This window comes from Diadema setosum, chromosome 12 (assembly GCF_964275005.1).
Source record: "Diadema setosum chromosome 12, eeDiaSeto1, whole genome shotgun sequence".
Taxonomy (NCBI): domain Eukaryota; kingdom Metazoa; phylum Echinodermata; class Echinoidea; order Diadematoida; family Diadematidae; genus Diadema; species Diadema setosum.
In genome coordinates, this window is record NC_092696.1 from 4,086,654 (window position 1) to 4,208,549 (window position 121,896).

Genomic DNA, 121,896 nt, shown 5'->3' on the forward strand with positions numbered 1-121,896 from the left:
AACCGTTCCTCCCTGTTTACAACCTGCCCATCGAATAATTCAGCCTTCGTCGTTCTCTGCTCCGGACGTAAGATCCCCTCCTTGACCCAAAACACAGCGAGAGGTTCCTCTTGGATGTCACATCGCAATCGGATGACTTCTCCTTTCCATCCTTGAACGTTGGGGGCAGTGCCTACCACTGAGGCTACATTACCCGTCAACATGAACATTATTAGCAAGTAGGTTCATGTCATGTAAGCATGCGTTACCAAGCTATTCAATATTTCCGAATGTCACCTCCTCGTATAATAATTATGAATGCTACCTGTCTCCATGAGCCACTTTGGGCAAAGGATGCATCATAATAATGAGTTATTTTCTGATTTTCCCCTTTTTTCTTCAACAACCATTGAAAATCTTTTTGCATTTATGACGCTTCCATTAAAAGTGTTGTAATTTGTGCTACTAAATTGTTGTACAACACCTAGTTCTATAGATGACTATTCCACATACATACACTGCGGGTCAAAGCGTTAGATAGTTTAGTCTGAGATTCTTTGTCAAAATCTGAGCTGAGTTTATCGCGAGAACTGACAATTGTATGCAATGCTAGCATATTATAACAACGCCAGTTTAAACGGCTTGTGTCGAAAGGATGGGTTGGGTAGTGGCGCGTCGCGTTAATGGGAACACCACCCTTCGTCCAACCCCCCCCCCCCCCCGGTTTTACCGAAAGGGTGCGTTGGGAGCGTTGGGTCGAGTCGCGTTGACTGGAACCCCACCCGTCGTCCAAAGCCCCCCCCCCCCCCCCGGTTTTGCCGAAAGGGTGCGTTGGTACTTTTTCTCATGTAATATTAAAAGACGAGTTTTGAATTCATATCTACCCTTCAAACAACCATTTCAAAGAGGCTATCGTCCGGATCGGTTTACACTCTATTACCACTTGGTCTATACAACCAGTTGGTCTAATAGACTGTTTAATATCAGTTGGTCTAATAACCAGTTGGTCTAGTCATCATTTCGTCCAATTACTGTTTGGTCTAATTGTTATTTGGTTTAATTACTATTTGGTCTACAGTCAATTCGTCTAATAATAGCCATTTGGTCTATTTTTGGTCTATTATGAGTTGGTCTAATTCCATTTCGTCTAATCATCAAATGGTCTAAAATAAAACCAAATTTGTCCAATATAAATTTGGTGTACACATCAATAAAAAGGGCCCCCCCCCCCAAAAAAAAAAAAGCTCAGTTTGTCATATAGACGAAACGATGATTGGACCAAATGGTACCTGATTAGACCAGGAGGCTGCCTATTAGACCAAATGACAATAAGATCAATGGTTAGACTAAATGGGTGTAGACTGAATGATGATAGACAGAGGCTAGACCAACTGGGCAATGGACCAAAATTAATGATGTGTACACCAAATTTATATTGGACAAATTTGGTTTTATTTTAGACCATTTGTGACCGTGCACCTCAAAACGAACATAAAGTCGCACACACTGATTTTGCGTGAGGACTGAAAATAAGTGAAATGGGTCAACCTAGCCGAACTTGACTTTTTTCATATTTTCTGAAAGAGCGGGTCTTCTTTTACATTATGCTAAAATTTGGTATCATAAAACGGGCAGGAAAGTGGTTTTTTTTAGCAGTTTATCTCAAATATTTCTGGTAGAATAGTGTGATTAGGTGTGTCTTTAGAATCCCTTTTTTATTTCTGAAAAACCTTGTCCACACTCTTCACTTTCAACTCTAATAACTTTTGAAAGGATAGTGCTACTGCTTTGAAAGTTGGCATTAATTATGGACGGAATGTGTTAATGAGGCATGCTCAATTTCACTTTAAACTGATAATCTCTTCATTGTTGTTACTCTGGTGGTTTACTTCCTGTTTTTTGTCCTATTCATCGCAGAGCCAGCACGGTTTGGTAAAGATTAAGCGCTTGAATAGACACTGTACTTCAGAGCCTCTTTTCTCAGTTCACACTTTTCCTGAGTTTGTGCTTTCTTTCATTTGATTTGAGTTATACATCATTTTAAAGCTTAAAGTCTGCTCTTTCAGAATATGGTCTTAACTAAAAATTCATGTCTGGCGACTTTTTGTTTGTTTTGAGGTGCAGGGTCACATTTGATGATTAGACGAAATGGAATTAGACCAACTCATAATAGACCAAATCGGTATTTGATGATATAAATTGGTGTTAGACCAAAAATAGACCAAATGGCTATTATTAGACGAATTGACTGTAGACCAAATAGTAATTAAACCAAATAACAATTAGACCAAATAGTAATTGGACGAAATGATGACTAGACCAACTGGTTATTAGACCAACTGATATTAAACAGTCTATTAGACCAACTGGCTGTAGACCAAGTGGTAATAGAGTGTAAACCGATCCGGACGATAGCCTCTTTGAAATGGTTGTTTGAAGGTTAAATATGAATTCAAAACTCGTCTTTTAATATTACATGAGAAAAAGTACCAACGCACCCTTTAGGCAAAACCGGGGGGGGGGGGGGGCTTTGGACGAAGGGTGGGGTTCCAGTCAACGCGACGCGACCCAACGCTCCCAACGCACCCTTTCGGCAAAACCGGGGGGGGGGGGGCTTTGGACGAAGGGTGGTGTTCCCATTAACGCGACGCGTCACCACCCGACCCACCCTTTCGGCACAAGCCAGTTTAAACTATAAGTAAAGTGTTTTCTTCTTTGCATATTTTGAAGATCACTAGAAAAGATTTATATCACGGGCACTGATATTTCTATGATCTTGTGCTTGGAAATTTAAATTAAACCAACAATATCCTTAATGAAACCTTAAAATTTGTTTAGAAGTATTGTGACGCGTGCGAATAGGAATTGCCAACTTACGAGGAAATATTTCTCAGTCATCAAATATATTCTGATGTTCAAATGAAATGAACATGTAAATTTGGAAAAAAAAAAAGTGTAAGGGCCCATCTCCAGTAGGGAGGAGGGGGGGTTTTGGTAAGTAATCGAAGGTAACGTAATTATGCTCTTTTTTCCAGATGATTTTGGTACATAAAACTTAAAAAGCTAGTATAAACCCGATAAACACAAGTTGTTTATGTCTCATCTTAGTTTGTATCATGAGTATGGTGAGTATAAAGACCAATATTCAAACGTTATAAAGAAAATAATGAAATGCAATCATTAACCATCTTCCTTCATGCACAGTGACAAGCATTTTGTAAAAATGTTAATTTTCTAGTCGACTCTGTCGTTGTGAACACACTTTTCATTGCTTTCAATGTTTTTTAAACTGAGTGTAGGGTAGTGAAATTTAAGTTACACTTACCTTGTCCACTGTTGGCAGAGAACACAGTAACGGCCAATGTAAACAGGAGAACGACGTCGTAACTTCTATCCATCACAGGTAGTCAAAGATTGAGGTAATTCATCAAGAGTAGTTCAATGTACGTCTAGATATTCGTGATGTCTCGAAAGACTTTAATGTAGTGGTATTTATCGTAATAATTACGATTGAATTTTATGTTGAAATGGCGATAGGTGAACGCATCCCAGCAATGAAACCTTTTCAGACAGACACAATTCTTATGTTAAATTAGATCGAGATTGAGGTAACTGTGCGACGCTCCTAGACGCGATGCAGCTTTTTCATGGCTGCATGAGTATGAGGTCTTCGTACTATGAACATTATATTGCATACAGCTTAATGTAGACACAGTCCATGAGACACAAAGTCATTTGCTGGTATCACGCATGAATGTCTTCGTACAACGGATACCAGTATACATTTTTTTTTTTTTTTTTGCGCTCAAAGGCAGACCTCACAGGTAAATGCAGAGCGTGCTACACAATCGGATTTTTTTTTTTGGGGGGGGGGGGGGGGGCAATATGGCGCAGAGCACTGCACCATCCACCAGAATTATTATGAATAAAGTGGTGCAGGTTCAAACGCTTACAATAGCAACGTCATGAATACATTATTCACTCGCAGTTTTTCGTCCCCAGCTACCTGGATAGAACAGTGTAATAGCAACGGTTCATCTGATAGCAAATCATCAGCATTTAAGCTGTACGTCACCTTTGTCACCCACTTATAGTATATGATTAAACCAATAGGGGCCAAACACTTTAGCTGTATAGGAACCGCTTTAGAAGTTATTTCGATACTTAACACATACTGATATCAAGTTTACGATTATCGCTGACGCCAGGGTTTAATATGACACTAAGCCTATAGCACTGCCAATAAAAAAAGCCAACTAAAACGATATTGCAGAAAGTGTTCGAGAAGTTTTACTCAGATAATTTACGTTAATCGTAAAATATGTAAAAGGAGAGTCTCCAATATGTCTGCAATAAATTAATTAGCATAATTGTACTCTGACGATTTCGTGAAAAAAAGTATGACATAATGAAATTAATCTTCATGTGATTTCTTTTTTTTTTAAGTATCCTAGAATGTAATAATACATCATGATAGGTCCTGTAGGATGTTACGACATTGATTGTCTTTATTCATTATCTTATCTTATCTTTATTTTGTTCTTCTTTTTAACGGAAATTACACAAGAAAAGCCAAAAGGGGAAAGTGCGATGGACAAAAGAATTGATAATCATGCCAACGCTTCTGATCTGTGTGTGTGTGTGTGTGTGTGTGTGTGCGTGTGTGTACGTGTTCGGCCTGGAGATTGCTACTTAATTATTAAAGCCTTTCTTATTTGTTTGTACAAATATGCAGAAAAAAAATAAAAAAGATACGAGACTATCTGTAGTTCACTCTTAAGATACTAGTAGCACTGACTGATCTGAAATTAAAACAATAATCACGAAAACAAGATTGCAGTTAACCTTGCCTGGGTATAGGCAATACGCCCTTTAAGGTCTACAAGTGGCCTACAGGTCTGTATACCTACAGTGTAGAGGTGTCCAAGCAGAAACTGTGTGAAATGATAATAACTTAGGTAACGTTTATAAGTTGGTGTTTGCATTTAATAGCATGATGTTAACATACATAGATGTATCACACGCAGCATGGACTTTGTACTCAGCACAGGGTTTGAATAGAATCACAGATTTTGGATAGAATCAAGCAACACATTCGAACAGTGTGCACATCATAAACATTGTTCTCTAAAAAGCTGCAAGAGACGTGCCCGTGCCAGTATTGATGTGATCGCAGGGCATGCACAAAGGCTTAACCCATTGAGGACGGGCTGATTTTGATACAAAAATTAAAAGAGTTAGATATTTCAATCCGTGTGAAATTTGACTTTTTTCATGAAATAATACTGTCCAACCAAAAGAACAGAGGATGATCTACAGAAAACGTATGATGAGAAAGACGTATGGAATTCCTAATCTTTTCATGAAACAATGATGTCGATCACTCCTAACTGAGGTAGGAAAGTGTATAGGAATAGGTAATAAAATGTGTATGATCAAGCAAATATGGTGCCATGTCAGATAAGGAGCTTTCTCCGTGTGAGTGTTTACTATACTGCAATTGGATTCCTTGCCATGTCATATCAGGTAGTGGCCGTACTGACCTCTTTATAATACCATCAATGTGTGTTTTCATTTTTGTTTGTGTGTTTGTGTGTGCGTGTGTGTGCGCGTAACATACAGTTTATTCAATAGACTGTCAAATTTTGATTATTCATTTTATTCTATGTCTACAACCTGGCAGAACACGAGGTGGAGTCCTCTTACATAAACTTCGAATAAGTTTGCTATCATCAGTATTTCTGGATTTGATTGAGCAATTTTTGATACTGCAGCATTTTCGTTTACTCAATTCGTATGGTATAATAAATGTTGTCGTTACAGGACCAACCATTCCTTAAAAATACACTATACAAATGAAAAAAAAAAGCTTGCTTTCGTTCTCTCTCTCTTTCTTTTGTGATGAGACAAAAGCACGGTTAAATAAAACAAAACAAAGTAAACATATAAACAAACAAACACCCACACACAAAATGATTACAAAACGATATAAACAATAGGATGAAAGATATTATATTATGATGCACTCAACATTGTCTTTCATGTATTAGTACATACAATGTACCTCGCCCTGGCCTAGAGGCGTATACACAAACGTAAGGGCAAACTAATCATCTGTTGTTCATTGGCACATGGCTCTTTGGAGTAATGCTTGTATTATGTAGATATGTTTATAAATCGGACAAAAGGCTAAATTTGTGTTTAAATTGATATCTTGCGTGTGCATGTTTGTTTGTGTGTTTGATGTTTGTGTGTGTGTGTTTGTGTGTTTGATGTCTGAATGTCAAAAACGAATTACTGAATAGAGAGAGGTAAAAATCAACGCTTTCTATACCCTTTTAAGGACAATGTTGTGCATTTTTAATCATTATTTGTTTGTTTGATCCATTTGCCACCTGTACACGATTGCAGGATAGCCCATTCACCTGCACTGTAATGTTTGATCTTCCACACAGTCTGGTTGAGTACTTGAGGTGGATCACTTCACCGGTTTATGCACCCTGCTCTTTTCAACGTATTGAAGCTTGATCTTTTACATTCATGGTGTGTGACTCTCTCAAATATGGGACCTCCATTTTATATCTTATCAGAGGGATAGAAATTTCGTCTTACAGAGGGAAAACATGATAACACATGACATTACTCAGAAAGACTCAAGGGCAGAGGCTCTGCTCAAGGGGTGTTAAGAGCGCCCTCTATATCGAGTTCTTCTATTGGAAGCCGTAGAAAGATACGCTATGACTACCTAGTGAACCACCTTGCCGTGATTCTGATCCATCGCATAATGATTTTTTGTTAAAAGGATTTGAATACAACATTCAGGATCAAATGTTCTGAGCCTGGGACATTTGGCACGATATTGATAATAATTATGATAATTGATAATAGAATTTATTTGAAAGTGATAACACAGTGTCGCAATTCCTGGAACGATCTCGCCCCACTGAATGTGAAAGGCCTGCCTGATCTATTCAACATGCATTTCCATCCTCTCCGTCTGCAAGACTGCCACAACCCAACCACTTCTCTGAATCAACAGTACAGCTCTAGAGTCTCGACTTCGTCTCAGGGCGTTCTGTTGAGAAATCACCTATGTGTCAATAATTTTAATCACACTCATTGTTATTTTAACCATACCGCATCGAGGCAGCCGATATATATTTCTTTACAACACAATTATGGTGTAGGGTGTATAGTCAATTTTAAGACATGCATACAGTAGGATTCGAGTTTTTAAGATTCAGTTCAGTAGAAATTTATTTAATTTTTCGACAAAACATAACATAATACATTCCATATCATAAGAAGCACATTGTAAGAAAATTTGCATAACGATCATGAGAAATCATGATACACCATTGTTATAACAAAACATTGTTAAATCACCTAGGCGAACAGTTAACGTACTGTATGAAAAATAGTCGGATGGACCTATACTGAACAGACAGCCTTTGTGATATGCTAGTCCTTCCTAAATAAGTAAGTCAATACAACATACTATAAGTTCGGAAGCCCAAACGGAGGAAAAAGAAAATAAAATGTAAGTAAGAATATAAAGAGACACGATTGAAATACACAGACAACAAAAGACACAATTATATACTATGTAGACAGTCACCTGCAAATGTTTATCGGGAAGTGGTTGTGCTATGTGCTTTTCAATATGAAAAAGGAAAGGGAAATGAATTTTGGAGATACATTAAAGAGAGACAACACTACACTCGGGAATATGAATGTATAAACAGAATAATAGGGCACTGTGAATTCTTCATGTGATAAAATTCCTATTGAGGCCATCTCGATTGTATGGAATTATATAAATCACTTTAAAATAATTTTCTTGGCTTAATTTTCTACTAAAGAATAATATTCATTTCTGGTCAGTTTTTCTGTTTGTGTTTGTTAAAAAATGAAAAGCTTCATCACTACGGTGATCCCTCGCATTTAACCCCAAGTTGATTTATCCTACTGGTTTATGCCAGGTTCAAGTGTGTACGTGTGCGTCACGCACAAACACACTGCTATAGCTTCTGACCATCCGATCATTGAGAATTTAGGGTTTCTGGGACAAAAACTTAACTGGGGCCTTCTATAGCTCAGTCGGTAGAACACCGGGCTAGCAATCCCGAGGTTTTGGGTTCGAATCCCGATGGAATCCCATTTTCTTTGCTCAATTTTCCATAAAAAAAAAAAAAAACTAGACATGCACACAGAAACGTCTACACCAATTTCTTTTTTCTGAACATTGAAAAAAAAAAAACACTGTTAAAACAAGAAACCTCCATCTAATGCACACTGAGTATAAGTAGTTAAGAGTGGGTGACTGATTAAAAAGAAATGATGATTTCAACATGTATACAGTAGCAAACCAAACAAAGATGTCCTCTGAAGTGTAGTATGATAAATGACGAGCCCCTTCGCAAGACACCTTTTATATATTTCAGAGTGTTGTGAGGTAAGATCCTCACAATTAAAACTTTTTTGTATGTTTAACAGGGACCTACATGTACTTCAAACTTTGCATGGTGAACTTAATTGGGAGGAAAGGTTTGCGGTAACATGTTTACGTCGTGATTTGATTTGATTTGATTTGATTTGATTTGATTTGATTTGATTTATTTATTCTCTGTATGCCATTTTTTCAAATACATCAACTTTCTGCAATTTCATTAACAAAGTACAAAATACCGGTAGTATACTTTATACAATTTTCATCATTTTCATCAATTATACAATACATCTGTAGTATAATTACATGAGTAACATGTTAATAATTTGCATACAAAACGATTGTCAATAATAAGCACAGCGCTTGACTGTTTGGCAACTGATAACAAATAACACTAAAATGAAGAAAAACAAGAGGATCCAACATGGTGCTCGTGGAATAAGGGTTAGAGAGAGAGAGACAGAGAGAGAGAGAGAGAGAGAGAGAGAGAAGAATGGAAGGGGAGGAGAATTTCCGGATGATAAAAACCTCCGGATACTAGTCTCGCCAGATCAACTCGACATACTTTTATACCTAGACACATACATACATGCACATACTGTATTTATACTAATAAATTACAGTGATGTATTCACATAATAAGTGTTGTTTTTGTCATGTAAAAGTTACATCGAATGAGAAAGAGAGAAAAGGGAGAAGAAGAAGACAAAAAGCAATCATCTATATACATAGCATAAATTTCTACGTGCCCTTTCAGGGCATGACGTTATAGTGAACCATGATTTGCCCGACATAACATGAATAATGAACAACAGAGAAGGAATGAATCCCAGTGGATCAGAGGGCACAGTGTACTGCGGGTGCATCCGCACGTGCAGAGACTCAGAGAGAAAGAAACATAACAGATACAACAATGAACTTAGAATGAGTCATCAAGTGTTTCTGCAGAAAGTATCACCGGTACTAGCTGTGAAATCAACATTTTCTTTACTGCTTTTTTGAATGAATGAATAGACTTTGTGTTACGTAATTCAAGTGGAAGTCTATTCCAAATATCTGGGCCAGTATGTCTTACGGATTTGTTTGCTAGGAGTGTTTTGGGGTTACTCAAGTGTACATCCATTGCTTGCCTTGTAGGATAGGAATGGATTTCTGAGTTCAGCTGGAACATATCGATAAATGAAGAAGGTAATAAGTCGGTATTAAAGCGGAACATCAAAAGTGCATTTTGTACAGTGTGGATGTCGTTCACCTTTAAGATCTTAAAGCAGAAGAAAGGGGGATCTGTGTGATCATTATAACCAGCATTTGCATATATACGAATAACTTTCTTTTGCAATTTTAATATAGTATTGTTAGCAGACACCGAGTTTGCCCATATTATATTGCAATAAGAAATGTATGGTAGGATGAGTGCATTATAAAGCATAATCAAAATATCAAACTACTATCAAAAGATAAACAATGTTTGAGTTTACAAGTGATAACAAGGACGGTTGCTTGGTCCTTGCCAGGGATACATACACATTGTGTTGCCGCAAATTTTTCCCCTCGAACCCTTTTTAATACTATACAAAAATTATTCGGCGAAAGATGTTCTAATAGTACAACAGCACATCGTTTTCTACATGCTTGCAATATTCTGCTAAACTACAAATACATAAAAATGTCAAACAGTCTTGCCACGAAATTTCACATAATGAAATTATCAATCGTTATACAAATTTCAATACATATACTATGACAATGACAACTGTGATAAAAACTTCGGAATCTACTTGGATGAATCAGTTTGATGACACGAATGTGAGTTTGAATGGTCTGGGTGACCCGAGTCAGATATGACAGGAGTAAAGACTGGTATTGCATTCGCCGCGTATTTCTATGTGTGAAACGAATGTTGTGCGGAAATTCATGTGTGCAATGTAATATTTTATAATTATCTTTGCGTCACGCCCTCGTTCTTCATCTCCCTCGAGGCTCAATAACGTATTGTATTTTTGTTGTTGTTCATAAACACAATAGCATGTCATCAGAAGCAATTCGACGGTCGCTTTATAATCAAAATAAAGATGTTGTACAAAATGTAGAATACAAACTCATGAGTTCATGATAATAATATTATGTAACTTTCTTACATCTTTGGGAAAGTATTGGCATCGCTTCTTGATGTAAAACGTTTTCGTATGAATTTTGTTCCCACAGGTGGACACGTCCGAACAAAGTAAAATCGGTAACGTCTTTCAACTTATTGCTCTTCTTCACAAATTAATTGTTTAGTACGCTGCCTGTGCATGTGTGAGGGTGTGCGTGTGCGTGTGCGTGAGTGGGTTTTTTTTCTTCAGTATACGTACCTTATCATGGAGCTAGTGACTCTCTGTTTACACTCTTGCTAGTTGATCGTAATCCTGCTCCTTATAAACAGAAATCCTATCGTGCTTTAGTCATTAAATTCAAAGTCTTTGATGAAATAGTATGCTACTTTAATAGCACGCGAAAAAAGAACAATCGGCAATGGAAATGCGTTAAACGCAAGAGTGGTCAACAAGGTATATGCTTTAGCCAATAAAGAGAGAGAGAGAGAGAGAGAGAGCGAGAGAGTCTCCACAATTATGTATTTTGTCACAACGATGGAGCAGTGACTCAAAATGGTATCTCTCTTATTTTTGTTTGTGGGAGCTTTCTAAGCGTTTTCAATTTTCTCCAGTATACAGGTGCATGCCTCTATCAAATCAAGCTACCCCTCAGATCTCAGTTGCAAATTTTTCAGGTCAGTGAGGCTCTCTGAGACGGGTCACTCATTGCGTGGTTTCCATACTAGAAAAAATTCCTGCAATATTTCAGCTCCATCTCCGTTCGTACTCATTATTGTCCCTTCTCGTTTTCTTCCCCGGTTTGAATGTCGCGTCAATGTCCTTTTCCGAGTGCCTTTTCCTTCTGGTCCATTATGTCCAGGTTATCATCTTTTTCCTTCCCTTACCCCTTACCTCACTTCTTTGCCTCCTGCCCCCCCCCCCCCCCCCCATTCTGCTTCGGTTCTAGTCCCCCAGTCTCTAAAGGAATTTTGTGACTCTTCTTTATGTCGTTTAACTTTAGTTATTCCCCCCCCCCCTTGGTTTCCTTCTGTCGCTTGTTTTCTTCTTCCTTTTATATGCTTTCTAGGTTTTCCTGGTCCTCTGAAGAAGCCAACTCCTCGAATGGTATCATATTTCCAGAGCTGTTTGCCATGTTTGCCTCAGATTTGTCCGGAGTTTGTATGTTTTCTTGCGCAGAATCATGGTATTTTTCTTGGATGCTCTCGATTTCTGAGCCGCCATCATTACTTGGTATCTATTTTAGAGTGAGAGAAAATTGAAAGAATGGCCAAGTTTACTATGGTTATTATCACTTGTAAATTCAAATAATTTATCTGTATCATATAAGGTACCTTGGTTTACGCAAAAATCGTCAACATTGCTAATGTGTGGGGTTTTTTTTGCACATTTTACGCGAATATGCAGTATTGCATGTCGTCGCTCAACATAACTTACTCTTCACTGCTTACACTGTCTGTAATATCTGAAACTGAAGTTAGCAACCTACTTTTTGCTCAAATCTGAAAGTACCACAATTAGAAAGCTAATTTCATTTATATTTTGAGATGGCAGCAGCGCACGTCGAGCAGATCGCGAAAAGTGAATGTTTTGAGCAAATTATGCAAGTTGACGTCGATATCAGTGCTTCTCTGTAAACCACGTCACACCCGAAACTAGAGATGAGTGGTTCTAAACCATCCTATAATTATGACAAAGTACTGACAGAGTTCCTTTATCGTCATACCTCTTTTATTTTTTTTTTCCATTTCCAATACATATCTTCAAATTCATACTAAGAATGTACTTGCTAATGTTGAAATTGAATACATTTCTCTATAATTGAAGGGATATTATGTCTTTATGTTTACTGATCGTTTTTTTTTTTTCGGAAGTTACAAGCATTACATGGTTACAAAATATTTGTGACCAGCTACAACAAAATGGTCCTAAAGTCGCGCACGGTCAAAGATGTGAAAATCGAGTTTGAAGTCAGAGCATCAAAATTGGTCAAAACATACGATTTTCTGAATTTGACATATTATTAGAGTCTGACATGTCTTCTAACATCTGTCGAAATTTTGAAGCAAAATGATGAAAGGAAAGACCAAAAAATAGCGCTTTTCTGGGCCATGTTTTTTGGCGTTTCAACGAAGCAGAAGCTGGTTCGAACATTTGGATTGAGCGCCACAGATAGGTTCCGCCCCTAACAACGACCAGAGTGATCTCATTGATCAGTTTGCTGCTTGCCGCTAACCGAAGCGTGAAGCTCGCACACTCCCCAGTCGACTGGTGTGTGGTGGCGGGGTGCGCTATGCCCAGCCGCTTCTCCTGGAATCCTGGTCACTGATTGGTCGGTGAGGAGACCGGCGACGCTGTGTTTGAATGAGCATTACGGGGTTTGCTAGGGCTAAAGCCCCAGTCACATAATGCTCTGCGTCCGGCGTTACGTCCAAAAAGTCATTTTTTCCGCGGACCCCCGCGGATCCTTTGCCGTCACCAGAAATTTGTACAATTCATGCGGGCCAAAAATGCGGGCGATACGGACAGATACGACCAGATGCGAATACTTGCGTCCACTTGCGGATATTCTTACGAATTGGCACATAATAGTTCTGAACACTTGCGGAGAGTTGAGGATATTTTCTGATAGTTACGGATAGTTACAGATTGTTACAGATAATAATTATGGACAATTTGGTTTTCTCTTACGATTCCTGCTATTAAGTCAGTGTATTATGACAGCAAGGTTATCACATTTTATTTTATTTATTTATTTATTTTATTTATTCATTCTCCACTCATGGGATGGATTCCCTGGTCAGCTAAAAGCTGGTTTTCACAGGGCTCCAACCAAAATACAAAACATGCCATCAGTACAAACAACAAATCAATCAATCATATACAACTAAAATTACATAACAAGCCAGAATGGCATGAGCTATACAATTTAACTAAGGGGGAAAAAAACCCCTACATACTAAGAAATTAGAAACAATATGATATAATCAACATCAAAAATCGGGGAATGGGGGTGGGGGATGGGTGAGAAAAATCGTTCTCGTACAATCTCAAATAATCTACTAATTGCGTTGACTCATTGTCCTGCAAAAATGGGTATGTCGGGGCTGTGATATACGTAACGTTTGAATGCTTCAATTGATACAATTGTTGAAGAGGGATAATTAAGCTCATTCCAAAGTTTGGCCCCTCGATAAGATAGGGACCGTTTACTACAGTTGGTCTTCGGTTGAATGAGTTTCAATTTGGATGGGCCGGACCTTGTGCTATAAGCAGTCTGTCGAAAACAAAACATTTGATTTAAATAGGGAGGGTATAATTCATGTAATGAACGGTACATTGTATATGCTAGTTGTTTAGCCCATTTTACATGTAGCCGATCTAATTTCAATGTATCATACAAATTATCAGAAGGATGCATATAATCCACATTCGTAACAATACGAAGTGATCTATTTTGCAGTATTTGTAATTGCGAAAGGTAAGATTTGGAGGAATTTGCCCAAACCGGACTACAATAATCATTTTGGACTGTCTTACATTGTATACTGGGGAAAACTGAAATTGTATTACGTACAAGTTGTGAAAAAAATCGTAATCCTTTAATTTGCTTTACAATAATAAAAGATTTATGAAATTTTGAACTTGAAGTTTGAATTTTTTTGTGCAACTCAAATATGAATAAACGTCATAAATGTAAAGAATATGTTGTGACCGTGCATCACAAAACGAACAAAAAGTCGCACACACTGATTTGTTTGAGGATTGAAAATAGGTGAAATGGGTCAACCGAGCCGATCTTGACCTGGCTACCCTGGGTAAATAAGGCTTTATCATTATTATTACTATTATCATTATTATTATCATTATTATTATTATTATTATTATTATTATTATTATTATTATTATTATTAATTTCAGTTTAATCTGATAATCCCCTCATTGTTGTTACTCCGGTGGTTTCCATCCTGTTTTTTGTCCCATTCATCGCACAACCAGCACGGCTTGATAAAGATTAAAGGGGGAGTCTTTTAACTCGGACATTGGGGCTATATAGAAGGTATTTGAGCTCACTAACACGATTCTGGCGTTTTTATCCACCAAAAATTGCTCAGTAACAAGAAATCGCTCAAAATGTTCACTGATTTGGGAACGCCCCCAAAAATTGGCAGCTGATTGGCTTATGCGATTTGACGTATGAGGGGGGAGACCCCGCGAAGCCACCGAGTTCGTCTAATGCGTTGGCAATGTAAAATGAGTGAAACTTTATCTATTTTTAAATCAAGATTTAACCAGTTCTGACAATCTTTGCGTCCCAAAAGTGATTTGAATATGTTGTTTAGACATTTTAGTAGAGGCCCAGTGACGCCACTGACTTTTTTTTGAACACTTTACCCATGATAATTGCCTTTTTGGATCCGGTTTACGTTTGGAAAAAACTAGATATTTTCTGCGAGAGAAAAAGACAGGTAGACGTACAGACAGCCGCTTTACTGCTGACCGTACATTGTGACTCTGTGTGTGTGCATGGATGATAACAACAAATTTCAACTGGAGACTGGATGGCACTCTAATTTTTACGATAACAGCATACCTTGCTAGCTAGCTCCGCGGAGATAGCGTTGCATTAGCTATATACACGGTAAACAAGCTGGTAGCAGTACGTGGTCAACAAGACAGTGTTCTCAATATGGATTCAGACCTGAATTCGCCTTTCTGGCTGCTACCCCCACCGAGATGATGAAGGCGAAGGTAAAGCAGCCCCTCGTCAGCTCCAGCTCCAGCCCCACGCAACCCTAAATCTAATCTGTATTGAGTTTATCCCGCCCGTAGCCGTACCGTTCTGGAGTATATGAACCCGACTCTTCACCTCCCGCCCCCGGGGCAGTGGCCCGTGAGGATGCTGCTCGAGGAACAGGGTGATGGCAACGAGCCCGCGACGAGGTTGGGACTTGGAAGATAATAATTGGTAACTATCATTAGTATCAAGTACGCTGAGAGTCTAGATAGTTCACTCTAACGTTAGGCCTAACGTTAATTTTTACAGAATGCAGGTCGATTGGGGTCGGAAAAATCAAAACAGAATTTTGTTTACAATACAACATTAACGTGAAACTGGAGTGGAAGAGGGACATCGGTAAACGACGGTATGAATTGAAAGGCTATGCACTGAGCTGGCGAGGCAGATGTCATACTTGAGCTCTCATATCTCTCGATCTCATTCATAATGTCACAAGGACAAACTGATTTTTCAGATCCCAATTTTTTTTCCGCATTTAACAGTATTTCACTTGAGTCCTGGTATAAACTTTGATGTAATTCATAGTACTGTACCTGTATACGCATGTACCCGGTATATAAGGAGGTCATTTCTCTGGCCCAAAGGACCTTCCTATCATGAGGTAATCGACTGGTAAATTCCAACCAAGTTTGTTTCCACTAGGCCCTCCTACTACAGTTTCACATGTAAATTGCCGAGCACAAGACAAGTTATGAAAGGATAAGTGAAAAACTGCTGTTTGCAATAAGGTACAAGTGTTTGCCGGCCATACCATAACTGCAATTTCAATTACTGTATGTGGCTGGGCTAAGCAGTGGTTTGAAGAGTCTGGTATCAGTGGTAACCTCTCTGGCAGTAGGGGTTCCTACAGGCCTAGTCATGAACGATATTTTGTTCACACTTGCCTAGAACTCAAACAATGATTTCACTAATGACTAATAGGCCTATAGTCTAAACCTCATTGTGTGACAGTGCAGTACATACTTCAAAACACCAACTAATAAACACAAAGAAGGAAATAGGAATGTGTTGTTCGTTATGTTTCTTCTTTTTTTTTTCATGTTTTCTTTGTTTTCAGGTGCCTCTGTCGCAGCTGTGTTCCCACATGACCACTGCCAGGGAATCCGTTTGCTGCAAAGTGACAGAGCACATAATGGACAAGATTGAGAATTACGGTACAACGAAAGACATTTCGATGCTCCAATGCGCTGTATTATAGCACATCCAGGTTTCTCAACTGTGGGCCTCGATGAATGGGTGAAAGAAACTGGAAGCTACCAGGACACCCAACAGTAGGCCTATGGAGAAGGTGCTTGAACAAATGCTGCAGATAACAAGTGAGTTTGTTGGGCACATTTAATTCCCTATTTTATTTTCCAAATGTTGCAATAAATATTAGGCTTTTTTCATATCCCTGATAATTTCCTAATGAATTTTGTGGTGTCATTATACGATTCTACGTAATCAGTATTATGAAAGATCCATTCACATTGTGTAATTTTATTCCTGTTCTCACGATTTCTAGAGTAACACTTATGTAATGTATTATCAAATTTTAGTCCCTTTGCATTCCATTGCATTCCATTTCATTTCATTTTTGTTTCAATTTCAGGCAGTCAATACATGTTTTTATACATGTATTTTATCCTGCCATTATACAGTCGTCCCCCAAATAATGACTACCATACCCCATGGGTCCCATTTACATTGTCTAATTTAAATCCTATTCTCAAGATAAATTCCTAGATGAACACATGATGTCATATAATAGGATTATCAAATTTTACTCCTTTTGCATTCCATTTTGTTTCACTTTTGTTTCAATATCAGGCGATCAAGACATGTTGCATACCGGTAACTGGTGAGATGATGCTGGACATTTCTGGGCCAAAATGTGAGAGTCCTACTGCCATGTTCTGCTGTTAGAAAAATCTGATAAACTCATCCATCAGAAATAGTGACAGGCTTTCATTTTGCACAGGTTGTAATAAGACTGTATATGCAGCACTGATATTGGGTGTAGAATGTGACAACTTGTCACATTGCGATCTGCTTAACGGGAATGTGGTCACAGTGTAGAAATGCATCAGATAAGTTTGTACATTGCAAAATGTCACATGTATACTTTGTCAGACACCTTGTCCATTACCGGTATGTTGGGTATACTGATGATATGCAGCGTCCAACACCAACTCATCAAGGCACACAGCTGAGAAACATGCTGTTGGACTTCAGCCTCTCTGTACAAATGATCTACAGTACATTGTATTTTATTGTAATTTATTGATGCATGTTCAGTGGAACCTCAATATTATAAGCAGTGATATGACAAACTGTAGTTATAACAAGATCTTGATATACAGGAGTGATATCTCTGGTCCCATAATGTACCTCATTATAACAAGATTCGACTGTATGTCAAATGCACTCTTGTCTCAATTCTTACTCTTACTATGCTCCCCCTCTCTCTTTTGTAATGTAGATCTACTGCATGTTTTAGCAATTGGAAAATGACACTTTCACAACCATACAACTGAAGGTAATTTTGATTGTGTAGAATTGACATGTTGAACAGCTATGTTGTCAATCATGGTCACAAAAAACAAATAACGATCTAATACAATTAAGATGCTGTAGCCTTTCCGGCAATAGCTTCACAGCCTCTATTTAGAGAACAGGACCAAGTCTAGTTACGAACTCATTGAACTGGAATGTAGCTGGCTCATATAGTAGTTTTCTGTCATGAACCAGTATTCATTTGTCAAACATTCCTTCCAGCTGATTACACCAATTATATTTTGTAAGCAAATGAAAAAAAAAGTGTGTTGTGTTTTCTATATGTAGTTGGAGCGGTTGTAGTAATACAGTACATGCAGTATAAATTCATCCTTATTAACAAAAAAAGATAAGCTTCATACAGACACATGAAAATGCACAAACATACACATATACACACACCCTCAGTACACTCATGCATATCAGATACAAACACACACCAACATCAGACACACATAGGATGAATATATCATTGATATATTTGCCCTATGTTTGTCTGATGTTCCCCCTCATGGAATGGATAGAAATATTCCCCTCATAGATATATGTACAGGTAAGATTTATATGGCATGAATGTATATGTATGTGATTTGCATGTTGGTGGGAGTGTTCAAGTGATGCCTGTTTGAAGGTGTTTGTGGGTATGTGTGTAGTATGGCAAAGGGTGTGTGTGTGTGTGTTGATGTGTGTACAGATAGGAGACCAAAGAAAATTAGTAAAAGGGAGTGAGGAAAAGTAGGGGAGGGGTATTGTACTTACAGGAGTGAGATTGTAAAACCCTACCAGTGTGTTATCTCCATATCCTAATGTTGGAACAAAATGGGATTTATTCCACTGGATCAATGGCAGCTGGTCAGTCAAGCACGCATGAGTGACATCCACATTTGACATCAAATCAGTCCGGAAGAGTTATCTTTTCCACATACATACTGTATATTTCATATCAATATTATGAGACATTCTCATGTAACATTGAATCAAAAGCTTTGTGATTTCTTCTTCACTATACAGAAATCTCTACAGAACTCAAATTTAGGATAGAAATAATATATGTATTGCAAGTGTACATATACAAAACAATACAGGTGAGTGATGTTATTCAATCTTTCACACATTTAAAAATGTGTACAAATGTGTGAATGTATGTGAGCATATGTGCATGTGGGTGTTTGCTTGTGTGCACATTTTCAGAAGTACCTATCTGCATGAATAATTATGAATGTCTGAGTCTGAGTGACCTAGCAATTGTTCTTTCATAAGACCCCTGACACCATATTCATAAGAAAAAACAATGCTTAACTTTTAATGCTTGACTTCAATGATTATGTATGGAGAACTACATGTATAATAGATATCAACAGAATAATTCCCCAACTAGACTTAAGCATCGCATTATGAGTGCGGATTCTCCCTGTGGATGCATTCCAGATCTCGGAACTTGAGTACCTGGGCCTAAGTCTGCTTAAACACAGATGAAGATTATGTAAAATGTTAATGCTTAGAACACATCTTGTTCTCCTTTTTCATAAATCTGTGAATCATATACCAAGAGTAAATTATTGCATTTCTTCTCAAAACTACATGTATATACAATTTTTTTCAATCCCTTTTGAGTGTGTTGTGTTCTATAATGCATGCACATCTGATTCTAAATTATCTTGTCAAAAATATCGATATTTGATCATAAGAGTGATGAGCTCTAATCTATAACAGCAAACATGCTATGATAAAACCATAGTAAGGGACAGCATTCATGTAGAAATCTTCTAAACTTACCATTTTAATACAACACTAAATATCTCTACAGAATAGTGTTAAGAATGCAAGCTCATCTGTCCATAAATATGGTCATTTATGCTTTAAACATCAACAAAAGAATACACAGTTTTCCTTTTGTATCCACATGACTCCTGTATTGCAAATGAATTATGATTTTGCTATTAAAAGGACAATATTCAATTGGCAAAGAAATGGTCTTTGAAACACTATATCAAGTTGGCATCATATTGTTTGTGATGAAATGCTACATACATGTTATACAGACGGGACACAACAGTAACCAAGGTGATCTTATCTTGTCTTTAGATGATCACTCATGAATAGAGCGCATAAGAATGCTGGGTATGCATAACAAAATTTTGAGTGTTTGTATCCAACATCTGACAGAAGAACAGATGAAAAAATCATTCCACAAAAAATTTGTATCATATTGTACATAATATGAACTTCAATCTCAATTTCAAGGATTCCTGAAACCATCACATCATTTGTCAGGTGCAAATTGTCTCCTGTGATATTCAATAACTTCCTCCCTTGGATGACACACGATGGCACTCACAAGGGGAGGCGCTGAAGGCTGGCAGGATGCAGGAGTTTTGTCATCGTACTCCACAACAGCAGAAAGGACATCATCAACATGTGCTGTAGAAAATTCAACAGAAAGAAACAAAGGGACACACAAAATAGATGGAATTAAGGTGTTTGCATTGGTTATTAGCAACAAAGTCCTTGAGGTGTCATGAACAGAAACCATCATTTTGATAATGACATTAAAAAAATCTTTGCAAATTCATATCAAAATTGGGGTTTGTCCTCCTCAATGCAAAGACTTGATTTGAGAATGCCAAAGTAGAAATTGGTCATGGAATGTGGAGTGTTGGTCTTCGGGAATGGAAAACTGACTGCCTCCCTTCTATGACTTCTGATTAGTGGAACAGGCATAAGACCTGCCCCTCCACCCCCCCCCCCCCTAAAAAAAAGAAGAGAAAATGTATATCTTGACCTTTTAAAATTGATCATTTTATGTGTACTCAGTGGTCAAGAAAGCCATGCTTCTACAAAGACAAACAAATAATAAAATGTGTAGTTGACAAATTGTGCCATTCTAATATTTTTCTCTTCATTGTAATTGGTCTTGTAACGTGAATTCATTTTCTTCCAATATTGCATAAAATATCTACGCCATTCTTTACGAACCTTCACACTAGAAGACCCAGCCTTGTATTTCGGCTTCACAATCTGGTAGAGCAGATCACCTGTTGCACCTCGAGCTTGCCTCCGGTCTGGATTTGTGTTGCACACTGTAATGCAATGCTGCCAGCTGAACCCTGTAATTAGTAATAGCATAGAGAGGATTGAATTTAAAAAAAAAAAGTCTATGTAGGCCTGTAAGAACATGGTTAACTAGATGCATGTAGGAACTCTTGGGAGAAACAAATACTGTTAGTCACAAATAATAACTGCCATTAGTACTTCCCCACATTCAACATTGTAACCAGGGCAAGTGAAATTGTAATGACGACAACTGAAAATAAACTACTGCAGAAAGTTCCTTGTCTGATTGGAAAGTGACTTTTTTTTTTGTACATGTAAACTTGAAATCACATTACATTAGTCAACTAATATGGGAAACATTTTGGGACCTTTTAAAATTGATCATTTTATGTGTACTCAGTGGTCAAGAAAGCCATGCTTCTACAAAGACAAACAAATAATAAAATGTGTAGTTGACAAATTGTGCCATTCTAATATTTTTCTCTTCATTGTAATTGGTCTTGTAACGTGAATTCATTTTCTTCCAATATTGCATAAAATATCTACGCCATTCTTTACGAACCTTCACACTAGAAGACCCAGCCTTGTATTTCGGCTTCACAATCTGGTAGAGCAGATCACCTGTTGCACCTCGAGCTTGCCTCCGGTCTGGATTTGTGTCGTACACTGTAATGCAATGCTGCCAGCTGAACCCTGTAATTAGTAATAGCATAGAGAGGATTGAATAAAAAAAAAATGTCTATGTAGGCCTGTAAGAACATGGTTAACTAGATGCATGTAGGAACTCTTGGGAGAAACAAATACTGTTAATCACAAGTAATAACTGCCATTAGTACTTCCCCACATTCAACATTGTAACAAGGGCAAGTAAAATTGTAATGACGACAACTGAAAATAAACGACTGCAGAAAGTTCCTTGTCTGATTGGAAAGTGACTTTTTTTTTTGTACATGTAAACTATGAAATCACATTACATTAGCCAACTAATATATGGGAAAAATTTTGGGGCAAGAAAAAAAAAAAAGATATTGAAGATTTCACTTGTCTAATGACAAATGGGCAAGTGAAGACAAACAATAATGCCCAGTCCTAGATCAATTCAATCTAATAATTTGTTTTGGAACATACCATCCAACCATTCGGTTACTACGTACAACTCTTTAGAGCTTTATTGGGGAAGCAAGGCAGTCCCACTCGAAACGCCAGACAGAGCTTATCAACCTATCTAAACCGTGAAACTGTTAGTAAATAATATGATACTAGTAGAATATTAGCAATAGGCCGAGGCCATAACCAGACGCCGTGCGAACCCCGTCCCGATTTATATAGCAACTGGGCTGTGTATAGATCTAGTTACGATACTCATATGATAGCTAGAGAGTCGTCTATACAGAACATACCCGATTCTATGTCTATAGATCTAGAGATTAAGAGTGTATACATTGGTCTCGTGTTTCTATCTCGACTCTATAGAGTCGTCTAGACCGTAGACGCTATACAGAACATACCCGCTTTCTCTCCAGCTTCAGAACTGCTGATCCGCTTTGTTTTTCAGCTCTCTGACGATCGATGGGATTGGCTTCCAGTTCCCAGCTTGATGACAGGGATAGCTATGGGCTGTAGGATCCTCTTTTTGGGCACAAATCCTAGCCGAGTATACAGCCCCTCCTCTACTAGTTTACTAGCCCGACCAGACACTGTTACGCTATGCGAAAACAGCGTCTGACACGCACGGCATGCAGCCTCGAAGTGAGGAACCTCAACACAACTACAAAACTTAGGAACATGTATACTTTTCTCCTTTAAACAGAATACTTTACTCACGTTAAATGCTACAGAAGAATAGTTCGCCACACTGGGTCCATGGAGACCACTTGCGATAAGTCCGTGGAACAAATAAATGACACTTTCTGGCGCAATTCCTGACCGTCGGGCTTCGTCGTTGCAGGATTCAAAATGGCGCCTTGACTTATGCGCATGCGTGACCGGATGTGCTCCAGAGCGAGCGCGTGTGCGTTGAAAGTGTCGAACAAACCTTGGCGTCTGCGACACAATAACCCAGTACAGTTTATAGCTGTATACCTTATACTAGTAACCGTGCGTACGCTGCTTGAAAGGGCATTCACATCACGTGACCACCCGATATCTAAGCTTGGCCTGGCGTGAAAGATTGTGTACGGTGTGGACATGCTGGATATGATGATCAATTTCGGTAAGTTTCATTACGTACATTTGAATATATATAGCATCAGATGTAGAGTAAATATTGAAGAGTATACTCGATGAGTTTGAGGTGACAAAAATGATCGTAAGTATCAAAAGTCAAAGCTATCGTGATACGATTACGTCGCCTCTCCTAGTGATTGGTGGTCGCGCGCGTACAGCCCTGTCGCGACGTACCATGTACAGCGACTGGGCTGTGTATAGTTACTAGTTTACATGTACTTTAACTTGGCTCCACTCCTCCAAGCGATCACTGCTTACGAGGCTGTACAACCTGACGACTATAACGTTGAATAGAAGAACCATTCATCGCATGCATCCCACTGGCACTGCACTGCACTGCACTGCTGGGCTCGCTTCAGCAAATGAAATGAGTCTCAAAACCCAATTCTTTCGAATGGCGTCATCTTTAGCCTAGGGAAGTTGTGCAGACTTACACCCATCTTTTGTGTCTTTGCTGCGGTGACGACACACCTCCACGGCATTTTCTTGAAATATTTTCTCTAACTTTCCTACAAATACACAAGACTCACTGCACTGTGAAGTACGGTATACGGCGAGACAGTCGGCACTATGAATACCCCCTCGTACGTCAAAGTGTCACCTGACAAGGCACGTGACCGGTCCTTGCTTTTTCTGGGGGCGTTCCCGACTACCCGAAAAATGAGCGATTTAGGCGATTTCAACTGAGTTTTTTGAAGTTCACAGATCTCGTTGAAGAAAAGCATATGCGATTTCTAATAGTATTGACACAGTATTTTCATATGATCATGCATTATAAAGTTAAAAGACTGCCCCTTTAAGCGCTTGAATTTACACTGTACTTCAGAGCCTCTTTTCTCAGTTTACACTTTTTCTGAGTGTGTGCATTCTTTCCACTATTTAGATAGGTTAGGAGAGTCCATTTGATTTGAGTAATACATCATTTTAAAGCTTAAAGTCTGCTCTTTCAGAATATGCTCTCAACTAAAATTTCATGTGTGGCGACTTTTTGTGTGTTTTGTGGTGCAGGGTCACATATAACATCACTATACCACAAAGAAAATAAAATATAGATCGAAAAGTTAAACATTAGAGTGAGAAAATATTACTTGCAGTCATGGAATAGACAAACTGTGGTTACGCTGTCGTTGTTCAGCGATATTCATGACTTACTGTCTTATGTTAAGGAGATATTTATGATAAAGCAATGCTTATTAAATTTACAGAAAAAAAAAAGATATCAAAACTTTCAAACACCCCTCCCACACCCAAATACAATATCAAGTCATCTCTTGAAGTAATGTATTTTCTGTTTGAATTTCTTGTATGCATGTCATTTTGTAATGCGCAATAAAGTATATTATTATAGTAGCTGCGCAATATAAATATCCTTTTTTTTTATTATTATTATTATTATCATTATTATTATTATTATTATTATTATTATTATCAAAAAAAATGTAATACACATTCGATGGAGCGTAAAGTGCATGGGTAAGACTACAGAGAAATACTAAATTCGTTCTCATTTTATATAGTTGCCCCTGTCCCACACCTTCCCCGGCCAGAAAAGTGAATAAAATGCTATCACCCCATCCCCTACCCAAAATATTGCTTTTTTCGAAAAATATACATTCGAAGAGTACAAGAAAAAAAGTTCAGCACCAAGAGTCAACCGATGTCATGAGTATACATGGTATATGGGTGCCACTTAAAATGACCAGTATGTGGGAGAAATTTCATAATTTGACCATGTAGTTCTGCCTCTCCACCGCTCCGACTGTGTTGTAGTATTCCTTCATGTAAAGGCGCTGCAGCTTGGCAACAGGAGTAGTGTGCCTTCCCACGAGTCTCTGTGTTCCCATGCGAGTGGAAAACGGAAAACGTCGAAGGACGTAATTGTCCGCAACATCCGTAGCTGTCCGTAAATATCCGTAAGCGGAGGAAACTGTTGTGATACGTTAACTTGCGGTTAATTTCGGATACTTACGGTGGACGTAAGCGAACGCAAACGGACGGAAGGTAAATTTTTTTGCGGATGGTCTGCGTCCAAGCTACGGGTAGCTACGTTCAGTTACGGATAGTTACGATTGGTTACAGTTACTTGCGTAAGTTTGCGTCCGTGGCGTCCCTCTGCAAAATTTTGAACATTTCAAAATTTCGCAGGTTCGGCGACGTCATTTTGCGTTTCTTTACGGATGAGTTACGGACAGTTACGTCTACATACGTCCCTGCGGATGCCTGCGTCCACGCTGCGTCCCCCTGCGTCCACTCATTCGTATCTATCCGCGGCGGACGTAATCCATCGTAAAGCACTGTGTGACTGGGGCATTACCTTCTATTGTCCGGAGGTGAATACTGACTTGCGTGTCCCTTGGTCGTGATTGCATCGCAAGGAGAATTTTTAGGGCGCTTTTCTCGAAACAGTGATTTCCCAGACGCGTCGACATGCTCTCTTTTAAACATCGATATCTCCGCAGCCGATTATTTTCATAAGATGTGTTATATATCAATTTAAAGCAGAAAGATTAGGGAATTGTGTTATGCAATTTTCAAATAATTGATCTCGCCCGACTTTAGGATCATTTTGTTGTAGCGGGTCACATCGGGCTTTCTTTCTAATGAACATTAATGGAAAGTATACAGCGCAATGTTGATGTACTTTCACCATTTTTCTCATTATATTTTTCTTTTTCTTGTTTATCTTCACTGATCACCATTACAGTATTGATAAAAATAATTGTACTGTGTTAACACTGCCAATCCTATTGGAATTTTCTGAAGTATCCTGAACAAATTAAAGCATGCTACTGAAAATACTATCTCAATAGACTGGGGAACGTCTTAATATACAATTAGATATAAACCAATCTACTTTGGCCGACTATCGCTACAGCAAGTACTTGGTACCAATAAGCTGTAATTCATTTTGAAATCGTTGTTATTTTAAAATGTCATGTTCGTACCTATTGTGACCTGAGGTTAAACGATTTTAAAGCTGTCTTAAGAGTATAAGCAAGATGTGCAATGATATGAAAATCCCAAAGGTGAGTAAAAAGCCACGAGCCAAAACTAGATACTGTCTTCGTGCAATATGATAGACAAATCAAAACTAAGTTGGGAATAAAAATGGGCGCATCCTAATTATGACAGCAGTGCAAAGTAGATCGAGTGAGATTAGACAGGGTTGTCAAGACGTACTAGTGTCAGAGATGATGTCGTCATCACATAAAGACACAATCAGTTACAGTACACACTCTTTGCCGAGATGCACACACACACACGCACACACACACGCATGTTATAAGCGATAGAGTTGCTAGAGGAAATGTTTTCAAGTATGTACAGTTTTTATCGGATCATTTGATTTGATTTGATTTGATTTGATTCCCCCCCCCCCCGGCTGTTCCACTAAGTTATGCTATCTCATCGTTAATAAACTACTTTATGACTTTTGAATAAAATACTTTATGACTATTTATGCTTTAATATGATTGATGACATAGATCACAATATGTACAATACCTCTGTGCCTCCTTGACAGTCACCCAGCACCTCGCTTTATAACAGCTTGCCATTGATAGTGATGCACTCGACCTGTAGCATGAAAAGCAGAATGAAAAAAAAAGCACATGTTTTATATCGATATAAATATTTCTTGATTTTCTCTGAACGACATTACTGCACACCGAATATGGATTGAAACACGCGTTCTTGCTTGTATGGAATAACACATCCATGCACACATTTGATGCAGAATGTTCTCATTCTGATAAATTTCGTAAACAAACACTTCGATTGATTGTCGAGTGTCTGGACGGATTGCGACTACCCTTTACTATGCAATATGTCCCCCCCCCCCCAAAAAAAAAAAGAAAAAAGAAAAAAAAAAAAAGATACAATCTGATTTTTGCATTGATAACACCCAATATGATTAACCTATCTAGATGCTGTTTCAGGGTATTAAGATATAACATCTTAGCTGTATTTTGCAGAAAATCCCATTCAATTTGGTTTAGCGGCCACAGAGAAGTGTGGATTGTTGTACAGCATGTCATGAATCTGATTCTTCCAAGTTTAGCACTTGGATGCTCTTGGAACTGCATATAATTATTGATGTGTAAACACAATAGACAGAACTTGGAGGGAAGGGATTCCTGACATGCTGCAAAAAAATTATAATTTCTCTTTGACCCCTGAAGCACATTGAATGGGGTTTTCTGTAAGATGTGGACAATGACTTATAGTTTCATACTTGTGTTTCTGTGTTTTTGTGTTGTTGTGTTGTAATTGTGTTCGGATTGATTGATTGACGGTACAATGCCAATTGATTATTTTGGGGTTTTTTTTTCCGTTTTTAATATCAAGTCTCACTGACATTGGAATTGGGGATGTATACGATTAAAATACATCTATTCGGATTGAGGAATTTCGGAATCCATAGCTACTGCAAAGACATGACTGGTATTCTTTAAAAAAAGTCGAGTGAAAATTTTTCACTCTTCAAGGAGTGAGTAACAGAAAACAGTGAGTTTAGAGTGACATTTGAGTTAGTTATGGGTGAAAATGTTTACTTGCACTCATTTTTGAGTGCCCTAAGGACTCACTCGAAGTTTTTCGAGTGATCCTTAGGTCACTCCAAAATGAATTAAAATGAACATTTTCACATAAAATTTACTCCAATTTCACTCTAAACTAACTCTTTCTGTTACTCACTCCTTCAAAAGTAAACATTTTTCTCTCGATTTTTTGTCGAGAGCAAAATAACTTTCTATATCGCTATAAATATAACTGATGTAACCCCCACCCCATTTCTAACAAGACAGTGTTGTGCAAATTGCGATGACTGATTCTTACTTTACAGCGTGAAGCTTGGGAAGCAATAGTCCAGACGGATGTCCTTGGCAGGTTAAGCCAATTGAGATCGGCACGTTGAAGATGGGGCAGACGACACAGAAATTTAGCCAAGTTTACTGCTGCTGACTCTGAGACGAGTCCCCCCTCTTGCATAATAGAATATATGTAAAATTCATGGATCTGTAATAACAGAAAAAAAAATATTTACCTTTTTTTAAGCAGAGGACTTGCTTTTTTCAGTTTTTTTTTTCTGATTATTTAGTTCTTACGCTTTTCCTTAAAAAGAAGATTAGCAGATATTAGTTTCTAGCGTGAAAAAGAAATATCGTCACTTTGTAGATTAAGGAAACCCAATATTGAACACTGCAACGGAACAAAGCATTTCGATATAGAATTTGATGTAATACAGGTTACATTCCATATAAATGTAAAAAGGACTGGTGAATGACGGCAGCATAAAACATTGGAAAGCCTGGTACTGTTTATGACTCGGGGTCAAAGCAGCTTTTATGTTACAGCATCTCCATCTACATTTAAACAGCCATCTCCGGTAAAATGTAATACTTATAATTGTTACCGTAATATATTAACGTTATTAATCCGGCAATCCCGTAAACTTTATTATATCCATAAAATAGAAAATATTGTGGATAATAACAATCATCTTTGGCAGATTATCAATAAATAGTTAGATAAGGAGACAGTTACTACTACTGTAATCGAGATGAGGGTGAAAATATTAGTGAGTCACCAAAAAAAAAAAGGCACATATTTTTAATACTTACTTTGTAAACGTTGGTTTGAAACTTGCTTCGAATATAGATATTGTTAGTGACAGTTTTACTTAAACTCTTCCTGCTCCCTCAGTAAATGCCTCATTTTTTCGGCAAATTAGCCCGTATGAAGTTGTTAACATTGTACAATCTCTCAAAGGTAGTAAGTCAACATGACATGATGGAATAATTAGGGTAAACCTTTTGAAAAAAGGTTATCAATATCATTTCTACTCCTTTGTGCTATACACTTAATTTATCGCTTACCTCGGGTGTCTGCCCCAATTCTTTAAAAGTAGCCAAAGTATTACCAATTTATAAAAAAAGATGATTCATCGGTCGTGTCTAATTACCGGTCAATATCGGTTCTACTAGCAATATCAGAAGTTATAGAGAAAAATAGCGCTTTGCCGTCATTATGAAATTTTTAGTTAGTAATAACATGTTTGTATTAAATCAGTATGGATTTAGAAAATTTCATTCAACGGATCAAGATATTATTCAACTTATTATTCAACATATTGTTTGTCACGTAAAGAACATATTATTGGTATATTTGTGGATCTTAACACAGCATTTGATACCTGTAGATCACGTTATTGATTAAAAAACTCTGTCATTATGGGGTGCGTGGTAATACTTTATTATGGTTTGTAGATTATTTTGAAGAATAGGCAACAATGTTCCATTTCGAACTACTGAGTCACAATTACTTACGATTAAATGTGGCGTTCAGCAAGGTTCCTTCTTGGGACAGTTATTATTCATTTTATACGTAAAGGATTATTTACTTAGTATTAGGCCCCATTACTAAATTTCACACTTTTTTTGATGATAGAGGAAAATAAAACAAAACAAAACAAAAGAAAATAAAACCCACACACTTGGTGAACGTATGGCACATTGACACTCAGGTCGTGCACTCTCACATCTACTGCATGTGGCATCTGACACCTTGGAAATTAGAATCACTGGGAAAGAAAAATAATCATAATGTAATTTCGTTCAATTTAATGAAACCGTCGCTGTGTTAGTTTTTAGTGTGACAAAACAAAATCACCTTAAAATAATTCATTCAAATCCAGAAAGAAAGAGAAATATTGTCATCATTTGTCTATTGTTGTTTTTGGGCCTGTTGTGGTACGATGTCCTTGTGGTCCATTTTCTTATCCCTTCCTCAAGAAGAAACAAAAACAAACTGTGACGGAGAACCGTAATGTGCCTTGGTGAAACCAGGGTGGGGTGGAATAAAAGTGTCCATTCGGGATATGAGAGTTGGAGTTGGCAAACATGGCGTGAACAGTTGCAGTCATTCGGTGCTGATCCAAGAATGTTTTGTCGGTGTATGACAGTTGTTATGTCGGTGCTGACGGGTGTTCTGTTGGTGCATGACATGTGGGGAACATGTCCGGGAAATGAACATACAAACAAGCCGTCTTTTGGTAGTATTTCGGTGTTTGTTACATCGTTGTAGTGATCGATGCCCGTTGGAGGTACATATATGTGTAGTGTTCGCACTCATGTGAAATGTGTACACAGGGTAGCGAACGTAACAGTGTCGTTCGTTCGTAGTAGCGGTATTGTATACTGCGTGACAATGCACGGTATGTGTAATGGGGCTGCGTTAGCAGTGGTTGTGAATGGAAGTGCGATTCGCGAAGCGATGCGATGAGTATGTTTTGCGCACTTGTACTGGTCTTCTCGCTAGCTGAATTCCAGGGTTGCAGCATTGATTGCTGGAAAGGAAGGGTACGTATTACCGTTTCCGTTATGTCATTCTATCAGATTAGTGTGTCACTTTCTGGTTATTTGGATTAGCATCGTTAGATGTGGCTTTACGAGGAAATTGGCCTCGAGATATACGAGTGTTTGTCAGGTCTGAATTGCTTAGATTATTCTCGTAGTTCGGTACGCAGTGGAGTGTACTGTAGGAAGTTGCGGTAGCGACGTAGTCTTGAAATCTAGTCGGAAAGCTAGATGTAAATAATCATGGCAGCCAAGTTCGATGCTGCAGAGTTTGTGAAAGACGTCACTCTTGGTAGATTGAGAGGGTTAGTGAAAGCTCAATTGATTGAGGTTGCAACTCATGTAGATGCTGATATCAGAGAGTGTAGTCGAAAGAAAGAAATCTTTGCAGTTCTGGTGAAGAAGCTTGAACTGGGTGGTGTAGAATATGAACACACAGACCAGAGTGAGAGTACAGATGAGATTGAGAGCGCAGGTAGAAAAAGTGCTCAAAGTACTACTACTAGACCTAGTGATATGAGGGTAGATTCCACACAACTGGAACTGGCAAGATTGGAGTTAGAAAAAGAAAAAATGAAGGCAGAAAATCTGAGACTCGAACAAGAGTTAATGCAACGTCAAATTGAGTTGACTCAGGTACAGGCCAGTAGCGTCCCAGGGGATAGGCCTAATGTTACTATGTCGAGACCAAAGACGCCCGATATTGCAAAAATGGCAAACACAATCCCCCGCTTTGATGAAGAGGATGTAGACTCTTTCTTTTTCTCCTTTGAGAGAATAGCCAGGAATTTGGAGTGGGAGAAGAAATATTGGTCTATGATAGTACAACAAAAGCTCACAGGCAAGGCACATTCAGTAGTGTCTGCTCTCTCGGATGAGGAGGCAAATAACTATGACACAGTTAAGGAAGCAGTCCTTCTTGCCTATCAGTTAGTCCCAGAAGCCTACAGGCAAAAGTTTCGAGGATATAGGAGAGGTTCGGGACAGACTTACGTAGAGTTTCAGAGAGAAAAAGAAATTATGTTTGATCGATGGGTTCGATCAATGAAAGTAGATCTCACTTATGACAATTTGAGAGAGATAGTGTTGATGGAGGAGTTCAAGAAATCGACACCTCCAGATTTGAGAACATATTTGGAAGATCGAAGAGTACATGATGTAAAGAGTGCAGCGGTCACCGCTGACCAGTATGAGTTGACACATAAAGTGAAAACAAAAAGTCCTGAAGGAAAGAGGAAGTTTGACCAGTTGAGAAATCCTGACACTCAAAAGTGGCACAGTAGTCATAGTGAACGCAGGGATAAAGTAAAGACTGAATCACAGAAAGAGCGACCAAAATCGCCACGGCCTCAATACAAAGAAGTGAGATGCTTTTTCTGTGGGAAAACAGGTCACATTAAGTCTGAGTGTAGGCGATTGCGTGAACAAAATGAAGCAAAAGAAAAACAAAAGCAAAGAGCAACACATGGTTTAGTCCATGCAGACACACGTACACAGAACAGTTCAGATGCTGAAACAAAAGAGAAACAGAACCAGACAGCCACCAATGGTTTTGTTAAGTCAAGTGTAAGTGATGAACAGCGTCATCCAAATGTGAAAAGCAGTGTCTCAGAAATGATAGATGCGTGTTCAAGTGGTGTGGATGAAAAGTACAAGGAATTCATTTCCAAGGGTACAGTTACCATTGCTGAATTTAGAGTACCGGTTGTCATCCTTCGTGATACTGGAGCTACACAGTCCCTCATGGTAGGAGATGTGAAGAGTATGCCCATAGACTGTAACACGGGTAGGAAAGTACTGATACATGATGTCAATGGAGGAACTCAGGCGGTCCCTCTTTTCCGAGTGAATTTGGATAGTGGACTGATTTCAGGGGAAGTGATTGTGGGAATTGTTCCATTTCTCCCTATGGAAGGAGTTTCCTTTTTGCTTGGTAATGACCTTGCAGGAGGTCGAGTGAGTGTCCTTCCGGTTGTTTCCGAAGTCCCAGTGTACGAGCAGGAAACGGAAAAACTCGTCGATGAATTCCCAGAAGTATTTCCAACATGTGCTATCACAAGGTTTCGAGCAAGTGAAGCAGAGCGTGAGAGAAAGGAGTCTGAAAGTGAAATTTCTCTTGGTGACACATTCTTTGGAAAGGTGACTAGTGAAGGTGAAAGAGAACAAAGTTGGGAAGAAGGTGTGTTCAGTCAGCCAGCTTTAATCAAAGCACAGATAGAAGATGAGGAGTTGTTGAAGTTGAGAGAGGGTGCATTGACTGTAGATGAGGCGAAGGGAGTGCCAGAATGTTTCTATGTAAAGTCTGGTGTTTTGATGAGGAAATGGCGTCCTCCAGATCGTCCCGCAGATGAGGACTGGACGGTTGTCGACCAGATAGTTGTTCCTCCGCCGTATCGAAATGAAATTCTACGTCTTGCACATGAAATTCCAATGGCCGGACACATGGGTGTCAAGAAGACTTTGTGTAGAATTAGAACTCATTTCTTCTGGCCCAAGATGAGAAAGGATGTGTCTGAATTTTGTCGAACGTGTCATGAATGTCAAGTGGTAGGAAAACCACAACATGCCATTAGATCTGCGCCGTTGATTCCTATTCCGGCTGTTGAGGAGTTATTTAGCCGTGTGATGGTAGAAGACGTAGGTGCAGTTGTGAGTGAGAGTGTCCTACACAGTACTGAGAAAAGTGCAGAAGAGTTTGAATCTGATGCTCCAGATTCTCAGAGTGTGAGTTTCAAGTCGGGAACGATTCCGCGAGTAGAGAACTCAAAGGCACTAGAAAATTCAGAGTTACTGCTCAATCATTTGTCTGATTCGGAGAGGCAAGATGTTGTCGACATCTTCCAGGAGTTTCCGGAGGTTTGCAGTGATAAATTTTGCTGTGCGAAAGATACTGTTCATACAGTAGATGTTGGTGAAAATGCGCCCATAAAGCAGCATCCATATCGGATTCATCCTGCTATGAATCTGGCCAAATGCGAGTTCGGGAAAGATTGTGTGACTTACCTAGGTCACAAGGTAGGCCGAGGTAGCGTCGCACCACGAGATGCCAAGGTCCGAGCCATCGTGGACTTCCCAGTGCCGTCATCGAAACGGGAGCTTCAGCGCTTCTTGGGAATGTGCGGATTCTACCGGAGATTCGTCCCCAACTTCAGTCACCTGGTGGTGCCCTTGACGGACTTGTTGAAAAAGGGTACAACGTTCCAGTGGTCGGCGAGCTGCCAGGATGCGTTCCAGAAGCTGAAGGCCGTCCTCATGAACGATCCTGTGCTTATCGCACCAAACTTCGAGAGGAGCTTCCAGCTAGCTACGGATGCTAGTGACCGAGGAGTAGGAGCCGTGCTACTTCAGGACGACGACAACGGACACAGCAAACCCGTGTGTTTCTTCTCCAAAAAAACTGAATCGCCATCAGCAAAAGTATTCAACTGTGGAGAAGGAATGCCTCAGTGTCGTTCTAGCCGTGCAACATTTCGAAGCGTATTTGGACCGTGGAAGAGACATCGTGGTGTACACTGACCATAACCCATTGACATTCTTAGAACGCTTCAAGCACAAGAATCAGCGTCTCTTCCGTTGGAGTTTGATTCTCCAACCGTACCCACTGAGAATTGTGCACATAGCAGGAAAGGACAACACATTAGCAGACGCTCTGTCGCGAGTTTGAAACTGTGCGCGCGCTGATAATGTTGCCGAACGATAATTATATCAAATCTACAGTGAAACCTACATCAAGCTGAACATTTCAAACAGGACTCAAAACAGACAAGAAACTGATGTTGATTTTTTTTTTGTATATGACAAAGTATACATGTGTTTATGTATTTTCGTTCAGTTTTCTTCCTTTCCCAAGGATCTGTGAAGGAAGAAATTGTATTTATGTTAATCATGTTTGTTTTAAGCGAAAACAGTGTATGTGATTGATGCTAGGAAGTATGAGAAAGTACTAGTACACAATACATAGTATATTCTGTCTTCATAAGAAGACATCGCTTGAAAAATTTCATGATGTGTTACACGCCAAGCATTGTATGATACAGTTGTATTTTGAAAACCCGACATTACAGGAAGCGCCAGGATACAATATCTGTGGTGTGTAAAATTACAGTGAAAGTTGTGCTTCAGTTGCACACTTCTACATGTATTGTGATTTCATTCAATGTACCCCAAAGAGTCAAAGGATTCAGATTTGTTATGTATACCGATACGTTACAGAGTTAATGCTAGCAAATGCAAAAAGAGTATAGCAAAACACAATCGGCCAGTCACAGGAAAACTGTTGATCAAATTATGAGTCATAATTATGTCAACCGATTTGTGTTAAAACACAAGAATTTGTGTTGTTTTGTATAAATGAAAAAGTGTTGAGTGACAGTGAGGCATAAAGAAGCCAAGATGTTATAATGTCACTTTTGTAATTATTAATAACCTGTATATGTATTTTGTTACAGAGTGACAGAGTTACATTTGTGAGTCGAGCATGATCTCGATATTTTTCAGAGTTTGAACATACATGTACATTGTATTATTTGTAACATCTTATCGCGTGACAGTACATATGTGTGAAGGGACAAAAAGAAATGTCCGATGGTTAAGATTTTGTTGTTGTTTTGGCTAACTTATGACGCAGAGTTGACATAAGTATAAAATTTATGAGCAAGTACATTGAGTAGATGTACACGTGTGTCATAGTGTTTAAATACGATGTTGTTATAATCAAGAGACGTGTGCTGTCCTCATTCTGTGAAACTCCAATGAAAGTTTGTGTTGGAGAAACAGACATACATGTATCTTTGCAACAGTCAGAACAATGTCGTGAAGAAAGTGTATTTTTGTTTTTCACATTTAAAGATGAAGTGTATGTGTTACCAAAAACAAAATACTATTCATGCCTGAAGTTATGTAAGTTTATTGGTCAAATATGTGAGGATATAATTACAGTCGAGACTACCAGAAAGCACAGTCTCAGTCAAAATATTGATATTACTGGAGAAATGATTGATTACATCTGGTGTAATCTTTCCAGATTATGTGCACCCGTATGTGCACCCGTTGAAAACAGTTTCACATGTGAATTACTGTAGACTGTTGATTTGTGTATTTACATGTTTTGTAGGGGGCTTGTCAAGTTTCATATATTGTTCTAAAAGTGGACAATTGATGCCGGAGTTAACTGATTCTGATATGGCTCAAAATCAGTGATTATAAGTAAAGTAAGCCTTACAATGAAGGTGTTTATAGTCGAAAAGTTACATTCATAACTTTCCTCTTGTTGGGGGGAGGTGTGACGGAGAACCGTAATGTGCCTTGGTGAAACCAGGGTGGGGTGGAATAAAAGTGTCCATTCGGGATATGAGAGTTGGAGTTGGCAAACATGGCGTGAACAGTTGCAGTCATTCGGTGCTGATCCAAGAATGTTTTGTCGGTGTATGACAGTTGTTATGTCGGTGCTGACGGGTGTTCTGTTGGTGCATGACACAAACACATGCGCAGGCATGCACCGTATACTTTCTGGGAATAATAGCACAGGGAGGAACAAGTCCTCATCACCTCACTTGTGATATTTCTCTCTCCATCCCTCGCCTCCCGGCGATTCCTCTCCCTCTCACATATTTCCGGGCAAGCCTAGCGTGTGATTTGCGGAGAACAATTTTTGCTACCCGGAGATCTGGGAGAATCCGGGAGATTCCTGGCAAGCTACGAGGGCTGCAGGACAATTTGTGAGGACGGACAAGGAATTGGGGGAGTTTTGCATGCGTCTTAACGACTGGACGCGTAGTACTCGAATTCTACTTGAGGGTATTCTGTGTGATCTGCGTGCCAGGTGCTCACAATAATTGAAAGAATTATTTATTTGGCAGAGATCCCAGAATTTTTATTATCTTTGCCGCAGCCGACTCTCAACTAACTAGCAGAATGGCAGTAACTGACCCTCAGCTTTGGACATGCCTGCGCACCTCCGGGCAAATACGTGCTTGGTACTGTCAGGTGCCGGCGAACCCGTGGAGATCCGGACAGCAATTTTTTTTTTTTTTAATAATTTTTTCCCCTAGTTAACCCGCAAGGCTTCCCCAGACACGGTGTGACAAGGCAGTGAGCACGCTCAAAACTAGTTCCCGGTGAGTATCGGAGGTCTGTCTACAGGCGTACATGCAGAACACCAGTAGGGAGCTCTTAGCGGCAGCACCTCGCAGGCAACCCTTACGCAGGTACTTTGCAGTCCCCTAATATGTCGCTCGTAACTAAAAACGGGTCGCTTTCGAAGCTCTCACGCAGGTCACACGGAATGAACGCAAGCAGCGGGAAGGTAGCACTCGTCTAGAAGATAAGACGCAAGGACGGAATTTCAACTCGCCAACATCTTTGTCGACCAGCAGATAATTTTCCCGCGTGCAGAAAATTTCTACTCGCAACAAGCCCGCGTAGTTTACTCGGAAAGGTGTGACAGGAGCGGCTTGCGAAGAACAATTTTTACTACCCGGAGGTCCGTAGTCGCCCGGAGGTGGGCACGCAAATCTTTCTACCCGCAACCATATTTAGGCCCTGACACAACATTCCGGACAAGCTACACGGCATTGTTGCCTGTGGGGATTTTCCAGAATACCGAACAATATCTGAGGGCGGACAAGGATTTTTGGGAGTCAGTGCTTATGTCTTACTTGCTGGACGCGTTCTACTTAAGTTCTACTTGCAGGTATACTGGGTGACCTGTTTTCCAGGCGAGTGGGGGCTGACAACTTCTACCACAGCATATATGTTAAACCTATGTATGTGTAATTGTCAGTATATTTCTGTTGTATTTTTTTTTCTTTTCACTGTATTACTGATATGTTTGTAATCGTATCCGAATATTGATGTATGTATTGTTTTTTAAAATGTTCCTTGCTTTGATGAAATAAAGAAACTTGAAACTTGAAACTCAGTGAAGGAATTCCTCTGAAGAAATGCCAGAAGTCCGACAGAATGACATCATCTTGGCAGCATACGGGGACTGGGAAATGCCTGCGTGGGAGCTGCCTGCGAGGTGCTGTCGCTAAGGGCCATCTCCTGGCGTTCTGCGTGAACCTCTGCGGGCAATACCCGCGACTCACTTGGAAAACGTTTTGGTCATGCTCAAAACTTGGCTGCGGGTAAATCGGTTTTGCGTGCGCACTTCCTGACAACAACGGGCGAGATACGCGCTAGGTACTGTCAGGTGCGGACCAACTGTGGAGGGCTCTGGGTTGTTTACCCGCAAGTCAACCCGCAAAATCCCCAGATACGGTATGACAAGGCCTTGAGCATGCTCAATAGCTGTTCCGAGTGAGTCGTGGGGGTTCGCTCACAGAGGTACACGCAGAACACCAGCAGGAGGCTCTTACCGGCAGCACCTCGCACGCAACTCCAACGCAGGTACTTGACAGTATTCGTAAGTCGCTCGTAACAGAAAACGGATCGGTTTCAAAGGTTTCACGCAGGTCCAACAGAATACAAGCGAGTAGTAAGTAAGTAGCACGCGTCTAGCAGGTATGACAAAAGTGCGGAACTCTCAAACATTCTTGTCCGCCCGAGGAAAATTCTCCTGCGTGCTGTAAAATTCCTACTCGTAACAAGCCCTCCTAGCTTGCCCGGAAAGGTAAGACACGGCCTTTACATTAAATGACATGATGAAAAAAAAAAAGGACTAGTCAAGAGTTACAAACAATGTTAGTCAGTGTTGAAGATAGTTTGGTTAATTTGCAAGAGAATAAGTAGCCCACAACTATCATACAAAACAGATTCTTTTGTCATTTTTCGAAGGAGAAATCATATTATGCACCCGGCACTACATTTACTCATATTGCTAGTGAAAGACTACATCCCTGACATGATGATGCTGAAGCGGCGGCTGTTGAGAGAAAACTATCTGGTAAGCAGGGGCACCACAGTCTGAACTCCGAAAGACGTGGCATAGCACACACCCATCGGGCCAAGCCACCTCCCGCCGAGGACTGATTTATAAAATCATTTTCAAGGCTGCTAAAATACAACCACAAATCTTCAATCTGTAGGGGGAAAATAGTCGAAAGAAAATAAACAGAGAGAGAGACAAATGAAATGGTGTGAAAATGGCGAGAATGAATATTTGAAGACGACGCGAAAAATCAGTGTAAAGTTGGATCGAAGACTGCCGTATTATGATATCTAAATATGCGAAAAATTTTACAGCTACCCTTGGCTACAGACTTAGAATAAAGCTGTATTACATCATTTCAACACACCAATGTAGATCATAATTATATGCTTTGATACACTAATAACGACATTATTGAAAGCAGTAAAAGTGTATTTCATTCATAGGAGAATACGGAAACAGCCAGTTAATACAGTTGGTGAAGACAACTATCACTTTTTTTTTCGTCATTTTTCGTTGTGCTTATCTTCCTGATAGTGAACTCTGTTATAATAATGTTACCATGGAAAGGTAAACTGATTCTTCTCAGAGAATAAGATAATAGACTCTTTGGTCTCTCACCATAATATCATGTCAGTTCTTTGTGCCCAAAATTTACAGACCCCTTTGCCTGTAGAAGAATGTGTTTTTTGCAAATTATCCCATGTTAACCTTTATTACGCATTGAATGATGACCTTGCTTCAAGTGAGTTGTGTGCAAGCTCACGTGATTCTTTGGACGATTGAGCCTCATTACATTATTGTACCTTATGATTTTTCTTTCAATAAACACACACCATTGAGTACTTAGAAAGTACATAGGCCCTTCTCGTCATATGGTGTCATGGTTTACCGATGAGATAAAAAAGAACGAAAAAGAAAAAGCGGAGAAAAGCAGAAAAATGCTTTTAAGGCAGCTCGGAACAACATTTCAAACCACAAGATTTTATTTTTTTTTAAATGCAACAAACCACCTGTTAAACATGACAAAGAGTGACGTTGTCAAAGCCCCTAGTGTAGGTACCAATGACTTTGTCAACAGACTTGGCCAATTTTTTGAACAGAAGGTTGTCAAGATCCATTGTGATATTGAAGCGACGTTCATGAAGGCATTGCCAGTGTTGGTAATTCTTGTGAACACTCCTCTGTTTCCAACCCACCGGTGCTTGCTAATTTAACACTGTTATCTGAAAGTGATGTCCGGGAGCTTGTATTAAATTTCAGTAAGAAATCATGTTTTCTTCTTCATATGCCAATTACAAGACTGGTTTGTTGAATGTCTACATACACTATTACCAGTGCATACAAAAAAAAAAAAAAACACACACACACATTCTGTCCGTGATTGATGTAAACTTTCAACGCAGAAAAAAATATTCTTTCCTTTATTAGACTTGAAAGAGAAGAGTGTGCCAACGATTTTCAAGAAATGAGAAGGGGCCTTCAAACCACACCTGATCACACTACTCTATCCAAAATATAAAAAAAATGTAGAAAAAAAAAGTTTAAACACATTCATTTTATGATCCCAAACTTACGAAGAATGGAAAAAAAAATGTTTTTTTAGAAAACATAAAAATCTCAAGATTAACTTGGTTGACCCGTTTCACCTTTTTGAGTCCTCACATGAAATTAAGGGATGCGACTTTTATGCTGGTTTTGTGATAAACGGTCACATTTATACAATTCAATTCAATTCAAACTTCATTTTATTTTTCGAAAAGAACATAAACATTTCACTTTATTTAGTAATAGAGAATAAGGTTGCATAATTAAAACGGAGTAAATTGAAAAAGAAATTATAATTGCTGTACCTTGGGGTAACAAATACGTTGTAACGAAAATTGAATGACTGAAGTGATAAAGACGATACAACATTACGCAAAACATCGATAAATGGAGAGACCTACTAAAAAGACAATGCTTGTAAAAAAAAAAAGACAATGTGGGCCCCTCAGGTACAGAATGTCAATAGAAAATGAACTAATGCAAAAGGGGGAAAAAGCTAGGAATAAAGTCAGAAAGAAACAGTCTTGTAGCCCACTAAGAAGACAGAGTAATAGACACACACACACACACATGATACAGAGGCGAATAAATATGAAACGGGACTTGAACGACAAAACTGATAAAGGGGACTAAAATTCAAGAATTAATTGCCTTTTATAACTAGCAATGAATTAAAAAAATAGTATTCAAAGACGAAAATTACCTCAGGGGAATGTGCTTTTCTTAGTGTTGCACCAAGACTGTGGAATAACCTCCCTCTCTCAATCAGACATACATCATCAATCGACAGTTTAAAAAATCTTCTTAAGACACATCTATTTCAAGAAAGTTTCCCGTAATGTAATACATCTCTGCATGTTTCCCAGATATCATATGTGACCCTGCACCTCAAAACAAACAAAAAGTCGCCAGACATGAAGATTTAGTTAAGACCATATTCTGAAAGAGCAGACTTTAAGCTTTAAATTGATGTATAACTCAAATCGAATGGACTCTCCTAACCTATCAATATCGGAAAGAAAGCACAAACTCAGGAAAAGTGTGAACTGAGAAAAGAGGCTCTGAAGTACAGTATCTATTCAAGCGCTTAATCTTAACAAAACTGTGCTGGCTGTGCGATGAATGGGACAAAAAAACAGGAAGTAAACCATCAGTGTAACAACAATGAAGGGATTATTAGATTTATCTGAAATTAAATATGCCTCATTAACATTTTCTGCCCATAATTAATGCCAACTTTCAAAGCAGTAGCACTATCCTTTCAAAAGTTATTAGAGTTGAAAGTGAAGAGTGTGGACAAGGTTTTTCAGAAATGAAAAAGGGATTCCAAAGACACACCTAATCACACTATTCTACCAAAAATGTTCCAGATAAACTGCTAAAAAACACACTTTCCCGCCCATTTTAGGGTACCAAATTTTAGCATAATGTAAAGGAAGACCAGTTCATTCAGAAAATATGAAAAAGTCAAGTTCGGCTAGGTTGTCCCATTTCACTTATTTTCAGTCCTCACGCAAAATCAGTGTGTGCGACTTTATGTTCGTTTTGAGGTGCACGGTCATATATATATATATATATATATATATATATATATTATGTATCATGATTGATTGTGTATTGATAATGACATAATCGTTGTCATGGGCAGCCGAGTGGTATGTATGATTTATATAAATTACGCAATACATATTCACAATTATATATATATATGTATCATAATATCAAATTGTACATTTCCTCATTAAGACAGATGTTATTGCGAATCAGATCAATAATTATAATTTCAAATGATGCTGTAAGTGGTGAATATATGTATTAAAAAGTATTTTTTCTTACAAATTGCATAACAAACAGTTTAATATTTGTTTTAGATCTCAACTAAATGCTCTGAAGCATGTCAAGTCTGTGGAAGCAAAGAAGTCGCTCTGATTAGATAGAATTCATATGTATTTATTAAAAGAGTCTATTTCACAAATAATGGAGCCTTTCACTTATTTGATAAATAAATACTTAGCTGAAGGGGCGTGTGTCTGATAAATGGAAGTAACTAGAATTGCACATTTTATTATAAAAATAATAAATAGCTAGTAAAATATTGTGAAATTTGAATAAAATGATAATTGACCCTTTTCATTATTGATCTATGCCTCTAAAGTAATGGAAAGAGTTGTCCAAAAACAATTACTCGATCATCTATATAGATCGCGCTCATTGCCTAGCCGAAATCAGTCAGGGCTCTATCCCAAGCACTCCACTGTTTCTGCATTTACGATCACGGAAGACTGGCACTATTAGATAAAGGTGAATACGTCGGCACCAATTCCTGTCGATGTAGGGGTCACTGTTACAGAATTAGAGGGTTTCAGGCCTTATTTCTCGATCCGAAAGATAAAAACTTCTATTCATTAGAGAATTTCGGGGGAAAAAAACATACATATTTGCCACGGAAATGCCATAAGGATCCTTGTTAGGACCGTTGTTTTTAAGTATATTCATCAATGAAATCAAATCGGATTTTTTTTTTTTTTTTTGCTTTTTGTTTGTTTCTGACTGCAGGGCCCATTCATACGCCGATAACACGGTTTTCTATTACGCAGAAGTTGTGAAAAATATAGCGCATAAAGAGTTCACAAATTTGGAAACATTGGTGTCTGACAATAATTTAAAAATCAATTTTGATGAAACTGTTGGTATGTTATGCGGTACAAACAATATGCTTAAAAAGCAAAAGCATCCGAATGCTTAAAGGGGATGGCTAGTAACTGATCAGTGGGAATCAGTGGGAATGCTGGAGGATGATTGTTCCAATCCTTGTGGTATTCATTTAAGAGTACATTATATATTTATTGTTGTGTGAAAATTGTTTGCTTCAGAATGGTCTCATATGCAAGTAATGTGCAGTTTAATGTTTCCAGGTTAGCGTGCCTGGTCAGTGACGGGGCATTAATTTGCACATTACTTGAATATGAGACAGTTCTGAAGTAAATAATTTCACACAGCAGCAGATATATAATGTACTCTTAAATGAATCCCACAAGGATTGGAACAATCATCCCTCAGCATTCCCACTGATTCCCACTGATCGGTTACTAGCCATTCCCTTTAACTTAGGGGAAAATTTACTTCAGGTGAAAAGTTTTACATATCTGGAAATTATTGTAGATGATAAGTTAATGTGAGATGTTAACATCGAATAGCTCAGTAACAACTTAAGTAAAATAATTAGTCATATCCGTCGCTAAAGACAATTTGTTAATATTAATGAAGTGAAATTGAGATGTAATTCCGTTGCCTTACCTCATTTTGAGGTCTTCGTGTCTATAGGGCAATTACTCCCTGGGCAATTACCTCAGACCCTTTCCTGGCCCCGATCCTATTTCTAATCCTGAAGCCAATCCTTACCTTAACGCAAACTCTGAACGTAAACCTAACCCGACCCTTATCTATTTTAACATTAATTTCTGCTGTTCCCCGATACGCCCCCGAATATATGAAAGATATGTCTAAGTACAAGGCAACGCCCTACTCTCTCCGTAATTGAAACGATTTACAGCTACCACAGCCTAACATATATTACTTGTATTATCTAAAAGATCATTCTCATACAGTGCTGCACAAGCTTATAGAAGCATGCCTTTTGATTTACGATAATTTTCCTGTTTCCCTTTTTTTAGGTTCAAATTAAAAAGAACCAGAATTCCTTCCACCTGATTTTCCTTTCTTAATTGTGTATGCTCTAAACCTTCATCTTTATTTGATTGTGTGAGATGTTTTAATGTATTATCAGTCCCTGATTGAGCGAACATTTTGTAAACAGGGCCCCATGGAAAACCAGAAGTGCCAATCATTGTAATTACTGGAAATGGGCTACACTCAGTGTCTTCTTATCCTTTTTTTTTTTGTCATGACATTGTAATATAAAACATTATTCTTTTTGAATGGAATAATAATGATGATTTTTTTTTGTACCGAAAAAACAAAACAAAAACAAAAACGGGTGACGGATGAAAGCTGCAACGTCGAGTTTTCAATAGCGTACAGTTTCAGCATCGTGTCGATCCTCTCGGACTGTGTTCCGTAATGCTTTGGTATGGCCTTGGACACAGTAACTTGAGATTTTCAAATTTATAGTGTGACTGACTTTGGTTCATCAAGTTCCCAGAGTAGATCATATAAAATCAAGAGATACAATCAGGAGGCAAAAAAATTAAGAGGAACTATGGTGATAAAATTTTACCTGACATTTCGAAGCCTCTTCGCCTAGAATCTTGTAGAAATGCTCGTTAAATTGTGGTTCCCATATGAGTACCTTATGCAGTACACAGCTGGAACACATAACCTCCGCCAAGTCACGTGAAACACTTGTTCCGCACTTCACTGCGTTCATTAATAGTGATTGCTAGTTAAAACCAACATTGAATAATAGTAAAGGAAGTTAATTATCAACAGTAAAATATTATTGCAAGTGCTCATGCACATCATTTTAAGGTGGGAAATTAGGAGCAAATCGGATCATTTAAGACGCGTTCAATTCAGATCTTTATTTTACTTAGCAATACTAGGGAAGAGAACAATTAATTCTCAGTTTGATACATTAGCGGGCTTTAGATCTACCGCGTTTGGACAATTCAAATGGCTGTCTCGCGCATGCGTAGAAAAATCATCTTTGACCAAACTTTAATGATTAGTGTACAAGGGACAGTTTGACAACTTCAGCTGTCGCAGTTTGGTCTGATTTTACTTGAGCACGAAACTTCACAATTATCCTCGTGGAACTGTGTTATTTTGCCATCAGAACATAATGCTTGACTTGATTTGACGTCTAAAGACCACAAGGAAAAAATGTTGTATACAATTTACCAACAAACGTTCTGATTAATAACAAGACATTGAATCAGTGGCATGGCACCAAGATTTGAATAACTCGTAAAGTCATTTTTCATCTGTTTCATGCAAGGAAGAACACTATTTTACATTAACAATTTATCGTAGTTAAGTCGACATTGCATTTTAAAAGATGTTGTATTTCAGAACGATTTGCCCAATTAATACGACCTGATCACGTCTGAAAACTAATTTTGAGTTTGTTGAGGTTGTAGATTATGCACTCGTTTTCACACTGGGAAAGACACACACACACACACACACACACACACACACACACACACACACACGGTGTGCTATTGTCTATCTACACTTTATTTTTCTGAAATATTTCAAATCGATATTCAAGCTGCGTCTCTCACCACTTGGTTGTAGCGCATCATGAACACAACTCCTGACACTGTGTGTTCTGACGAATAGAATGATAGTTTGTATTCATTTCACTGTTCTCCAACTGCCCATGATGCCTCCTCTGTATGACATTCAAACGCAACGTCAACGCAGAAATACTTGTTAGAAGACTTTACCAGATCTTCGATGATATCCAGGCCGAGTTCAGTTCCTGAAGCTGAGGTGAAGTAGAGAACGTAGCGAAACTCTTCAGGTCGACTTAGAAGTTTCTTTTTCACCTCTTTGTACTTGGTATCATCATTGACGAATAAATACTCAATAAATTCGCTTGCAATGTATTCTTGAAATAGTTTGTGGGGAAACGAAACTGTTGACGTAACCAAGGACGAAATGTTAGTATCGCGCCGACGCTCCCTTGTGATAACATCTCTTTCTATTGTTAAAACACCCACTCTGCAGCATGTTACCATGGCATCTTGACACTCCCTGAATTGTTCTTCGGGAAATGAAAGATTCCTGTCAAACAAACCCTCTAGCGCTATCTCACTTATTTCATGCATTGCCCTACCAGCTTCTTTCAAGTGTGTAACAATGTTCTGATTCTGCAGATTTTCACAAACCTTTGATGCGTAGTGTTCTTTCAGAAAGGAAATAATTTCTCCAAAAACCTTGGAGAAAGTTTGCAATTTTTGCATTTCATTTCGTCTGTCTTCACTGACGTCATTCCACATGAGGCAAAGCATCGCACAGTAGATAGGAAACGGGGCCATGTTCGACCGGATGACATCGTTTTCCTCCATAAAACTGATCAAGGTTTCTGCAAAAACGTCCTTTTGTCTAATATGAAAATACCTCCTGATATAAGTGGATAGATTTTCTTTGTTAAATCCTTCGATGTTTAGAAAAGTGTAAGCTTCGGCAAGAGTCTTGTCCATCATGAATTCATTTGTCCTCCATGGGCGTGTGGTCAAAATTACCTGACATGAATTGTATACCTCTGTTTCTAGAATGCGAATAACCTCACTGCTGCTCGTTTTACTTAATTGTTCGTCAAACTCGTCGAAACCGTCAAAGATAATGAAAATTCTACTCAGATTTGCTGAAATGTAGCCATCTATATTTTTCTTTGTTGCTGTATTTGAATGAGAGAGGTATGTTTTGACAATACCACCAATACTTGTTGCGTTCTTAACATCTCGAAGCGGTATCAGGAGCACCATGTCTAGATCCTGAAGAATCCGTCCCTGGCACCAGTCCCAGGCAATTTTAGCGCAAAGTGTTGTTTTCCCAACACCTCCCTCACCTTGTATCAGAAGCCGCTGTGAAAGATTTCTTTTTCCATCGTTGGTCAGAAGATCTTCGTATGTTATTGGTGTCTTGCGCTTGCTATTTCGGTTTATTATACTTAAATTCGTATAAATTTTATCCAATTCAACACGTTCCATAAAGTTGAGTGGATCAACCGTGACCTTGCGTCGTGACAAACGGTAATACGCCTTTAGCTCTTCCTTGCATTGCTGTACTTGTTCCTTTGTAAGCGATGATGGTTCTTAGAAGAGAAAAGAAGAGAGAAAAGCAGAAACACAAAAGCATTATTGTAGACCTTATGAATGTACACAAATACCCGCACAGACATAGGTAAAGACATAGATATACGTATGGGAGGGGGGGGGGGGTTGAGAAAAAAGTGGCCTAGAATAGTAAGTAGATAGATAAAACAAATGTAAACTATGATTGCTGATAGAGGATATCATTACAAGGCACCCATCCCTACCCATATTACAAAAGCAAATATAACTTTCTACTAACTGCATTACATCATACAGTTGCGTCATAGTACAACGAATGTGGTTAAACGAGATATGATAATTATAATGTTGACAGCACAAAAGTCACTTTTTTGATACCTCATAATATTGTGATTATCTATTTATGTTTTCTTACCGAGCATTAATTCTTCTTCGTCACGAAATCTCTCTGGTATGTTTGATCTTCGCCAGGATGGATTCCAGCCACATTCTGAAATATATCATCAGTAACGAGAAGAGCATTTTTTTTTATAATGTTCGGGAAACATTATTTTCCACATTTATTTTTCCATTTCCTCTCTTATCACTACCAAATTTATTTATTTATTTCCGTTTTATTTCAACAGGGTAGCCCTTTCAGTTAACAAACTGCTCTACCAAGGGGCCCTGCACAATAAAAAGATACAAAAACATATATTCAAATGCACAACGTTACAATCAAAACAAACGTAAACATATCAACCAGATAGCAAAAAACAACAACAACAAACAAACAAAACAAAAAAAAAAAAACAAATGTGAACTGTTCAACGGTTTCAGGCAAAAGTCGCAAGAGCAAGTTCCATCTGGCGGGGTACAAAGCTTTTGAACATTATTTTTGTCGATTTATTATTTTTTTTTTTTGCAGGAATATAATCTTTGATAATATTATACTCTCTGCATCTACACTAAATTTCAGGGCATAAGATTACGTATTTCCTATTGAAAATTGAATTGAAGCCCTATATGTGATCGTCAGTTTCAATTTTCTTTCGAACGCCGCGCCAATATGCCTCCAGGAGTGCATGCTTTGCTGTTGTTGCTATACGTTCATGAATGCGCTTGCTGTGTAATGAATGCCCTTCGTTCGGCTTTATATCCGAGTTTTTCAACCGTTATGTTCGACAGCGAAAGTGAAACAAAGAGTGAACAGCAGCATTGGGAAGTTCCAGCGCAAAACAGATACATGGGGAGCATCGTTTGACCGTAATTTAATTTTCCACTAATAAATGATATTACTTTCTGGTCAATTTTTCTTTTTGCGTTTGTTACATAATCAAAAAAGTTGCATGACTCCTGTGATATCTCGCATTTATCCCCAAGTTGAATTATCCTTCGAGTTTATGCCAGGTTCAAGTACACCGTTATCGCTTCTGACCATTCGAGCATTGAGAATTTAGGGTTTCTGGGACGAACACTGAACTAGGGCCTTCTGAAGCTCAGTCGATAGAGCACCGGACTAGTAATCGGGAGGACTGGGGTTCGAATCCCGATGGGATCCCATTTTCTTTGCTCAATTTTACACTTATAAGTATCTTTATTGCTAAAAAAACAAAAACAACAAAAAACAAAACAAAAAAAAAAGACAAAAACAAAGACAAGAAGAGTGACTTTGCCTCCATTGACACCATATAGTACTCATGGGTGATTCACACCTCGCATCGCCGTTAGGACACTAGGTTTTTTTTTTTTTTTTTTTTTTTTTTTTTTTTTTTTTTTTTTTTTTCACAAAGACCGGAAGACCGAGAGTACGCGGAAGTAATCAGATGTGACAGTCCCATATCTAAACAGTTTCGCTGTCTTGTTCGGACGGTCCCCCAGGAGGAGTGGGGATAAGATTTTATTGTGTGTGTTTTTTTTTTTTTTTGTTTCATAGATACTTTATTTTCTGCAAATCAATAAATCAATCAGCAAATCAATATACATAAGGCACATAATCATGAACATGTGGGAAATATACGAAGTAATTTCAAAACAGAGTCGTCTGACTTGCATAAAGAAGGATATAAAAGGAAATTAATGATACAATATACAGTATGCATATCTATGCAGCGGAGACAACAATTGTAATTAAGCATTGTAAGCATAGCTTGAAAAAATGACCGGCCCGAGGAAAAGGGAGGGACGTATACTAGATTCGTAACAATACAATACAATACAATACAATACAATACAATACAATACAATACAATACAATGCAATACAAATACAATACAATACAATACAATACAAATTCTGCTGCGAAGATAGCAGGGGAAAATAAACTCTGATGTGTGATGGTGGTGAATGTGTGTGCAAGTGCTATTAAGTGCACAAGGGCAGATAGGCTGGAATATAGAATAATAGAATTGGTTTGCTGGAAGAGGGAACGATATGCAATGTTGCTATTGGGAGACCAACATTAATCATATAAATAGTTTGTTTTTAATTCATATTTGAAGTATACTGTAATAAAATGTGCTCCTTTAAGTTTGTTTTCAATGAAAACAAGGAGGCACACTGTTTCAACTCCTCAGGAAAAGTGTTCCATGTATCCGGACCGTGATGTCTGATCGACTTTTGAGCGAGTATAAGCTTTGGATTACTTAAATGAAAATCATGGGAACGACGAGTTGGGTATGAGTGAATAATTTATGATCATTTGTTACTAAGGCATTATGAAAAAATGGTAATAAATTTCGGGTGTGATTATACTTTAATATGGCAGTTAGGTATAAATGTATATTATCATGGACCTTTAGAGTTTTTAGGCGATAAAATATGGGATCAGTGTGAGCCAAGAAATTTGAATGTGTGCATATACGAAGAGCCTTTCTTTTCTGAAGAGTAAAAATTGCGGTAATTTAGTTTTGCTACAGTTGCCCCATACAATATTGCAGTACATTACATATGGTAAAAATAATAGAATATATAACATTATTAAAATTTGATCATTAATTAAATGCTTTATCCTCCTTTAAACACCAGATGCTTTATATAATGCTGCTATAATATTCTGGATATGAGTATTTCATGTTAGATTACTCTCTAGGGTCACTCTAAAAACTTGGTTGAATGTTTCTCAGCAATGTTTATATCATCAAGAGAAATACTTTTAGGAAGGGTGGGTTGGGATTGAAGAGTATGAAAGTATATAAAACATGTCTTATCAATATTCAATAAAAGTTTGTTACTTCTAAACCATTTCGAGATGTTACTTACTTGCTTAATTCCACATTAAGTGTATCAACCAGTGTTGCAATGTCCTTGTGGGAGTAAAAAAGTCTGCAAATAAGATGAAGTTCAAACGAGGGGAAGAATTGATAATGTCATTAATGTAAATAAAAAAGTAGGGGCCCGAGGATAGATCCCTGAGGGACACCACATGACACGTTAGAATATAACGAGTGACTGGAGTTAACTACAACATATTGTTTGTGATGACTTAGATAACTTTTGAACCATGACAAAGTAATCCCTCTCACGCCATAATTATGTAATTGTTCAAGTAATGTCATGATCAATAGTGTCAAATGCCTTACTAAGATCCATAAAAACTCCAATTATATGTTCCTTTTTAGTAAGCGCATTAATAATGTTGTCGACAGATTTGATTATAGCATAATCGGTATAAAATCCTTTCCTAAAACCAAACTGATTCGCATTTAATATTTCATTTTCAATCATAAGCAAGTAAAGACGCTTGTAAACAACCTCTTCTAAAATTTTCGATAGTACAGGTAACAATGAGATGGGTCTATAATTTTTTACCATTGATGGATTTTCTCTTTCATTAATTGGGATAACTTTGCGATCTTAAAAGAATCTGGATACTTGCCGTTAGGTAGGGATAGATTGAATGTGTGACCGTGCATCACAAAACGAACAAAAAGTCGCACACACTGATTTTGTGTGAAAACTAAAAATAAGTGAAATTGGTCAATCAAACCGATCTTGACTTTTTCAGATTTTCTGACAGAGCAAGTGTTCTTCTACACTATGTTAAAAATTTGGTATCGTAAAACGGGCAGGAAAGTGTGTTTCTCAGCAGTTTATCTCGAACAATTTTTGGCGGAATAGTGTGATTAAGTGTGTCTTTAGAGTCCCCATTTCATTTCTTAAAACTCTTGTACACTGTCTTCATTTTCAAGTCCTATAACTTTGGAAATGATGATGCTATTGCTTCGAAAGTTGGCCTTAATTAAGGACAGAATGTGTTCAAGGCATGCTCAATTTCAGCTCAATCTGATTATACCTTCATTGTCGTTACTCTAGTGGTTTACAACCCGTTTTTTGTCCCATTCATCACACAGCAAGCACGGCTTGGTAAAGATTAAGCGCATGTATAGACACTGTACTTCAGAACCTCTTTTCTCAGTTCACACCTTTCCTGAGTGTGTGCCTTCTTTTCAATATAGATAGGTTAGGAGAGTTCATGTGGATTGAGTTATGCTGTGTATATAATTTCAAAGCTTAGAGTCTGCTCTCTCAGAATATGCTCTTAAACTACAAATCCATGTCTGGAGACTTTTTGTTCGTTTTGTGGTGCAGGGTCACTTATATGGGTGAGAGGGCGGCTGCTAGAGGGTAAATATTTTTTTTTTTCAAAAATTTCACCCTTATATTATCAGGCCCACAGGATTTGCTACATTTCAGAGATCGATTGCTGAGTGTCTGGCTGGCTGACTCAGTCCTTCCCAGTATCGGGACGGAACGCTAACGAGTACCCTACTCGTTTTCCTCAGGACGGGACTTTTCTCGGATTAGATCATGCACAGAAACAGATTTTGCACACAACACTTTCAACTACCGACAGCATCGTGCTTGCCAAAACTGGCAAATGTCTTTGAGCAAGAGGTGAATCTTCAAGCCTGTTTCCTTGCAATTTTGTCAGGCTAACAAAATAAAAAGTGCATTGTATTTCGCTTTCACTTTATTATGCCCACTTACGGTGCCGGAGGAAAAAAAAAGTGTTTTATATCAATGTAAAGCTCAGGAAATAAGCGATGAGATTGAATGAAAAAAAAAAATAATTTTCAAAATTCCCGACTTCTGCCTGAAACCGTTGCCGCCTGTCACAAATTCTCAAATAATGCATACGATGTGTGGTGTGAGGCATTTTTCCTTCATGAATATTTCTTTTATATAGTGCGCTTGTCTGGTCTCAAGGTCTGGAATAATATCCCAGCCCATTCAAAATCTGTACCTTCTTTGAGTCTATTTAAATGCCGTTGTAAATTGTCTTTCTTTTTGGAATAATGTAGTTTTTGCTGATGTGGTCCAGTTTGTGGATGCTTCTTCTCTCGGGGCCTGGTGACGAGTTATTTTAGTAACCTGTACAATATAATGGCATTTCAATACTTTGCACTTTGCATATTGTTGCTGTGTCGGACAGGCCTCGCACGAGCTTCAGGTTTGCATGAACACTTAATTTTGTCGAAATGACATGCATAACGTTTGAATATATCGGTAAAGGGGTCTATTCACGATCCAGTTGGAAACATTGCATTTCCTTCATTGTCCTATTTACATCTGTGCAGAGGTTTCACATTACTAGCACTTATAAATATGCAACGTTTAATTTTGATATACGCAACTTTTGCTATAGGCTGTAGCTCGTCATATACTTTTATACTTACTGTAGCACCTCTGTTAGACTGCAATATTTCTCTTTGAGGAATATCTCATTTTAACATCGCCATGGGGACTACTATGTTTTTGTTGTTTCTTGTATTTGTGATGTAATGTATTTTGTTAGGCAGCTCACCACAGCCTCTTCTTTTTTAAGTTCTCCCTTCCTAGTATAATATTATGTATGTGATTTACAGCATGAACAAAATGGAAAATAAATGTTTTACAAGCTTGAACTTGAACTTATATAACATCGATTTATCATCGATGATAATAGACATGCAAGTTATCTTTACATGGGACAATCATTCGGTTGTCTGTAATGTTGAAAAAAAAATATTATAAATGTCGTATTTTTTAAATGAAAATTATGAAAAATGCATAATTCTTATTATCATACAAACAAAGAAATGCACACTCATACGCGCACACACATACACCCCACACACACGTACACGCACGCACGCACGCACAAGCAAACAAACAAACAAACACACACCCACAAACCCACGAACATTCACACATGAATGCAAAACATTAAACCTTTAATAGGCAAACACCAAGGGCTCAGTCGTTAGCGCGTCTGCCAAGCGACCCGGGCTCGATACCCGAGTCTGATGGACTGATCAACATTGTGTGTAATCATACCGTCCCCTCTAGCAAGAGACAAAACACTCTCTCCGGATAGGACATAACGTGCAGGCAACGGCGTAGCCAGGATTTCATCTTAGGGGGGGGGGGGGGGCGGTTTAATAGTCTGCGAGGGAGCAAAGTGACCGAGCCCGAGCGAGCGGAGCGAGCGAGTGGGGGGGGGGGGCGTGTGGGAGGGGGGTGTCCCCCCTCCCACGGTAAGAACTTTTTGCATTTTGATGTTGTAAATGGTGCAATTTGATGCATGGTTTTGCGTGTTTTAACGAGTTGATGAAACAGTCCCACTTGTTTAAGGTTGCAGTTTATTTTTATGTCGATTATTATTGAACAATTTTCCTGTAAAGTGGTATAATTTAAATACACTTCTTGTATTAATTCTCTTCACTGAATATCACGAACGCGACTGAACCCGAGCGAGCGGAGCGAGCGAAGGGGGAGGGGAGGGTGTGGGAAGGTGTGTCCCCCCTACCACGGTAAGAACTTTTTGCATTTTGATGTTGCAAATGGTGCAATTTGATGCATGGTTTTGCGTGTTTTAACGAGTTGATGAAACAGTCCCACTTGTTTAAGGTTGCAGTATATCTTGATGTAGACTATCATTGAACAATTTGCCTGTAATATGGCATGATTTAAATACACTTCTTGTATTAATTTTTTTTTTCTCTGAATATCATGAACGCGACTGAACCCGAGCGAGCGGAGCGAGCAGGGGGGAGGGGAAGGTGTGGGAGAACATTTTGCATTTTGATGTTGCAAATGGTGCAATTTGATGCATGTTTTTGCGTGTTTTAACGAGTTGAAACAGTCCCACTTGTTTAAGGTTGCAGTATATTTTAGTGTGGATTATTATTGAACAATTTGCCTATAAAGTGGTATCATAATCTTCTTGTATTAATTTTTTCACTGAATATCATGAACGCGACTGAACCCGAACAAGCGGAGCGAGCGAAGGGGGAGGGGAGGGTGTGGGAGGGGGGTGTTCCCCCTTCCCACGGGGAGAACTTTTTGCATTTTGATGTTGCAAATGGTGCAATTTGATGCATGTTTTTGCGTGTTTTAACGAGTTGAAACAGTCCCACTTGTTTAAGGTAGCAGTATATTTTGGTGTAGATTATTATTGAACAATTTTGCCTATAAAATGGTATCATTTAAATACACTTCTGGTATTAATTCTTTTCACTGAATATCCTGATTGCGACTGAACCCGAGCGAGCGGAGCGAGCGAAGGGGGAGGGGAGGGTGTGGGAGGGGGTGTTGCCCCTCCCACGGTAAGAACTTTTCGCATTTTGATGTTGCAAATGGTGCAATTTGACGCGTGTTTTTGCGTGTTTTAACGAGTTGAAACAGTCCCACTTGTTTAAGGTTGCAGTATATCTTAATGTAGATTATCATTGAACAATTTGCCTGTAATATGGCATGATTTAAATACACTTCTTGTACTATCTTTTTTTTTTCTCTGAATATCATGAACGCGACTGAACCCGAGCGAGCGGAGCGAGCGAGGGGTGAGGGGAAGGTGTGGGAGAACATTTTGCATTTTGATGTTGCAAATGGTGCAATTTGATGCATGTTTTTGCGTGTTTTAACGAGTTGAAACAGTCCCACTTGTTTAAGGTTGCAGTATATTTTAGTGTAGATTATTATTGAACAATTTGCCCTATAAAATGGTATCATTTAAATAATCTTCTTGTATTAATTCTTACACTGAATATCATGAATGCTGTCTGCTCAGCAATCAAACAGAAAAAGCATGCACACGAGGGTGTAGATATAGAAGCATATCCCCTCCCACACGAACGTGATTTTGCGTTTTCAGACCTGAAATTCAGCGATCTGGTGCAAATTTTTGGTGCAATACTTTTTCATCGAAGTGTTAAAATCACGGAATTTAGCTCTTATTCTGAATGTGCACCATCTGTGTGTATGTATAAAGTCTAGTGAGGTAGAGCTTAGGGGAAGGGGGATCTCCCCTCCCGCTCGTGGAGCTTTTGCGTTTTTAGAATTGAAAGAAAGCGATCTGGGTATAGCCACAGTCTACTTCTATGCATGGCGGAATGGGGGTTGAGGGGCGGGCGAGCAGGGAGGAGGCGTGGGAGAGTGTTATCTCCACCCTTCCCTTCCGATGGAGCTTTTGCCTTTTGAAGGTTGAAATTTAGATATCTCGTATACGCATATTTGATGGAATCAACATTTGGGAAATCACAAAAAAAAAAAACAACGCACAAAACAACTGATGGGGGTGGGGGACTGAGGGAGGAAAGGGTCGATTGAAAGGGGAAACTCCCCTTATACATGAGGGAACCTTGAGTTTTCGGAATATAAGTGTTAAGTCTTGTGCACTCAGAATTATTCATAATTTTTGTGCAAATCTAAAAAGTGTACTAAGCTAGGGAAAGAGGCATAGAGGGGGAGCACGAGAGATTTTGCATATTTTGAATTGAAATTCAACGATCTGGTGCACACTTTGAGTGAAATATTCAAAAAAAATGTCTTATTTGATGAAAGGTTGCAAAGGAGACCCGCTTCATGTGCATGCATACAGTATGCACGCATTTTTTTTCCGCCCTCCAAATCCCCGGTCCAAATCTTAGGGGGGGGGGGGCGACCGCCCCAATCGCCCCCCCCCCCCCCCTGGCTACGCCAGTGCGTGCAGGGTCCGTGTTAGAGAGAGTTACAACTCGTGCACGTAAAAGACCCGCTTCATTCATTCATCGCAAGCAGCAGGGTGTTTTACCCGGTAAAGTGGTCCCGCATCATATTCCACTGGACCACATGGAAGACCAGTCTAGTGTAGCTGAATACGGTTTATCCACCATCTTCTCAGATAGAAAATGAACATACAAAAAAAAAAAACAACAAACCTTTCCGCGGTAGGTAGTCCGGATGTTTGTTTTGGAGATACTTCCCAACGTACAGAAATAGGATGACCATGGCAACAGGTACACCAATGGTGAGTCCAATGATGAGACCAGAATCAACACGTTTTCTTAAAACTTGATATGGACACAAATGAAACACGCTTTCATTCCATTCAGAAGATAGTAACATACACACGGATTTTACAATTTATATACAAGTACGCTAACATTTTAGTGTAAAATTATCATGTATGTGGGGGAGGGGGGGGGGGGGGTGTTTGATACATGTAGTGCAAACGAAGATTGGTTGATTGCATGAATATAATTATCATCATTACACGTTATTTTGATTCAATAAATTATTCAAGTGACACATTTCTGAGTCATCTTAAGAGATCGACACCAACAAGTCATGCGGCTAACGAGCCTGACATTAATAAAAAGGTACAGGGCCCCATTTCATAAAAGTTGTGAGAATAACAACTCTTGTTGGAATGGCAACTTCCCATAATTAGAGCAACAGCCAACCGGGACATTGGTTTCTCGCGTTACCATGCCAATTGACATTCCAGCAAGAGTTATTAATATATCGACTTTTTTATGGAATGGGTCCCAGGTCCACGAGCCATACAGCTCCCCAGTCATACAGCCTGTCACCGTGACATTGGGTGAAAAAAGGTCCATGAGTTCGGCACATAGGCAAACAAGGCCTACGCGTTTGACACAAGGTCGAAAAAGAAGAAGAAGAAGAAAAAGAACACACACACACAAAACTGCCCATGAGACCAACACTGCCTGCATTACATGCATCAAAGCCAAGCGATTGTCGGACTGTTGGGCCATTTTAAAACCTAAACTAATGGGTCTTACTTGCCTAAAAGTGAAAAGTTTGCTCGCAAAAACCGATAAGTCCATATCTTTGCCAAATGGAGATATTTGCGATTAAAGGTCAAGAAAAATAAAGAGAATAATAAGAAAAATTGTGCTTCTTTTGATCATAACTTAAAAATGTACCTTTATATGTAGTGACCAATACATGAAGAGTTTGTTTGCAAAAATCGATAAGTCCATATTTGCCAAACGGAGATATTCGCGATTAAAGGTCAAGAAAAAAAAAAGAGAATAATAAGAAAATCTTTGCTTCTTTTGACCATAACTTTAAAAATGTACCGTTATAAGTAGTGACCAATGTTTCATTTAAAAGGTATTATTTTGTACTTTATGACAGAGATCGTACTTCAAAATCTTCAAAAATGGACTTATCGGTTTTTGCGAACAGATTCTTCAAGTGTCATTATCTAGGACTTTGACTCGACGTGGGCTGTATAACTCGTTCGTATGACTTGTGACGTATACCCCTGCCCAAATTAGCGGGTGCTATTTCCTTTCTTCTTCTTCTTCTTTGTATTCATTGGAATTGGTTAACATTTGAGTATATGAATATAAGAACGACCCAAGTCCAATCTTTGGCCAAATTCAGTTTGACATGGGAAATTGTAGCTTATGCATGGACTCATCTTGTGTATAAATGATAAATCCTAATTACCCCCGGAAGTGCCTGAAATAAATGAGTTAAATCTTATATGAATGTAAGAATGAAGGACTTGGGTTATTCTTACATTCATATTATAGCGCCCTCTCTCGTCCTTCTCTCATCTCTACAGCAGAATTTCATGTATATGAATCAAAGAACGACCCAAGTCCATCACACAAAATGGCGTCTCCACAATTAATGTTAATGTTAATTGTCATAATGGTTTATGTTCTGATTTGTATATACAATGTTGCCTTCCCATCAGAGTTAAATATAATATTATTGGACAAACAAAAAAGATATGAAGTTTGTTTTTTTGTTTTTTTTTTAGTTTACTCGAAATGGTCTTCCATGGACTTGGGTCGTTCTTACATTCAAATACTCATTTTTCTTGTATGCATTTTTTTTCCTACTAGTAAATAGGAGACTAGTAAAATTGACGCTTTTTGTGCGGAAAGGTTACTTTGCTGGAAATATGAATAAGTAATTTACTCTTTTAAGTGACCTCAATCAGGACATTAGTTTAATTAATATCAACTGTATATCAGTTAATAAAATTCAGAAACATAAAATTGTAAACATTTCACGAAACCTGATACTGGTAAAACGATGATTTCTCTGGTTGACGTTCCATTCAGCGAGTCACCGGTAGCCACGCACATGAAGGTTTGCTCTGTCCCATGTTTAGCTGAAACAGTAATTGTCTCGAACCTCTCGTATGTGCCGTCAGAACGTGTGTTCTGATATGAAAGCACGGAATTCATTTTATTTCCTGACTCCTCGGTCCATAGCATGGAAATGTTAGGTTTGAATCCACTCACAACACAAGTGAGGGTAAAAGAAAGGTTTTTGGAGGGATGTTGGTAGGTGCACTGGCTTTGACGAGATTGACTCTTATCAAGGCATTCCTCAATTGTATGTCTTGACGTCATTGCTAGGGAAATATACAAAAAAAGTATTGAATTGACATAAGTATTATTATACTTTGCATTCTAATCAAGATTTTCACTCAGCTATTATTATTTAGAAATCTTTTGCCTGCTTGATATTTTCAGTGGAAACTCTTCAAATTTCATTACATATTTTCACTTTGTTTTATTTTGTTCTATTTGATTTGCATAATTACGATCCATTAATTATCGAACGACTCTCTAAAAATCGGTAAAGTGGTAGAAAGTAGGATATAACTAGAATAAAATGAAACAAAATTAACTCATGCTGATTAAATAAAGATATCATTGATAAGTTAGACGAATAACGCATTACCTTTTAATGACATATTTTCAATAAACACGTTATCAATATGTGACAGAAGTGACTCAGTCAAAAGATTTAAAGTTACCCAATCTATTTCAATTACATTCCTGCTTATGCGGATGTCACTTGAATGCTCGAATATTGGTCCTTGCCATAATAACTCGTTTGACCTGAATATACAGACTCTAATGTTATCATAATCTTGAAAGAATGTGAAAACATGACAAGTGCCTAGGTATGTCTCTTTCAAACATTTTGGTGGCTTTTGGGTGCCTTTGTACAAATTGTTGTTCTAGGAGGAAAAATGGAACATGTCTTTATCAAACATTATAACTGAATATTACTTCTGCGTTCGTACGCCATGCTCCCAGCGGCCACGGCAGTCAGGTTTCAGGCCACCGTGGACAGAGGGGATTGACGTTAGTCAACGCGGGGGAACATAGTGGATAGAAATAAAGTACAGGTTGTGATATGCTTGAATGACAGATTATTAAACTGTCAAAAAATGCCACGGCAGTCCCGGTGCTAATGAGAAACCTTGTAGCCCGTGATAACCAGGGTAAACTCAACAAAGCGTTACATCGCGTAACGGGGCGTAACAGAACTTACAGGTGGTACGTCGTGGGACGCGCCAGAAATATTGTTCAATCTAGCCTGACCTGACACCGTGAGAACAGCGTCTGATAGCTACAGTAGATGTTTACCGAGCGAGAATTGGAAAGGTACAGAGAGAGAGAACCACCCCCCCCCCCCCCACACACACACACACAAAAGAAAAAAAAACACAAGCATAAACAAACAAAAAAACAGCCCCCCCCCCCAAAAAAAAAAAAAAAAAAAAAAATGGAATATCCAATCGAGCCACGGCACACTATGTTTTCACAAAACGGGCTACCGTTGTCGCCGGGAACATGGTGTAAACGTACTATAGCACAAGTACACAAAGTTTAAGTACTGACTGTTTATGGTTTTCACATATTATATATATTATTATATGAAGAGTTTGATCGCAAAAGCCGATAAGTCCATATTTGCCAAATGGAGATATTTGCGGTTAAAGGTCAAGAATAATAAGAAAATGTTTGCTTTATATGACCATAACTTCAAAAATGTACCTTTCTATGCAGTGACCAATATATCATTGAAAATGTATTATTTTGTACTTTATGACGACCGTACTTCAAAATCTTCTAAAATGGACTTATAGGTTTTTGCAAACAAACTCTATATGTGACCCTGCACCTCAAAACAAACAAAAAGTCGCCAGACATGGATTTTTAGTTAAGACCATATTCTGAAAGAGCAGACTTTAAGCTTTAAAATTATGTATAACTCAAATCAAATGGACTCTCCTAACCTATCTAAATATTGGAAAGAAAGCACAAACTCAGGAAAAGTGTGAACTGAGAAAAGAGGCCCTGAAGTACACTGTCTATTCAAGCGCTTAATCTTTAACCAAACCGTGCTGGCTGAGCGATGAATGGGACAAAACACAGGAAGTAAACCACCAGAGTAACAATAATGAAGGGATTATCAGATCAAACTGAAATTAAGCATGCCTCATTAACACATTCTGTCCATAATTAATGCCAACTTTCAAAGCAGTAGCACTATCCTTTTACATGTTATTAGAGTTGAACGTGAAGAGTGTGGACAAGGTTTTTCAGAAATGAAAAAGGGATTCTAAAGACACACCTAATCACACTATTCTACCAAAAATGTTCGAGATAAACTGCTAAAAATCACACTTTCCTGCCCGTTTTATGATACCAAATTTTAGCATAATGTAAAAGAAGACCCGCTCTTTCAGAAAATATGAAAAAGTCAAGTCCGACTAGGTCGACCCATTTCACTTATTTTCAGTCCTTACGCAAAATCAGTGTGTGCGACTTTATGTTCGTTTTGAGGTGCGCGGTCACATATGTATTTTTTCAAAGGTATATAAACTGCCATGTTAAATAGGACAGGTGCTTTGACACCTATACTCATACATGAGAAGATATGCGATCCAAACGAAATTGGTGAATGTCCTGGTAATCTGGTTGAAACTCCTCTCTGACAGAATGTTAACCATTATGTTCTCTGCTATCTACACTGCACATAACTTAAAATTGATTTCCTTATCTGTTGTTTTGCTGTCTGAAGACTTGGTGAGTAGAAGAATGAGAAATATTGTAATTTCAGCGCATGAATAATAAAGAGATGAAATTCAAGTGCCCTCTATTGCAAAAGAGTATCAGATCTAGCAATATTGTACTATGAACATGCAATGATTTACAATGTTTGATGTGTAAAAAAAAAAAAATCTTTTGAACAAAGCATTTGATTGCAATCAAAGTCTCAGTTATCAAACATCCTTGCTGCAATAGCCCTACTGCTAAAATAATATCATATAAAGTCATATGTGACGCCATGATATATGATTTAAATACACTATATAAAAAACATGTTTTATCGCTCTTGATTCATCAGTTCATAGCTGCATGCGCGTGTACGAGATATTCTTTGTTTATTTAAGCTAAATCATTAACACGACTTTCAATTTTCCAGTCTAAGGTCGTCTCCTATTAACATATGAAATGGTGAAGAAGAAAACATTACTTACAACTAATTGTGATGATGGTTGAATTTCCATAACTTTGAGAATTTTTCAGCAGCACCTGGCAATAGTAACGACCCTCATCTGCCACCTGCAATTCGCTGATGACGAGACTAAAGTTTTTATCGATGTAGAACCTTTCTTCTCTGCTCCGAAATTCCCCATCGATAAATTCAGCTTTGATCGTCCTCAGATGCTGCTCGGAGATTCTATCCTTGACCCACTGCACAACGAAAGGCTCTTTTTGAATCACACACGGCAATCGGATGTCTTCTCCTTTCCATCCTTGAACGTTGGGGCCAGTGCCTACCACTGCGGCTACACGACCGAAATTATAGGAAAGCACGTCCATGTAATGTGCATACATTAAAGTATCACTTCCTCCTATGAATATGCATACTTCCTGTATTCATGACGCATTTAGGCAGCGGAGATAAAAGATAACATATCTATGGTGCTGCAGTTTTTTTCTAAATAACCATTTTCTTTATCTATTTTTTGGGGGCAAATGAATTATATCCTCAATAAGTTGGAAAAAATAAATCTGCTATTGTGACATGAGCAAAATGGCAAGATAAGTACACCATACGGTTTTAAAAAAATGAAACGAAAAACACAAAAGACAGGGAATGCTGGATTCTTTCTAAAAAAAAAAGTATTTCGTTCTTTCGTTTAATTTGCAGCTTATGTTTTATGAAATAATTCCGATTTTTGAGAGATAAGTAAAGCTGTTGCCAAATAATGTAAAGAATATGTGATTTGATCCCAGCTCTCACGATGATCTCTGGTGAAATAAAGACTAGAACATATGAATGTTCATGTGTTGTGCATTGAAAGGAACAGATGAAGTGTTCGATAAGCACACGTTTTTGTTTTTGTTTTTATCTCATTTTCGTTTACATCATGGTGCGTACAATGTATATATTATTCACCGAATGATTCGAACGTTTACACAAGTTGCATGCATTTTCTGAATTTGGTAAATTAGATAAATTGTTCTGGCAGGCGCTTTAGACACGAACACTTATATTCTGCTAAATAAAAAAAAAAAATGGAGGCACTCACGCAAAAGTCAGTGCTGGGGGAAAGAAAAGAGAAATGAGGGGTACGTGGCGGGCTTAAAACTACAAAGAGCGCAGAAAAATGAGGAAAGATGATGTCAATAATTAGAAAGAAAACAAAAACATTTGACAAGAAAAAAGAAGAAACAGGAAATAATATGCAAGAAAGAGATAAAAGCTCAAAATAGCCTAAATTAATGCATACATCAGCGATCAAAGCCTACAATGGCTATTAACCATATCAGAACAGTATAACGTATAAAGCAACAGCAAAATGGCACACAGTATACTGCTGGAAGCGGAATCGACTATCTATCTGTGAATACACGTAATTTAGAGAACGACGTAAAATGAAGATGGGGTGTCATGTGATATGGGATGCTTTATAAAAGCGGACGCAGCCTGGGAAGAAACAAAAATGCAGCGACTAAAAAAAAAAAAATTGTGTGTAATGTAACACAATGGTGTGTGTAAGTAGGACATACACCTGTAGGACATAAAATGGAGGTCCCAAGTATGAGAGAGTAACATCTCATGCACGTAAATGATCCTGCTTCATTCATTCATCGCAAAGAGCAGGGCATTTAACCTGATGAATTAATGGTCCCACCTCACATCCATCTGGACACCATGGGAGACCAGCTTAACGTAGCTGAATATGGGCTATTCAGACATCTCTCAGGTGGAAATGAACAAACAAATTATTTGATCAGGAGACGAAACAAAACTGATTTCTTTCTATTTCATCATTTATCAAAAGAAACCGTTTCGATCTCTTTTCAAACGAATTCAATGAAGGTGCATAAAACTTGACGCCATGATGTGGACGTTCCGGAATCTTGGACGTACATGTATGCTTATAGACAGACGTTTGCTTCGAGCTAACACGTTTCTTAGCAAATGTGAGATTTTCTTACGGTCTAATAATGGATATTTATGATGTGTCAGGTTACGAGGATACAAGGAGTCAAAAATAGAGGGCAGGCAGTTTCTTCATTATAGCTGTACAGAAAGTATAGTATCCCCATTTTGGTCTTGTATAAAGGAACGGGGCTTCTGAAACAATGGACGAAAAGTGATAACAAAAAGACTAACTTTCACAATCTTTAACCTTGCTGAATTATATGTTGTAGTTTTTTTCTGACGATTAATCAGTATACACAGGTTAGCTGCCCAAAAGGTTTTCATGAATTAGGCTGGTGACAGTGCTAGAAGATTAGGGTCGAATTGTTTTTTTTTTTTTATTTTTTCATTAATGCTAGACGTCGGTGGACATGATGAGATCAAAGTAGGATAATTGTGTTACTGTGATAGGCCCTCCTACAATTGTAGTTTACAGAAACAGATGCACTAATTACTTAACGAGCTATGAGTGTCTATATGCAGTATCTATGTAGCAGTTCAAAGCGCTTACCTTCGCCATAGTTGCCACAGAAGACAGTAGCAGCCAATGTTAACAGGAGAGCGAGGTAGTATCTTCTATCCATTACAGGAAGACAAAGACTGAGGTAAGTGATGGAGAATTAACTGAACGACAACTGACGCAATGTCTCAACAAACTGTCCAGCAATCACACGTATTATTATAAAGAATGGCGATGGTTGCATACACACCCAAAGTAATGCATCATTCTGGGACATACAAAATTCTTTTGTTGAGTGAGTGCGTGGGGAGTTCGTGCAATGCTCCTACCCTCGATGCAGCCGTTTGCTTGCTTATATATTTGTGACTTCTTCATAACACGTATCTCGCACGTTATGTCCTCACAGTGTACTGTTGGCACAATTGAGTTCGTAGGAGACATAGCTGTTTGGTCGTATCGTGCATGGATGACATTTTACAATACACACAATTTTTTTATATCCTTAGAGCCAAAGGCACACCTCCAATTTCAATATACAGGAGTGTTATCTGTACAATTGGACTGCATGTAGTCTTGAATTTAGCGCCAGACACTTCAGCATTAATTTTATAATTCTGATGAATAAAGTGCTACAGGTTCGTGAAAACACTCTTTACTATAATTTTAGGATTCATACTAGAATAGAACAGTGGGATAACAGTGGTTCATCTGGTGACAAGTCATATTCATACCACACTTTAATACGACACTATCTCGAATACGAACTTGAGCATATCAATGATTGACCCTTAAATTTTCAAGGAAATAGACCCAAAGTTTAGGACTGCATAATGTTATTAAACAAAATCCCAATGGCTTCAAATTGTCAGATATTGTGATATTGCTGCAGTGAACACAGCGCAGTAGTGTGTTTCCCACCTTTAAGAACACCTTTAAGATATGGTTCTTACGAGGAGTCCAGGGAGAAAACCTGGAGAATTGGAAAAATATGTCATGTCAAGAAATGAGGAACCTGCCATGTTTTTGTTTTGTTTTGTTTTTTTCCTGGTTTTGTTTTCTACTTGCAATAAGAATATTTTTAAATCCCCAGAGACAGTTTAATCATGTTTGGTGTTATCAATGCGAAAATCCGGATGTATTTTTTTTTTTTTATACACTGTACAGTGTATAAGTGTCAATGGCAAGCAGTTGCTGCTTGAAATGATGATGAAGTATAAGGTAACGTCTTTGAGTTCGCGTTTACATTTGATAGTACGATGATATAAAATACAGAGATGTGTTATACAAAGCATGGACTTTGTAACTGGCAAAGGGTTTGAATAGAATGATAGATTTTGATTCGAATCGAGCAACACGTTCCAACAGCGTGCACATCATACTCTCTGCTCTGTAAAGAGCTTCGACAGTCGTGTCAGTCTGTAGTCACGTGATACCAGGACATAAGACGAAATCAAAGGGTTATCTAATTCAATATGTATCAAATTTGATTTAGGTCCTACATGAAATAACAAGTTGCCAACCGACAGAACAGTTGATGCTCTAACATGATGGAAAACACATCATGAGAAAGATGTAGAGTTCCACAGACGGACATAGTGTTTCAATGAAACAGTAATGTCAGTCCATACTGCGCTTTGAAGTATATGTAGGAACAGGTAAGGAAATGTATAACATCAGACAACTGTGGTGCCATGCCAACCAGCGGTATGCACCTAGAATCATCACAATCTTTGTGTCATGTAACGTGATTTTCTGTTTGCATTTCGTGTTGAAATATCAATGTCAAGGAAATAATTTCTCCGTTAGAGAAAGCACTGTGGCTTTATGATTATCGAAACTTTTTGATGTTTTATCCATGTGTGTTGTCAATCATTCGTGCCCAAACGTGCAGTTTAGTCAAAATACTGTCAAATTTAAAGTATTTATTTCATTCTATGTCTATATCCTGCCAGGGTACGAAGTGGAATCCTCACTATCATAGACTTCGAAAGAGTTTCTTATCATCATTTCTTCTGGATTTGATTAATAAGTATAGCAGCATTATCGTGTTTGTTTGTTCGTTTGTTTCTTTTTTTTCCAACTTCTTGTTGCCCAGTGAATACGTCATTCCAGAACCAACCATTCTTATTTTTGTTCTTCTTTTGAAATAAGACATGGTAAACAACAACAGCAACAACAATGACAACAACAACAATAACAACAAACCCTCTACGATTACATCACAATATACGACGAATGAGAGGTATAGTATTTTTTCGGATTAATGTGCTTAGAAACATCAGTATTAAACACCTATAATAAAGTGTTGTTCATTATCGTATCCATTATCTTTGTGATTACTGTAGCTTGTTTATTGTTCTTCATGTCATAGTACATACCTCGCCCTGACAAAGGAACCGTTTCCCTCGATATCATTTCGGTCCTATTTGGCTGATGTGCCTTTTCAGACTCAACTGCTTTTGAATAAGCACTTGTGATGGGGAGCAGCAAACCTCAAACAAGGGTCAATTGGTAATTACTGAAGTGGACACTTGCCGCCACGGCAATGTAATTGAATCCGGTGAAAACATGAATGCCACGCCAATGTCGCTTCATTTCCATCCAACAACGAAAGATATTGCAAATAAAATATACCGGTATACTACAATGAATATAACAAATATATTGTAAATGAAGATAGTGACTTAAAAAGATAGATCTGCTTTTGAAAGGAAAAAGAAAAGGCTTGTGAAGCTGCGCCTAGTCTTCACAATATTCACCTTTATGTTTGAAGGAGGGGAGGGTATCTTTGTCCCTCGTGAAAACGTGAAGATGAAGCAAAAGTTGCTGCTATTAGTGCCGGGGGATACAATTGCATTGCGCGGCAAAGGACATTTCTAGTTTGCACACAGCACAATTGCTTATGGGTATGACGTTATAGAGAACCATGATTTGCCCAATATGACATGAACAATGAACAACAAAGAAGGAATGAATCCCACTAAGATCAGAGGAGTACGGTATACTGCTGCCCAGGTACATCCAAAAAGACTCAGGAATGAACATGATAGATACAACAATGAATTAAGAATGAGTTGTTAAGGGTTTCTCTAAACAAAACGTATCACTGGCACAATGAGATCATCATTTTCTTCACTGCTTTTTTTAATGAATAAATAGACTTTGTGTTACTTTACTCAAGTGGAAGTTTATTCGAAATATCTAGGCCATCATGCCGTATGGATTTGTGAGCTAAGATTTTATTATGTGAATGCAGCTATTAGGGTCGGATCATGTCACTTAAAGTACGTTGATATTATGTTGATCATGAAAAACCCAAAAGTGAGGGGCTCCCTAGGGACGTGAGACGAACATCTCCCTTTAATACTATACATCCGTTGCTGAGGTTCTTTTCCAATGATCTCCAAATTTCAAACAAAATAATTATGATTTCTTTGGGTTGGCCCATTCTGGTTATCACTGTAACCAGCATACAAAATCAAGTTGTGCATAATTTTTAGTGATTTCCCAAAGATGTATGATTAGGAAAAGTCTCCAGCATGGATCCATATAATAATCTTCACATGAAGTATGTAACATGATTAGATTTTTTTTCTGTACATTTTGTTTTTACATTTTCAAAGGTAATATTTGTCCTAAATAATACTATTTTATAGCAGAGTCTCAAAAACAACTGTGATAGAACCTGCTAATCTGCTTCAAAACAATACATATGTACAGTAAGAACCACAACAGAGGTTCATTTAAGGAAACATTCATTAACCATTAAAACGATTATAGCGCCCACTTTAATTCTGTCTTTATTTCTTGTGCTGTAAACACCACTTTCTTGCAAGATTTCTTGCTAAATTTGTCAAAACAAGGCTCAAAATATGTTCCTTTAGCTTTGTGGTTTTGAAATAACAGAACAATTTCATTCTGCTTCATTTCGCATGCCCAATTCATGATTTGAAGCAAAGTAGTTGAATATAGGTTTTTCCGGTCAATTTCATACTTTTTTCATTCAAGTTCCTATTCCGAGCATTCGATTTCACGAATTCCACGCTCGCAGCACTGAATCACAAATCAAATTCAAAATCCGGTCATTCGAATTCAATGTCCGAGCATTTAAATTGAGTATCTGAATATAAGAACGACCCAAGTCCATGGAAGACCATTTTGAGTAAACTTCATAAAAAACTTTATTATTTTTTTACTTTTTATTATTACTTTTTTATTACTTTTTATTTGTCCAATAATATTCTATTTAACTGTGATGGGATGGTAACTTTGTATGTACATATTAGAACATACATTATTATAACAATTAACATTTACACTAATTGTGAAGAGGCAATTTTGTGTGATGGACTTGGGTCGCTCTTTGAATCATATACATGATATTATGCTATAGAGATGACAGAAGGATGATAGAGGGCGCTATAATATGAATGTATGAATGATCCAGGTCCATCATTCTTACATTCATAAAAGATTTAACTCATTCATTTCAGGCTCTTCCGAGGGTAATTGGGATATATCAGTACACAAGATGAGTCCATGCATAAGCTACAATTTCCAATGTCAAACTGAATTTTGCCAAAAATTGGACTTGGGTCGTTTTTATATTCAGGTCTTCAATTTACTGTCGGAGCATTCAAATTCACTATTGGAACATTCAAATTCACTATCGAAACATTCAAATTCACTTTCGGAGCATTCAAATTTAAGAGAGGAACACGCATTTCATCAATGAGTATTCAAATTCATGTCAAGCTGGCGACGGAATTTCGTCGGTCATTCAAATTCGTGAATAGGCACCCATGTTCCAAATAACAGCATTCAATTTAAAAGAAGTCCTCAATTCAGTTAGTTTGGGGCCGTGTATGCATGTGTTTTTCATTTGGCTTTGAATATATTGCGATTTATGATGGTTATTTATTTTGCAGTAGAGGTCCACATGTCCCTCGGATTGGACATAAAATGGAGGTCCCATGTGTGAGAGAGTCACAACTCATGCACTCAAAAGATCCCACTGCATTTATTCATCGCAAAGAGAAAGTTGATTAAGGCTTACATCCAATTTGACTATTATGGAAGACCAGCTATTGACGTTGAATATGGGTTATCCAGCCATCTTATTTGATGGAAAATGAAAAAAAAAAACAAACAAACAAACAAACAAACATTAGGCACTGCATAGGCCTATAGCACAGATGAGCATAATAGTGAGGGTTGGTTGACACCTTCGAGGAAAAAAAAAAACAATTTCGACTATAAACTGATACATGAACATTTTATTCGTCTTGTTTGTTGTGTATTGCTGCCTTATTGGTTTACTTTTGCGGGACTATGTGAGATCATTGCGTGTCAGTTTTTTTCTTTAAATTGATGAATTGTCATTATGTGGTTGATGTTGAGGCGTTGTCAGCATGCAGTATCATCAAGAAATATGATTAAATTGTCGCTGTGTTGTTTGGATGCACTGCTGATTGGACATTACAATTTGGAATCTATTGAGATGAAAAAAAAAATACATGGACAGAGAACAATGTAGAACCTGTAAACAATGGTATGCAAGCCTCCATTGGTTGTGTTGACCCTTTTTCCTTTCTTAAAAAGTCTACTCAATTTTCCTCGTTAAAGTGATTGCACGAAGTAGGAACTTGATCGCCTAAAAATGAAATTGAACGCCCCAAACAAGCTCATTGGGACTATCACATGACTGTCGCATGAATTTGAATGCACGAGTAGGAGGCCTCCATCCATTTCAAGCTTAATCGCTTATGATGGTGGTCTCCTGCATTCAATTATCTCTGTTGTTTATTGAAAAAATACTGTATATTTTATTTTATGTTACTGTGTATCTACATTGCTCAATGCAATCACCTATGTGAATCTATTTATGTACTGTTATCGATGTATTTCACTGCACTTGTTATTCTTTGTCTTTGTACTTTTTGAAGTTTGCATTCAAATTGCATCTGATTGAATGCAGAAATAAAAGCAAACAAACAAACAAACAAACAAACAAATTCGGTGCTCGCACTTTGAAATTGAATGCCCAATCGTGAATTTGATTTCACGAAAACGAAATAGAACGCCCATAAATGAAATTGATCGCTCGGATTCTGAATTTGAATGCCCGAATAATGCACATTAATGATTTTGAATGACAAAAGTATGAAATTGACCGAGAAAACCTATATTATTTTGAATTTTTTCTTTGTTTTTAACGTATTTTGACTCAGTGCACGCCCATCCGGCGTTTTGGTGAAATTTTGATGGGGTCGTTTTTAAAGCATGTTGTGCCAAATTTCATAGGAATTGGTTGACAAATTTTGAAATTATCAAAGGTCCCACCCCGCCTATTTTTGGTTACAGAGCGTCAAAAACTGTTTGGTATTGGTCGGGTTAATCGCTGATATCAATGACTAAGCTACTAATCTGGAAATGCTATCATAGTAAAACATAATCCTTAGATATATGCCATTTCAAAATGCAAAACTAGAACTTGCCATCTCAGGTGGTACCAAAAACACATTTTTCGGGTCTTGGCCCATGGACTATGACTTGTAAGACAACCATGTCGTCTACTGTTACTATCTAAGTTTACAATGTGCGACAAATCGGGGGAAATATAGATTACAAAGCGCAGCCATCCTTCCTAATTATTTGTGGTTTTCTTTTTTCTTGTAAAGTACTCGTATTTTGCAAATAAATTTACTTTAGAGATGATTTCGCAATGTACACTAAAACTGCACATGCATTCTTCTTGAGTTAAGAGAGTTATTAACATCCGAGCATGTAGTTTTTCAGATTTCTTAAAGCGCCGTCTTTTTTTTATCCAGGTTGGCAGTCAGTGGACAACACTGGATCAAAGCATAAAAGCATGTTCAAACTGTTTTCGTGACGCTTTTGACAGAAACAGATGCACGAATTGTTTAACAAGGAATGAATTTCCGTGTGTAGTAGATAAGTCCATGATCTGTGGGACGCACCGTAATGCAAGTAAACCGTAGAAGTAGGTGCCTACTTATGTAGATCCATTCTTAAATCGGACAAAACATTTAATTTGTGTTTAATTTGATAGCATTCATTTGCGTTTGTATGTTTGTGTGTGTGTGTGTGTCTGTGTGTGTGAGTGTAAGATGTGTGAAAACGAAGTACTGAATAAAGATAGGCAAAGAACAACGCTCTAACCTTTTAAGATGCAAGGGTGTGCATTTCTTATTTGTCATAGGACTTAAATAACTAGTCTAGGTTTGTTTGTTTGTTTGCTTGTTTGATTCATTTGACACCTGTACAAGATAGCAGGAGAGCCCATTCACCTGGACTATAATCTGACTAGTCTTTCATTGGGTAACAGCTGAGTGCTTGGGAGTGGATCACTTCACCGGGGTATGCATCTTGCTCGTTGCAATGTACTGAAGTGGGATCTTTCACGTGCATGACATGTGACTCTATCGCTCACACGAGAACTTCATTGCATGCCCTTTCAGAGAGTTGTGCCTCTTTATTTGAGGGGACGACATGATAACATGTATCATTGCTCAGAAAGACTCAACAAAGGTGATGTGAACACTCCCTCTTTCATTCGATTGGAAGCGGTTGGGAGATACTATGACAACTGACTGAGCCACCTCGCCAAATGTCGCTCTTTCAGAAAATATGAAAAACTCGAGATTTTTCGGTTGACCCGGGTTTTTTTTTTTTCATTTGTGGAGTCCTTTGTATTTTTTTAATATAATGCACGGTCACATATAGGGCGTATGAATTATGAATCCTCTATTCCGATTGGTCTAATGTGCGGTCACTAGTTTTCCTAACTTCCCTGCAATAAGCTAGGGGATTTCCCACATTGCAACCGGAGTTTGAATTTAACTAAGTGATCCTAGCTATTTTACTTCAGTGATTTTGCCTTGCTGAGTTTACTGTATTCTGCAGGCCTCATCAGACTGGCGTTGTCTCGCTGTAGGGGGGTATTAACAGTTTGCAGTTCGAGAGAATGAGAATTTTATGTGATCGTGCATCACAAAACCAATAAAAAGTCGCACCCCTTGATTTCACGTGAGACCTCAAAAAAAGTGAAAGTGGTCAACGGAGGCAATCTCGAGTTTTTCAAATTGTCTTTAAAAAGCTGTCCTTCTCTATGTCATTCTTAAGTTTGAGATCATAACATTAGTAGGAAAGTGTGTTTTGAGCAGTTTTTCTACAACCTTTTTGATTGTGGAAAAAATCCGGCATAGTGGCACGACCGTGCCACTATACCGAACGCTTAAAGTACGTGCCTACGCTTTATGTACGCAAAGATTCGCGCAGTGAGGCCACGTAGTAGGACAAGGCCAAGCATTTCAACGTATGCGCGCGTAGAGCACTGGACGCAAAATGTAGGAGTATATACGCGAGTGTGCTCTGTGATGTACAATACGCATACGCGGCTGTACTAGCGTACATACAATACTGTAGGTTGTGGTTAACTCTGCGTGCAAGAAATTAGTGCTGGTACGGTGAGTCTAATGTAAGATCTAGGGCCTAGACCTATGGAAAGATACATTTAGATCGAGGGACTTATTTACTATAACAATTAGTGCATGTTTTATTGATGCACCAGTACTGGACTATAGAATTCCCTCGTGCAGTTCTATTCACTATTCACTGCGGCCTCGGTGAACAAAACAACACTCGGGATAATTTAGTATTTGTCGTTCTCTAATGCAATATAGTGCATCATAGAGCATGCACTATTTGTATAATAGTATTGAATTCTTTCCTAAACTGTTCTAAATCATTCCGAGCATTTCATTTAAAATCTTACTGTGAAATAAAGCTCGTAATTCAATGTAAGGTGAAACGCGTTCTTCGTCTCCAAACTTCGTCTTGCAACTAGAGCGGTGCCGAGCATTACATATAACCGGAGGGCCAAACCCCAAAAAGTCGCTTACTTAACGAGTGAGTTGCACTCTCTCTACAAACTAAGTAGACCATGCTTATTTTCAAGTTTTTATTGTAACAAACAACATTCCACTGGTCTACCTCAAAAAAAAAATTGTTGCGAAAGCCTCCAAATCCAAGATGGCGTCCAAGATGGCCGCCATATTTACTGAATTTATTATTCGAAATATAGAATTTGATTGAAAGATCAAATTTCAACAAATGTGATGTCATATGAAAGAGAATAAAATTTCCTACAAGTTGATACCATTTTCGTGGGTTATTGTGATAAGTGGATTGAGATTTTAAGGAAAAAACACTCATTTTTTGATATTTTTCTGAAAAAAGGAAAATCATGAAAATGCTTGATTCAGCATAAATCAGAGAAACACTGACGGATTATCTTGAAACGTTTCAAGAATTTTGTTTGACATATAATTAATATTTGGAGAAAATTAGGGGTCAGTACCGTTTTTGGTTCAGGAGTTATAATGTCTCAAACTTGAAAACTCACTATGTAAAAATGGCCACTTTAGTTGTGACAATACCTTGTTGGTCGTAAAAAGAGCCTGCGCGCGCCAAGACTACTACACGCACACTGACAATGGCGCTTGTAGCAGTGCCAGAGGTGCGTGTAGTAGTCTTGGCAAACGCAGACATTTTTTTTTGACAAACAATGGTTTGTGCCTGCAAACTAACTTTTCATACCAAGTGGTAGCTCAGGTGACGCTGATTGCTATTATTTCAAAGTAGATTGTTCTGAAGCAGATGAGATGAAGCAAAAATATCTTTCAAATAGAGGTAGAAGCTTGAAACAACCTTGCTATAGAAAGTTTAAAACAAAATCTGGATCGATCACTCAAAAAATTCAAGATTGCAGGCCATCAAAGCTGACATAGTGTATTGCGACAAAGTAAATGTATCATTTCGATTTTGATACAATTTTGTCTGTTTTGCTGTCTATTTATATGGTTTTTATATATTCTGAACATTTTAATGCTATTTCAAACCATCTTAGGTTTTTACGGAGACATTTTTTTTTTCAGAATGCACCATGAATATTTCTCTAAAAAGTAAAAAAATAAAAATAAATTAAAAATGTTTATGAAAACCATGCAGAAATTAACATCTTTCCCATATAATCAATATTTGGAGAAAATTAGAGGTCAGTATTGTATTTGGTTCAGGAGTTATAATGTCTCAAACTTGAAATCCCATTTTACATAATATGCATTTACACGCATCTGTTCCCAAAGACGTCACAGAGGGTCAAATCCAAGATCGTGCTTACTTTTCGAGTTCCACTCTCTCTATAAACAAGACCATACATAATATTAAGCATACTAAGCAATGTTCCGTAAGTGCACCTCAATAGATTTGTTGCAAAAACCTCCAAAGTACAGATGCGGTCCAATAGGGCCGCCATTTTTATTGAAGTTTACATTTCAAACATAACATTTGATAGAGACATTGGATTGCAACACATTTGATGTCATGAAGGAGAGTAAAACGTCCTAAAAGTTGATACCACTTTAGCTGTGTATTGTGATGAATTGGGGGGGGGGGGGGAATCCATATTTTTATATTGTTTTGAAAAAAGGAAGAAATGTGAAAATGCATGATTTAGTATTTATCAAAGAAGAACTGAAGAATTATTTTGAAACCTGCGATTGAGATTGAGATTTACTGAGATTGAGACATAATTCATATTTCTGGAATTACAGGCAATATCATACACTATTGATAAGTTAACGTCTAAAACTTGAAAAAATTACATTTATGCATTATAAATTTTGCATACAATGTGTTTACATGGTCACATGTAATACTGTAACGGTCTAGTGACTTGCAAGTACCTGCAAACTAACTTTTCATGCCAAGTGGTAGGTGACGCTGATCGCTATTACTGTAGCATTTCATCATAGTAGATTGTTCTGAGGCAGATAAAATTGAACAGAAAGTATTTTCCAAAAAGAGATAGGAGCTTGGAATTTGGCACAAATTTTGCCAATGTGTAATATTTAGCGATACAAATAGTATCTACACAAAATTCAAGATGGCGGTAATCAAATCGAGGTTGTCGTTCAAGGCATTATTTACCATTAGTGCACGTAAAACAAAAACCTAGCTTTACTTAATTCCTCAAACTAGTTCTAAACTGTGAGTTAGGGATAGAACAACTAATGTACAAACTGAAATCAGTATAATTAATGCCAAATATTGTTAGATATACTAAATAGATCTGATAAGAATGTTTTTTATATACTAAACTGTCAACAGCTATGGCTATGGTTTCTTGAAAAGCAATGGTGATATCTCCGTATGTTTTAGGCTTTATTATATTTTTTTTTACATGGTAGAATGTTTTGTAATACAACTAACCTGCACATATAAATCGAATGTGATATCTCTCCCAATTGTAGAGTACCTTTAGTGTGTTGCGTCAAAGTTAAATCTCAACTTATAACTTATAATTTGATATATTTTGTTAATCTTCTTATATTGCTGTCTATTACATGTTCCGATACATCCGAACGATATTGTGCTAGTGTAAACCATATTGAGGGTCTTTTTTTTTTTAGGGGGGGGGGTGGAGCTCATTCCAGTGTTAGGGTAAGGCCCAATCTTTGATAAAAAAAAGAAATGCTTCTGTATCAAAGATATGCTTTTTTACTTGTATGTTGCTCTGCTGTTGTAGAAACGCCTGAATGATGATGGTATATTGTGTAATAATATCTGATCCGTAGATGTCCTTGAAAGCCCTTCTGATCCGAACCCCCCCCCAAAAAAAAAAAAAAAAAAATCCGACATGGCGGCAATTTCTCAACTTTGTTGTGCGAAATTACTTTTCAGTATATTGTTCGAATAAAATTGTCCAAATTGATTATTCGTGCTGTATATTCACATTTACAAATAAGCATGCTGAAACTGTATTTTCTGGTACCAGATTTTTCTTACATTGTTTTTTGGATGATTTCATGTGGGTTATAGTGTCACAATTGATCTGAGCTTATGCCATTGGTAGATGCTTTCCCATATTAGATATCAGGATCACTCGAGAGTGAAAATGTTCATTTTCATTCATTCTAGAGTGACCTCGAGGTCACTCGACAGTTTGCTCGAAGAGTGACAAGTGATCCCTAAGGCAGGGCTCGACACTAACGGTGGTCCGGTGGCCCGGGGCCACCAAAAACGCACGTCGGGCCACCAAAATGTCAGAAATGAAGAACATAGGTGGCCTAATCGGGCCACCAAAAAAAGATCGGATATTTGCCTTTGGGCCACCAAAAATAAAAGTTAGTGTGGAGCCCTGCCTATTAAGGTCACTCTAAAATGAGTGAAAATGAACACTTTCACTCAAAAGTCACTCCAATTTCACTCTAAATTCACCGTTTTCTTGTTATTCACTCCTCACATCAAAAGCAAAAACTTCCACTCGATTTGGGTTTCTTTTTTTCTTTTTCGGAGAGTAGAATATCACTGGTTCTAAAAATGTGTCCATAAAAACCTAAGACGGTTTAAAGGACAAGTTCACCTTCATAGACATGTGGGTTGAGTGAATGCAGCAATAATAGTAGAACACATCAGTGAGAGTTTGAGGAAAATCGGACAATCCGTTCCAAAGTTATGAATTTTTGAAGTTTCTGCTCGGTCACGGCTGGATGAAAAGACTAAGTATTAAAGCTTGTGATGTCACATGAGTACAACGATATAAAGAAAAAATAAAGAAAATTCAACATATTTCCATTTTTCTAGCATAACAAAAGAACACTTGACTTCTCTCTTTCAGAAGGCAGGGGGAATGATATTACCCTTAACATACGTCAGTAGCAAGTCGAAGAAATGTGCACTTTATTCAAAAAGTAAAATTTTGGGAAATTCTATTTTTATTTTCCTTATATAGCTGTACGCATATGACATCATACACTGTAGTAGTCTTCTCATCCAGCAGTGACTGCGCAGATACTTAAAATATTCATAACTTTTGAACGGATTGTCCAATTTTCCTCAAACTTTCACTGATGTGTTCTACTAATATTGCTGCATTCTCTGAATCCTAATGTATATGAAGGTGGACTTGTCCTTTAAGATAGCACAACAGACAAACTTGTATCAAAAACGAAATAATACATTTACTTTGGCGCAATTTTATACACTATGTCAGCTTTGATGGGCTGCAATCTTGAATTTTTTGAGTGATTGATCCAGATTTTGTTTTAAACTTTCTATAGCAAGGTTGTTTTAAGCTTCTACCTCTATTTGAAAGATATTTTTGCTTCATCTCATCTGCTTCAGACCAATCTACTTTGAAATAATAGCAATCAGCGTCACCTGAGCTACCACTTGGTATGAAAAGTTAGTTTGCAGGCACAAACCCTTGTTTGTCAAAGAAAATGTCTGCGTTTGCCAAGAGTACTACACGCACCACTGGCACTGCTACAACCGCCAGTGTCAGTGGTGCGTGTAGTAGTCTTGGCGCGCGCAGGCTCTTTTTACGACCAACAAGGTATTGTCACAACTAAAGTGGCCATTTTTACATAGTGAGTTTTCAAGTTTGAGACATTATAACTCCTGAACCAAAAACGGTACTGACCCCTAATTTTCTCCAAATATTAATTATATGTCAAACAAAATTCTTGAAACGTTTCAAGATAATCCGTCAGTGTTTCTCTGATTTATGCTAAATCAAGCATTTTCATAATTTTCCTTTTTTCAGAAAAATATCAAAAAATGAGTGTTTTTTCCTTAAAATCTCAATCCACTTATCACAATAACCCACAAAAATGGTATCAACTTGTAGGAAATTTTATTCTCTTTCATATGACATCACATTTGTTGAAATCTGATCTTTCAATCAAATTCTATCTTTCGAATAACAAATTCAGTAAATATGGCGGCCATCTTGGACGCCATCTTGGATTTGGAGGCTTTCGCAACAAATTTTTTGAGGTAGACCAGTGGAATGTTGTTTGTTACAATAAAAACTTGAAAATAAGCATGGTCTACTTAGTTTGTAGAGAGAGTGCAACTCGACCTCTGTTTTTAGCTTTTGGCCCCCCGGTTATACAAGCGCAGTGGAATGTTAGACATCCCATTGTCAACGCTTTGAACCCAAACATGTGTTTGCATGCATTACGAAGAGTTGCCACTCCATCTCGGTAACACATCCCTGCTCACTCGAGACCTTCCTTTTATGACCTATCAGGGAGTTGTGCCTTTCACTTGAGGGGACGACATGATAACATGCAACATTGCTCAGAAAGACTCAACAAAGGGGATGTGAACCCTCCATCTATCATTCGATTTGAATCCGGTGGGATATGGCAACTGACTGAGCAACCTCGCCCAAGATAGTTCTTTCAGAAAATATGAAAAACCCAAAATTAACTAAGTCGACCCGTTTCACATTTTGAAGCCCTTTGTCTTTTTTTTTTTTTTAATGCACGGTCACATATAGGGCCTATGAACTAGGAATCTTCCATTCTGATTTGGCGAATGTGCGGTCACTAGCTTTCCTAACTTTCACGCAGTAAGCTAACAGATTTTCTTACATTACAATCGGAGATTGATTTTAACCTTAAACTGTGATGTTACTTATTTTACTTTAGTGATTTTATGTTAGTGAACTTACTGTATTCTGCAGGCCTCATCAGCCTAGCGTTGTCTCGCTGTAGAGGGAGGGGGATGGTATTGACAGTTTGTCAGTTCGATGAATGGGAATCATTATGTGACCGTACAAAACCAACAATAAGTCGCATCCCTTCACTTCACGTGAAACCTCAAAAAAAAAAAAAGGCGAAAAGGGTCAACCGAGTCAATCTTTTGTTTCTCATATTTTCTGAAAAAGCTATCCTTCTATACGTTATTCTTAAGTTTGAGATCATAACATTAATAGGAAAGTGTGTTTTGAACAGTTTTTCTATACCTTCTTTGAGGGGGGGAGTAGAATGATCAGGTATGTCTTAGAGACCCCTTTCCACTTTTTGAAATCCTCGGCACACTCTTCAATTCCAAGTATAATAAGCCTTGAAGGAAAATGCAACTGTTTTGAACTGTTTTGAAATGCAACTGTTTTGAAAATTTCCATTGTTACGAATTTGCCCATGAAATCATTTTAGAATATAGTCCTATGTTTTATGATCATGTGTATGCGATCACACGTGCTTGATCGCGAATGTTTGTAAACACCGCCGGTTACGTAATCTTAATGTTGAGTCATTTGTTTTGAACCGCAGCCCGACACTTTCGCCCATGTTGAGTTTAATGTTGTGAATATCCTAAGCTGGGCGTGCCTGATGGAATTTTTAATGTATGTGAGAATACTTATGTTAAAAATCCATTGCTCGCGTCAGTCGACAATCGGAATCCGGTTAGAGAGGACCGTTATCACTTCGGCGTTCCCGTCTACAATCTTGGGAGGAATTGCTTTCCCTTAGACAAGTACTCTGCTAACTGAGTTTAAGTGCTAAGAGGTGAGATAATATAGACCGATTCAATTTCGATGACCTATTCACCTCCCGCCGCTAGCGGCGCTATAACGGTCGCCATAACTGGGGGCCAACCACCGAACTAAAACATAACGGGGGCTTCCAGCGAGTAGCTACCCAGCGAGTTGCACTTGCAGCTCAGCAGCCTAGCGTACCCATCGCGCATAGTTAGCCGGGCGCGGCCGCTGCGCCGCGGCCGGCGACCACCGGCGCCGCGCTAATATTGTGATTGTTTACTCACTGTGGAAAAGTAATTCAGCGGCTTTTAATGCCTTTCTTTTGGACAAATTGAGTGATTCAGACATATTGATCTACTTTGAAAGCTTCAAAGGAAGGATCAGGAAAACACATTGTGCAGTTGTTGGGTGCACAAATAACGGGAAAAAAATGGAAATGGAAGCTTCACGGCAGTGTGTGAAATTCAGACACCGCTGACGCATGATAAAATAAGGCAATATTAAAGACAATTAAGTACTACAACGGTATAAAAATGCACAGATTTCGAAACAAACTAGATTGTCTACTAGATTCTCTATTCAATTAGGTTATCACTGCATATTCGGAGAATACAGGTATGTTGTTCATCTTAGAAGACAAGTTTAGATCAAAGAATTTGATAATTCACTGTTTTTTTTTTTTTATCCTTGGTGTCCTACTTGCCAAAGTTTACACTTCCTCGCTAGACTTTATTATTATGACAAACATATTTTACAGCATACCAGTACACTACAGCTAAATAAAATGTTTCAAGATGCGTTAAATTCTTATATTGCTTTCACTTCTTCAGTGTTCAGTGCTGAATTGACCATAGGCCTATTCAATTTTGGCCTGGAACTCTGAATTTGACTTTTGATAAAGTGATACTTATTAAATATTAAACCATGGATGGTGGCAAACATCCGTTTCATAATCATGATTAACAAAGTCTGATTTGAAAATCACTTTTGTAGATCATAATAGGCGTTTAATAGCGTGATGTTACGCAAGGTTACTTAGAGTAGACTTAAAATAGTACAGACTAGTTTTGGTTGTTGACATCAGGCAACGCAAATTAAGTTTATACGGCTTAGAAACGCCTAGATTTGTATTCCTTTTGGTTTACTTACAATTAGGCTTGCCTGGTGCGATAACCGAAAATGATATAGGATGTAGGGTTCTAGAAGTCAATAGGTCTAGATCTAGTCTGGACTCTTGCCTATATAGATTTCTAGACAAGATCTAACGTTAGACGGATTCTACCCTGCTGGCCCGACACTCCCGAGTAAAGGCAAAAGCCTGCCCTAAAAAGGTTAAGTTAAATGATAGCTTGCAATTTGTTGCGCCATATCTAGCTCAAGATTCTTATTCATTATTTGTATTTAATTATATCAGTTAACTTGTCAACAGCCTAGGCTTCAATTATTAGCAAGACGTTTGCCTGTGCCTAGCAATAATTCTCCCCAGCGGTTTTTATTCTCTTACACAAATGTAAATATACGGGGCTTACACGCGAGTACCCAAGTCATCGCCAAAGAAATAGAGTCCACAAACATTCACGGATCGTACCGATATTTACCTTGAAATTCAAGTCTTGGCTACAGCCGTATGTCCTCTACCCATTCGCTCATAGTCGGTAAAAGTTGTTTAATTTTATTTATTTTTAATTAGCTAGCGAAAAAAAAAAAATGTAGACTCTAGTTGTCACAAAGCCAGTTGCGTCGATCGCTGCCAGCGCCAGAGATAGTTAGCTGGCCGGCTGGCGCCGGGTGGTAAAAGAATTGGCTGCCGCTGGCAACCTTGCCACGCACGCAGGGCGCTTGCCGACCCGGCCTGTTTGGCCCCCAGTTATGGCGTCGCCTTAAGAGGGCGCACTTCCATGAACAGTCGCTTGAATCGGTCTATAGGAGATGCCAACCTGCTTCTAGCTCGTTTCCCTTCGACGACGACAGCGTCGATAAGTTTTCGTTGACTTGGCCAGGCGAACCACCAGGCGGTCTGGAGCCAACACCCACCTGTGACTGCTACACGGTTCCCCAGTGGGAGCCACGCCGAGGTCGATCCAGGGCGTCGAGACTGTGTGAGTGGCAACGCGCACCCAGCGGCCAACGCCCTTCTGCCCGGCGTGGTCACGGAGCTGCAAGCTAACATGAGATAGCGTCGCCCGCTGATTCGACGACGTCCCCGTGCATCGACCCGCTCTCGACGTGATAGCGTTTGGCGTCGCCTCCCCGTCACGTCGCAGATGAGTTGGGCCCCGACGTTGGTGTTGTCAGGGTAAAACCCTGGCCAGGTATTACATAATATGTCTTAAGTTATCTTTCGTTGAAACGATCCCTTCTAACCTTAAATCGCTATGGTTAATTTCGCTGTAATGTTTTAAACGAGAATTATTATTCCGGTTGAAAACTCATTGTTAAAGACTTCCTAATAAAGCTCCGGAAGATTTGTTCATTTCAATTCACTGAGACCGCCTTGCATTCATTTGTGTGAACTTGACCGTAACGCCATTAACTCGTCATGTGCCATGGTAGAAACCACCTTTGTGCCACATTATTCTAAGACACCAACATAGGGAACACTTTTTTTTTTGTTTTTCAAATCTATGTAACTTCTATAGATTTCTCCTGACTAACCTCGAAAAACCAGGTCGAAAAACCAGTTGGCAACTGGTACTGGTACCAGTTGATTCCAGTTAAGGCAACTGGTTTCAATATGGAAATTGGAATGAGTGACTAGAAATCAACTGGTATCAACTGGTATTCATTCAACTAGTATCAACTGGTATTCGTCCAAATGGAATCAACTGGTACCAGTTGTCAACTGGTATCAACTGGAATCAACTGGGATCCAGTTGACAAAATTAATTTGGTGCTGAATTAGTTGGTGTATGGGTGTTTGGTGAATGTCAGGACATTATATCTAACCTAACATAATCCTACAGCTAGTTTGAAAGCCTATACCTACAACTACATTTAGGCTTAGCCTACATCCTAGACCTAGTTAGTACCAGGGATGTTTCATTCATATATAGAGGGCTATATTGCTGTAATGATTTAAGACATGGTTACCAAGTAGATTAAACTTTTATTATGAAAATATGAAAATACCTCATCAGAGGTACAAGTTGAAATTGTGAATATCAAGGCAATAATATTAGATAAATTTTTAATGCATTTCAGACATTTCTGAGTTTATTAAAATCATAAAAAAGATAAATTTAACAATATTTTCTCATTTTCACGAAGATAATTTGAATAGCTTATGAATATTCACAAGCAAAAGAACCAATAAAAACCAATAGAAACCAAATGGTATCAACTGGTATTAGAATTTCAATGATTTAGTGGGTGTTAATATGGAATGAAGTTATAAGCAAGTTCAGTCTGTTACATGGGTATCAAATTGTGTAAACTAATTTGCACACACACGGAAACACGCACACGTTCGCACACACGCACACACACACACACATACACACACAAACACACGCACAAACTGGTCAAAATACAGTCTGTCAGTTGAAGTGTCAACTGATCTTAATTGGTTCCAGTTTCATTTAGTTGAAGTCATTAAGAGTGCAAGTTCGATCACATCAAATGTTTTTTTTAATTGTGTTTTGTTTACTTTTTAATTTAATGTTTTAACTAAGTTTTGTTAACTTTTCAATTCAGTTTTAATTGATGAACTAATGGAATTCAAAAAGTAGACTTCAGCTTGTGTCAACTGGTACACAATGAGATATGAACTGGTATCAAGTGGTACCAGTAGACTTGTACTGGTTTCAACTAGTAAGCAGTGCAACTTCAACTGGTATAAACTGGTACCAGTAAGACTTCAGCTGGTACCAGTAGACTTGTACTGGTTCCAACTGGTAAGCAGTGCAACTTCAAATGGTATAAACTGGTACCAGTAAGACTTCAACTGCTACCAGTAGACTTGTACTGGTTTCAACTGGTAAGCAGTGCAACTTCAACTAATATTAACTGGTACCAGTATGATTAAACTGGTATCAACTGGTACCAGTACATCTTCAACTGGTATCAACTGGTTTCAGTTAGAATTGTTTATTTTGTTACTGGAAATTTGGAGTTACCTTCTGATTTCAACTGGTACCAGTTGAAACCGGTTAAGACCAGTTAAAACCAGTACAGACCAGTTAAAAATGCTTACTGGTTTCTACTGGTTTCTACTGGTTTTTCGACCTGGGGCGCGCGCGATCGAGAAGGACAGTTAATGAGCAAAGTTGCAGAAAAAAGCCAAGAGTTGCTTTGATGTAAATTGTATGACAAATCTTTGACCATTTTTCTTTCAAATTACATATATATACATTATTGTAAAGGCATGACTTGTGCACACAAAACAGTAAACATAAACTTAAAATGTAAATGCAGATCCAGGAGGGAACACTACTTGCTGGTTAATCACCACATAAAATGCAAGCTGTGTGCGAGAGAAGCGGAATCGCGAGAAATACTTTCATTATTCTGTGATATTTGGCGATTTAGCGATCGGTTTGGGCAGGTTTGTGCGTGTGAGCAGAATATACGAAGTTGGCACGCTGTCGACTGAGTCGGGCGTGCGAACGAGGCACATAAACGATTAACCATGGACAGGATAATTATGTTTATAGAGCACGCTCAATTTCATCTTAATGTAATAATTTCTTCGTTGTTGTTACTCCGGTAATTTATATTCTGTGTTTTGTCCGTTTCATCACACAGCCAGCACGGTTGGTAAAGATTAAGCGTTTTAATAGGCTAGATCCTGTATTTCAGAGCCTCTTTTCTCACTTCGGATGCACCTTTCCAGAGTATGTGCTCTCTTTCCAGTATTAAGATGGGTTAGGAAAGTTCATTTGAATCGGGTTATACATCATTTTAAAGCAAAGAGTCTCCTCTTTTAGAAGAAAGAAAGAATGAAATAAATGAAATGAAATGAATGAAAAAGAATCTGCCCTTAACTAAAAATCCATTCCTGGCGACTTTTTGTTGGTTTTGTCAGGCAAGGTCACATATTATTATACGTTAAAGATAATTTGTACTGTCCCATGGTTGAATTCATACCACTGGGATGCTCTCGTCCTCACTAGATGTGAACGGCCACAGTGATCCATCTTGTTAATCAACGTGCATTATCATTCTGTTCCACTGCAAGACTGCAAACACCGTAACACTTCAACAGTACTTTCATGGCTCTCGACTTCGTCTCGGGGCATAGTAGCCTACTGTGGAAATCACCTCTGTGCAAGTACATGTAGTTTTAACCATAACCAATGATTTAAACATACTGACTCTTATAAGCTGATATTAATCCTTTAAGACATCTATCAATGTGAACATTATTGTCATTGGTACTATTTCTTTTTCAAATGAACTGGACTTTAGGTCTCATTAGGTTTAAATTCAATTCATTGGAAATTTATTTAAATCATTCAGCAAAGTATAGCATAAGTTTCGTAATGTAAGCTGCCCATTGTTAGATAAACTTTGCACAACGACAGTCAGACGCCCCGATAAACCATCCATGTAGCATTGTGTGAAACATTGTGATAAATCTCCTAGGGGAACAGTTTATCTCAAGTGTTGAACAAAACACACACAAAACACACACACACACATACACACGCACATAAGATAACGCTTGTAATATATGAGCCTCTCTGAAAAAGAAGAAGAAGAAGAAAACAAAAACAAAAACTACCAACCCTCATACAACTATACTTGGAGTTCAGAAGCCCTTTAAAAGACAAGGGTGAAATGAAAATAGGACTATATAGGATAAAAATGAAAACACAACAGAAGAGACAGGTAAATACAATGGAGACAGTGACCAAGAAATATTTTTAGTAAGGGAGTTTTACCTATAAAGAACATAGGAAAATGACATTTCGGAAAGGACTTGAAGACAGACAGCACTGTATTGATTTCGCTTGGGAATGAATATCATCATGGCGGTGGAAACAATATAAAGATCAGCGTAGTTCTGCAAGTGATGAAATATCTACTGTGTAACTTTATCAGATGGAATTATAAGATAACAAAATACACACACACACGCATATGCACGCACACACACACACACACACAAATCTACATCATTAATTTCCTGAATATTTCAAACAAAATACACACTATCAAAAGCAAAGGTAAAATCCAGAAAAGTGGACTTTCGAAAAAATTAGAACCACGTTTATAAAGCTTAATTAAGCAACGAATGAGTTTTATCCTCCCTGTATCCGCACACGGCAGTCTCGTGCACACAACGCCTATTCTTCCTTTGCTGTTTGGTGGCGATACCCCGAGAATTTTCACATCTTCCAAGTATTTGTTTCACGTCTTCCAAGTATTTGTTCCAAGTATTTGTTTCTGATGTTGCTTCCTGCATGTCTAATCTCACGATCAATCGTTTTTCCTTTTCCTTTTTTTTAAAATAAATATTGTGGTATTTATAAATATCATTTGAGCTCCCTCGTGGAGACCTAATTAGCTCCTTTGTGGAGACAATATGAGCTCCCCCAAGGAGACTTAATGAGCTCCTTTGTGGAGACAATATGAGCTCCCTCGTGGAGACGATATGAGCTCCCTCGTGGAGACTTGGTACATACATATATATTCAATAATGTTCATATTTTTCTAAGATTGATAATGACTGTTTTATGTTGAGTGATGTCTGGGGCAAATTATTTGTATAGGGCCCCATTTTTCTCTTTCTTCTTTCTTTCTATAAAACAACAACAACACATCTCAAAAAGTGTGTTATACGGGGAGGATTTCACCCCCTGATAAAACCCAATGAAAAAAAAAAGAACGTTAAAGATCTGAATAATGACCCTGAATACATTAGTGCATCATCAGTGCAATGGACCTAGTTACATATAATAATCGTAAGTGTAACACTAGGGTGTTGATAAGGTTTGACACGTTTTCATTTATTTCATGACTGAATGGGTATTAGCAATACATTCGATATGACGAATGATCAGACTCAGTTATATAGCATGGGGGCTGTGTCGGACCATGTCGATCAAGTCTAAAACCAAATTTTATTTATCGGTGATTAGTGCAACGTTAAAGATCTGAATAATGACCCTGAATACATTAGTGTATCCTCAGTGCAATGGATCTAGTTACATAATTATAATAATCGTAAGTGTAACACTAGGGTGTTGATAAGGTTTGACACGTTTTCATTTATTTCATGACTGAATGGGTATTAGCAATACATTAGATATGACGAATGATCAGACTCAGTATAGCATGGGGGGGGGGGGGCTGTGTCGGACCATGTCGATCAAGTCTAAAACCAAATTTTATTTATCGGTGATTAGTGCAAACCCAATTTAATTTCCCTATTAGGATGTCAACCAAATTCCACTGCTCGAGCAGTGTGCTTGACGCATGTTAATAGTACTGTTCTGCTGGATTGTGTAGTTCCAAGAATCATCGGGCTCATTCGATTTGAGGCAAATTCACAGTCTTATGAAAGTTTTAATCCACTATAAATGAGCGAGTCCAAGGTTTAGCTCGAAGCAAGACAGGCAGCTCATCCCAACGGAAGCCACCCCATGACCTCAAATTCCAAAACGCGAAGTCTCCACCAAATGCATACACATAACATCAATACACACATATACAAAGCACACGTTCAACATCGATATAAAAACATGATAGACATACGAGAGATGATAATATCAATGTCAATGTCAAAATTACATAACGTTAAAGAGTACAAAAGATAATAGTAGAAAAAAAAAACTGATCAAATATGAATACACAACCAGAAAATGTTCCATAAACTATAGAATGAGTAATGAAGAGCCCTGTCGCAATACACCATGTATACAATTTCAGAGAGTTGTGGGGCAAAGACATCACAACGAACACAGTTTATGTGCTTAATCCATGTACTTCAAAGTGTGCATGGTGAACTGAATTAGAGGGGACGGTTGGCGGCAACACCATGTAAACGTAGTTCCAGCGACCGTTGCTTGGTCCTTGCCAGGGCTACAATAAACATACACTTGGTGTTACCGCAAACTTTTTCCCTCGAACACTTTTTAATACTACACAAAAATTATTCGGGGAAAGATGTTCTATTACAACAGCACATCTTTTTCTACATGTTTGCAATATTCTCCTAAACTACAAATACATAAAATTGTCAAACAGTCTTGCCACGGAATTTTACATAATAGGCGTTTTCACATCAGCCCGATGTTTCGAAATAGCGCGCTATTTTCTGACTAGGGAAATCAACCAGATCACGAAATAGCGCGCTATTTGATAATGTGAACACAAATTAGCACGCTAATTGTATCGCTCTGGTGGAGAAAATTTCTTGAGTCCAACTCGGGAAATTTCTGAAATAGCGGGGTAGTAGCGCGCTATTTGATAATGTGAAAACGACTCGAGAACTTAGCGCGATGCATCCCATCAATCCTAGCGTGTGTGACCCGATCGATCAAGGCAAACTGCACACAAATCATGAGGAATTTTTGAAATTACACACATTACTGACGCTGTTTGTATATGCTCAGCTGTCGAATTAGCTCGAAAAAAAAAATCGGGCTAATTCTCTTCTGGCTGATGTGAATAAGAAATGAAATAGCGCGCTAATTCGCAATCACGAAAAATATCTCGAGCTTGGATTTTTATCGGGCTGATGTGAAAACGCCTAACGAAATTATCAATCGTTATACAAACGTCAATACATATACTATGACAATGACAATTATTGTGATACAAACTTCGGAATCTACTTGGATGAATCAGTTTTGATGACACAAATGTGATTTTGAATGGCCTTGGGGACCTGAGTCAGATATGACAGGAGTAGAAGACTGGTATTGTATTCATATTTCTATGTGCGAAATGAATGTTGTGCCGAAATTCCTGTGTGAAATGTAATATTCAATAATTATCTTTGCGTCACGCCCTCGTTCTTCATCTCCCTCCAGGCTCTAATAATACGTATTGTATTTTTGTTGTTATTTATAAACACAATATTCATCTCATCAGAAGTAATTCGACGGTCGCTTTATAATCAGAATTAAAATGTTGTACAAAACGTAGAATACAAATTCATGAGTCAGTGATAACATAAATCTTATGTTAACCTCCTTACAACTTCGGGAGAGTATTGACATCGCTTCTTGATGTTAATATAGAAAGTGTTCGTATGAATCTTGTACCCACAGGTGGACACGTGCGATCAAAGTGAAATTGATAACGTCTTCCAAAGGTGTTGCTCCTCTGCACAATGTAATTGTTTAGTACGTTGACTATGTATGTGTGCGCGTGTGTGTGTGTGCGTGCATTTTTTTTTGTATACTAGTACGTACATATGACATGGAACTACTGACTCTCTGTTTACACTCTTGCTAGTGTTTGTAATTCTGCTCCTTAGAAAAGAGAGTCTCCACAAGGTATTCTGTCGCAACGTTGGAGCAGGGACTCAAGATGGTATCTCTCGTATTTATGTTTGTGGGAGCTTTCTGAGGGTTTTCAACTTTCGGCAGCAAACAGGGGCATGCCTCTATCAAATCAATAATTGACCTGTCAGATTTCAATTGTGAATGTTTTAGGTCTGTGAGGCTCTCTAAGACGGGTCGCCCCTTCTCCGTTCGTACTCACTATTGTCCCTTCTCGTTTTCTTCCCCGGTTCGAATATCGCGTCAATCGTTCTATGCTGGTGCCTTTTCCTTCTCGGCCATGTCATCATCCTTTTCCTTCCCCTACCCCTAACCTTACTTCTCTGCTCTCCCCCCCCCCCCCTCCTCCTCTTCGGTTCTTGTCTACCAATCTCTAAAGAACTTTGTGACTCTTCTTTATTGCGTTTAACCTTGATCAGTTCTACCCTCCTGTCTTGATTTCCACTTTTTTTGCCTGTTCCATTCCCCTCTTGTATGTTTTCTGTGTTTCCTTGTCCCCTCAAGAAATCAACTTCTCGAATGGTAACATAGGCCTACTTCCATAGCTGTTTGTCTAAGATTCGTCCAGAGCTTGCATGTTTTCCTGCCCACAATCTTGGCCTGTGTCGTGGCTGCTCTCGCCTGTTGAGCTACCCTCGCCTTCCGAGCCGCTTCCATCTCTTGGTGTCTATTGGAGAGTGAGAGGAGGTATCAATAGAATCACCAGATTTTGTCAGATATCTATACATCACATCAATTTCCGTCTGATCCAAATAAGGTACATCAGTTACGCGAAACCCTATCATCAGCATGGTGCGCTAGTGTTCATTTGCAACTTCTGAAACTCGCTCGTCATGACATGAGCTGAAAACGATGTTATCTGGATCTGAATTTAGCAAGCTAATTTTGAAAAGAAAATATGTAGGCACCAAAATCAGAAGGCACACTTTATTTACGTATTCCGCAGGCTGCAGTGCCCGTCGCGAAGATCACGAGAAATGGAGGTTTTGAGCGACCCATCGACGTCAAAACTGAAACTAGAGATGAGTGGTTTCAAACCATCTTAATGAATGAGTTGTTTATCTCCCCACCCATCTCCTCAAATCCATAATAACGAATTACAATTTAGCCTACTCCCTAATGTTGGAATTGAATGCATTTCTCTAACTGAAGTACATGCCCTTTGAATTTGCTTACCAGTCTTTTTTTTATGCCTCCGCCACGAAGTGGTGCCGGAGGCATTATGTTTTCGGGTTGTCCGTCCGTCCGTCCGTACGTACGTCCGTCCGCTTTCGTTTACGCGATAACTTGAGTAATATATACTGGAATTTTACCAAACTTGGTCCAAGTATGAAGTATGATGGGGCAATGATTTGATTAGATTTTGGGTGAAATCGGCGAAAGGTCAAAGGTCAAAGGTCAAGGTCAAATCATGAAATTGTATCCGTTTACGCGATAACTCAAGACTGGGTGGAGCAAATTTCATCAAACTTTGTTGGAGGATGATGTATAATAACACAATTACTTGATTAGTTTTTCAATGAAATCGGACAGAGGTCAAAGGTCAAAGATCAAGGTCAAATCCTAAAATTTCTCTGTTTACGTTATAATTCAAAACTGGATGAAGCAGCTTTCACCAAACTTGGTCCAAGGATTATGTATGATGGGACAATTAGTTGAGTAGATTTTAGTGACATTGGCAAGAGGTCAAAGGTCAAATGGTCAAGGTCAAATGCTAAAAATGTTGCTATTTCCCCAATAGCTATGCAATGTCTTCAGTTATTTTCTTGAAACTTAGTGTAGACATGTACTACTGCGTAAAGATTCTCCAGAGAGAGTTTCATGTCATAAGGTCAAAGGTTAAAAGGTCAAAGGTTAGGTGAAAATGTTGCAATCTCACTTTCCTCGCAAATGGTTCAATGTATCTTCATGGAACTTTTACATATGAATGTACTGACTGGCAGGGATTATCTAGGGAATTCAGGGGTCATGGGTCAATAGTCAGGGGGTCAAAGGTCAAGGTCAACTCCTCAAAATGTTACTATTTCCCTCATATACTAGTATATGCAATGATTACATTATTAGTTTTAACATTTATATACATGTATTACTTAATGGAGATTCTCTTGGAAATTTCCAGCCAGAAGGTCAAAGGTTAAGGTCAAAGGTCAGGTTTAAATGCAAAAAAGGAGATATATTTTGTACTGTAATTACACTCTTTCTTCATACCTTGAAAATTATACTCAATGCATAAACTTATAATAAGGTCGGTCAGAAGTCAAGTAAAAATGTTCCAATTCCCAAATATGTGTACCTGCACTTTTTAATAGACAATTATAGCAAACCCAGTTCATGGAATGTGAACATTCAAGATATTTCTGACAAACCTGTCATTTCGATATTTTGCCAGTTACATGAAACTGTCATTACACATTGTGAAGACATTGTACTATACACCTATTGGGAGAATCATGCATTATGGCGGAGGTATCAGTCGCCATAGCGACATTTCTAGTTTCCTTCTAAATCTACTAGCATTTCCTCGGTAAAAACATTCATGTATCACTTTTTTTTTTTTTTTATATAATTCTTTTTATTGAGCAGGGACAGAGTTATAGTAATGGGAAAGTGTACAGCACACCACTGATGTACCTACATTTTTTTCTTCATTGTTTTTACATATTACTTATTTTCTGCTTCTCTTCACTGATAACCTTTACGATAAACTTATGTAGATTATCATTCATTGAGTCGAAGTGTAACCTCCATGTTTCTCATAAATCAAATCGTTTCCAACCATTACGATATTGATGGAAATATTGAACATGATTGTACTGTATTGAGACTGAAATTCTAAATAGAATTTATTCATAAGTTATCCTCAATAAATGGAAAGTATGCGACAGAGACAACTGTCTAAATTAATTGGGGAACGCACCACTAGTAAAACCTGAACTATCTTCTTCTTCTTTTTTCTTTTTAGCCGACTTAAGTAACAGTTTAGGATGTGTTTGGTAACGTCTGGATGTAATTCATTTTTAAAGCTACCATTCTTTCCAAATGTAATATCCATACTCATTGTGTTTTGAGGTTTTACATATTTTCAAAGTTGTCTTGAGAATATATTTAAGCAAGGTGTGCTCTGACATGAAAATCCTATCGATGCATAAAGATCTCACGGGCCAAATCGAGATGCTTGTCTTCGTGCAATCTGACAGACAAATAATGTCAAAAATTATGTCATGAATTAAAATGGACGGACTATGATTATGACATTAGTGCAAAGGAGGTGCATAAAATGCCACGGGCCAAATCTAGATACCATCTTCGTGCAATATGGCGGACAAATTATGTCAAAAACTAAGTTGGAAATGAGAGAGGAGGGAATTTAATAACGACAGTAAAGTACATCAAGTGAGATTAGATTAGACGGGGTCTTAAGACGTACTAGTGGCAAAAATGATGTCGTCATCACAAATTGGCACAGTACACATTTTTTTTTCCGAGAAAAATAGGGGTATCATAGATAAAATGCACGAAATTGTCTCATAGACTTGGCTAGATGAAACGTTTTCCAAGGTGTGCAAATTTTAACGAAGCATTTGATTTATCTTTTCTTTTTCTTCGGTTTGTCCACTATTAATGTTAGCTCATCATCAATAAAGCTACGATATTTCATGACTATAACATGAGTCATAATTGATTGGTGACATTAAAAAAAAGAAAATAGTATACCTCAGTGTGTACATGGGAGTCACTCAGCAAACCGCTTAACGCCATACCATCGATGGTGATGCACTCCACCTATATCATGATGTACAATATGGAACAAGGCACATATTCTATCAATTTATATCAATATTGAATTTCTTAAAAGTAATTATTTCGAAGCAGCATACCGAATCAGAGTTGAATCACGTGTTTTTGCTACTAATGGAATGACACATCCGCCTTCGATGCAGACAGTTATCATTTGATATTTTTCTTTATAACAAAACTCCGATTGAATGAGAGTTGGGAGAGATTGAGTGTGGGGATGGATTGCGATTACACATGATAACAGTGTCAATGCTTGAGACCTGCAGATTAAAAAAAAAATAATTATTTATTATTGTTATTATTGTTATTATTATTATTATTATTATTATTATTATCATTATTAATCTCAAACTATCTGACATTGGAATTGGGGATACGATGAGATTGCATTTATTCGGACTAACGGATTTCGGAAATCATTGCCACCCAAAGACAGAACTAGTGCAATGAATATTAACGCCGCGCTCAAGGTTATTGTTGTCTATCCCCCCCCCCCATCACATTTTGAGCAAGACTGTGTTTGACAGATGACAATGACTTATACTTACTGTACAGCGTGAAGCCTGGGAGACAATCTTCCTGAAGAATGTCCTTGGCAGGTTCACCCCTTTGAGACTGACACGTGTAAGATGGGGCAGATGACACAGAAATTTAGCCAAGTTTGCTGCTGCTGACTCTGAGACGAATTGATTCCATACCAATTCACAATCCACCATTAATTCTCTGATCTGTAACAGGAACAGAAAAAAATAATATGTTACGAACTTTTGAGGAGAGTTCTCAACACTCATTTTCTTTCGTCCCATTTTCTGATTCTCGTTGTTCCAGTAATTTTCTGAGGATGGATAATGTGTAATACAAGCTTCATTTGAACACGTAGCAATGCAATGCATTCGTATTTGTGAAAGAAGGCAACGAAGTAGAATACATTAAATTGTGTCTTTGTTACGTTATTCACGGTGAAACACATCCCAACAATTAATCACTTTCTAGTTCCAGAAACAAACAAACAAACAAATGAATCTCACTCCCCAGAAAAGAACGGAAAAGAAAAAAAAAAAAAAAAAACATGCGTAAAGCCCATCCGGATAAAGTCCGGATAAAGTACCACACGTTTTGCACTTCATTATCTTTATAATTTATTTCCATGAATTTGCCATTGCATGAAAAGTGTCCGTACCTATTATTTTGTTCATACATTATAATGTCACAATGCTGAGGAGGACGGCAGTTACAATTGATATAATGTCAATATCGAGAAAAATGGAATTAATTTGCAGAAAGAATTATAATACAAAACAGGCTCTTTTATATTTCTGATAATATATACTCAATACATTACGGGTGTATATGCTCCCAAAAATAAATTACTCATATCAATTAAACTAAAAAAAATAAATATCTGGCGTGATGATGCTGAGTTGTTTCCTTTTTTTTTCAAGTAATTGTTTGTTAGAACGCCACACGTATACGTGTGTGTTGATGCCATAGTCTGTTGTGTTATGATGCCCTAGTCCATTTTTCCCCCTTTCTTCTCCACCACAATACTGCATCTAGGGACCTACCCCCCCCCCCCCATTCGCTCTCTCTCTTTCTATCCCCCTCTCCCTCTCTCTCTCTCTCTTTCCATCCTTGTGCACTGTTTGATTCAAAGCAGAAATTTGAGTAATCATACTTATTGGAGAGAAACGTGTGCATCGTCAGAAAATTAAAGACTGTGTAAAGCCCACCGGATAAGGTTTGTATTTTAGAATTGATTATTTTTACATTTCAATACATTTTCAATGCTTGAAAAGTGTCCATGCCTGTTAAGTTCTTCGTACACACATTTGATGTCATAATGCTGACGAGAAGTAGAGTTGCGAACATCATTTAATCAGTGTTAGATTCAATTAGGTTAATGTGTAAATCATACGTACCGGGTTCATTCTCATTTTTCGAAGAAGAAACTATAATACGCTTTTCACAAAATGACTCATATCAATTGTATCATATCAAAGACAACATACCTGGCATGATGATGTTGAGGCGGCGGCTGTCAAGAGGAAACTATCTGGCAAAGAGGGGCAGTTCAGTGTGAAATTGGAAAGACGTGGCATAGCACACACCCACCGGGCCATGTCTCCTCCCATCGAGGACTGATTTAGGGAATCATTATCAAGGCTACTAAAATTCAAATGTAGATCTTTAATCTGTACGGGGAAAAAACATATCGAAATATTGTGAAAACTAAGCAAGAAAGAACAATGAATTAAACAAAGTGAAAATGGTGAAAAGGAATATTTGATGACGAAGAGAATAGACATAATAGCTATTATGTAAAGTTGGATCGACTGCTCGAAAATGTTATGTAATGTCCTTGCATTTAAAAGCCATATAAACTCCTAAAGAAAGTTTGGAAATCTGACTTTAGTTGTAAATTTTTCCAGTTTGTAAGCACTATACAATACATGCTTGATATAAATGGGAGGATTATTAGATTCCTTTTGAAATGATTTGCTACTCATTATGATTATGCTATCAGATAAATTCTGTACTCAAATGTGTCTGATAAGGTTAGCATTGAAAAGTTGCAAAATGAACAAGAACGGTCCTTATGAATGGGAATGGTCGTGAAGAGTAATAGAGAACATGTTATTTTGTGTTATGTCTTCTGTACTCAACTGGTCGGCCTTGAAGGCAAATTAAGATACACATCTTAACTTCACATTCAAGTTTTAAGTGGCGCCATGCCAGGCAATTTTGATAGCTCATCAAGTTTTATGGTTGTACATCATGCCACGTGTAAGCAATGTTCAAAAAGCACGCGCCATAGGACAAATGAAGCTGGGATGCTTCAAAAAGATGTAGCAGAGAGACAAGGTGTGAGCCCTGGCATCATCACCAAAAGGAAGCAAAAATTCCGAGCTATATGAGATGTCAAGGACAGACCGAGGAGTGGACGTCTGAAGATCACAACGGAGCAGTAGGACAATTATATCAGGGCACTTGCTCTCCGGGATCGCAGGCGAACGTCACAGCTTATCAAACGATGTTTTCTGAGAAGATACAATACAAGGTTATCAGATCAAACAGTAACAAACCGTTTCCACGCTGCCCAGCTCCGAGCAAGAAAACCTGCCAAGAAATCAGCCATGAGTGCTCAACAGGAGCAGTCGCGCCTTCGTTGTTGCCGCGATCATCTCCGCTGGAACAGACGTGAATGGCAAATGGTGACGTCCAGCGACGAGTCCCGCTTCCGTCTGCGGAAAGTTGATGGGCGAGCTAGGGTGTGGCATAGACGGGGTGAACGTTTTGAATATAGCTGCATAGAGCGCGTCACACCATTCGGAGGAGGGAGCGTGATGGTGTTGGGAGGAATATCCATTGCATGAAGGGCAGAGATCGTGGTCATCGACGGCAATCTCACCGCTCAGCGATATAGAGACGACATTTCCAGCCGACTGCTGCCGCGTATCGATGGAATATGGGTGAAGACGCAATCCTGCAAGATGACAACGCAAGACCACATAGGGCAAGACTTGTGCGCAACTTTCTGCATGCAGCCCCGACCTCCACCCCATTGAATATTTTTGGGATCAACTTGGCCGAGCTGTGGGGAAGAGGGTCACAAATACAACGGCATTTGCAGGACTCCGTCAGATACTGGTTGACGAGTGGAACGCCATTCCACAGCAGCGAATCACGGAGCTAATCAACAGTATGAGGACACGGTACCAGGCGGTGGTGCAAGCACGTGGGTCGTCCACCAGATACTGAGCCCCGATCATGTCCATTGACAATCAAAGACAACGTAAACATAAAGTAAAGACAAAATAAAGACTAAACGAAGACAAAATAAAGATGAAACTCCAATAAAATCTAGACCATGCCATTTCACTTCTTTATGTCTTTGTTGTGGTTAATGTGACGAGGTTCTGTGAGATGTGAGATAAGATGGTTTGAGTCATGATCGTGTGTGTGTGTGTGTGTGTGTGTGTGTCTGTTTATCTGTTTTGTTGAACGCATGCATGTTTTACTCCATAAAATGCTGATGTTACGATAAATGAACAACAAAGAAACAATGGGGAACTAACTCATCACAAGGGAACTGCATTAGGGACGTCAAAAATTGGGCCATTTTACAGCTTTTAGATAATTCTGACTTCACATAATACAAGTGTATCTGTGTTTGTAAGCACTGCCCCTCCATGTAAACGATAATCATAACAAGTGTGGTATCATTTCAAAGATAATCAAACAATCTTTGCATGGTACTAAGCACAAATAAATCATTTCTGAGGTAAAATGAGAAATGATTGATCAAACTCAGATTTCCAAACTTTTTGGACGAGTTAGATAAATATACGAAGAGTTTGTTTGCAAAAACCGATAAGTCCATTTGTGAAAATTTTGAAGTACGGACTCTGTCATAAAGTGCAAGATAATACCTTTTAAATAATATATTGATCACAACATATAAAGGTACATTTTTGAAGTTATGGTCAAAAGAAGCAAAGTTTTTTTCTTATTATTCTCTTTATTTTTTTTTTACCTTTAATCGCAAATATCTCCATTTTAGTCCAAGAGCATTATGGTTTAACCTGGACATTTTTGGTAACAAGCTGATTTTTTCAGGAAAGGTCTAGGAATGTGTGTAAAATAACATACTAAAAGTCCTCATAAATCCTCTTTGAGCGTTTTCCGCAATCCAAGATGGCGTCCAAAATGGCCGCCATTTCATGTTTTTCTCATAACTTTGCAAGTAGGTTTCCCAAAAACACACTTTAGATGTCTAAGTATATGTTTTGAAGTACAAGGAACTCAATAGAATACATTATAAGAGATGTAGAAGCACACAAGTACCAATATATCCGCTTGAGCTCTTCCGCAATCCAAGATGTCGTCCAAAATGGCCGCCATATAATGTTTTTTCTCATAACTTTGTAAGTAGGTTTCCTAAAAACACACTTTCAATGTCTAAACATATGTTTTGAAGTATGAGGGACTCATTAGAATACATCTTAAGAGATGTTGAAGCACGCAAGTACCAGTAAGACCGCTTGAGCTCTTCGCAAAATCCAAAATGGCGTCCAAAATGGCCGCCATTTCCTGTTTTTCTCAAAACTTTGCAAGTAGGTTTCCCTATAACACATTTTAAATGTCTAAACATATGTTTTGAAGTATGAGGAACTCATTAGAATACATGTTAAGAGATGTTGAAGCACGCAAGTACCAATAAGACCGCTTGAGCTCTTCCAAAAATCCAAAATGGCGTCGAAAATGACCGCCATTTCCTCTTTTTCTTATAACTTTGCAAGTAGATTTACCTATAACACATTTTAAATGTCTAAACATATGTTTTGAAGCATAAGGAACTCAATACAATACATATCGAAAGGTTTTGAAACACACAAAAACGAATAAAACTGCTTAAGCTCTTTCCGAAATCCAAAATGGCGTCTGAAATTGCTGCCGTTTCTGTTTTTACACCAAGGTACTTCAACACACACATTAAATGTCTTAATATATGTGTTGACTCAATGAAATGAATCATATACCTATTGGGAATTTTTCAAAAACACACATTTACCAATAAAACCACTTGAGGTCATCCTGAAATTCAAAATGGCGCCCGAAATGCCCCTTTCCCTGTTGTTGTTTTCTCATAACCCTGCAACTAAGTAACCCAATTACGCACACTAAAACGTCTTTATATATGTTATGGGAGTCAAGGAATCTAGATAAATTCTTATTCGCAAATTTGAAAAACGCATATCTATACCAATAGAACCACTTGAACTCGTGCCAAAATCCAAAATGGCGCCAAAGATGGTTGCAATTTCCTGTTTTTCTCATGACCCTGCGACTAAGTTACCTCAATATGCACTTTAAATCTCTAAGTATATTATGTCTTGAGAAATAAGGAACTCATTCAGATACTTTGAAGTACAAAGGAAACAATAACACCGCTGAATTTCTTTCTGAAATTCGTAATGGTGCTCAAAATGTCCGCCACTTATCAACACCCTGCTGTTTTAGCCTGTTTCAAGAGACAAAGACATTCAAAACAAGATCATGCTAGAGATTCAAACCTCAAAAGTTTCAGTTGAATCTTTACAAAACGCATGCACACACCTAGTTGCATCAGTCATTGTCTTCATCGTCGGATGCTGTATCTTCAATGTTGATGTCCTCTGAAGTTGGGGTAATATCATCGTCGGCAACTATAAGAGTCGGTGCTGTATTGTTGCAATTGAGACCACTGCATTTACTGCACATTGAGGTACAAAAGAGCCCCAGTTTCTGCAGCTACATGTCATGCTTCTGCAACCATCTGGTTTACACCCACATGCCACCATGTTCAGCAAAGTGTCGGGTGCAACAGCATTGTCTGTTTCTACCGGGGTAAGAGTCCCGTCCTGAAATCGCCAGCCCCATTCTGTTGGAGATGTAAGGAGTTACCCATCCATTCTTGGACGGTAAGATAGGCGCGATATGAATGTTGCTTTGCTGCAGCACTAGTTGGAGGTAGACTTTCTAGCTGAAAGGATGAACTCGGGGAACTGCGACCGATTGCCCGTTTGTATGCGATGTGACGGTAGTCATCAAGAGATTCAAAACTGCTGGCCCCATAAAGCTTAAGAATGAAGCCTTCCCCAGCTTTTTCTACCTCGTCATGGGTGCTTCCACTGTTGGTGAAGGTATCCAGCAAGTCGTAGTCCCGCTTCTTGTGCACCATGTTGAAAGCTTTCCGCTTGCCCTGACGATAGATTGCAGAGACCGTGTCACATCACGTCACAGCATGAAGAAACATCAAGTGATTTCTTGTGTCCCCTATGGCATGCTGAATCTCATGAATGTTGAAGACCGTGACAGGATTACTGCGGCATAGCATGTACACATCTGTGGAAGAGTTTGCCCGAGCAACTAGCATTACCAGTAAGTCTGTGTCCGTACCAACGACAGCGACTGGCACCTGTTCTGACTCTGCCAGTGCTAGTGCTGTGGAGACAATCAGGGTGTCGGCGTCTGCTTCTGCCTGCTTGACACATATTCCAGCCATGAGCATTTTGTCACGTAGAGTTTGTATAATTCTCGCCTTATTGTTGCCGTTGGCTAAGAAAGCCGCTTGGGTTGTGGTGGTTGGCATATCATCTTCAAATATGATGTCACTAGAGGTACACCTCTGAGCTCTTCGTCTCTGCTCAGCTACCTTTGTCGAAGTTGCGCTTCCATATCCATCGAACACCACCGTTGATTGAGCTCCATAGTGTTTTAGGATGTACGAAATATACGATTGACCAACATCAGCATAGGTCGACGGCTGTGGCCAGACAACTGATTGCAGTAGGTGACCACCATCTAAAACAAAGAGACAACTTTCCGGCAGGTTGGATTCTTTGGTGAACGACTTTAGCAGGAGACCCAAAGAACTCTTTGCTGGTTTCCGCATCACCCCGTCTTTGAAAAGGGAAGGTGGCTGGGGAGCAAGTTCATAAGCAAAGAACGATTCCATCTCAGTGCTGTTATTCAGGACGCATGTGATTCTATTGAACAGTAGCGTTGAGTTGACTTCTGTGCTTTGTCCCCTGATTTTCACTGTCTTACTCTTGGCACCGATGGTCTTCACCTTGTCCTTTCGATGTAGCTTGATATCTGTGAACTTCTTACCATTCATTTCGGATGCCGCTGCAAGGCCAATCTCTACAGCTTTATCACAATCGAAAGACGGGTCAGCGACGATACCAGTTGACAAGGAGACCAGGCGATCAGTTTCATACCCAGCAAATGGCGGATGTGCCTGCAGCCATCCAACAAAGATGCATCTGTCTTTATTGTCTCTTGACCTGGTACTTTGTCGTATGTCTTTGTGTTGCTCTGATGTTCCAGTGTGTACTCCGGTGAACTGTTCCAGTGCATCACAGATAGGAATACAGCGAGGAAGAGCATGAACCCACTTTGCCAACGTACTGTCTGTGATTCCACGTCCATGTGTCAGTCCTCCATGTGTTTTCAGCTGCCGCATCAGAAACTGTTCAATGGTCTGATCAGAGAAGTTTCCACCCCAGAATGAGTCAGCACGACGGATAGTGAAGTACCCCTTTTTTTTTTTGCGAACAGTGTGTATTCATTTCCTGGCATGGTCTGCTCTAGGGCTTCCATCTGTTGCAAATACAACCTGGCAGATTTGGCATAAGGAAGATGTCCTGCAGCATGGAAATGCGGTATCATGTCCATCACGCAGCTGAGATGGAGATTCCAGTCACCTGTCCTTTCAGCTCGAATGAAACGTTGCAGAAGAGTCACTTGTCTGATATACTGCACCCAAAGCTTCCCTGTCCTACTTTGTCCTGCTGCCTGGTCAAGGAGTTGTGAAATTATCAGACTTAGCTGTTTCACACACGCCTCCTCAGCTACATTAGTTGCCTTCTTGTCCTGGTTGAGAAGTGCAACGTAAAGATTCGCTAAGTGCTCTTTATCTATGCGGTCTAAGATGCCAGGTGTATCCAGTAACACTCCAATGAGGGCAGCTGCAGTGAGAATGTGAGCACGAAGAGAACGGGAAAATGCATGACCGGACTGCATATGAATGACAGACCCTTTGGCGTACACTGTCTCCCATAGCTCTACAAGTCCACTTCCGTCCATGATGTGGCCTATGCTACCAAGATATGACATGAGGAGGTGAAATCCACCAAGACGAATGATTACTTTGTCTAGGTCTTGTGAGGAAGCTACGATCTCTGCTGCCTTGATGTACAATGGCTGGTCAAATGTTACTGCACATATTTTCAAGTCATGCTTTTCACATTGTGACTGCGCAAAGCATAGTGCCGTGTAGATGGTACTTGGATTGGACGGGTCCAAATTGATGAAGGGGAGAGCTTCTACTCTTGTCCTCTCGTACTGGTCAGTCTGCATGGCAACTTTCATGAAACCACTCCAAGAAGGGCACAAGTCTAGTTCCAGAACGTAGCCAGCCACCCAGAAGGAGTCTATGGCAATTGCGGTTCTGAGAGATGGGAGCTCCTGGTCAGGTATCTTGAGGGGATCTATTACAACAGACCGCAAGCCAGGAACAGCAGGTTTGCTGTATGTCTTGATTGGAATATGCCCAAATGCTCCAACCTTCTCAGCCGACTGCATTTTACTGTGCGTTTGATGGGTGCGGTAGCAACGACTCCGGGCGGAGTAACACAAGCGATTCCACCCATGTTGTGGAAAGTGTTGTGACCAGTTACTGTTGCCACGTTGAAGTCGGCATTGTCGAACGCAAATTGGGTAAAGCCACATAGGTGATAGGATGGTTCATCATTTGACATGAGAGCTTGTTCAAACCGCTGCACTTCTTTATAGTCATCAGCAAAGCCCATGCTGCTCAAGATGTCTATCAGTTCACGAGATCCATACTTACGGTGTACATACACAGCTATTCCCAACAATATCGGTGACACGAATGACCTGGGCCTACTAGCAGAGATGATGGCATGTGCTATTGAGGTGTATTTCCTGTTCATAACCGGATCATTTTTGCCTTTGCCGTCCACTACGTTAGGTACGAAACGCTTTAGGGACCTCGGTATTAATGTGTCTCCATTTTCAGTTCCATCTAATGGTGAGTACTCTTCACGGTTGTACACTGTCAATCTGATATCGTTGAGGATGATGGAAGCAGCCATATCTATTATACGATTACTTTGGTTCTCAACGTCTGACACTTGATCACTGCTCCACTTTTCATGAAGTATTTTGTGCGCCGAGTCACGGAAACTCACGACACTCGACTTTCCACTGATGCTGGTTAGGACTAGATCATCACCATAGTGTTCTTTGAGCTTCCGTTTGAGATGCTTCATTGAGTATCCCTCGTTTCCATCCAAAAACGTGGCCATGTACTCTGGAAGCTCTTGAACTGAGTATTGGTATTCATCACTATCATCAAGAAACTCACATAGCTTCTGAAATGCTTCCTGGCGAATACTTTCAGTTGACACTCCCTCGTACTTTCTCTTGAGAAAGGACTGGGCACATGCTCGATGATATTTTGCTTCAGCTGCAACCAGATCATATGCATGTTGCACACGATCAGAGACATCATTGCCCCACTTGTCATCTCGCTCTCTTGCACGATCTAATACTGTTGCCTGAAACTCTAAGGTCTGAACACTGCTTACTGAATCTTTCCTACGAGAAGGGTTTTTAGTGTCCTGGGTGATAGGATCTGAACAGAACATACAATCATTCTTTATATCGAATGTCTTTGAAGCAGTCGACCGTAATTGAGTCACATCTTCATCTTCTTCAAGACAGGATGATTTTCTTTTTGTAGACACTATGGAACATTTCCTTGTGTAATTCTTGCGACAAACAGCATGGATTCGTAGTGGTGTTGCATTCTGAAACATCTCATGGAAGCCATCACCACGTTCTAAACTTGACATCACAAGTGTCCTCCGCCCCTTCTCCCCAACTTCAACTGTAGCAGGTGATGTTTCTTTGCAAATGATGCAAACCACATCCATCATCTGTAATGACAGAAATATGTCATGGACATTGTTTTTTTTTTTTTTTTTGAATGTGAAACGTACTTCACATAGCTGCTTGGAAATGATAAATCAGGTTGCTACGTTTTAATCAAAAGAGATTTAAAAGGTAATGTGTTGACATTAAAGATGCTTTGAGGGAAGGATATGCCATCACATGATTCAGCAATTTCAATAACACATCACAATCACAGTTCTGTAGCATGTTAACATATTGATACCTGTGAAGTTAAATTACGGATGAATCAACTGATTTTGGGGTGCCAGAATGTCTGGTAGGAATTGTATTGGGCAGAGAAAATCTCGCAAGGAAACCCGAGAGGAAAATGATGATGATAGTGGCTACTCCACAGAAATTCACTGTCATGTAATATGTGACTTGAAGACTTACTTATTTTGTTATCCCTACATGTGCACTGCACTTGTACTGTCGCAGCCTGGTAATATATTTTATCTCCTATGACAACCAGGGATGACATCTCATAGCACTTTGTATCCAATGGAAAAAGCACTATGAAATGTCCACTATTATTAATAATGAATGTATACTAGCATATCACAACATAGGAATGACATGATACACAATAAATGCATCTTTTATACAAATACAGCATACATGTACCAATAGGTAGGAGTGTCATACACTCTCTGATTTCTATTATACTATAATTCATTTCATTAGTGGAAAAGTGAGCAAAGAAAATGGGATTCCATCGGGATTCGAACCCGAGACCTCTGGATTGCTAAACCGGTGCTCTACCGACTGAGTTATAGAAAGCCCTAGTGCAGTGTTCGTCCCAGAAACCCTTAATTCTCAATGCTCGGGTGGTCAGAAGCTATAGCAGTGTGTTTGTGTGTGACACACGCACACACTTGAACCTGGCATAAACCCGAAGGATAATTCAACTTGGGGATAAATGCGAGGGATCACCGAAGTGATGCAGCTTTTTTGAGTTTGTAACAAATATTTGTTATAATTCATTTCATCTACATGAAACAAATAAAATGATGCAATACAATGTTTTAGGTGTAACGATACACTACTACACAGAAATTCCCTGTCAAGTGATATTACACAGTGCTGTGTAGTACATGCATGAAGACACAAATTTTGATCATGTATTTAGTATGAGTACCAAAAATAATAGTTTTACTTTCTTAATGATAACTGAATGTTTCAAATAGAACTCACCTCAAGGTAGACATCAACTGCATCTGGTTGGTAAAAAAAGGCTAGCACAAAGTTTTCAATTTCCGAGCTTTAGGTGACGATCAAATGGACCATACGGCAAAATATGTCGCCCTGTCTGTTTAGCATCAAACTGATGGTTAAATGTTTCCCTCGTGACGTCATAAGCGATTAAGGGCACACTTCTAGACTTTAACATTCAAATTGATTTGAATACTGTATGGACAGCAACCACATTTTTAATTGAAATGTTTGTTGAATATTTTCAGGATGAAATATCACGGTTTATTAATAAATGATATATATTTAAACAATTTTGAGATAAAACTGTTAATGACGGCCATTTTGGACATCATTTTGGATTTTTGGAAGAGCTCAAGCAGTTTTATTGGTACTTGCGTGCTTCAACATCTCTTAAAATGTATTCTATCGAGTTTCTTATACTTCAAAACATATATTTAGACATTTAAAGTGTGTTTTGGGGAAACCTACTTGCAAAGTTATAAGAAAAAACAGGAAATGGCGGCCATTTTGGACGCCATTTTGGATTTTTGGAAGAGCTCAAGCGGTCTTATTGGTACTTGCATGCTTCAACATCTCTTAAGATGTATTCTAATGTGTTCCTCATACTTCAAAACATATGTTTAGACATTTAAAGTGTGTTTTGGGGGAACCTACTTGCAAACTTATAAGAAAAAACAGGAAATGGCGGCCATTTTGGACGCCATTTTGGATTTTTGGAAGAGCTCAAGCGGTCTTATTGGTACTTGCATGCTTCAACATCTCTTAAGATGTATTCTTATGAGTTCCTCATACTTCAAAACATATGTTTAGACATGTAAAGTGTGTTTTGGGGAAACCTACTTGTAAATATATGAGAAAAACAGAAGAGGCGGCCATTTTGGACGCCATCTTGGATTGCGGAAAACGCTCATGGAGGATTTATGAGGACTTTTAGTATGTTATTCTAGACATATTCCTGGACCTATCCTGAAAAAATCAGCTTGTTTCCAAAAATGTCCAGGTTAAGGCCTATTTTGACCTAATGCTCTTGGACTATTTGGAAAAAATGGACTTATCGGTTTTTGCGAACAAACTCTTCATATTTACATTTCTAGGTAAATCGTCATTTCTTGTTTAAACACCACTGTATCATATTCTAAAGCAACGGATACCTGTGGTAGTGAATGGTAGCATGACCAGTCTCAGATTGGGACATGGTAACGGTAATAATTGTCAATCAACATTCATTTTATTAATATCATTCATTTCATTGACTTGGCAAAATATTAAAAAAATATGCAAATCATTACAAAGAAACTAATAGCTGGAGCTGGAGCCTAAAGCCCTCAAAAAAGTAAAATGCATACAACGAACAGAAATTACTGAAATGGTTATGTTACGATAACACTTAATGACAATAACAGTTTATTGAAAGCACCCCCCCCCCCAAAAAAAAAAATAAAAAAGAAACAGAAAACAAAGAAAAAACAACTGAACTTTCATTGATATATGAGTCACTTGAGTCAGTTGCTAGTAATAAAAAAATAAAAATATCATTTTTCCCTGTAATTCCCCGCCGTGTTCATCACTTCAAATGACAATTGAGTGTATGAATATAAGAACGACCCAAGTCCATGGACGACCATTTCAAGTAAACTTAAAAAAAAAAAAACTTCATATTTTTTTTTATTTGTCCAATAATATTCTATTTAACTGTGATGGGAAAGCAACATTGTATATACAATTTAGAACATATATTATTATGACAATTAACATTAACATTAATTGTGAAGAGGCCATTTTATGTGATGGACTTGGTCGTTCTTTGATTCATATGGACTTGGGTCGTTCTTTGATTCATATACATGATATTCTGCTATAGAGATGAGAGAAGGACGAGAGAGGGCGCTATAATATGAATGTAAGAACGACCCAAGTCCTTCATGTTTACATTCATATAAGATTTAACTCATTTATTTCAGGCACTTCCGGGGGTAATTAGGATTTATCATTTTATACACAAGATGAATCCATGCATAAACTACAATTTCCCATGTCAAACTAAATTTGGCCAAAAATTGGACTTGGGTCGTTCTTATATTCAGGTCCTCAATTGTATTTGTTGTTTGTTTGACTTTTTTCGTAATTCCTTGTCCAGGATGTCATCAATATTGTCATAGTTACACAAATAGCATGTGCAGAAAATGAGTAAAAATCTTCACGAGCAAATATGGCCCTAGTCACGGTCGGCGCCACGTTTTGGAAAATGCGTGTGAGCTAGGATTAAGGTTAGGGTTAACAAAATAGCCTTCAACCTGCCGATTCCATTCCAGGTTTCCTCTGCGGACAAGAAAAGAAAAAGAAAAACACTACTACTTTGAAGCTATGTGTGTGTGTGTGGGGGGGGGGGAGTGGTTACACCCTCTAATATTTATATGCATTGATTGCTAAAAAAAAAAATACTGTCGTGCAACCCCCCCCCCCCCTCCACTCTCCACGTTCTACCGGTGGCATAGTACTTGCATATTTTTTCCGGGAACCGGGGATCCATTATACTGGCCTAATTCACCAGCGATAGGTTCCCCTGGAACGGATACACTGCGCAATTATAAGCAGTCCACAGGGAAAAAAAATGCATTGATTGTCGAGTATCGGTAGGATTGCGATAACATGTGTTTATAATGTCAATGCATTAAAGATAGTTATATTTGTTTCTCTTTTATTGCAAATCTCACTCTATATCCTGACATTAGAAATGGGAAAGTATGCAATTTGATTCCATCTATCGTGGGATTGTTGGATTTTGGAAGTCATTTCCACCGCAAAGACATAACTGTTGTAACCACCCCCTCTTATTTTAAGCTCTACCCTGTTGGACAGATGACAGTGACTGACTCTTACTTTACAGCGTAAAGCCTGTGAGGCAACTGTTCTGAAGAATGTCTTCGGCATGCTACGCATATAGATTTTGACACGTGTAAGATGGGGCAGACAACAAAGAAATTCAGCCAAGTTTGCTGCTGCTGACTCTGAGACATATGTCTTCTCTTCCAGATAAGAACCTATTGCGAGATCGCTGATCTGTAACAGGAAGAGAAAGAAAAAAAAATCTGTTACAGATTTTTAAGCACAGGTGCATACTTATTTTCTTTCGTCCGTGTCTAATTCTCATTTTGGTAAGTTCCTAGGCATGGATAAGGTATCATGTATAAAAAAAAAGGTTTCTTTGCACTAGGTCTTACAAAAGACATTTCCCACTTTGATCATTAATAATAACAGTTCTTAAACTATACATCAGATAACACTGTAATTGATACGGATAATTGCTGAATAGAGTACAACATATTTTTTTTTTTTTTTTTTTTGGAGGTGATTTGAATACAAAGCATGAAATAGTCTCGTATCCGTGTTATAATTTTAAAGTTAAGTTCCAGATTTTTTATCCATGTTCCATATTCCACATTCCATACAAGTTTTGGAGTTCATTTGATTTCACAAAAGGAAGTGTTTTTAGCACAATTGTCCGTTTGATACAAAATTGCACAAAAATGTATAAGGACGTATGATTGACGTGTAATATGAGGAACCTACTAAAAAGCTTGTAGGATGTGGGTTCCAAAATATAATAATATAGCTTTTAGTACAGCATATCAATGTCAAAAGTAACGTAACATGCAAAAATACAAGATGTCGAGAATAAACTATAATACAATTTACGGAATGTACGAAGTATTGTATGATGTTCATGATTAAACTTAACGTTTCAATGGTAAAGGCCCGGTCACACCGCCCGAACTTTGTGGAGCGTTCCTTGAACGGTAGGGAGAGGGGGGCGAATTTCGACAACGTCGTCATCGCGCACAAACTGGGGAAAAAATCGAAAACACGGGCGTTGCCTTAGCGGTGCACCGCTAAAGCCGGCGTTGCTTTATCGTTGGTTTAACGGTAGCGGGCGGTAGCGAGCGTTGGTTTAGCGGTAACGCTGGGGTTTGAAGGGGGTTTAAAGTTGGTTTAGCGGCATACCGCTTTTGACTACGGAGCTGAACGGATCGCTTTGATAGAAGTTCTGATAGATTTTTGATAGAAGTCGATAATTGAAGTTCATCATGCCACGTGGACAAAAGAAGAGGAAGGATGGAGAAGGAAAGGCAGCAGCCTCCAAGAAGATCTTTACTGAGCAGGCAGCTGAACCAATGGAGTCAGGTAAATATATGTGGCCCACTGGTTGTGTCAAGAAATATTTAACAACTGTGAAAAAATACTGTTATGTATTTTACTTCAATATTTGAGCAAATTCGATATAAATGAGGTCTGCACTCAACGCAGCTCAATTCCAAATGGGCTCCTGGTCCATTTCTCCCAGTATTTATAGCCAAATTCTGGTCCCGCTCCTACACCTCCATACCAACGCCAAACCAAAGTTCATCACCGCAATGGATCGCTGTTTCAACGCCCGACACTGTTCCAGCAATCCCGTGTCCGCTCGTAAAACGCTTACAACCGCTCCACCAAAGTTTGTGGAACGTTTATTCACCGCCCAGGCAAAGCTGGCGAAGCAGCGGTGGTCCAGCATTCAAGATTTCTGCGTTGGCTGAGCGGACCCAAGCGTCCACGAACTTGCGTGTAGCGTTGCCAAGCTTTGACTGGGCGTTGTTGGAGCGGTGGTGAACTTTGCCGGAGCGGAAAATTGCCCGCTCCTCACCCCTTGCAATATTTTGTGCAGCTCAAAACTTTCGGAGCGGTAGGAGGGACCATCAGTGGTGGCCGAGCGTAAACGGCGTTGCCTTAACGGGGGCCAACTTCTGTTAAACGGTGGTGAACGGTTACGAGCGGTGATGATTTTTTTTTTTTCACCGCAGCTCCAGGAACGCTCCAGCAAAGTTCTGGCGGTGTGACCGGGCCTTTAGAAAAGTAGCAAGTTGATCAAACAATTGACGTTCTCATAGCGAGGCATCATTTTGAGTATGCAGAAATTTTGAGTATGCAGAGATTAACGTCAAATTTGAACCGTTTGTACAAAATAGAATTTTACACAAGAACCAATGATGTGAATGTGAGTGTGTGCTTACAATGACGCGGGAAAATAGACATGGATACCACGGATACCACCTTTTCAGACCTCTGCTGAATAGACTTCTGGTCTCTTGTTCCAAGGCACATGAATACTTTATTGATAATTCATGATGGATTGCCCTGGACACTGTTAGCCTGTATTCATGGTAAATGGTAAAATGCATGCACCTGACAAATAAAAAATACGCATATTTTTCATGTGCTTCCATACAATACATTTCAGAATGAATAAGGACTAGCTGTGATTAGGCGTTTTCACATAAGCCCGATAAAAATCCAAGCTCGAGATATTTTTCGCGATAGCAAATTAGTGCGCTATTTCATTTCCTATTAACATCAGCCCGGAGAGAATTATGCCTTTTTTTCGAGCTAATTCAACAGTTGAGTATGCGCAAACAGTGTAGGGCCATCACACAAGCTAGGTATGATGGGATGAATCGCGCTAATTTCTTGAGGCGATTTCACATTATCAAATAGCGCCCTAGTTCGCAAATTATCCCGCTATTTCGGAAATTTCCCGAGCTGGACTAGAGAAATGTTCTCTATCAGAGCGCATTGGGGTGTGGGGGCTCGGGCCCCCACACTTTTTGTGCACCATACAAAGGAATACATAACGGTTTCATCACTTTGGGTCCCTACACTTTTTTTCTTTTTTTTTTAACCCGGAAGTACGTAACTGGCACTAAAAAGGAAATCTTCAAGTGTGATCGCGGTAAGGTTATGTTTTTTTTTTTTTTTTTTTTTTTTTTTTTCGCTGAGGAACCTTTTTATTGTTATCATTTTGCTTGACAGCCGAAGAAACCCGTAAGTGGAAAGGGAGAGATGAGCTGCTGAGGACTTTTTTTTTTGCTTGTTAGCTCATCAAACCCGGAAGTGCCCCCACACACTTTTGAAAACGCTCCGTCGGCCTTGATCCTTACAGGTGACTTTTGAAATACCTCAGTAACATTCCGTCTGTATTCCCAGTCTGTGCAAAGTAATAAAATACGTTTTTAGAAATGCAGTGAGTAGACGTAAGGTTTTACCTGACAACTCGAAGCTTCTGCTCGGAGGATCTTGTAGAATTCTACGTGAAATTGTGAGCTACCTACTCGTACTTTACGCAGTACACAGCTGGAACACATGCCTTCCGCCAAGTCACGTGAAACAGTTCTTCCGCACTTCACTTCATCCATATATAGCGATTGCTGATAGAATGAACATTAATTGACAATAGAGGAAAGTAATTATACCCAAAAGAATAAGGTTGATAAAGAACACGCAGTTGATTGGATGTCTGGAGCTTAGAGTACAAGGTGTCATTTGATACACATTCGATTTATATTGCAATTTCACTAATCACAACTCAAGAAGGAAATAATTAATTCTCGATTTATTATAAGAAAGAGAAGAGGGGCGATAGATATGACTTGAATAATCAGCATCCATGTTATTTTAACCTAAACAGGTGTTTGTCTAAGATACCAAAAAGTATGTAGGCCTACTCTAAAGAGTACCCATATGATGTATCCTTTTTATGTATACACAGCGGCTCCTGTATTTCCAATGTTCCCAATATTCTCAATTGAGTACTACATGAGACTTTTTTGCGAAATTGTTACCGTCGCAAATCGGTTTGATTTTACTCGAGTATTCAAGTACATTGTTTGGTCCGTGGAATTAATCTACCATAAGGATATATTGCTTGATTCATCATAACTATTTTTGTTTTCTAAAAGCAAAAACGAAAAAAAAAGTATATACATTTACAATAAACGTTCTCATTTATAACAATACATGAATGATGTGACGTGACGGTTAAAGGCCCTGTTATTCTTTGGGAGCAGTGACGAAAAAAAAAAGTTCCAGATATTCCATTTAATGCATATATGCAGGTCCGTTGTATCACAAAACATCATTATATATATATATATATATACATATATATATATATATATATATATATATATATATATATGTATATATGTGACCGTGCACCTAAAAACGAACATAAAGTCGCACACACTGATTTTGCGTGAGGACTGACAATAAGTGAAATGGGTCAACCTAGCCGAACTTGACTTTTTCATATTTTATGAAAGAGCAGGTCTTCTTTTACATTATGCTACAATTTGGTATCATATAAAGGGCAGGAAAGTGTGTTTTTTTTAGCAGTTTATCTCGAACATTTTTGGTAGAATAGTGTGATTAGGTGTGTCTTTAGAATCCCTTTTTCATTTCTGAAAAACCTTGTCCACACTCTTCACTTTCAACTCTAATAACTTTTGAAAAGATAGTGCTACTGCTTTAAAAGTTGACATTAATTATGGACAGAAGGTGTTAATGAGGCATGCTTAATTTCACTTTAATCTGATAACCCCTTCATTGTTGTTACTCTGGTGGTTTACTTCCTGTTTTTTGTCCCATTCATCGCACAACCAGCGCGGTTTGGTAAAGATTAAGCGCTTGAATAGACACTGTACTTCAGAGCCTCTTTTCTCAGTTCACACTTTTCTGAGTTTTTGCTTTCTTTCCAATGTTTAGATAGGTTAGGAGAGTCCATTTCATTTGAATTATACATCATTTTAAAGCTTAAAGTCTGCTCTTTCAGAATATGATCTTAACTAAAAATTCATGTCTGGCGACTTTTTGTTTGTTTTGAGGTGCAGGGTCACATATATATATATATATATATGCAATAAAGCCTAAACTATACGAGGATATCAGTATTTATCTAAATAAACCATAGTTGTTGGTGGTTTAGTCTGGAAAAAAATGTTATTATGAATATTGGTCACATTTTGTGTATCTAACAATACTTGGCATGTACTATACAGATTTGAGTTTTTACAGTGGTTGTTTCTATCCATACCCCATATTTTAGAACTATTTTCCAGCACTAATGGTTGGATTTTGTTTCATTTGCAGATGGTAAATTATGCATTAAGATTTAACTCGCACACCAATTTAGTATTCATACAACTGTATCATGCGAGGAAGACAGTCATTCTACATTAACGATATTATATTCAGATGGATACTACAATCTTACAAGATTTTCAGAACGATTTCAGAACGATTTCCGTAATTAATAGGACCTGGTCAGGTCTTGAAACCAATTTTGAGTACAGTTTTTGAGGTTGAAGATTATGCACTCACTTTCACAAAGGGAAAGGCAATCACACACATACACAGACACACACACACACACGAAATCTTATTCTTGTTCTACACAACATTTACTGAAATATTTCAAATGAATATTCAAACTGCGTCACTCACCACTTGGTTATAGCGCACCATGAACACCACTCCTGACACTGTGTGTTCTGGTTTATTGAATAGATTGTAAGCATCCCATTGTTTTCCCACTGCCCTTGCTGCCTCCTCAGTATGACATTCAAACGCAACATCAACGCAGAAATACTTGTCAGAAGACTTCACAAGGCCCTCAATGATATCCAGGCCGAGTTCATTCTCTGAAGCCGAGGTGAAGTAGAGTACGTAGCGGAACTCCTCGGGTCGACTGAGAAGTTTGTTTTTAACCTTTTTGTACTTGGTGCGATCACTTGTGAATAAATGAAGAGTTTGTTTGCAAAAACCGATAAGTCCATTTTTGAAGATTTTGAAGTAGGGTCTTTGTCACAAGGTACAAAATAATACCTTTAAAATGATATATTGGTCATTACATATGAAGGTACATTTTTGAAGTTATGGTCAAAAGAAGTAAGAATTTTCTTATTATTCTCTTTATTTTCCTTGACCTTTAATCGCAAATATCTCCATTTGGCAAATATGGACTTATCGGTTTTTGCAAACAAACTCTTCAAATACACAACATGTATTCCTGAAATGTATTCTTGAAAGAGTTTGTGGGGAAACGAAACTGTTGACGTAATCAAGGATGAAATGTTGACATCGCGCCGACGCTCCCTTGTGATGACATTTCTTTCTATTGTCAAAACACCCACTCTGCAGCATGTTTCCATGGCATCATGACACTTTTTGAATTGTTCTTCGGGAAATGAAAGATTCCTGTCTAAGAGACCTTCTAGCGCTATCTCACTTATTTCTAGAATTGCCCTACCAGCTTCCTTCAAATGTTCAACAATGCTCTGATTCTGCAGATTTTCACAAACTTTTGATGCGTAGTGTTCTTTCAGGAAAGAGATCATTTCACCAAAAATCTTGGAGAAAGTTTGCAACTGTTGCATTTCCTTTCGTCTCTCCTCACTGTAGTCACTCCACATGAGACAAAGCATTGCACAGTAGATAGGAAACGGGGCCATGTTTGACCGGATGCCATCGTTTTCCTCCTTAAAACTGATCAAGCTTTCTGCAAGATTATCCTTCTGTTTAATCCGAAAGTACCTCCTGATATAACTTGATAAATTGTCTTTGTTAAATCCTTCGATTTTTAGAAAAGTGTAAGCTTCGGCGAGTCTTTTATCCATCATGAATTCATTTGTCCTCCAAGGGCGTGTAGTCACAATTACATTGCATGAATTGTTTTGCTCTGTTTCTAGAATGCGAATGAACTCACTGCTGCTTCTTTTACTTAATTGTTCATCAAATTCATCGAAACCGTCAAATATAAAGAGAACCCTGCTTAGATTTGCTGAAATATAGTCATCTATCATTCTCTCTGTTGCTGTATTCGAATGAGAGAGGTATGTTTTGACAATACCGCCAATACTTGTTGTGTTCTTGACATAACGAAGAGGAATTAGGAGCACCATTACCAGATCCGGGAGAATCCGTCCCTGGCACCAGTCCCAGGCAATCTTGGAGCAAAGTGTTGTTTTCCCAACACCTCCCTCACCCTGGATCAGAAGGCGCTTTGAGAGATTTCGCTCTCCATTGTTTTCCAGAAGGTCGTAGTATGTTATTGGTGTCTTATGTTCATAACTTGGGTCTATTATACTTAAATTGGTATAAATTTCATCTAATTCAACACGTTCCATAAAGTTGAGTGGATCCACCATGACCTTGCGTCGTGACAGACAGTAATACGCCTTCAGCTCTTCCTTGCATTGCTGTACTTGTTCCTTTGTAAGCGATGATGGTTCTTAGTAGAGAAACCAACAAATAGAGAAAGCAAAAACGCAATTTTATTTATGCATTATATCAATGTACATACATACGCGCACATAGCACAATTATGTATACACAGAAAGACAGAGAAGGGGAGAGAGAGGGAGTGAGAGAGAGAGAAGGAGAGAGATTGAGAGAGAGAGAGAGAGAGAGAGAAGAAGAAGAAGAAAAATAAAATAGGGTCTGGAATATGAGTAGTCGATAAATTTACTTGTATAAACAATCATTGCTGATAGAGGATATCATTACAAGTCACTCAATCCATCATCAGTATTACAAAATATATTCATATCTTTCTACTATTTGCATTTACAGTTGTATTATTGTACAACGAAAGTGATGTGAAAAGAAAACGAATACGATTGTGATTATCTACATATTGTTCTTACTCAGCATCAATTCTTCTTCCTCATGAAATCTTTCTGGTATGTTTGGTCTTCGCCAGCAGAGGTTCCAGCCAGACCCTGAAATATCATCATCATTAACAACAACAAGAGCATCAATATCAGTTGTGGTTTTCAAATAATATTTGGGCACAATATATGTATATATATATATATATATATTTGTATTTCATTTCCCCTCTTTCACTACCAAATCTTCAAGCATACGCTTAAGATGTGTGGTCTGATGCATTTTTTTTTCATGAATATTTCATGTATTTAACATCCATTAATCATTGTTTATAACATAATATTTCAAAAGTTTTCTTTACATGGGACATGTGGGACTTTAATGATGTTATTTTTGTATCAAAATCAAGCAAATAAACTATCTTTAAAACAATAAAAAATCACATACGTACTCACACACACAGAAACACACGCACTCACCACACACACTCTTACACAAACAAACAAACACACACACACACACACAAACAGACACACACACACACATTCAGACAATGAATGCAATATAATTTACAGAAATTTAGACCAATACGTTTTCGCCGTAGGTAGTCCGGATGATTTTTCTGAAGATAGTTTCCAACAAGGAGAAATAGAATAACTATGACAACAGACACACCAATGGTTAGTCCGATGATGACACCCGCAGTAACACGATTTCCTGAAATTTGATATAGAAACATAATAATGAATAAAACATGTTTTCCTTTATTACTCCATTAAATGAACAGTAATATAAACATAATGAATATTTATAATAATACGGTACACGTATAAACACCTACAACGTTAGCGTTTTGGTGTACATGTGTGTGTGTGTGGGAGGGGGGTTGTCTTTGATAGTGCCAACGACATGGTCGATGGCATGAATATAACTATTAGCATTATAAATTTAACATGGTGACACATAAATTATTCAATGGACATATTCTTTATTGAGTCGTCCTAAGAGACCGACACGCGCGAGTCATACGGCCAACGAGCTCAAAATTGATGAAAGGTCCAGGTACATGAGTCAAACTGCTTACGAGTCATACTGCCTGTCAGCTTCACAGACTTCTTCCACTTTGTTATTTTTTGTATCTACGATGATTCAATTTATCTTTCCATCGATGTTCTTTTCCAGAGGGTCAACATACTACAAGCTCGGTCTTTTTAGTGGGTCCCTCCATTTTTCGCACTTTAAGCAATGGTACACATATACTTCACTTTTATCACTTCTGTTTCTTTTTTTTTTTACTATAAAATGTATGATTACTATAGGTCCTCAATTGTTGTACAGTCTTTTCATTTCACTATGTTCTATTTACCTTATTCTCTGTTATCAAAGGAAGCGAAACATATGTTTTGTCGTAAAATTAAATAAACTTTGAATTGAATTGAATTGGACATTAGGTTAAAAAAAGAGCTCCTTCAGTCCGACACTAGCAAACAAGGCCTACGAGTCTAACCCCAGCCAAAAAAAAAACAAAAAAAAAAAACAAAACAAAACAAAACAAAACATAACATAACAAAACAAAAACACAAACTGTTCATGAGACCAAAACGGCATGCCTGCATGCATTAAGCCAAGCAATGATCAACTATAGTAAAATGTAATACGTGTCTAACTCTTGGGTCATTTTAGGGCCTTTCTTGCCTTGAAGTATCGATACCACGGATTGTGGGCTGTATAACTCCTTTTGGTATGGCTTGTGATGCGTGAATCTGTCAATGTCAATAGCAGTAAGAATTTTTTTTCTTCTTCTTTTTATGCATTGAAATTGTTTAATATTTTTCCTGCTTTTTGTTTTGTATTTTTCTTGCCGTCTTTGATAATAGATCGGAAAAGTGTAAAGCGGAAACCTTTTTTTTTTTGTACATGGAGATTACTTTGCTCAAACTATGAATACGCAAATTATACTTCTCCGCAACCAATCTCAATCGGAACATTGGTTTAAGCAAGATCATTAATGTGTACACCAGTTACTATGTTCAAATTAATGTGGAATTGGCATTTTTTTCATGATACCTGGTACAGGGAGAATGATGATTTCTATGATTGACGTTCCATTCAGCGATTCACCGGTAGCCACGCAAATGAAGGTTTGCTCTGTCCCATATTTGGCTGAAACCGTGATTGTCTCAAACCTCTCGTATGTGCCGTCAGAAAGTGTGTTCTGTTGTGAAACAACGGAATCCAGTCTCTTTCCCGACTCCTCGGTCCACAGCATGGAAACGTTAGGTTTGAATCCACTCACGACACACGTAAGATTAAAAGAAGGGGTGTTGGAGGGAGATTGGTATGCACACTGGTTGTGACGAAATTGACTTCTATCAGCGCATTCCTCAATTGTATGTCTGGATGCCATCGCTTGGGAAATAGAGAGGCATATTTTAGATTGGCATACTATTATATTTTGTATTCGAATCAAGATTTTAATTCAGCGAATGTGCACAAAGATTTTGTGCCAGCATTTATATGATATTTTTTCTCTTTTTTTAACGGAAAAGAGCATTTCATCAAATACTACGTAATTCGAAGAGTTACGATTGAAACTAGATTTTTTAGAATGGCATTTACAAGTAGTTATTATCAATCGAACAAAAATAGGAACTGATATGTTTGATCTTTATGTATGTCATTTACAGATATAACTTTGTGATGTAATACCAAATAGCTGTTAGCAAATCGATAAAGCGATAGAGAGCTTTAACGATGCTATCAAAATAAAAAAGGAATAGAATATCAAATGAACTAATTCCTTATCACAAGGAAAAATAGTAGAGATACAACAGTAAGGCGAAAAACGAATTACCTTGTTGCATTGTACATAGTTTTAATCACACGTCGTTTGTGGGATACAATTGATTCTGCCATGGTAACTCCTGACTTGTGTGTGTGTGTGTGTGTGTGTGTGTGTTTGTTTTTTAGTTTTTCTTATGAAATAATGAATGAGATTCTTATTTTAAAACATTAGCTTACAGTACCCTATTTTGTTCAATTGTAGAAAATTTAGCGTCTTTACTTGTCGTATGATATAAGATTTACAACGTCCACAACTTTGCATGTGTCAAGGTTTATCAATTCCCTTGAAACGAAACTCGTGATTCAGATTAAGAATTCAGTTATCAAATTTTACTGCTAGTATTATATATGACGCCATGACAGATGAGTAACACTATTGACAAGGCATTGATTTCTGTATTGTTACTGTGTTCATTTAGCTTGCTTGTGCGCCAAACATTGTTTTTTTTTTTTCTATTTTCACTTTTAAATAAGTGAGACGACTTTCATTTTTTTTCCAGTCTAAGAGTGTCTCCCAGTAATGAATAGCACAGAGGAATAAAAAGAAAGCATTACTCACAGCTAATCAACATGATAGTAGAATTTTCAAAGCTTTGGGTATTCTTCAGCAGCACCTGGCAATAGTAATGACCTTCATCTGCCACCTGTAAGTCGCTGATGACGAGGCTAAAGTTCTTGTCAATGTCGAACCGTTTCTCCAGGCTTTCAAAATTTCTATCTGCGAATCTAGCCTTTATCGTCCTCTGCTGCTGACCTAAGATTCTCTCCTTGACCCAGAGAGCAATGAGAGGCTCCTCCTGGATGGCACACGGTAATCGGATGTCTTCTCCTTTCCATCCTTGAACGTTGGGTGCAGTGCCTATTACTGAGGCTGTACGTTGAAATTTAGAGCGATGTAGGTACATGTCATGTATGCATTACTGAACTCTAGATTGGAAGTGACGTTACTCGCTGCAGTGCTTGAAGCCAGCACTTTCTTTTAGTTGGCGCTGCAATTTAATAGGACTCCACCTTTAGGCCCCGTTCACTTTACTATACGCTTATGTTATGCAGAGGATACGCAGAAGAAGCGTACGTTCCTCAATGGAAAATCACTTTGCTGTAAATATGTGGGGCGCCAAGTATCGCATGGGCTATTTTAATACGAAATGTCTCCATAGATATAGTCGGAAAAATGAACATGTCCTAACAAAACAACTAGGTTTATAACAAAATGAACATTATTTCTCCAATGAAAAGACTGATTTGAAAATGCCATTTTGTAGACTAAATAATACTACTCATTTCGTAACGAAATATACAGCAAACACATGATGCTTTCAGAACGTTTACTTAACTTTATTTTGAGGCTCCGTACGTCTTCTGATAAAATGGACGTTTTTAAAACGTACATAAAACGTCAAAGTTGGGTCTTAGCATTTACCCCAAGGCAGACATCTTTTTTTTTTCTTTTCTTTTTTTTTTTGGGGGGGGGATAAAACTTTAAAAATTTCAATGGTCGTTACAAAAAAAGGTTTTTTTTGTTTTTTTTTTATAATGACTGATACGTCTTCGTCCTTTATAAACGTCCACAAAACGTTTTTATTAGGTCTGCTTCGTCGACTTCGTCTTTAATGAACGTTTAAAAAACGTTTTTATTTGGTCCGCTACGTGTATGTCATAGTTTTATTTATAATGGATATTCTTGACTATATATGAATATTCAAATAAGAAAATAAATTATAAAAATCGAAAACTAGTAGAAATATATAAAAGACATTGCAATCTAAAGATATATGCTTTGTTCAAATTTTCTGTGTGAAAAGTAAACTTACGGACGTTATTGTTCAGGGTTGTTTTTTTTTTTTTACAATTTAAAATTGTGTTATGAAGAGCTATTTTCATATTTTAATAGGCCTAATTAAGATGTGTGTGATCTAATTCTAGTAACCTTGTCTTCATGCATTACAACATATTGCTGGTATATAAAAGAATGTAATACAGATTCATCAATTGGGGATAGGATGTAGTATAGGCATAAGTGGTAGGACATTCGAAACAGGTTAGGAAAGGCTTAAATTTAGGGTATATCAATCCCAAACCGTGCCTGTATGTTTTCATAACTATACTTTTTTTTGAGAGGGGGGGGGGGGGGATATCAAATGAAAAATACGCATTAGACTTTCTTAAAAAGGTTTTCTGGACGTTCTAGACATATGTCAAAGGTTCTCTAAACGCTCTGGAAAGGGTCATAAGATTTTTTTAGACATTTTGAATATTGTTAAAAAGGTTTTACCGTCGTCTATAACGTCCAAAATGTTTTCTGAAGGTCCTTGGAAATTCCGAAAGTTTTATTTCATTGTTGTTTTTTTTTTGTATAACGTCCATTTGAAACGTTTTGAATACGTCGAAAACCCTCCACAAAAGACGTTCTGATAACGTCTTGCAAAACGTCCAAATAACGAACTTGGGACGCGTCAAGAACGTTCAGAAAACGTCCAAATGTTGGCTGGGTAGCCATGTGACACTTCGCACCTTATTGGTGCCCAATAACAAAGTCCCAAAATGACCCCCACCGGGCCAGCACTTCCCGTGGCTTCAAACTTGTTCAAACAATGCAACCGATCGTAGTGGCTTTTCGGTGTGTAGTGCGCGCTAAGTGCGCACAGCGGCCCTTCCACTATACAGTTCAGTGCTATGCATGCATTATTAAGCTACACATACTTCCAAGTGTCACCTCCGCATTTGTCTCCTCCTTAAGTTTTATGACCAATTTTGGCATCGGATTGAACATATCCCACAATTATATATTATATGTGATTATATATATATATATTATATTATAATATATTATATAATATATTCTATATTATATATTATGTAATATTATATACAATATATAATATATAGTATATTAAATTATATTATATATAATATTATATATAATATTATATATTATTTATCATATTATGTTATATTATTGTATTATATATTATATTACATTATATATTATATTTTGTGATTCCATGATTGATGATTCTGAATTCCATATCGATGATTATGTCCTATTACGTAGAGACCATAAAAGACATGGTGGCGGTGTGGCTGTATATATTTCCAAAAGATTCAACTATAAAATAAGAGACGATTTGAATTCATCTACTTTAGAATGCCTTTGGTTTGAATTGCATTATCCAAATAAGCCTTCCATTCTTGTAGGGGAATTTTACAGACCTCCGAATTCTCACGTCGATTTCTTGGACGAATTAGACAGGACTTTGGACTCTGCTCTCTCGGAACATATGAGTTGTATTATATTAGGTGATTTCAATTGTAATTATATGCCACACCAATATGATGTGAATGCCGAAAAAGTTATGTTTTATACAAATATGTACGGACTAAGTCAGTTAATTGATACTGCCACTGCTTCTACTTTAATTGATTTGATATTTGTATCAGACAAAGAACGTTACAGTGAATGGGGAATATTTGAGACTAGCATTAGCGATCATTATTTGGTATATGCTATTCGGGACTTCAGTGCAAAGATCCATCAAAAATCTCAATGTGCGGAATTTCGCTCATTCAAAAATATTAATTAGGAGGAATTTTATAGTGATTTGAGAAGTGCTCCGCGGCAGGTCATAAAAGATATAGACGGCGTTCATGATGCGTGGGATATGTGGTTGACTCTTTTCAATGATGTTATCAACAAGCACATACCTTTGCGCAAAAAGCGGATAAGAAAACATGCATGTCCATGGATATCTGATGATATTGTTAAGCTCATGATAAAGTTCTCAAAGCTGCTAAATCTAACAATAGTGATGAACTTTGGAATACCTATAAATATCTAAAAAACAAAGTTACTCATCTCATGAGAATAAGGAAAAAAAAAAAACAGTATAACACTGACCAAATTTTACAAAATCGTAACAACAGTAAGAAAATGTGGAAGAGCTTGAGGGAACTTACGCCTAAATCATCACCCATTTCTCCCAATACCATAAAGGTTGATGATGCAGAAGTATCGGACAACGCAAGTATTGCTGAAGCATTCAACAATTTTTTTCATATCTAATGCTACTAAAATTACAAAAGACCTGCTGATGAATACTTCGCAAATGATATTTGATGAGGACAAAGGCTTTGTCCATCTCATTCTCAATTTAATTTAAGTATGATAACGAGAGATTTTTTATTGAGACAGATTGAGCTTCTTGGCGTAGATAAAGCAACCGGAGAAGATCACATCGACTGCAAACTTTTAAAGATGACAAAGAATGTTATTGCAGAATCTCTTTGCGATATTATCAACAAATCCCTGTCTACGGAAGTTGTTCCACGTGAATGGAAAAAGGCTCGGGTAGTACCGATATTTAAAGAAGGAGATATTTCTTCGTTGAATAAGTACCGCCCCATCTCAATCTTACCAACAGTGAGTAAAATTATCGAAAGGGCCGTACATCAACAACTGAGCGAATTCATGAATGCGAATGATTTACTACACCCTAATCAATCTGGTTTTAGACCATTTCATTCCACATCAACTGCTCTGGCAAAACTTGTGAATCCGTGGTCTTTGAATATAGATAATA

At 38.2% G+C, this 121,896-nt stretch overlaps 3 protein-coding genes and 1 long non-coding RNA gene across 4 annotated transcripts; all 4 read right to left on the bottom strand.

Moving 5' to 3' along the window:
• Positions 1–18,579: 18,579 nt before the first annotated feature.
• On the bottom strand, positions 18,580–21,577 carry LOC140236371 (uncharacterized). The gene is made up of 3 exons (XR_011901771.1): positions 21,474–21,577; positions 20,834–20,964; positions 18,580–20,278 (listed from the first exon to the last, which is right to left on the bottom strand). It is a non-coding gene; the product is annotated as an uncharacterized lncRNA (long non-coding RNA).
• Positions 21,578–45,234: 23,657 nt separating this feature from the next.
• On the bottom strand, positions 45,235–46,590 carry LOC140236370 (NACHT, LRR and PYD domains-containing protein 3-like). Its single transcript, XM_072316326.1, has one exon. The coding sequence runs from the start codon at positions 46,588–46,590 to the stop codon at positions 45,235–45,237; it is 1,356 nt and encodes a 451-aa protein (XP_072172427.1).
• An 8,765-nt stretch (positions 46,591–55,355) lies between these two features.
• On the bottom strand, positions 55,356–120,077 carry LOC140236301 (uncharacterized). The gene is made up of 7 exons (XM_072316254.1): positions 120,020–120,077; positions 117,876–118,187; positions 116,540–116,881; positions 61,229–61,534; positions 57,947–58,300; positions 55,836–55,967; positions 55,356–55,360 (listed from the first exon to the last, which is right to left on the bottom strand). The coding sequence occupies exons 1-7, from the start codon at positions 120,075–120,077 to the stop codon at positions 55,356–55,358; spliced, it is 1,509 nt and encodes a 502-aa protein (XP_072172355.1).
• LOC140236241 (uncharacterized) lies at positions 109,641–113,664 on the bottom strand. Its single transcript, XM_072316204.1, has 3 exons — positions 112,826–113,664; positions 112,307–112,592; positions 109,641–110,232 (listed from the first exon to the last, which is right to left on the bottom strand). Exons 1-3 carry the CDS (start codon positions 113,662–113,664, stop codon positions 110,038–110,040), a joined length of 1,320 nt encoding a protein of 439 aa, XP_072172305.1. The 3' UTR covers positions 109,641–110,037.
• Positions 120,078–121,896: the final 1,819 nt, after the last annotated feature.

Excerpts from the sequence above, each read along its gene's own strand:
- LOC140236301 (XM_072316254.1), bottom strand. The coding sequence starts at position 120,077 with ATGCCAAAATTGGTCATAAAACTTAAGGAGGAGACAAATGCGGAGGTG. Across the intron at positions 61,535-116,539 it reads CATCATTCTCCCTGTACCAG|TGGTAGGCACTGGCCCCAAC; the intron begins GTATCATGAAAA and ends GTGTAGCCGCAG. Across the intron at positions 55,968-57,946 it reads AGTATCAGGTTTCGTGAAAT|TTTTAAGAAAACGTGTTGAT; the intron begins GTTTACAATTTT and ends GTCCATATCAAG.
- LOC140236241 (XM_072316204.1), bottom strand. The coding sequence starts at position 113,664 with ATGATAGATGACTATATTTCAGCAAATCTAAGCAGGGTTCTCTTTATA. Across the intron at positions 112,593-112,825 it reads TTGTTTGCAAAAACCGATAA|TGATCGCACCAAGTACAAAA; the intron begins GTCCATATTTGC and ends TTTATTCACAAG. Across the intron at positions 110,233-112,306 it reads TGGTGCGCTATAACCAAGTG|CAATCGCTATATATGGATGA; the intron begins GTGAGTGACGCA and ends TCATTCTATCAG.
- LOC140236370 (XM_072316326.1), bottom strand. The coding sequence starts at position 46,590 with ATGGAACGTGTTGAATTGGATAAAATTTATACGAATTTAAGTATAATA.